This window comes from Triturus cristatus, chromosome 7, assembly GCF_964204655.1.
Source record: "Triturus cristatus chromosome 7, aTriCri1.1, whole genome shotgun sequence".
NCBI lineage: Eukaryota > Metazoa > Chordata > Amphibia > Caudata > Salamandridae > Triturus > Triturus cristatus.
In genome coordinates, this window is record NC_140590.1 from 51503700 (window position 1) to 51647878 (window position 144179).

The 144179-nt window shown below is 46.7% G+C and overlaps 1 long non-coding RNA gene across 1 annotated transcript; it reads right to left on the reverse strand.

Annotated features, from left to right (window-relative positions):
* Nucleotides 1-15193: 15193 nt before the first annotated feature.
* Nucleotides 15194-106556, reverse strand: LOC146808785 (uncharacterized). The gene is made up of 3 exons (XR_014966261.1): nt 106446-106556; nt 36654-36805; nt 15194-16499 (listed from the first exon to the last, which is right to left on the reverse strand). It is a non-coding gene; the product is annotated as an uncharacterized LOC146808785 (long non-coding RNA).
* Between the last annotated feature and the right edge of the window lie 37623 nt (nt 106557-144179).

Here is a 144179-nt window from a genome sequence, read left to right on the forward strand (position 1 = left end):
CCTTGAAACAGAATCATATTTTCCAAAGAATACAGACCAGGCAGTTCACTTTACCACTCATGAATCTTCCCAGAAGTTTTTACGCGTGTGGTACGCTCGGAAACAAGCAGAGAGACACAGTGCAGGATGAGAGGGACAATCGGGGCAGTACATACGACTCTCCTTCCGCAAACCTCTTCGCCAACAGACTCTACATCTCCTACTGGGAAAATCTTTTGCGGGTGTGGGAGGAATGTGATCTGGAAAGTGGCGTTCTTTCAATCTAGCAACATCCTCCACCAGTCCAACTCTAGGAACACTTGCCTGTTCCACTACAACAAGGCTGCCTATTACAGACTCCTGAAACTTAGCAAAAGTCATCTTTGACTCAGGGCAAGAATCCTGGAACACAACAAAAGCATTAAACATTGCCAAGTGGAAAAGATGGATAGCCAACTTCTTGTACCAAATGTAAGCCTTACGAAGAGCAGTGTAAGGTTCCAACCTCTGATCTACTCTGTCAACACCACCCATGTACCTATTATAGTCTAAAACACATACAGGTTTGCGCGCTTCAGCGACCTGACCCCAAACAGTCACAGGTGCAGTGCTTTCATCATGGATGGAAGTCAGCATGTAGACATCTCTCCTGTCTGTAAACTTCACAGCAAGAAGCTCCTGGCAACGCAACGCACTGCACTGTCCCCGCACAAGCTTTTGACAAACAAGTTCTTTCGGAAAACCTTTACGGTTACAGCGGACTGTGCCACAAGCAAAAGTGTCCACTTTGGCCAATTCCCTGAACAACCGTACACCAGTGTAGAAGTTATCTACATATAAATGGTGGCCTTTGTTAAAAAATCCTCTACCAAGTTCCCAAACAATTTTCTCAGTCACTCCAAAAGTGGACGGACAACCAGGGAGGTTAAACCTAGATTCCTTACCGGTGTACACCCTGAAATTAGAGACATATCCAGTCCTACTGTCACACAGCATATACAGCTTTATTCCATAGCGTGCCCTCTTACTAGGAATGTATTGCCTAAAAACCAAGCGGCCCTTGAACAACACCAAAGACTCATCCACTGCAATTTCTCTACCAGGGGCATAAATCTCAGAAAATCGATCAACAAAGTGATCAAGGACAGGCCTAATCTTAAAAAGACGGTCACAATCAGGGTGATCTCGTGGCAACGCTAAACCATTATCAACAAAGTGCATCATCCGAAGCAGAAGCAAATACCTGTCACGAGTCATGACTGCCGGAAAAATAGACGTTGCCATCAAGGGACTGCTAGACCAATATGAAGCCAATGATGGCTTCCTTAGCAAGCCCATCAAAAAAGTTAAACCCAAGAACTTCTTCATCTCTTCAACATTTGTGGGAGTCCACCGGGTAGCTCTAGAGTGTGGCTTAAGACTGGCACTGTTGTCCCTCAAAAACTGTTCGGCATACAAATTAGTCTGCTCAACAATCTCTGCCAAAAACACATCGTCCATAAACAACTGAAAAAAATTTACAGGCAAAAAGTTCTCGGTATTCACTCTAGACCCTGGAACACCAGTAAACTCAGGAAATTCCGGCTGCACCATGCCAGGGGCAACCCAGAGGTCATCACTTTCAACGGGAAGACTTGCAGCCCCAGCCTGCAGCCCAGATGTCTCTTGCCGCACTACACCAACGGAAAGGCTTGCAGCCCCAGCCTGCAGCCCAGATGCCTCTTGCCGCACTACACCAACGGGAAGCCTTGCAGTCCCAGCCTGCAGCCCAGATGTCTCTTGCCGCACTACACCAACGGGAAGCCTTGCAGCCGCAGGCTGCAGCCCAGATGCCTCTTGCCGCACTATCGGCACATCAGTCTCCTCCTCTAACACAGGCACTTCATCCGCACTAAGAGTATCTTCATCATCCGATTACCCCATACGGAGAGAAAACTCACTGCCAGAATCGTCCCCTGCCCCCTCTCCCTCAGAAGCAGAGTCAGTCTCTGACCCAATATCAGAGGAAGACTCAAACAGCAAACCAACAACCTGCTGAGCAGTCATCCTGCGGCTAGCCATTATACCTACTAAGATAGAAGACTGCACAAACAAGTCAACAACAACCAACAATGTGCAAACCAAGTAAGTAAAGAAATGTGTACCTTATATCAATAAGATCAATGTACTCAAAAACTATACAATCCAAAATCAAAAGAGACAGCTGCACTCACCAGAAACAAACTCTGCAGTGACACAGCAAAGACCAACGATATCAAACTAGAAAGAAGAAAAAAAAAAAAATTACTCACAAGACAACAAAATACACATCATGCACCAATGCAAAAAGTTTTTGAAACTCAAAAACCAAACATACTGCTATTATTACACCATTTGCAAAAAAAAAACAGGCAGAGAAATCAAACACATTTGCATTGTACAAAAAAACAGTCTCTTACCAAACTACACAAACAGCAAAACCACCAGAACCAAAACGTCAACGTGAACAGAAGAAAAGCCTTCACCTAGAACAAAAAAGTAAACAAAAAAAACATTACAATTGGAAATCACAAAAAATATAACAATAAACATTATAACATGCCATGTCACTACCCAAATGGTCAATCGGTTTGTGTGCCAGGTCAGGCAGAAAACAGCAGGAAAAAAAAGGCTATTCAGTCCCGGGGCAGGTGAGCCAAATACATATAACAAATTGCACCCTGGAAGCGAGGGGTCACTTCTATTTCTAATTGAACTAATTCCCTGGTGTCTAGTGGGCTTTTCTGCCCCCAATGGGAGCAGAAACGGCAAAAAAATAAAACCGATCTGCCCACAGAGGGGGCAGAAAAGTCTTCAAAACATTTAGGGGCCCAAGGAAGCGACCCTTGCCCAAGGGGTCGCTTCCTACAATAATATTTATATCCCTGGTGTCTAGTGGGCTTTTCTGCCCCCCCCCCTAGGAGCAGAAACGGACAGAAAGACGACCAATCTGCCCCCAGGGGGGGCAGAAAAGTATTCTAAATAATTAGGCCGCAAAGGAAGCGACCCTTGCCCAAGGGGTCGCTTCCTACATAAAGAAAAAGACATCCCTGGTGTCTAGTGGGCTTTTCTGCCCCCCCTGGGGGCAGAAACGGGCAGAAAGACGACCGATCTGCCCCCAGGGGGGCAGAAAAGTCTTCTAATCACTTTACCACCCTAGGAAGCGACCCTTGCCCAAGGGGTCGCTTCCTACATAACTAAATAGACATCCCTGGTGTCTAGTGGGCTTTTCTGCCCCCCCTGGGGGCAGAAACGGGCAGAAAGAAGACCGATCTGCCCCCAGGGGGGGCAGAAAAGTCTTCAAATTATTGGGCCCCCCAAGGAAGCGACCCTTGCCTAAGGGGTCGCTTCCTACATAGCATAAACGACATCCCTGGTGTCTAGTGGGCTTTTCTGCCCCCCCTGGGGGCAGAAACGCGCAGAAAGCGGACCGATCTGCCCCCAGGGGGGGCAGAAAAGACTTCCAAAAATTTTGCCCCCAAGGAAGCGACCCTTGCCTAAGGGGTCGCTTCCTACATAGTAAAAACGACATCCCTGGTGTCTAGTGGGCTTTTCTGCCCCCCCTGGGGGCAGAAACGCGCAGAAAGCAGACCGATCTGCCCCCAGGGGGGGCAGAAAAGACTTCGCCAAATTTTTATCCCCAAGGAAGCGACCCTTGCCTAAGGGGTCGCTTCCCAAATTCGAAATACCAAATCCCTGGTGTCTAGTGGGGCATCCCTACTCCACGATCGCGACGCTGTGCGCGATCGTGGAGCAGGAATGCCCTGTATTGAGACATCGGGGGAGAGGAAATACTCTTTCCTCTCCCCCGATGCCTCAATACTACAGATTTCACCGCCGCGGCCCCCACCGGACTACAAAAACCTACCTCTGCTCCCTTGGACGCGCTGGAAGAAATGGATTCCAGCGCGTCCAACGCTTCCTGATGACGCCGGCGCGCGCTGTGCGCGCTGACGTCATCAGAAAGCGTGGGGGGGCTCGGGGGGGCTCGGGGGTGGCAGCGGAAGCTCTTCCGCTGCCACCCCCGTAAAGGGGGTGAAGATCGCTGCACAAGGGGGGGAGCGCCAGCGCTTCCCCCGGGGGCTGTCCTCATGACGGAACGGTTCCGTCATGAGCACAGCCCAACCGATGCTCATGACGGAACCGTTCCGTCATGAGCATCGAAGGGGTTAAAGATGTATATGATCATGGTATATAAGCATCATTTAATGTAAAAGACGAGCTGATTATGAAATGCTGGTTCATATAGAACCTTTAAAAAGATGTGAGAACGACGGCGCTGGTCCCTTCTTTGTTTCACTGCATTGATGAATTGTCTTTAAAACATGGCTTTCTCTGGTGTGTCATCAACACCGAAGAAGGCAGTTTGCCGAAACGAGTTTGTTGCTGGTCATTGAAGAATAAAGTTTTCTTTGAACGCCCCCGCGAGTGCGGAAATTTCTCTTGTAACTGCTACCCAGAGTTTTCTGCTTTTTTTTTGCATAATTTATTCGTCACTCTATGCCTGAAAGGGTATTTTCATTTTATTTTTTAATATATGTAATATTTATTATTTTATTTTATATATCTAAAAAAGATATTTTGTATAACAATATCTATGAAATTTATATTTTCTTCTATATATTTTGGTACTTACCATTACAAATATAGGATGTCGATATTTTTTACATCGATATTTATAACTCGATATTGTGGTATGGTGATATTTTAGGTCTCGATATTCTGCCAATGAACCGTTGCACTCTAGAGTGTCCTCTTCCTGAAGCACGACTCTCTGGCAGCCGAATAGCCACCTTTTCCTTCTTCCTTGACCTAAGGACATACCAACATTTGTGGATTTCGTCCACTGACCGCTGTGTCACTCCACCTAAATTGATTTGGGCCCACATGTCTAGACAGATTTTATTTTCAGGCCTCAGGGACTGTCATAGGGGCTTGCCAAAGGAGTTGCTCAAGATTGTTGCAGCATTTCTCCATGAGGATTTATAGCTACTATTTGGAAAATTGTAATTTTCTTTTTCTCCCCCAGACTCCTTATCAGCATCCTAGCTCAACATACTTAGTAAAAGTTGTGTCCTCCTTGCCTCAAAACACACAACAATCAGCAGCAGTATGCACCACCTGCTCTCAGTAGGCTTCACAAGAGGGCAATGATGAGTACTTCCTGGTTTGATGGTCATTCACCTGAACCAGGAAGTACTTTTATGTACTTCTGGGGGAATGTGAAATTTGATAATGCATTCACAATTTGGGAATCACAATTACCGATTCCATTTGCAATTTAGGAAATCGCTAATTGCGACCCTCATATTTGTGACTCACAATTCGGGACGCATAAGCGTACGGTCATTCCATTTAGCATTTTCCTAATTGCGAGTCTCTAAATATCGCACTTAGGAAATCCCAAATCGGAGTGTTCGTACATCATGCCCCAGGTCCTGTAATTCATTAGGACATAGACCACAGTTTTGTGGTTGCTAATGAGATGTCTCACTTTTTAGAAAATGTTGAGTGAAAATTGAAGCTTTAGCAATGTTGTTGATGTGTGGTAGGAGCGACAGAGAGAGAGACCCAGGGTGAAATAAAGAGATTTCACTGTTGTGATAAGAGTTGAGAAAACCTGTTCGATGCAGCAGATCTAGAAAGTTGCAGTCTTCTGATAGGCTCTGGGAACATTCAGAGAGTCACTGGAGAGTTTCAAAGTGGATGGGATAATCTGTAATTGGTGTAGGAAACTGGCTCTATATATACTGCACCAAAATCAGGTATAGTGTGTATAGAGTCCAAATGACCCCAGAGGTAGTTAGAGGTTAAAGTTAGATAGAACCTTACTCTCTGTTTGTGGTAGAGTGGTCAAGCAGTAAGGCAGTAACAGAGGACAGTGTTAAGCATTTGATGTACACACTCAGTCAGCAAATAAATTCACACACTCAAGAACTGAACTCTAGGCCAATTGTTTTTGTATAAAAAACATACTGTTGTTTATTTTTAGGACCAAGCAAGCCTAGCACAGGTAAGCAAAAAATACTTTTCAGTAATAAGTTGCTGAATATAGAACAGTTTGAAAATGCAATAGAACTTGTACTTTGTTTGATTTACAGGGGATGCAGCAGGTTGCAACACTTAGCAAATACAGTACCTAGGAATGAATAGGCTTTTTCAGTAAATTACAGGTAAGTTACTTTTTATGTTACTTTTCTAACTCAGTGCTGGATGCCTAGATTCAGCACTGGGACATGTCCTGTACACAGGTAAGTAATTACGTTTTGGTTATGCGCATGATTTTTAAAGAATATCTTTAGATTTCAAAACTCCACACTTAGGGGGTCATTATGATGTTGTTACATTTGCCACCGCCGATCTGGCGATGGTGACCGCCACGACATCGTAACTAGTGAAACCCCCCGCCATATTACAATGGTGGGGGGTTTCGCGGCGGACGCAAAGTGTGTCCGCCGCTTTTCCGTCGGTCGGCAATCGTTCTGATTGCCGGCTGGGCGGAATTGGCCCTTAATATGGTGGCGGTGCCTAGCAGGCACCGCCATCCATATTAGGATGGTGTGTTGTGAAGGCCTTTCCATGGTGGTAAATCCTATGTGGGCCCCGGAGGGTTGGGGAGGGCTGGGGAGTGCACTTGGTGTGTACCCATGGTACCCCCTCAGGTGGCAGGCCACGTTGTGCATGAAAATGCACAACATGCCATTATGGCATTGCAGCGGGTGCTGCTGTACGCAGCACCCACCACAATGTCAAATATTCAGGATGTGACCGCCAGGACCGCTGTATGTCTGGCGGCCGGTCCCGTTTCCACTGGGATAGCGGGCGGACTAAAATCAGCCGCTAACTTCCCACCCTGTACCCCAATAATCCCCACAACCCACACATAAAAAATAATTAAACAATCACCCTAATTAATTATCAATTAAATAATGAATATTAATTGTCAACCAATTATTAATTAATTAAAAATAAATTACTTCCCATCCTTTACCCCTAAAAACACCACACCTAAAATGAATTACAGAATTTCCCTATTTAATTGTCAATTAATTAATTAATATTAATTAACAACTAATTATTAATTAATAAAAAATAAATAACTTCCCACCTTTTACCCCTATAAACCTAAAACCTACACCCTCAAAATATTATTAAATAATTAACAACATTAATTATCAATTATTTATTATTACTTATCAACTTATTATTACTTAATTAAAAGTAAATTACTTCTCACCATTTACCCCTATAAATCCCACAATCCACATCTGAAATTAATTACACAATTACCATAATTAATTATCAATTAATTAATTATAATTAACTACTAATTAGTAATTAATTAAAAATAAATTACTGCTCATCTTATACCCCTATAAACCCCACAACCCACACATAAAATGTACCCTCCCAAAAAAACACAATTAACATTATAATCTCAATTAAATAAATATTAATACATCTAAAATATTCATTAATTTATTATCAGCAAATTACTTTCCACCCTATTCCCCTATAAACCCACAACCCACAACAGAACTAAAAAATGCCGAATTTAATTAAAACAAAATTAATCACTACTAAAAATGTAACACATATATATTAAAAAAAACAATACTTATACAAAGAAAATACATCACATACATTTAAAATATATACTAAAATAGATAACACTAAATAAAAAATCTATCTTTTAAACAACTATATTTTTGCAAACGATATTAATACTTCTATATTTTTTCAATCGATATTTCTTACCTTAATTCAATATTCTTGACCACGATATTCTTGTTGTCGATATTTCTCTGTCACAATATTTAAAACTCAATATTTGTGTAACTCGACATTTCCAGCTCGATTGAGCCAGAGGCAGTTGGCGGATTAGGGCACATAGACACCTCAAAAGCAGGATCTGAGCCAACTAAGTGCATTTTGTCCACTGTCTTTTTAGAAAATGAAGGGCATCAATTACAAAAAAATGATGCAGTTCTGAACCACAAGTAATTTTTCTGCACTAAGCTCTGTCATTTTAAAAGCACAGGGATGCGCTGTATCAACAACAAAACAACGCATCCTTGTGCTTTTCTGTGCGCTATCGCATAATTGGCTGCCTTGCGACAGTGCAGGCACCCTTGCATCATGTTACAAGAGTGAAGGCATTGCGGGGATGATTGTTTTTGTGCAGGAAGGCTTACCTTCCTGCACAAAAACAATAATTGATGGCATTTTCCTCTTTCTATGTGTGCTTGCATAGAAAGAGGAAAATACGAGGAGAAATAAAAGTATTTCTCCTCGTTGCACTACTCCTACACCTCCCCTATGGAGGCGTAGGATTCTGACTCAGTCCCAGCTTTACGAAACTTTATAAATTTGGAAATATGTCTGGTTCCATGGATGCTGCATGGGAACACCCACAGCAACACCCATGTAACACCCGTTTCACGCAAAGTAATGCGTGAAAGCGGACCATATTTACAAGGCCATGAAAAGTCATACAGGGTGACTTTATGTGGCCCTGTAAATATGCGAAGGCATACTGCACTGCCGGTGCATCAAAAACAGTGACTCACCGGCAGCACAATGGCCTTGTAAATGAGGCCCGTGATGTGTATTCAGACATGTAGTTAGCATTCACTGCAGCCATACAAGCGCATTATGGGCGATGTAGCACATTGAACATAGCCTATGTCTTAGGAACATTTTATTGTACTGAAACAACAAATAAATGCCATGTCAATGCAAATCAAACACAAGTAAGCAATTGTACGTTTCTTCTGCACCACAGACAAAGCTGCACAGCCCACAGAAGGGGCTGAGTCAGAGGAGGGTGATGTCACTCACATGGACGAGGAGGACAACAATCAAAATGGGACATACTTTGGCTCCCCAAAATCTTTTAGAGGGTGTTATCTGAAATATCAAGACACTTCTGAGAAGCAGGAATTGAGTCAGGAGTGACACTATTTATTTAAACAACTAAACGATAAATGTCACGGACACATCACTAATCAAGAGCAAAAACATGCTGTCTGGCAAGTTTAGAATCACGGCAGTTCAGAGAAAGAGAGAGATTTAATATCAAAGTATAATAAGGGCTTAGCTAATGTTAAATAAATCAGCTAGCTGGGACCACCTCAATCGTGAAATACACTGTGAGAGGTGGTAAATGTGTCCTTCAGTGAGTAGCCCTGATATACATTTTTAATGAGGAACTATTGACCGCAAAGTCTAACTTTAGCAGATGTTTGACCACAGAACTTAACAAAAGCTGAACATTTTATTGAAAACAATTTGTGTCACTTCACAGAAGCTCTAAAGCTGAAGCTCCTTAAAGGTACATAGTTCATCAGAGTGGAAGAGGTGTGGCGCCGCGGCCAGGGCGACTGACTCCGGAATCTGGGGATCACGGTTCGATCCCCGGCGGCAAATTAGACCAGCACCATGTGACTCTGGGCAATAGCTTGCTTAATCTTCCCGGCGGCCCCCAGCGCCTAGTGACCCTTACGGGTGATTGTTCGCGCTTTACCAATGTGGATTATTAATATTATTATTATTATCAAAAGTTTATTGTTTATTTTAAGCCATTTTACTGTCTTAGTTTCCAAAGCTAGCAAAGCATCAGGTGAGAAGCTACAGAAAGTCCCAGCTGGCCCCCACTCCTACTCTTAACCCATCCTGTTCTTCTAGATGACAGCTGCATCCTGATATTGCTACATCTTCTCGATGTTCAGAAAGATGTACACACAGAGGAAAGGGGCTCGGAGACTTGTTCATCAGAAAGACAGTGACCTGAGGTTATTGGCCTTCATAAGAGAGACAATTCTGAGGTTACATGAAGGCATGAGGCCTACTGCCTCTGCAGATGCTCAAGGCAGTGTGGACAATTTATCACAACCCTGTCTTTGGGTTGGCAGGGACATTTGAGACTCTCATGCTTTAGATGTGGACAGAATGGACCTGGGGCACTAAATGGTAAAACTAGACCTTGCTTAACATCACATGGGCACAACGGTAGTGCTGCATGTACACCACAGCCTTCATCACCAGAGGAGGTTGCTGGCCAACCACAGCCAAGCAGCACCTTCTGGGACATGGTTGACCATAACGCAGGCCAGGATCTGTCTCACAGCCAATCTTGTCCAGTCCACAAGCAGCTGACAACACCCAGGTCTTTGTAGAGCATTGAGAACTTCATGTTATAGGTTCAATGCCTGCAACAGAACCAGATACAAACCATGAAAAGGAGGTTATTGACCATGCAACTTACAATGTCCTTTGGATTGGTCAATGTGTCCACACAGTTGGTGGATAATCAAAATCACATTGACATGAGGATTGACAGCATGACAGCTGCAATCAAAAAGTTGTGAGTCCAACTAGCAGACACTGACACAAACCAAAAGCCCTGTGAGAGGCACTTTGCTACCAGAATGGACACTCTAAGCCATTTAATCAGCACATTGGTACGTGCCACAACTAGCCTTTGTAGGAGGACAGTTAATGTCCAAGTCGAAAAGGGCCACTTCAGTGGTGACTCAACAAGGGGACTGCAACTCATCACAAAAGCCATTGAGGCAATGCAAACAGACCGCATTGAAGGTGGCACATCTGGTGGCGGGCAGGGGAGGGAAGACCTCTCTCACATCAGTAGCCTCTCCACTACCGATACCACAACACAAAGGCACAGAAGCAGCTGGACACAATCTGCCAAACATCGTGAGAGTACACCATCAGGCTGCAGGGGCAGAAAGCATTAATGTTGATATATTTTTAAGAGTTTCTCATATCTGATAATGGTCATATCTGGTGGATTATTGAGCATTGCATGACTTGCTATTTCTTTATTGTTAATGAAGAAAATAACACACATACCAGTCATTAAAGAGATTAGCTTTCAAGGATTATCACATTTCTGTTGTTTGAGAAGATGATCAAAAGCATTATAAGCGTTGACTTACCTTCCAAACAAATTGTTGGCAATGTGGTCCCGTCGCCGCCTTCCCTCCACTGATCTCCTTTCCTCTGCTCGCTGCTGTGTTGGAAGTGCAATATCGCCATCTTCCGACTCAGAGTCTGACGCTATGATACGTATTCCTCTCCTGGTGGCAATGTTGTGCAATACTACACAAGTGGCTATGATTTTGCATGATATTTCTGGTGCACACTGTAGTGCTTACCATTCTCTTACATAAACACTAAAATCTGTTTTTCAACAACCCAAACGTCTGCTCAGGTATCCCTCTGATGCATATCTGTGCAACATTGTAGCGCTGCTCAACGGGGTTATTTGGTGAGAGGTATGGTGTCCAATTCCAGGGTCGTACAGCATACAGCACCTGTGCAAGACATGCACATGGATGTCCGGTCACACAATGAATGTCACAATACTGCTCTTCACACTTTACACTACGCTGCATTACCTAATAAATATACATCATCAAGCTCCCCATGTTCTGGCCATTGGGAGATGCCGCTGGCCTGAACATGAAGGAATCATGGGTGCTTCCGGGGACCTGGGGTACAACACCACTAATGCTGTTCTCAGTGTTACACATCACCTGTATGTTAACTCAACGTGAGTTTTTGTGTTTCGTAAAATATGTCATTTATTTATTTATCAAAAGTTTTATATAGCGCTAGCTAGACCCGGGGGTATCACAGCACTTTGCATAATCAGGAGCCAGGGAATAAATAATACACTAAGGGGCCTATTGGGATGAAGTTCGTCCGCCATATTCGCGGTACTGGGTCCGGCTGCCATACATGCGGCGGTCCTGCACCGCTGATTAGGATGCAACCTAGGAACAAGAAGAAGTATGTTGGAGCTTCTCAATGCTCTGGTACTTCCTGATTTAATGAGTTTGTTGTCTAAGTATTCAGGGGTGTGTGAGTGAATGGCTTTGTAGGTGATACAGGCGGTTTTGAAATTGCATCTTCCTTCTATAGGAAGCCATTTGAGGGTTTTGAGTGCAGGCGTGATGTGCTCAAATCGTTTAATATCTGTTATGAGCCTGGCTGCCATGTTTAGTACAGATCTGAGGGGAACGAGGTACGATTTCGGGGTCCCTGTGATGATAGCATTCCCGTAGTCAAGTTTGAAGAGGACCAAAGATTGAACGACCCATTTGAAGTCATCCGAGGGAATGAATGGTTTGATTTGTTTAAGGTGTTTAAGTGTGTACATCGCTCCTTTGGCTGAGTTTCTGATGTGTTCTTTCATTGACAAGTCTTTATCCAGGGTGAAACCTAAGGATTTAGCCGAATGGGAAAGAGTGAGAGTACAGTTTAGAGCCGTCAGGTCATTGATACAGTCTTTAATAGGTTTTGGTTGGATTTAATTTCAGATGGTTAGCATTAAACCACGATTGAATATTACCCAGAGTGACATTGAGATGACGGATGTCACTGAGGGATTTAATTTTATAGTATAGTTGTGTGTCATCTGCATAGAAGTGGAATTTGATTCCAGCTTGCTTCAGGATTATAGAAAGGGGCTCGATGACGAGATTGAACAGTGAGGGGGAGAGGATTGAGCCCTGGGGGACTCCAAGAGAGACTGGTGTGGGCAAGACTTGATTTTGATTTGTTGTGATAAATGTTGGAGGTAAGAGGTGAACCATTTTAAGACAATGCCATTTATACCAGCACGGATCCTCAAGGATTCCAGTAAGGCTGCGTGGTTCACAGTGTCAAAGGCTGCTGATAAGGCAATAAGGATAAGTATGCAGGCATCACCGTCATCTAAGGATCTAAGTATGGCATCTGTGATATTAAGCATGGCAGTTTCAGTGCTACATCCTTTCCTGAAACTTGATTGGAAGGAGTCAAGTAGGTTCGAAACCTCGATATGTCGGTTGAGTTGTTGTAAGACACATATTCCAGGTGCGATTGTGGGGATACATGTGTACAATCCACACACTCTACTATATGCAGAAAATTGGCAATTCTATAAAAATCCCATTTTGTGGCTTGGATTTCGGTGGCAATTCTGGGTAGATAGATGTATTGCTTGATAGATATTAAAATGGCATTGAGGAATGAGTAAAAAAAACGTGACAATGCACTCTGACACACACCACCAGCAACAGCAGTGACACCCTGGTAACTACCAGATGCTAACAGGTGTAGTGAGCACAGCACCTTCACATGTGTGGGAATGGCATTACTGCACAGCGTGTTTCTTTCAAGTTGAGGTCCCAGGAGTGCAATGAGATCTAAAATTACAGCACTACTCAGCCTGTATTTGTCATAGATTTCCTCCTCTGTGTGGTTGAAGATGGTCACCCTGACTCTGTATATCCTATCCTGTCTCCTCTTCCTCAGCTGAGAAAAAATCCTCATTGTCCTTGCTGCACCGTACAATGCCGCCATTTTGAAAAGACCATTATGCATTTTGGGTCTTTTTATAGGTTACAGTCAGTTGCCACCTGTTCTGACTTAGTGCTAATTTACACGTGAAATATTGTGAATATTTTCTCAATCACTAATTACGATTGTATTGAACTTACATTTTGCGACTCACTGTTTGGTATTTCCTATCAGCGCATTGCTAAATATGGTCACCAAATTTAGGAACTTGCAATCCAACTGCTTTGCTTTTCTCAGCTTGCAAATGGGTTATGAACATTTGAATTGCTCCAAATAGTAGTCGCAAAGCATGCAGCGACCAATTTGCGAGTTGCTAAAGCTATGTACATCTGGATCCTAGTTTGGCAAATCCATTCTCGCTGGCAGACAGAGGCTTCCTCTAGCACCACTAAAAGCCACATTTCACTCCGCAGCTAGACGTGTCACAACCGGAAAAATATTCATCCTGGTTTTCCCCACTCTTCAAGAGCTTCAGTGGCCACCTCTGAATGCCACGATCACTTCTAAATGTTGCTGTGGAGCCTTCAAACCCATGAAGAGCCCTCCAACCCATGAAGAGCCCTCCAGACCCATGAAGAGCCTTCCAAACCCATGAAGAGCCCTCCAGACCCATGAAGAGCCCTCCAAACCAATGAAGAGCCCTCCAACCCCATGAAGAGCCCTCCAAACCCATGAAGAGCCCTCCAAACCCATGAAGAGCCCTCCAAACCCATGAAGAGCCCTCCAAACCTCTCATTGTTACCGCCGAGGTCTGAAGGGAGGAGAAATGTGTGGGGATGGGTAAAGTCTTCAAGTTCAAAACGTCAGTCGCTCAAGATTGCTCCTTTTTGGGGCACTAGCATCATCCTGGCACTCTGGTCCCAGTGACATCAAATCCTAGACTGGCACCTCACCATCTGAAGCTGCCCAAGATGCACCTCATCTGCCTCTACCTTGACTGGTTCAGTTTTTTCATTCCTGAGTCTCTTTCTCTCCAATTCACCCATCTTCCTCACTTCTCTCTCTATCTTGCAGTGACTCTGGAAGCTACCCAAGACACACCTACTCTGTCTCACTCCATCATTTTTTGCTCCCTCTCTTCATCTCCACTCATCTACCCTGCTTTCCTCTCCCAAACTTAATTGACTGTTTTGTCTTTCATAATTCTTTGCTTCCTTCCATCAAATTCATCTACCTATTTTCTTCTACACATTTTGTTTTTGTTTTATTGTAAAGTGCCTAAACACTTCCAAGTGATAGCGTTCTAACAAAGAACGTTAAATATGTTTAAAAACTAAATGCAGAATGCCCCTTAAATGAATGACACAGGATCCTTGGAGAATTTAAAGCTCCTCCTCCATACTACAATCACAAGCTTATATCACTCAATCGCCAAGGAGTTCATCTGCACAGCGAATGAATGAAAGAATGAGTTGAATTTTTATAAAGCCCACAATCAGGCCTTGAAATATCTTCAAGATTTCACTGAGTCACTTTTCCAACGCTGATGCGTCAAAACCCTGCGCCTGGCTTGACGCACCACGTTACAGATAGGGCAAGTTGGAAGAGTGCTGGAGTTGCGTTCTGCACGCAACACTACTTCAGCACTACGCCACATTTACGCCCCAGATGCGACATGCATCTGTTTATTCCTGCGCCATGATGCACCGCATTGTAAATGCGGCGCATCATGGGTGGCGCAAGGGTAAACTTGCGTGCCACATCTTTCCTGGCGCATCCCTACTGATTTGCAGAGATGCGCCAGGCAACATAAATCTGCCCCATAGTTTTTTAACATGATATGAGAAACATTCCTTATGACAGTGCAGTTAATGAACCAAGAGGCCAGTCAGCGGTCATGTGTATACTTTATGGAACTAGATTTGCATTATATATGGAGCAAAAGTTTAGTCTATCACACAAAAGTGTTCTTTGTACAGCCGACATGCAGAAATCACATATTAGAAAGTGCTTTCATATGTGATAAAAAAAGAAAATGGCGGCTCAGGGAATTAAAATATTTGCCCAGGATCACATAATTTGAAACTAGTCTATGGGTCAAGAGCATTATAATTAGGTTGATTTGATTATTTAAGTCACTAGACCCGCAGGTCTAGTAACAATTTTATGATTTTTTGAGGTCTGCAAAATACCCAAAGGTGTCAAGGCTCAAAAAATCCCCAAAAGAATCAATGATTGATAGCCAGGAGAAGGAATAATAAAAGATTAAATGGAAATGGAAGAACCCTATACTGAGTCAGTGAGAAAGAGCCACGTCTTTAGATTCCTTCTAAACAGGCAATGGTCGTTAAGTCCTGCATTGTGGCAGGGCAGCATATTCGACAGTCAAGCTGTGGCATAGGAAAAGATCTTCCACCCCATCTAGCGGATTTTAGACATGATCACCGGCCTGGTAGTAACAGATTGCAGCACACTTGGAGGTACATACCAGTGGAATTTAGCTCTAAGAAAGTGGGGGACAGACTGTAGAGAGCCTCATGAGATATGCAAAGAGCTTTAAACATGATTCTTTCCCAGATAGAACACCAGGGCAGGCCCCTCAGCTCCTGAGCTACTGACTGGCATTTTGTACTGTCTAAAATGAGTCAAGCCCTCGTATTCTTTGTTACCTGTAATCTATTAAGGGGATGCCGAGATACAATGAGTTGCAGTAGTCCAGAGACAAAGATATCAGGGAAGGAACAACCACTTCACATGATCAACTGGAATGAAAGAAAACACCTTTTAAAAGATCTAATATTGTGGAAACAAGTAGTTTAGCTAGTAGTCCGGCTGACTTGTTCATCAATCAATCAGGCTTTCTAAAGAGCACCAAATCCCATGTGAGCGTCTCAAGGGTCTTCAGAGACGAGCTGATCATCCAGGATCACCCTGAGATTACTGACGATGGAAGACGATCAAACTCTTCCGGCCACCAAATTGAAGTCCAGATTGAGTGTTGGGTGCCAAAGACCAGAACCTTGGTTTCATCAGCATTCTGCTTCAGGCAGGTGTTTTTCATCCACCTGCTAACTTCCAACAGGCAGGATCTGAAAATGACGGCAACCGATGGGACATCATCTATGATGTAACAATAATCCGTGTGTCGTCAGCATATGATAGCACCCAAAAACCAAACGATTGAATAAGTTCACCTAGAGAAAAGTAAAGAAATTAGAAGACTATGTCAAGGATCAAAAACAGGCTGTCGACATACAGAGCACAGATTCAGCAGAACAAAAGTCATCAACAACAAGCAGTGACTAACATCTGTTAGAGACATAGTCATCACTGAACTCAGTGAGCTAATCAATGCAAGAAGTCTGACCGGATCTTACGCAGATCCAGTCCCAGCAAACATTTTCAAAATCATTCTCCTCAATAGATCTACTAGATCCATAGCAATGAGCATTCTAATCAATTTCCTAGATACAGGAACCTTCCACTCCAACTGATGACCTCCTTAATCAGGACAATCCAAAAAAAAGAACCTCTAATCATTGAATCGTTCCAGCAATAGACTGAGCTCCAGTGGCTTATCAGTGCTAATACTGCCAGCGAAGGCTGTCTCCTCCCAGTTCCCTAGATGTCCACTTATGTTGAGGCGAATAATCTACTTTCAGATGATCAATCCAGGTTCAGCTCAGGCAGAGATACAGAGTCAGAATTAATAGCAATATGGAATGACCTTAAACTAGGACTCGACAAAACTGGAGTGACAGCAGTACTACGTTTAGACCTATCAGCAGCCTTTGACACTGCCCATCATCTGGCTTTGCTAAGGAGACTAAGGGACACATGCATCAAGGTATTTTGCGATCGCAAACAGTGCGATTCGCAAAAATCGTCTGTTTGCGATTGCAAAATGACCTTTTGCAATGCATGAAAGTATTTCTGATTCACAATTTAGGCATCGGCAATTTCTTGTGATTACCTCAGGGTCGGTCCTAGGATTTGTGGGGCCCTGGGCAGAATAGAACATGCGAGGCCCCTATAATTTGCATAAGATTTAACCTGAGAGGAAGTGACCTCAAAGGAGGTAATATCAATTGGGCATTAATTATATGGCATTGTTTGAAGACGCTTCGCAAGAAGCTACTTACCTAGTTTTGATATAAGTAAAATGGTTAGAAATAGCATTAATAATCCTAATTAAATACGCACATACATTTTATATCTCTAATAAGTGGAAACACATTAAATTAATTTAACTTAGCTATTGTTCTCTTGAAAGGGATAAATGAAAATGATATGTAATTCAGGCGTTCTGGCACTAAGAGAGCTTCAAAGGAGAGCTGCAGACTTTACTGATGTGGAGAACAGACAGCTTTAAGAGTTTTTCCCAAAAATTTGAGTCACCCCATAGCTCAGGAGGGAGAGAGTCCCAGTCCAGCACAACTAGAATGAAAAAGGATCTGTCTCCAATCAGGGCCATCTCAATTTTAGGATGGCACAGGAGTCTGGATGGCACAGACTATAAGATTCTGGAATGAACAGTACGGAGTGCTGTCGAAAGAGAGAACCTTTTCAATGCAGTACATAATGAAAAATGGATATTGCCTTGCAGATGTAGGGTTTCAGATCAAAAACAGAGCAGACAGCAGAAAGGTGAGAAGAAATAGCCTGGCGATGCAGCAGTCTCAGATGAGGAGCCAAGCACTGTTCTGAATTATTGAAGGGTACTGAACGCTAAAAGGCAGGAAGCCAAAGAGAGAGGGCATTTGCAGAGTCTAGTGAGAAGATAACTGACTGCACAACAGCTTCACTGGAGTGAGAGGGGAGAAAAGGGATGGATTTGTGTTGCTTATGGATGTAGTAAAAGCAAGTGGATGAAACATGGTTAATCTGTTCCGAATAAAAAGGAGGAGATGTTGGAACATGAATCGATTTTTTTTTTGCTAACTCCACCAATGTGGGCGATTGAACCAGCTCCACCAGCCACCGAAGAGAACACCATATGGTATGGGATCCTTCAAAGTGAGAACCCTTGATTGGTCACTTTAAGGTTAATGAATTTGTCTTCATTCAGACATCAACTGCTAGCATACAAGTCCAAACATATTATTGGGCAAAGACCAGATTGCCACTGAGTGAAGTGATGTTTGGGTATCAATATGCGCAAGATATCAGCAAGAAACCAAAGTACTGTATGAGTAATATTAAGTGGGAATTATGTAGATTGAACAGAGGAGACCCAATAAATTCCACAAATCAGAGGTTTATAACATAACAGAAATAGGTGGTGAGTGGATTATTTCAGATTTTTCAAATCGGATACAGGTACACCACACCAGGGGGATACTTACATTCCAAGTCGTACTAGCTGATTTATAAGCACTGGCTGGGATACAGTGTCAAATGTGGTGCTAAGTCTTAGTAGTATTAAGCCTGCTCTAAGTCCACAATCAAGAGTCAGTCACAAATCATCTGACGTAGCACAAACGCTACTTCAAACTCCTGGAGTTGTCAGAAGCCGGCACATTGTCAATGAGTAAATTACATTTTATGAAAGAAATTTGGAAGTTGACTTCTTTTTTCTAGGATTCAAATTTCTCTTGCTGCTTCTGACCCTTCTAACTTCCACCGCTCCCCTCCTGCCTCATCCCGCCCAACCTCTGACCTCTTTCAGTGATCCTGCTGTCTTCCATCCACCTCTCACCAAAACTTCTCTCTCCACTCTGCTTATGTTCCCTTGCTGTTTCTGTCTTTCTTATATCCTCACATCTTATCCATACACTCCCCTTCAACTCTCATCGCTCCCCCAGCCTCATTACATCTTTCCTTGTTCTGCTTCATTTGCATCCACCTCTCTCTTTCCATCCTCCTGGAGCATCTTATCTTTTCTTGTTGATGTTGACCCTTTTAAATCCCCCTCCCCCTCCCCCTCAATGCTCTACTCTCTTTCTCATCTTTCCCGCACCTTTCTGTGATTGAATCCAGAAATATAAGACAACAACTGACTCACATCTAAAAACAGCCAGGGGAATTGGTTTCGTCAATGGCTGTTTAAGATAAATGAGTAATAACAATAAATTATGTTGCGTTCACCCTGCCACTGTTTTGACCAATGAGTACCTCCTTCACACACATTTCCACAGAATTCCAACTACAACTGGAATATGGGACCGTTGCTCTGTGTACTCTGCAGAGAGGCCATGTATTGAATGATCATGTAATCTGAACACCTTTGTGACCTACAGACAGGCAAAGTATGTAAGTTGTACTGCCTTCAGCCTCAACTCCAAAGCACTAAACTGTAGCCTGTTATAAACACCTGGAGGCGAATCACTACGATGTGTGCCCCATACAAGAGTAATATGCTGTGAAATGAAACACAGAAACACACATCCCGGACATAGCTAACACTCTTGGGTAATGCAAGATTAAGTAAGGGATGTAAATATAAACAGGAACAAAATCGCTGCCATGGATTACCCGATCATGCAGTGTGAGACTGGGTCAGGAAATAGGGCCCGGCACAAAAATAAAGGTGTCCCCCGTTAGTGAATTAGTTAGCTAGAAAAGTGTCCCATGTTTCCAAATTAGAGCAGTTTTTAACTTGTAAGGACATGCTGTTTATGTGTTTTGTAAGGTATGGGAGACTGCATTGATTTGATTTTGCTGCAGGCAATGTTTGTAAAAATCATCAGTAAAAATTTGCACATCTGACTATAAAGCAGGCCAACAAACAGCCCATAAAACGGCCTACATACTAACCTGACAGATTAGACCATCACGCACTGCCTGATTGACCTATAGGCCAGTCCAACACGGCTACCGCGTTATACATTTATATTGCAGACACTGGGTCATTGTTTTTGCAGGTAAAGGGCATGAATATAGGGTCCGATAGGGGCCTGTTTCAATGTCCGTTTTAATTGACCACCAGGAAAAGACTCGAGGGACCCAGCACACTTAAAGCCTTAGTCCAGCCACTTTTACATTCTGACTGTGCTCCTTTGCATGCACCCCTTGTCTGGCTTCTGTACTCACACCTATCTGCTCCCCGCCCCCTCTCACTTTATTCCGTTTGTGGTGCCCTTTTCTTCACCTCTGTGCTCCCTTTCCCTCATCCTGGGTGAGCTGAGCGGTTTTCGTTGTGAGGCGCCGTCATTCTATCTTTTGTCTGCGCCCTGCAGGTCATCCTGCTGTTCATTCAAACAGGGGCAGGGTGCACTTCACACACAAGGGCTCTTTAATAACCTGTCCAATCGCTGCTATCCTCATGCAGATGCAGCAATTAGGCCAAGCGAGAGGGACCAGCCAGCGGAAATTGACCAAAATAGAAAAAATATAAACTCTTAGGGGGCCCCCTGGGCCTCCAAACTCTGGAGTTTTTGAAAGTGCAAGGCCCCATGTTTGAGAGCCAGCACGGGGCTCTGGGCAGCTGCCCGTGCTGCCCATGCCTAGAGCTGGCCCTGGATTACCTAAATTGCGAATGCAAATAGGGAATCACAATTTGCGATTCCCTAATGTATATGCAAGAAGTCTTTCCTAAATGGGAACTGTGCATTCAGGAAACGCTAATTAGCATCAACTTCAAGTTGATGCTAATATGTGCATACTTTGAAAAATGAACAAAACTGCATTTTTTAAAGTGCCATGTGGCACACATATGCCCCTAGGGCATGTGTGTCCCTTATATGTGCACCTGATTTTGTTAGGGGCGCCTCAGGGGGCCTTAGGCCCCCAGTCAATCTTGCCTGTGCGTTAGCTAATTTGTGATTACCAATTAGGTAGTCACAATTTAGGCAATGCAAGCCCATTCCCACCTATGGGCCATGAGGCCCATAGGAAAGAATGGAGTGGCAACATCAAATAGAGATTCCCTGTGTTCGCGATTCTTAAAGAATCGCAATTAGAGAATGTCTGTTTGCTCTTTGTATTGATGCATTGCATTTTGCCATTACCAAATAGCGATTACTTAAAAATTGCTAATTGGTTATCACAAAATGCAAGTTTGATACATGTGCCCCTAAAACTCTAAAAGTCTTGGCGTAGAAGGAAATTCCTTAAAGTGGACTTCCTCCTATCTCAAAGACCGATAAAGCCTGGTAACAAAGCCATCATTCACCCCTGCTACTCATGTCCGCATTGTGGCATCAAAAAGGTTACATTTCCAACTCACCCCCCCTACGAGACCTGATAAGATTATTTACCCTGACATGTCACACACATTGATTACCCTATCACCATACAACTCTGAAGATGACACACAGGTTACCCCAATCATATGACAACTACGCAGATGACACAATCATTATGCGAAAACTGAAAAACACTGTGGGTCATATTCTCAAAGATTTATCACTGAGTTATCGGCACTTTATCTCAGCCAAAGTGGTGATACATTTATTGCCCCATTCATAAGCTGGTGCTAACAGCTGATATCACCAGTATTCCTGCGATAGCCGCAAAAAACATCGCCACAGATGACACCAGCAACTAACGATAATTATATGCAGAGTAGGCGTTCCCGTGCAAAAAGTCGTGATAACACCACTTCACAACATTCTCAATGACCAGCCAGATCGGCGATAAGATCACAAAACATGCGATAAGGCGCATTAGCAGTAGTGATTTAACACCTGCTTTTACCTGGTGTAAAGTCAGACGACAACCTGCACCATAAAAGGGAGCCCAGCCCAGAGCCACACCTGAAGAACAACAGATGCCATGGAGCTACTGATCATGCAGCCCGGATACCCAAGAGGGCCACAACACCCACCGCCACCACCCCCAGGATCCCTGCCCCCCGGGTCCCTACCCCGGGCCCCCCAGACAAAGTTATTTCACATCAACTTTACGAAATCATGAACAAAACAATTCGCCTGATGTCACACAGTTACAACAATTAACATTCATATGTGGTCAGAAAAAGGAGAATCGTTCATTCACTATTGAAATTCAAAATAAAACATCACATTCAAATTTAACTCAAAGCAACTATTTGGAAGAATCATGGCGGGTCTTCCCTGGACAATCTGTAAGTCACAGCCTGCAAGACAAAATTCAAGATAAGAAGGCGTGTCATGCGCTCAAAGGACAGAGAGAGAGAGAGAGAGAGAGAGAGAGAGAGAGAGAGAGAGAGAAAGAGAGAGAGAGAGAGAGAGAGAGAGAATTAGAGAGAAAGAGAGAGAGTGAGAGAGGGAGAGAGAGAGAGGGAGAGAGAAAAAGTAAGAGAAAGAGAGAGAAAGAGAAAGAGAGAGAGGGCGAGAGAGCGAGAAAGAGAGAGAAAGAGAGAAAGAGAGAGAAAGAGAGAGAGGAAGAGAGAGAGAGAGAGAGAAAGAGAGAGAGAGAGAAATTGTACAAGGAGCGCAAGGCTGCTTGGGCTCCTGGCTCATACATGCCAACTGTTGTGTGTCCCTGCTTGAGGTACTCCTGCATGGGATGCCCTTGACACTTATGTAGACAACAACCCATACGTCGAAACCTTGCACACACATATGACTCATTGCTCCGAGTTGTGGCATATCAGCCACATAACTGCCTCAGGTCAGAAGAGTGCCAGTTCTACTATACCCAGCAACGCAATGTCAGGACATCCCGGGCATAGCACAACCCCCGTCATGTGGGACTGTACCGTGCACATATGCTGCATTTGTTGGGAGTACTGCAACTGGCAGTGTTGCGCATCAGTTACCGTCTGATCTTCCGTCTTGCTGACGTCACCTGCGTCCAGCCCTGGTTCCACTGTCGATCATGCACATTCGAGTGGCCCATGGATGTCTGTCTATCTAACACAAGGTGGGTGACCTTTTCTACGCAGCCACTACTTCAGATTGCCTTTACTTCGCATCGTTAGTGCGCAGAAACCATTACTTTGCATGGTTTTACTGAGCATGACCGTTACTTCGGAGGATATCCACATCGTTGTTTTTATTTAGGCGCTTCTGTTTGTAAAAAAAAAAGTAGTACGACTGAAGACGCAGGAAGCTGGAGCAGTGGAAGGTGATCCACGAGGAGAGAGAGGTAAGTGAAGTTGTGTAGGTGTAGTGTAAAGTAGTGTATTTGGGTGTAGTGTATTGTATGGGGTCGTGAATGGTAGTGTTTGGGAGTAGGGAACGGACTGGGGGTAGGGGCATGTTCGTGCTAGGGTTAGTGTTTTAGGGTTTAGGGTAGTGTTGTGGGGTTAGTGAAGTGTAGGGTAGTGTTTTAGGGTTAAGGGTAGTGTCAGGGGTTGTGCAGGGTAGGGTTTGGGAGTAGGGAACTGACTGGGGGAAGGGGCAGGGTCGTGCTGGCGGGAGTGTTTTGGGGTTTAGGGTAGTGCTGTGGGGTTAGTGTAGTGATTTAGGGTTTAGTGTAGTGTCGGGGGTTGTGATGGTTAGTGAATGAGTGTAGGGACAGGAGTAGGGGAATGTGTATGTTCGTGCAGGGGCTAGTGATTTAGGGTTTAGGGTAGTGTAGTGGTGTTTCAGTAGTGTAGGGTAGTGTAGTGTTTTAGTGTATTGGTAGTGTTTTGGTGTTTTTGAGGTGTAAGGTAGTATGACACGTTATTCCGCATACCATTTTTATTAGTAGGTAAGTTTTACTTTGCATACATTAACAATTTCATTGTAATGGCATGCAAAGTAAAAACTTGCGTAGTAACGATTATTGCTATGTAATATCCGTGTAGTAATAGCATACGAAGTAATGGCATGCGAAATAACGTCTCATATTCTAACACAATGCTAGCTGAACTAGATTATGACTTGTGTGTGCGCCCCCTGTTGGACCACGACTAGGAGTGTAACCGTGATACCCGTGCATGGGATGCCTTGATATGTGGCGTATGTGCTGGCAGTTGTACATGAGAGATTGCACAAGTGCTCGTGTGCAGTGACCACATCGAGGCGCTCCCCTATTGGGCTGTGTTAAGGATTGGTGAAACGGCGTCGACGGAGCACATCTGTCTGGACCAGTTAAGGAATATGCTACTTACCAGTATGCATCTGTTCTTGGCATGTAGAGCTGCAGAGTCACACACTGAGGATAAGATCGCCATCTGGTGTTGGGCTCGGATGATTGCAGGTTGTTGTTGTCTTCGGAGAAGTCTTTGGTCACGAGGTTGGTGACTCCTCCCCTGGACAACAGTGCGCATGGGCATCCACTCCATCGGCAGATTGTTTTTCGCCATGATGGGAAAAGATGGAGTATATAGAAAAGAAAGAAAGGATGTCCATGTGTAATGTCTAAGTAAGACGGATGCTGGAACAGATACAGGTCCCGGGGAGGCGGGCGGGCGTGTGTGACTCTGCAGCTCTACATGCCAAGAACAGATGCATACTGGTAAGTAGCATATTCCGTTCGAGGCATATGAGCTGCAGATCACACACTGAGGATAGATTATACAGCAGTGCTCCCCTTAGCGGTGGTCGCCTGTATCCGTTGCAGCAGTTTGAAATAAAGTTTTTAGGACAGCCTGGCCCACGGAGGCCTGTTGTTTGGCCTGCACGTCAACACAATAGTGTTTAGTGAAGGTATGCGTGGTAGACCATGTGGCTGCCTTGCAAATGTCTTCTAAGGGAATATTGCCTAAGAAGGCCATAGAAGCCCCTATTTTACGCGTGGAGTGCGCCCTAGGGGGAACTGTGAGTGTACGTTTAGCCTTGAGGTAGCATATTTGGATGCATTTAACTATCCACCTGGCTATTCCTGATTTGGAGATCGGGTTGCCTTTGTGTGGTGGCGCGAAAGCAACAAAGAGTTGTTTTGTCTTTCGAAAAGGTTTTGTTCTGTCGATGTAATAAAGCAATGCTCTTTTAACATCTAAGGTATGTAGGGCCCTTTCAGCTACCGAGTCTGGATTTGGGAAAAAGACCGGTAGTTCTACTGATTGGTTAAGGTGGAAAGGGGAAATCACTTTTGGAAGAAATTTAGGGTTTGTCCTAAGAACCACTTTGTTACGGTGTAGTTGTAAGAAAGGTTCTTCAAGTGTAAGGGCTTGTATTTCACTTACTCTGCGCAGGGAAGTGATTGCGATAAGGAAGGCTACCTTCCATGTTAGGAATTGCAATTCACATTTGTGCATAGGTTCAAATGGGGGGCCCATGAGTCTTGTTAGAACCACATTGAGATTCCACACTGGGGCAGGTGGCAATCTTGGGGGAAGAATCCTTTTGAGACCTTCCATAAACGCTTTGATGGCTGGTACCTTAAAAAGGGACAGGTGTTGCCTATTTTGCAAGTAGGCTGCCAAGGCTGCTAGGTGTAATCGTATAGAGGAATACGCTAGATTGCATCTTTGCAAGTGTAGTAGATAGCAAATGATGTTTTGGATGGAAGCATCCAATGGATGTATGTCATTATTAGCGCAGTAGATGGCAAATCGTTTCCATTTAGCGGCATAACACGCTCTAGTAGTAGGGCGTCTGGCTTCTTTTATGATATTCATACAGTCTGGAGGGAGATTGAGGTAACCGAACTCTAAGACCTCAGGAGCCAGATCGCTAGGTTCAGTGTTTGAGGATCTGGGTGTCTGATTTCTCCATGGTTCTGGGTTAACAGATCCGGGGAGAGGTGTAGCTTTTGATGTGGAACTAAAGATAGTTCCAGAAGTGTGGTGAACCATGGTTGACGTGCCCAAGTGGGAGCCACTAGTATTAGTGTTAGTGACTGTTGTTTCAGTTTGCGTACCACAAATGGAACTAGTGGGAGAGGCGGAAAGGCGTACGCAAATCTGCCTGACCAGTTCATCCATAGGGCATTGCCCTTCGACTGTGGGTGTGGAAACCTGGCGGCGAAGGTTGGGCATTTTGTGTTTTCGGGAGTGGCGAACAGGTCTATGTCTGGTTGTCCCCACTTTTGGAAGAAGGGGAGTAGAACCTTGGGGTGTAGTTCCCATTCGTGGATCTGTTGTGTGTGGCGACTTAGGAGGTCGGCCACTTGGTTGTGGATCCCTGGGAGATGTTCTGCTAACAGGTAGATGTTTTGGGGAATTGCCCATCTCCAGATTTGCTGTGCCAGTTGGGACAGTTGGAGAGAGTGTGTCCCTCCCTGTTTCTGTATATAATACATTGTCGTCATGTTGTCTGTGCGTATGAGGACAGTTTTGTTCTTTAGGTGAATTTGAAAGTATTTTAGTGCTAGGAACACTGCTAAGAGTTCCAGGTGGTTGATGTGGAGCAGTTTTTGTTGACTGGTCCATCTGCCCTGAGTGGTATGGTGAAGGAGGTGGGCTCCCCACCCCGTGAGAGATGCGTCTGTAGTTAGCACAACTTGTGGAAGAGGCTCTAAGAACGGTCTCCCTTTGGACAGGTTGATGGTGTTCCACCATTTCAGTGATCGAAGTGAGCGACTGTCCACCAACACCAGATCGGTAAGTTGTCCGTGAGCTTGGTTCCACTGTTGTGCTAAGCATTCTTGTAAGGGACGCATTTGAAGTCGTGCGTGTGGGACTATGGAGATGCACGACGCCATCATGCCTAGGAGCTGCATGAACACTCTTGCTGGAAGAGATGGATGAGTTTGAAATTGAGAGATGAGATTTTGTATACTGGCTATCCTGGCTGTGCTGGGATAGGCAATGGCTTTGGATGTATCTATGGTTGCTCCTAGATACTGATGTAAGTGGGAAGGTTGTAGGTGGGATTTGGGGTAGTTGATAGTGAATCCCAAATCGTGGAGAGTTTGAATCGTGCGATGAGTGTGGAGAACGCATTTTTGGTATGTATTGGCTTTTATGAGCCAATCGTCCAGATAGGGGAAGACATGGATCTGTTGTCTTCTGAGATGCGCTGCCACGACTGCTAGGCACTTGGTGAACACTCTGGGTGCTGTTGTTACTCCGAATGGGAGAACTGTAAATTGATAGTGTTGCCCATCTACCACAAATCGTAGATATTTTCTGTGAGCGGGATGCATAGGGATGTGAAAGTATGCGTCCTTGAGGTCCAATGTGGCGAGGAAGTCTCCCTGTTGTAAAAGTGGGAGGACTTGTTGGAGAGTGGTCATGTGAAAATGATCCGAATGTATATACTGGTTTAGTAGTCTGAGATCCAGTATGGGCCTTAGTGTTTTGTCCTTTTTGGGAATGAGGAAGTATAGAGAATATACCCCTTTTCCCTGATGTTGAAGGGGGACTGGTTCTATCGCATGTTTTTGTAACAGGGATTGAACTTCTTGTTTGAGGAGAGAGAGATGATGCGAGGACATTGGACGTTGTTTGGGCGGTATGTTTGGGGGGGATTGTATGAGTTCGAGGCAGTAGCCAGACTGGATAATTTGTCTTACCCACCTGTCTGTGGTGATGGAAGTCCAGACAGGCAGGAATTGTTGGAGTCGCCCCCCGACCGGAGTGGAATGGTCTGGGGGGAGTGGTGGCAAGTCACTGTTTGGTGGCTGGTGAGGTGCGGGTGTTGTTGTTGTTGCCCCGTCCTCGACCTTTGTTATTGTTTCCCCTATAACCTCCCCGGAAGTAACCTCTGTTAGGGGATGTTTGTCCAGAATTTTTAAAGGTGGACGTGGTCTCAGTTGATGTGTTTTTGGAGCCTCCTCTATAAAAGGAGCGACGAAAGGAACCCCGGTTTTGATGAGACTGCAGTGCTCCCATAGACTTGGCAGTTTCATTATCCTTTTTCATTTTTTCTAATGCAGTATCCACTGCAGGGCCAAATAGCTGCTCTTGGTTGAAAGGTTGAGCTAGAATTGCGGTTTGAACCTCCGGTTTAAAACCGGAAATACGGAGCCAGGCATGTCGTCTGAGTAAGACGCCAGTATTGACCGCTCTAGAAGCAGTGTCTGCTGCATCTAAGGCGCATTTAATGGAGGCATTAGATATTAATTTGCCTTCTTGGATGAGGTCAGAGGCCTGGGACTTAAAAGGTTCAGGCAGATGTTGCATAAGGTCCTCAAGTTGGTCATAATGCGCTCTATCATACCTGGCTAACAGGGCCTGGGTATTCGCAATACGCCAATGGTTAGCCGCCTGCGCGGCGACCCGTTTGCCCGAGGCTTCTAAAAGCTTAGACTCCTTGTCTGGGGGAGGCGTTTCTCCAGTTGTCTGTGAGTTAGCGCGCTTCCTGGCATTTGATACGACTAGGGAGTCTAAAGGGAGCTGGGCCTTAATGTATGCAGGGTCTTGCGGGGCTGGTCGGTACTTTTTTTCGATGCGTGGGTTGAGAACCCTAGCTCGAACAGGGTCTTTAAAGACTTCAGTAGCATGCTTTATGACCCCTTTGATCATGGGCAGTATGTGAACAGTCTTTTGTGACTGCTCAAAGGTATCAAGGAGGAAGTCCTCTTCAATGGCGTCTGTGTGCATAGTAACGCCGTGGAATGTTGCTGCCCTATTTATAAGTTGGCCGTACCCTAGATGGTCATCAGGAGGGGAGGGCTTGGAAGGGTAGGTAGTGGGGTCAGGCATGTCAGGTATAGGATAAGACCAGTCATCCATGGGTGCTGGGTCTGGGAACGTAAAAGGGTCGTTTGGGTCAACAGGATCATCAAATAAATCAGGGTCCGCCCCTCCCCCTAAGTCATCATTATCATCCTGTGGAGGAGGTGAATGATAGGGAGATGGTAAAGGTAAAGGTAAAGGTAAAGGAGAATCAGGAGGAGGGGGGGGGGACGGGTTAGGAGGTAAAACAGGAGAGGAAGGACGAAGTGGTGAAGTAGCACAGTCCTTTTTCCGTATGGGAGCTGGGGGAGGTGTAGTGTCCAGCTTCCGCTTTTTATATGGGATGGCAGTCACATGTCCCGTTTTAGGATTGATATAGATCCGCTTCTGAGTAGGATCTGGTCGAAAAAGATCATCTGGCTCCGAAGGTGGTGTCTGTGACGTCCGCTTCGGGTCTTTATGAGCTTGTTTCGGCGGGGACGCAGTTTTCGGCTCCGATGATTTTTTCGGTGTCGACTGATTTTTCGGTGTCGACTGATTTTTCGGTGTCGACTGAGGTTTCGGTGCCGACTGAGGTTTCGGTGCCGACTGAGGTTTCGGTGCCGACTGAGGTTTCGGTGCCGACTGAGGTTTCGGTGCCGACTGAGGTTTCGGTGCAGACTGAGGTTTCGGTGCCGATGGACTTTCAGGCATCGATGTTGAAGAACGTTTCGGTGCCGGTGGAGACTTCGGTGCCGAGGAACGTTTCTGTGCCGAAGGAGATTTCGGTCTTGGAGCCTGTTTCGGTGCCGACAATGGGTGTTTGGGTGCCGAGGGTGTTAAAGGCACAATTAGGTGAGGTTTGCTCGAGCCCGAGCCACCCACAGGCTTAGTTGTCTTCGGAGCCGGGCCCGAGGGCGGGGCTTCTGAAGAGGATTTCCGGTCGCGACTGGGCCCAACTGGCGGAGTCTTGACCAATGCTTTTTTGGATGGGGCAGGGGCAGGGGGGGTGGTACTCACACGCTGCCCTGGAGTGATGAGGTCATCGGAATCGTCGGCTTCGGACACGATCTCGAGATCTTCGGTGTCGTCTTCGGGAACATCTTGAGCAAAGATGTCCTCCGGTTCTGGAGCTGGTTTGGCCATAATATGGCGTCGAGCTCTTCGGTCCCGGAGGGTCTTCTTCGAACGGAAAGCGGAACAAGCTGGACAGGTGGACTCGTTGTGTTCCGGCGACAGGCAGAGGTTGCAGACCTCGTGGTGGTCACTGTGGGGGAACTTCGCTCCACACTGGGGGCATTTTTTGAAGGGTGTCCTGTCCATCAGCCGCTTCCGGAACCGGTCCGAGTTGATGTCGACGTCGATGAAATGAAGATTAAAGAGTTAAATTGATTGCTGGAAGTTTTCTGCTGGAGCGGAAAAAAGTTCATCCGAACCCAATGGCGGAAAAAAACAATCTGCCGATGGAGTGGATGCCCATGCGCACTGTTGTCCAGGGGAGGAGTCACCAACCTCGTGACCAAAGACTTCTCCGAAGACAACAACAACCTGCAATCATCCGAGCCCAACACCAGATGGCGATCTTATCCTCAGTGTGTGATCTGCAGCTCATATGCCTCGAACTGGATTTTTTCTCCCTCGTGTTCATTGAATTCAACACCGACTTACTCTTGGAACTGATTGCCTATGAAGCTGCGCTCGCTTTCATGGATGAGTAACTACGTTCCTGCAGCCACAACTGATTGTAACCCAGAGCTCAGGTCCCAACACCCTCTTGCATCTTGGAGGAATGGTCACATATCCCACCACAACAGTGGACATATCTGCATTCGTCTGGACTCAGAATGCATGTGCGTGCACCTACGTGTGTTGACACACACCTGTGCAAGGGGAGGCAGTCCCATGGGCGGAGCTGCACAGCGTCGTTTGGCAATGTTCCTAATTCTGACATACTGCTGGAGGGAGAGTACACACATGGTAATGTAGTACTACATGTGACCTTGTTGGACCCTTTCACCTGCTCACTGTCAGCAGAGCAGACAGTTGGCGCAGTCCAGTGGTACAGCACTATGCAGATCACATGATCTGTGAGTCGTGTCCCCTGACGGGGGCAATGCGCAGACACCAAACATCACAGGACTCGTCCAGCAAGGCAAGGTGGGCTGAGACCGCTGCCATCCGTAATGATTGTTGTTCATTTTTACCTCCCCATTCCTTGCACCTCTACATGTTCCTAAGCTGCCTATTAGTGTCTGAGCATTGGTCTGCATGTTGTGGCCCTTGCCTTGCCCGTCCTGACACGCACATGCTAATAAAGTCTACGCAGCTTGTAGGAAGGTGGAATCTCACCATATGGTTGCCCCCACTTTTTTCCTTTTGTTTTGCTGGTTTATAACTTAGTTGGACTGGGATCCTGCTATTCAGGGCCCCAGTCTATCTGCTTTCTCTGTAAAATGGTTTCCATGTACATTAGGTATGTACCTAATTGGATTCTGGAGTTATTTGTTATTTGTTATGTTATTTATGCTTATAGAGCGCTCAATTACCCTAGGGTGTCCTGGCGCTGAGCACTGATTACCTGAGGATCGTAGGCCTAAAAATGGGAAAAGAATCATGTCTTCAAGCCTTTCCGTAAGGAGATGAGATCAGGAGCGTTTCTCAGTCGGAAAGGAAGTTTATTCCAAGCTTTAGAGGCACAATACGCAAAGCTTCTGCCTCCCCAGTTTGTTTTTTAAAAGAGGGTGTTTTCACTTGTTTGGAGCCTGTAGATCTTAAAGTTCTGTTTGGGATACACCATGAAAACTTGGAATTAAGGAACTCAGGACCTGTTCCATTCAGTGCCTTATAAGCCCCTAGTATATGGTATACTATGTACTTAGGGCATAGGTACCTCAGAGGTGTACCAGGGGCTGCAGCATGTATTATGCCACCCCTGGGAAGCACTCCAAAATGACACCACAGGTCTGCTACTGCAGCCTGGGTAAGGATGTGCTTGCACCCCTTACTGTGGTATAGGCTAACATCTCTGTGACCCCTCTTACCAGGCTTATCAGATCTTATGGGATGGAGGTAGTCTCCTATGCCGACGATACACAGATACTGATGTCTCTCGCCCAACCTGTCACCTCCGCTGCCTCCAATTTTAGATCCTGTATGGAGGCAGTTGCTCAATGGATGGTTTGCAATTCATTGAAGCTTAATGGCGAAAAGACAGAAATTCTGATGTTCGGAGGAAAGGAGGATATCTGGTCGGCGGAATGGTGGCCTTCCTCGCTGGGCGTGTGTCCCACTCCCACGACCCTGGTCAGGAACTTAGGAGTCATGAATGACCCTTCGTTGGGGATGGACCAGCAAGTAAAGAGGACTATCTCCACCTGCTGGGGCTTACTAAACATCCTGCGGAAGATTAAACACTACTTGTCCCTTCAAGCCAGAAAGCAAATTGTAGTCGCACTAATAGGCTCAAGACTTGATTATTGTAATGCCCTATATTTAGGCATCAATAAGGGTCTGTTGATGCGACTCCAAATGGTGCAGAATGCCGCCGCCAAGTTCGTATTGGACTTACCTAAGCGGGCTTCTGCTTCGGCGGCAAGAAAGACACTGCACTGGCTTCCAATCGAGGCTAGAATTTCTTTTAAGTCCCTTTGTTTGATCTACGGGGCTCTGGCTACTACCAGATCTGGAGGCCTAAGGGACCTCTTGGTCCCATATACCCACACCAGATGTCTGCGCTCCGCCAATAAGTTCTTGTTAGCAGTCCCCCGTGCTCGTACAGCTAGGTGGGGTGGTAGAGCATTTTCAATCCTGGCTCCTAAATTGTGGAATACTCTGCCGGCTGAGATAAAATCCCTTCCCTCAAAGCAATTCTTTAGGAGGGCCCTTAAGACATGGCTATTTGCCAAAGCCTATCCCTAGTCCTGGATCTGCCTTTGTATGATTTCTTTGTTAGGCGCCTTGATGCCTTCGGGCTGAGTTGCGCGTTTATAAATTTCATTTCATTCATTCATTCATTCTATATCACTACCTTATACAGACAAATATAAACCTATAAGCCACTCCTATGGCAGGCCTTGACAATCCTGAAGGCAGAGTGCTTGGTTTTATGTGAGAGGGTGCCCATGCATGAGCAGAACCCCTCTGCAGCTTTAGGAAATACTTCCTTATGGCTGTTCTGTGATACAGCCATACCATATACTCTTAAGTGCATTATAACCTCGCGGTAAATGCTAACTTTGGGATGGCTGCATCAAAACATGTTGTGTTTGGTGTCAAATGCTTTGGAATACTACCCCCACCCCCTCCAGTTCTGGCGGCAGGGGTAGCATTCCACCCTTCTAGAGGGAGAGACATGTTCACACTGGCTAAACCCAGTAGGACCTTCCTGAGCCCTGGCATCACAAAATGGATGCCTCTGCCACAGACATGGGTCTGGCCTCCTGCTGCTGACCGAAACTCCAGCAGGGGAGGCCTGGACAATAGGTTTCCTGTCGAGGGGAGGTGTCCCCACCTCCCCAGACAGGCTGATGTGTATTGGGGCTGAGCGGAGAACTCTCTGGTGCTTTGAAGTCCTGCACTGGGGGCACACTTGGTGTCCCTGTGCATACTCCAGTTCAAACCAGTTGCAGGAGCTACCTGCCCCTGCTCTGGCGTGAAACTGCACAAAGGAAATGGGTGTAACCACCCCTCTTTCCAAGCCCACCCATAGGTGGGGCCTTAGAGTTAGTCATCCCCTAAACTTACTACAAGTATAGGAATTCAGTCCCTAGGACTTTAGATTACCCTGGATGAAACTCTGCAACATACATCCTGGACCTTCGACATTCTATCCTGACTAGAAGACTGAAGAAATCTCCCTTGGGGTCAAGGAGTGACTCCCCTGCTTGGCAGGCACCAAAGAAGCAACTGACCGGTCTGCAATTCTGAAGCTCCCGCCGGACACCGAAGTCTCTGCACCCCCAGAGGTGGAATTTCAGACTTCCCCAAGGCTACCCTGAGTCCACAGCAAAGCTGAGGCCTGTGGCTATCGTGGGTGATGTGGAACCATGACCCATAGACACCGTGAACTTTTGCAGCAACACTATTTTCCTGGTCCTCCTCAAAGTTGTGCTTTGGGCTCCTAGTAGCCCCAGCCTTGAGCACCTCCTGCACCGAAGATTGTTGGCCTCCACTCCACGAGTGACCCGTGGGCCAGCTTCAAGTGCGATCGTTTGAGGCTCCTTTGCGATCACTAGCCCATTGGCTAGCAGGTCTCCACGAAGGGGACTCCTTTTCTGATTGGGCTTACCTGGTTGCTCCAGACATGCCCTGACTTACCTTCGCTGGGTGAGTCCCTCAGACGTTTGCTTGTCTGCACCGCAGTCCTTTCTCTGATTTCCAGTGACTTGCCGTTGCCAAGGCTTGTTGGGTCCTTTCTGGTCGCCGACACTGCAGCACTCGACAGACTTCGTGGGACAGCTCGAATCCGGCTTGTGGACTTCGTCGATGCCTCCTGGGCCTCGTGGCTGAAGACACTCACCAACTCACCTGAAGCACCCGACATCTGTGGGCATTGGTCCATCCTGCCCTTGGTCACTGGCTAGTGACCCAGACTCTGTCCCCTCTGCTTTCAGGTTCCTTAAATCCTAGATCCAGGCTTGGATCTCTTCGGACACTTCTCCTCTTCAGGGCAGCAGCAGTTCTTTGCAGGCTTTCATTGAAATCGACGACGCGACCCGACACCAAAAGACACCTATGCACCCGGCTTCCCTGGGTGAGGTAACTAGAGTACTCCGGTGCTCTTGTGGGTGCTAGCCCTAGAACTTCTTAAGTCCAAAAGGGTTTGGTCCAGACCCGAATAGAAGTGTCCCTAATCTTTAAATTTCCAACCGCGACATTGCCCATAGAAGATAATAGGAACCCGCGGTTGTGTTTTCACACTTCATACAGCTCCCGTGGGTCCCCTGTGTGACTACCTTGGGTGGTTCCTTGGGGTCTCAGCAATTCTAGAGGCAATAGGCCTAGTGCCTATTCCAGTCATGGTTCTTATACCACTTTTTTGGTATATGGTTTGGTACGCCCCTAGGGCCCAAACATGTATTTGTGCTTTTACTGATGCTTGATCACTTGTAACTAAAGTACTTCGAACTCCAGTCTCATAAAGAGACTAGAGGGGTGTGTGTTAACCTACATACATATATTTTAAATATATACCTGGTGTGGTTGTCCTTTCATTTGATCATTCAAGAGATTATAGACTGGTAAAACAAGCTGCTTTACATTCCTTCAAGACTTAGCCTGAAGGCTTCTCTCCATAGCTACCACTAGGATAGCTTTAATATAAGGTTGTCTTTAACCATTCACCATAAGGGGTTGTTTGGACTGATACAAGGTGCCCACTAGAACTAGTTGACAGCATATATCAGGCCACCTTCTCACACAGCTTCACTAGTGTTCAACTGTGATGAGTGCTGATTAAAATTACAAATCGTGTGCCTCAATGAGCATTGTCCGTACACAGGTTGGACTGACTGACGCATTGCACTTGTGGGTGAGTCCTTATTGACATCTCCACCTCGGTGAGCCAGAAATTGTGGTTGGGATAGTTGCTGGTAACATGTGCTCTTATGTATCATCAGCAATGTGACTATAGTGTCCAACTCCTTGCCATGTGGATCAATGTGATCCATCACTACAGGCTGTGTCCACACAGATGTGTGTGAATAGGTCATGCGAAGAGATGTACTGTGGCCACATGCGATGGGGGACACTACTTCAGGGCTGCTACCGAATTTGACATTTTTACACACAGCCCTATTTAATACATGGATGTGGGGCTACATTGGGGGTTGCAAGATTGTTGTTCATGAGGCCACAGCTAGTTCACACCTTCACAGTCATCTAATTGGCCATGTGGGTCAGGGTCAAACATGCACATTGATGTCATTTCCCAGGGTGTACATTTTTGTGCAATCAATGTCCCTACATTCATCCATACTGTTATACTTGATTGAACATAGACATGACACATCTGTGTAATTTGGAGTGTCATAGCTGGAGCAGTACATGGCCATATAAAGCCCATATTACATGGTTGCCCAGTGGAGGGCCAACCAGAGTCCTTTGGAAAATGACAAGTTACTTGGAAGAGGAAGAGTTTAGTCTGCAGCCTGATTGCTGTGTCATTGGTAACCAGAGCAGATATGGCAGTCCATGTCGGGGTCCAGGTGAATGTCGCAGGGTGTTTCAGGGGACAGTGGAATGTGTTGTTCCAGGGCATGATGCAGAGGGCTGAACCAGGCAGGAACAGGCTATATGGCGGGGATGAATGCTACAACCTCCTTTCTCACACAGTCATTACCATCCACATCTTACTCCTCAGATATGTCTTCTGTGTCCGGTGTGTCAGGTGTGTGTGGTGGTGTTATGGCTGCATCACTGGGTGCCACTGACACATCAGGGTGCGGAGGTATAATGGCCGCATCACTGTGTGCCATTGACACATCAGGGGGCGGAGATGTGTGTATTGAAGTTCCTGCAGCAGTCATCTGGGACAGGCTCTGTGGCAGCAATGGCAAGATGAGAATCTGCAAGGCATGGAATATACCAGCTACATCTCGCTGGTGTTCAGCCGTGGCAGCCATTCTTCCAGCCTGCATCCGCTCCATGTTCTCCATTGTCCTCCGCAGCTGTGCCAACTCTGTGCTGTCCTCGCTGGAGCCTGTCTGACTAGACAGTTCTTGTATCCGAGTAATGTCTCCAGCGAGGTCAGCCAAGAATTGTTGTAGAGCATGGAACAGACTGTGGGTGTCCGTTAGGGACTGTGTGTGGTTCCTGATGGGACTTATACACCCACGTATGCCATCCAGTTTGGCTGTATGAGGTCAAAACCCACCCGCACCTGTTCAGCCAGCTCATTATGGCATTCTAACACACAGCATTGGAATGCCATGTGTCTTTCCGTGAGGTGGTGGGAACCTGCCGTGGTGGTGTGTGCTTCCTGTTGTGTGGTCTGTGCAGGGGGTGGGCTCACCTCGATGCAGCTGGGCTGCCCTGCTCCTGGAGGTGGGGTGCGGAGGCTGTCCATGAGCCGTTGGAGGGTGTTGGAGCAGACGGTCAGGGGGTCCTCTTCATCATCAGTGAAGAGATGTCTGGTTTGCTCAGCAGGAGGTGTTGATTGTCCCTCTGCAATGTAAAGGGGTGATGCAGGTTAACAGTGTGTTCCATGTATGTTGACGCATTGTGCATGTTTCCAGACAGACAGCATGACAATGTACATTGTGACTGTTTTGGTGGAGCTGGCTATTTGATGGGAGACAGTGGATATTTCGAATACATGACTGATGTTAGGTTTTACTCGTACATTATCACCTCACAGTTTCCTCCTATGCCAAATGTGATTGGCCAGTTTCTATGCAGAAGCAGCACCAGTTGTGTCCTCTGTCCTGTAGTGAAAGTGTTGCACTTTGTACCACATTGTCGTCAATGTTGATGTGCTGTGATTGCTATGTGTGTGTGCTGCATTGTGGGAGAGTTACCCCTGCAGCTTTGATTTAGCGGCCCCTTATCCCTTTGAGGCGGTGTGCCTTTGACTTGTGTGACACCCCCGCGCCGCACGGCCACCAGCTGCTGCGTGTGCCCCTTGCATCCCTGTGCCTCGCTGCTGCCTCGTTCCTGATTGCCGCCGCTGCGGTTGTTTTGCCCTTTGTTTTCACGTGAATTTGTGCCTGCTTGTCATTAACCCGTTTTTTCCCTTGTTTTGACGAATCTTTGTGCCTGTTTTGTTTGAATTTCGTTTTCCCCGTGTTTTGCCTTCCTTCCTTGTTGCCCGCCGCCCTCCGCCCTCCCTTCCCGCCAAACGCCGCTTTTCCCCGCCCTTTTTTGTATTCTGTACCCTCCCCGCTCCCGCCTCCCAGCTGCTCCGCCCACCCGCGCACTTCGCCTTAAATGGCGACCGTGCGACGCAGGTGAGTGTGACCCACTTGTGGGACACCCCCGCGCCGCACGGCCACCAGCTGCTGCGTGTGCCCCTTGCATCCCTGTGCCTCGCTGCTGCCTCGTTCCTGATTGCCGCCGCTGCGGTTGTTTTGCCCTTTGTTTTCACGTGAATTTGTGCCTGCTTGTCATTAACCCGTTTTTTCCCTTGTTTTGACGAATCTTTGTGCCTGTTTTGTTTGAATTTCGTTTTCCCCGTGTTTTGCCTTCCTTCCTTGTTGCCCGCCGCCCTCCGCCCTCCCTTCCCGCCAAACGCCGCTTTTCCCCGCCCTTTTTTGTATTCTGTACCCTCCCCGCTCCCGCCTCCCAGCTGCTCCGCCCACCCGCGCACTTCGCCTTAAATGGCGACCGTGCGAACGCGCAGCGTTGACGCGCAGCGGGCGCGCCGATTGTGCGCCGAAGGCGCGCCAAAGGTAAGCCCGTCTGCGCCCGTCCGCGCCTGGACCGCGCCCAGCGCCAGGAACCCTGAACCCCGACGTTCCCGACCGACCCGCCGGACGTACGCCGCCGCCACCACCCTCACCGCTCTCAACACCGGCCGACTTCCAGACTGCCACCAAGCCACTCCACGACGTACCCACGGACCTTTCAGCTGCCACGCCTGCAAGTTCACCTGCACCCGGACCTGCCTCGCACCAGCACCCACCAAGTCGAACGCCAGCAGCACCCACCTCAAGTGCATCCTGATCAACACCCGCTCCGTCCACAGACACGCCATCGAACTCTGGAACCTTCTAGACGCCACAGCCCCTGACGTTGCCTTCCTCACGGAGACCTGGATGAACGCATCCTCAGCTCCCGACATCGCCATCGCCATCCCAGAGGGCTACAAGATCGTCCGGAGGGACCGCAACGCCAACCAGATGGGAGGAGGCATCGCCATCATCCACAGGAACACCATCCGTCTCACGACCAGCACCGACGACACCCTGACAACCGCCGAACACCTGCATTTCCAGATCCACACCAACCCGAACACCACCCTCAGAGGCACCCTGATCTACCGACCCCCGGGACCACGCACACAATTCAGCGAGGACATCGCCGACTTCGTCAGCCCGCATGCCCTCCCCTCCGCTGACTACATCCTCCTGGGAGACCTCAACTTCCATCTGGAAAACAACAACGACCGCAACACCACCACCCTGCTCGACAACCTCGCCAACCTTGGACTCAAGCAACTGGTGTCCACCCCCACCCACCTCGCCGGACACACACTCGACGCAGTCTTCTCTTCCAGCACAGACATCGAGTTCAGCCACGCCACAGAGCTTCAATGGACGGACCACAGCTGCGTCCACTTCACTTTCAAGAGAACGACGACCCACCACCACCAGCAACAGGCCGCCCACAGAAGCTGGAACAAGATCACAGCAGACCAGCTCGCCACCTCCCTGAGTCAGCACCCCCCTGCCAGCTCAGCGAACCCCAGCCAGGCCGCCGACAACCTCACGAAGTGGATCAGCAACTGCGCGGACGAACTCGCCCCTCTGAGGACCCCGCCTAGCAGACCCGGCAGCAAGAAGGCCCCATGGTTCACCGACGAACTCAAGAGCTCCAAGAAGAACTGCCGAGCCCTCGAGAAAGTCTGGAGAAGGGAACCGACACCGGACAACAGGACCTCCTACAAACTGGCCACCCGGAAACACCACCAGCTGATCCGCGCCGCCAAGAAAACAGCATTTAAGGACCGGTTGGACAACAACGCACACAACTGCAAGGAACTCTTTAACATCGTGAAAGAACTTTCCAACCCCAGCGCAGGAAACAACGACATCACCCCATCGCAAGACCTCTGCAACTCCCTCGCTTCATACTTCCACAACAAGATCACGGACATACACAGCAGCTTCAACAACCAACCAACGCACACCGCGACCGAACAACCACCCCCCACCACCATCCTTCACGCCTGGACCCCGATCAGCACCGAAGACACCATCCGCACAATGAACTCCATCCACTCCGGATCACCGACCGACCCTTGCCCTCACCACGTCTTCAACAAGGCCGACGCTGTCATCGCACCCCACCTGCGAGACATCATCAACACATCCTTCGACACCACCATCTTCCCGGAGAGCTGGAAGCACGCCGAACTCAGCGCTCTACTCAAGAAACCAACAGCGGACCCCACCGACCTCAAGAATTACCGCCCCATCTCGCTTCTCCCGTTTCCAGCCAAAGTCATCGAGAAGACCGTCAACAAGCAGATGGCCGCCTTCCTCGAGACGAACGGATCCCTCGACCCCTCACAGGCTTCCGAGCCAACCACAGCACCGAGACCGCCCTCATCGCCGCCACCGATGACATCCGAGCCCTGATGGACAATGGAGAAACAGCGGCCCTCATCCTCCTGGACCTCTCCGCGGCATTCGACACTGTCTGCCACCGCACCCTAGTACAGCGCCTCAGCAACGTCGGAATCCAGGACAAGGCGCTGGAATGGATCATCTCCTTCCTCGACGGAAGAACACAGAGAGTCCGCCTACCACCATACAAGTCAGAGGCCTCCGAAGTCATCTGCGGCGTCCCCCAAGGATCATCTCTGAGTCCCACCCTCTTCAACGTCTACATGAGCCCCCTCGCGGCCATCGTACGCAAACACAACCTCAGCATAATCTCCTACGCCGACGACACCCAGCTGATCCTCTCCCTGACCAACAACCCCGCCGCCGCCAGAGCCAACCTGCACGACGGGATGAAAGAGGTAGCCGAGTGGATGACGATCAGCCGCCTGAAACTGAACTCGGACAAGACGGAGATCCTCATCCTGGGCTCCTCACCCTCCGCCTGGGACGACTCCTGGTGACCTCCCGCCCTGGGCACCGCACCCAAACCGACAGACCACGCACGCAACCTGGGCTTCGTCCTGGACTCCTCCCTCTCCATGACCAGGCAAGTTAACAATGTCTCCTCGACGTGCTTCAACATCCTACGCATGCTACGGAAGATCTTCTGGTGGATCCCCACCGAGACCAGGAAGACCGTCACCCAGGCCCTCGTCACCAGCCGTCTGGACTACGGCAACGCCCTCTACGCCGGTACCACCGCCAAGCTCCAGAAGAGACTCCAGCGGATCCAGAACGCCTCAGCCAGACTCATCCTCGACATCCCACGAACCAGCCACATCTCCGGACCTCTGAGAGACCTTCACTGGCTCCCCGTCAACAAAAGAATCACCTTCCGCCTCCTCACCCACGCACACAAAGCTCTACACGACCGAGGCCCGAGTTACCTCAACAGCCGAGTCAACTTCTACGCCCCCAAACGCCACCTCCGCTCAGCCAACCACGCCCTCGCCGCCGTCCCCCGCATCCGAAGAGCTACTACAGGAGGAAGGTCCTTCTCCTACCTGGCCGCCAAGACCTGGAACTCCCTCCCCCCCGACCTGCGCCTGACCCAAGACCACCTCTCCTTCAGGAAGAAGCTGAAGACCTGGCTGTTCGAGCAGTAGCGGCACCCCCCCCCCCCCCAGCGCCTTGAGACCCTACGGGTATGTAGCGCGCTCTACAAGTGTCATTGATTGATTGATTGATTGAGTGTGCTTTTACGGTGCTGAGATGTTGGCAACTTGGATCATTTGTGCTCTTGGACGGTTTTTGTGCTCTTGTGCATAGTTTCTCTGCAGATGTGTTGTTGGCGTCAGGGGTTGTATGTGCATGTGGATGTGTAAGAGTGTGCCCTGAGACTTTGAGGATGTCATCCACACTGGGCCACCTCAGTGTCGTTTCGTGCACCATGTCATGTATTTTGACTGCTGCCATGCAATCGGTCATGTAGTATCACTTGCATTGTCAGTGTGACTCACAGAGCCGCTGCTTTGCTGGATTCAGCACATGTGCATGGGTAGGTTGTGGGATTGGTGATAGGGAGGGGGGCCATTTGTGCACATAGTGGTTCGGGGCCTACTTGGTGTTTCTATATGTGCTGCAGTGTGCGAAGGGTTTGAGGGATATGTTCCACAATCATTGTGGATGTGCAGTGTGCTACACATAATTGTGCATGTGTGCCATTGTGCCCATCTCTCCCCGCCCCCCCAGTCCCTGGTCATTACTCACCCTGTTGCTGTTGGGTCAGGTCATATCGAGCTGTGTCTGGACTCCCAAGTCCTTGCCCCGTCTCCACACTGATGACTGTGGCCACCATTTCCTCCAGCTCATCCAGCTCCTACTGTGGCGCAGTACTCCCACCTCCAGTCGCCATTGCTGCCTTCCTGTTGGCAGCGAGTTTCTGCTTGGTTTGGCTTTTCACATCATGCCAGTGCCTCTTGACCTCCTCTATTGACCTCCTCAACACTCCGACTGCATTCCCGTTGTTCACAATGGACTGCCATATTTCCATTTGTGTTGCCAATGACACAGTGGAGGTGACGAACAGTTGTTGGGAGTTTTCCTCTGTGACGATATTCCGGTTTTCCTGCGTACTGAACCCCGTCTTCCTCTTCCTCTTCTCCTTGACCTTCCCTGGACATGGGGTTCCTGGCTGGTCCTCTGTGGGGCTTGTGGGGTTCGAGTCGTCCTCTGCCCTTGGTCTGGGTGCGTCTATGGTGCTACGCAGTTTATTTTGGTTTAGTTGTGGGTTTTTTGTTGCTTTTATAGTGCATTTTCCAGCATGACGCGTGGGAATTGCAGGCCTGTTGCTGGTTGCCGATGATTTTTGTATCGCGATTTGGGGCTTTGCAACTTTTTTCGCGTTTCTCATTTTTTCGGCATCACATTAATTTTTGTGCGTCATTTGGCGCGTTATCGTGTGACTATCTCATGGTGCCGCCGGGTTGGGAATACAACGTTAACACGGTGTTATTTTGTCGCAATACACTGCGATGTGCAGAGTTGCATTAAGCTAATTTTCCGATAATTATCACACGTTCTTGAGAACATCCCTCTGTGAATATAAGAGCATCTAGACAAGACAAGGTCCTTGTGCCATTGATGAATGGATGATGATCAATCATCATTTGATATATGGTCCAAAGCCCTGGAGGTGCCACCAGCAGCATTAAGGAAAGTAAGAAACCTTGGAGTGATCATGGACTCAGACCTATCCTTGACCTCACATGTTGAATAAAAATCACAAGGAGCACCTCTTACACGTCAGGCACTACAGGCCATTCAAATCCTTGTAATGCCATGGGCTGACTTTGCAAATAGTTTGTATTGAGGCACAATCTTCTCACTACTTCCAAAACTAAGTAACTAACTGAGGATCCAAAGTGAAGCAACAAGTCTACTAGTGCTACTGCTAAAGTAAAGAGAACTTACCACCATTGCGTCAAGCACTAAACTGGAAGTCGATAGTCAGGCACTCTGCATTCAGGGCACCACGCTCACTCCTCAATGGCACCAGCTGGCAAACAGGCATGCTCCTACAAAACGGAGCGCTCTTCCTTGCAGATTAGCCTCTGCAATATTTATGTAGACAAAAAGAAGCAGATAACGAGATCGTTGATGTCTCTGAGACCTCAGGGAGAACAGGGGGCAAGCAGGCAAGCCCTTTGAGTCACTCTGGGCTTAGGTCTTGGTTCTTGAGCAGGGCAGAGGTCAGCAGGCAGCAGGGCAGTTCAGCAAACCAGGAAAAGCTGTTCCTCAGAACAGACATGCACAGCAGAGTGCAATCCTTCAGCAGAGCAGCCTTTACTTCAGCAGAGTTCTTTTCCAGGTCCATTAGTGTACTACTTTGATAGGGCCACAATTGCCGTTGATGTATGAAGTGACATCAAAGGAACTCTCTAAAGGTGGAGGTGATGGCGTTGACCTGTCGGTTCATGGAGAGGGAGGAGTCGAATGCGATGCCGAGGTTTCGGGCTTGGTCCATGGGGGTGGAGGGGTGCCAAGGGCGGTGGGTCACCAGGTGTTGTCTCATGCAGAGGGGGAGGGTCCGAGGATGAGGACCTCTGTCTTCTCCGAAGTGAGCTTCAGGCAGCTGCTGCTCATCCAGGATGCAACGTCTTTCATTCCTTCATGGAAGTTGAGTCTGGTGGTAATGGGTTCTAGGGGTGGGCGGAATTTGCGAAATCCACTTTCGGAAATGATCAATTATTGCAAACACGCGGAAATATCGCGAAGATGCGGAAGTTTTTTTCCCGCATGTTCGCGAGATTTTCTGCATGGTTGCGGCTCGCCAACTTACCCATGTGGTTGCTCGCGGACGCGGCCATCTTGTTTTCAGTTGTCTCGCGGTGCATGATCGCGAGAAGAAAGACGTGATCGCGCGACGCATGATGTCACTGAGGGCACAAACTGTCGCGAGACAGCGCAAATGGCTAAAAACAATACAACATCTCGTGGAGAACGCGACCGGATCAAGAAAACTTGTCGGCGAACGCAGGGATTCAGGTAAGGCGATCGCATGCGCGCGAGAATGTATTATTTTACAGCGCGAGCAAGAACCAAATTATCGCTAAGCTGCGGAATGCGGAAATTGACATTTTCGCGCTTTCCGTGGAAAGCGAAAATGTCAAATTATCGCAATTTCCGTGAACGGAACGAAATTTTCGCCCAGGCCTAATGGGTTCCTTGGTGAGGGAGAGGGTGAGCTGGGTGTCGTCTGCGTAGGATACTATGCTGAGTCTGTGCTGTCTGACGATGGTGGCGAGGGGATTCTCGAGATGTTGCAGAGCGTGGGTCTGAGCAACGATCCTTGGGGTACTCCGCAGTTGATTTCTGTGGGTTTTTGAGAGGAAGGGCAGCAGTTTGATTCTTTGGGTTCTGCCGGTGAGGAAGGAGTGGAGCCAGTCGAGAGTGGTTCCCTGTATGCCGGCGTTGTGGAGTCTGGCAGTGAGTGTGCGGTGGGAGATGGTGTCAACCATTGCATAGAGGTCGAGCAGGATCAGGGCTGTGGTGTGTCCTTGGTCGGGGAGGGAGCAGATGTCGTCTGTGGCGGCGAGTAGAGCGGTCTCTGTGCTGTGGTTGCTGCATAATCAGGATAGGGAGGGGTCGAGGATGGAGTTTTCTTCGATGAATTTTGTTAGTTGAGAGTTGACGGTCTTCTCCGTGACTTTGGCCGCGAAGGGGAGGAGGGAGATGGGCCGGTAGTTCTTGAGCACGTGGATTCTGGTGCGGGCTTCTTGAGTAGGGGTTTGACCACTGTGCGTTTCCAATCGTCAGGAAAGATGCCAGTTTCTAAGGTGTCATTAATGGAGTGTCACAGTACCGGAGCGATGGTGGCAGCAGCTCTGTAGAAGATGTGCGGGGGCAGGGGTCCATGAGGGCTCCTGAGTGGATGCCTTTCATGGTCGATGCAGTGTCTTCGGTGGTGACTGGGGTCCAGTAGGAGGCAGTGGGCTGGCTGGCGTTGCTGGAGGAGATAGTAGTTTCAGAGTCAGGTGTCTGGTTGTCAAATTTGCCATAGAGGCCATTAATTTTCAGATGGAAGTAAGAGCTGAGTTTGTTGCAGAGGTCCTGGGAGGGGGTGATGTCTGTGGATTCGCTGAGGGGTTCGGTGAATTCCTGGATGACGCTGAAGAGTTCCTTGGAGTTGCTGGAGTTTGCGAGGATCTTGTTCTGGATGAAGATCCTTTTGGTGGATCTGATACGCTGGTGTTATTCCGTCATGTCGGTCTTGTAGGCGATGTGATCTGAGGTTTTGCTGTTTCTCCAATTCTTCTTGAAACGTCTGGAGGTGCAGCTGGAGTCTTGGAGGTCGCAGTGAACCAGGCGGCCTTCCTGGAGCGCTGTTTTTCAGGGTTGCGTATGGGTGCGAGCTTGTCTGCACAGTTGGTGATCCATCTGTGGAGTTCTTTGGCTGCGAGGTTGGCGTCGGTTGAGGTGGTGGGGGCATCCCGGTTGAGGATGGAGTTGAGTTGCTCCTTAGTGACTTTGCTCCAGTTTCTTCGTGGAGGGCGGAGTGCCGGTTTGGGAGACGTGGGTTTGTTGATGAAGAAGTTCACGCAGTGGTGGTCTGTCCATGGTGGTTGCGTGGTGTGGCTGAAGCGGATGTTGTTCCCACCTGCTCAAATAGGGTCAAGGGTGTGTCCTGCCTTGTGGGTAGGGGCGTGACAAGCTGTTTCAGGCCGATGTTGGAGAGGTTGTCCAGGAGTGTTGCGGAGTTGGGGTCACAGGGGTTGTCGAGGTGGAAGTTCAGGTCTTCGATGAGCATGTAGTCCATGGAGGTGATGGCGTGGGGTGAGATGAGGTCGGTGATGGTTGTGGTGAACGAAGCGCAAGGTCCTGGGGGTCTGTATGTGAGGGTGCCGTGCAGCATGGTTCTAGGGCTGGTCTGGATCTGGAAGTGGAGGTGTTCTGTAGTGGAGGAGCGGTTGCTCATGGTGGGGGTGGAGAGTCGGCGGGAGCTCTTGTGTGCGATGGCGAGTTCTCCTCCTGGGCGGTTGGGGCGGTCCTTCCTCTGAATCTTGTATCCGTCAGGAATGGGGGTGGCGATGTCGGGGGCAGAGGAGGCGTTGATCTAGGTTTCTGTGAAGAAGGCGATGTCTGGCGAGAGTGTTGAGGAGGTCCCAGATCGCTATGGTGTGTTTGTGCAAGGGGCGCATGTTGAGGACGATGCACTTCAGGGCTACCGGGGTGTTGACGTCCGACAAGGGGGCGGTGACCGCGGTGTTGCGGTGGGTGGTGATGGTCTGGTGGCAGCGACAGCAGGAGAACTGGCCATGGGTGGTGTTCGGCATGGACAGCTGGCAGTTGTCATTCCTTCCGGGGTTGAGTGCAAGGAGGGCAACCGAGTCGTAGCGGTGGATGGTTGGAGGTTCAGGGTCCTTGGCGCTGGTCACTGTCGGATCACGGACGGGCGCAGATGGGCTTGCGTTTGGCGCACCTTCGGTGAGCCAGTGGTGCTCAGGCGCCAATAATTAGGGCAGGGGGGAGGGAGTCGCAGCTTGATTAAATCCATCATCGTTCTCTAGCTCACTTCGCCACCCCAGTTCAGAGTTTAGACTATAATCAGTGCGGGGTGGACCAATGTTTTGACTGTAACCAGTTCCGACTCAATCACATTTTCAGCTGTAACCAATGCACTGGATCACAGTTCTGGCTGACTGCAATCAGTGCAGACTGAATCACAGTTTCGACTGTAACCAGTGCAGGGTGGATCACAGTTTTGTCTGACTGTAATCAATGCAGACTGGATCACAGTTTAGACTGTAATCTGTGCAGACTGGAGTATTGTTTAGAGTGTAAACAGTGCAGGCTGGATTAAAGTTCCATTGGACTGTTATCAGTGCAGACTGGATCACAGTTTGATTGTAAATAATGCAGGGTGGATCACAGTTTTGACTGTGATCAGTGCAGGCTAGATCAGACTTTAGACTGTAATCAGTTCACACTGGATCAGTACCAGATGGATCAGAGTTTGGTTGACTGTATAAAGTGCAGGCTGGTACCCTGTTTTGACTGTGATCAGTGCAGGATGGGTCAAAGTTTCAACTGTAATCAATGCAGGTTGGATCACAGTATAGACTGTAATTAGTGCAGGCTGGAAAAGAGTTTAGACAGTAATCAGTGCAGTCTGGATCAGAATTTAGACTGTAATCAGTGCATGATGGAACAGAGTTTAGACTGAAATCGGTGCAGCATGGATCACAGCTTTAAATGTAATCAATGCAGGATGGATCACAGCTTTAAATGTAATCAGTGCAGAATGGATCACAGCTTTAAACGTAATCAGTGCAGGATGGATCACAGTGTTGACTGTAATCAGTGCAGGATGAATCACAGTGTTGACTGTAATCAGTGCAGGTGTTGACTGTAATCAGTGCATGAAGGATCACATTATTGACTGTAATCAGTGTAGGTGTTGACTGTAATCAGTGCAGGAAGGATCACATTATTGACTGTAATCAGTGCAGGTGTTGACTGTAATCAGTGCAGGATGAATCACAGTGTTGAATATAATCAGTGCAGGATGGATCACAATGTTGACTGTAATCAGTGCAGGTGTTGTCTGTAATCAATGCAGGAAGGATCACAGTTTTGACTGTAATCAGCGCAGGTGTTGACTGTAATAAGTGCAGGATGGAGCATAGTGTTGACTGTAATCAGTGCAGGATGGAGCATAGTGTTGACTGTAATCAGTGCAGGAAGGATCACATTATTGACTGTAATCAGTGCAGGTGTTGACTGTAATCAGTGTAGGTGTTGACTGTAATTAGTGCAGGATGGAGTATAGTGTTGACTGTAATCAGTACAGGTGTTGACTGTAATTAGTGCAGGAAGGATCACATAATTGACTGTAATCAGTGCAGGTATTGACTGTAATCAGTGCAGGATGGATCACAGTGTTGACTGTAATCAGTGCAGGTGTTGACTGTAATCAGTGCAGGAAGGATCACATTATTGACTGTAATCAGTGCAGGTGTTGACAGTAATCAGTGCAGGATGGAGAATAGTGTTGACTGTAATCAGTGCAGGATGGATCACAGTGTTGACTGTAATCAGTGCAGGTGTTGACTGTAATCAGTGCAGGCAGGATCACATTATTGACTGTAATCTGTGGAGGTGTTGACTGTAATCAGTGCAGAATGGATCACAGTGTTGACTGTAATCAGTGCAGGTTTTGACTGTAATCAGTGCAGGATGGATTACAGAGTTGACTGTAATCAGTGCATGTGTTGACTGTAATCAGTGCAGGAAGGATCACATTTTTGGCTGTAATCAGTGCAGGTGTTGACTGTAATCAGTGCAGGATGGATCACATTGTTGACTGTAATCAGTGCAGGTGTTGACTGTAATCAGTGCAGGGAGAATCACATTATTGACTGTAATCAGTGCCGGTGTTGACTGTAATCAGTGCAGGATGGAGCACAGTGTTGACTGTAATTAGTGCAGGATGGATCACAGTGTTGACTGTAATCAGTGCAGGGTGGATCACAGTGTTGACTGTAATTAGTGCAGGGTGGATCACAGTGTTGACTGTAATCAGTGCAGGATGGAGCACAGTGTTGACTGTAATCAGTACAGGATGGATCACAGTGTTGACAGTAATCAGTGCAGGTGTTGATTGTAATCAGTGCAGGAAGGATCACATTATTGACTCTAATCAGTGCAGGTGTTGACTGTTATCAGTGCAGGGTGGATCACAGTGTTGACTGTAATCAGTGCAGGCAGGGCCGGACTGGGAACTGAAACCGTCCCTGGCAAAGAACTTGGCTGGCCCTGGTGCAGCGGGGGATCACATTAGTGCCCAAATATCACACACATCACCATTATTTGAGTCTGCCCTGGTAAGCAGTGCAGTGTGGAGGGCACCATACACCCAGGCGCTCCTGTAAAGCATCTCTAGTCTGGCTGGGCACCACCTGATCAGACCGGGATACCATCAGACATGCTCAGTCTGAAAACCATTCACATTCCAACCAAGCCACTCAGTGCCAAAGTGGACAGGTACTCATGAGACACAGAGATGTGCCAACTATGGCTGCCATCCTGGGGGACTTTAATAAAGTCCATCCCCTGGATCCGACCTCATCCCGCACTATAATCATATCCAGGCATCCGCAGCGCCATCTCACAGGGAATGAGTGCAGTGCTGCCCCCTAGGAACATCCCTCCCTTGTCCTCTCTCTGTCCATCTGTCTCCTCCCCAGTGTTGAGTAAATCCAATAGTCGAGAGAGGATTTAAAACGAGATTTAATCCATAGGTAAGAATAAAGGAAGCACCGCTGGTTACACAGCTTCCAGCTCCAGCAGCACTCCAACAACTGTCGCCTCTTGGTTCATGGGACCGATCACATGCTCTATTCTAGAACACTGTGATCGTGCCATGAACCAAGGGTTTATACAATAACATGATCTCGTGCATGCAAGCACGAGATAAACAGAGAAACAGCAGAATATGACATACAACACATCTTCCCCCCTAAAGTAAAATAAACAAAAATTAAAACATTTAATACACAAATCTGTTTCTGATAAATGAAACAAAATCAGCCATCCACCCTGGTTTTTTCCGCTGTCGTTTTCTAGAATCTGCATCACTTTCCTCATCATTGGAAACATTCACAAATTCGGCATTGCTGATAGGACAATTGACAAGATCTTCATCTTCGAAATTGTCAACTGACTTTGTTTCATCCACAGAATTGGAATAAATACTTCTCTCCCCTTTGAGAACAGCAATTCTACTCAAATTCCAAACTTTATTATTAGTAAGTTTGACAGAGTTCTTAAGTACCTCCTTTATTTCAAAAGGACCCATAAATTGGCTCTCACCTTTTTTGACCTTCCAGGGTTTTTTTACTTTAACAAGCATCCCTACATTAACAATAGGATCATGTACAGACCCCCTTTTCTTGTCATACCGTTCTTTATTAACAGCATGATTTTTGATGAGATTATCCTTTACAATCTGAAAATCTAAATTAGACATGGTAGACGGAGCTAACCAATCAGGATTGCATTTGGTTCTTGGAAGTCTACCCCTCATTATTTCAAACGGGGAGTAACCCGTCATAGCATTAATGGAGGTTCTGTACATCCATACAGTTTTTAAAATTTGAAGTTCCCATTTATCATTTCCAATTCCCGTAACTTGGATAGCACTTTTGAGAACCCTATTAAACCTTTCAATGACACCATTACCACTAGGGTTGTACAGAGAAGTGGTACAATGAATTATGCCTACTCTATTGAAATACGCTTTAGCTTTATTAGACAGAAATTGGACACCATTATCCGTAATTAACCGTACTGGTAACCCCTCCTCTGTGAAAATTTCGTCCAGGAACAATAAAACCGCATCAGTGTCTATCTTATCTACAATTTTGACCACAGGCCATTTAGAAAAAACATCAATGGTAGCAAGAACAAATTTAGAGCAAGGACCAACAGGACCCATAATATCCATGGCAATAGTATGTCACGGAAAATCCGGAATGTTGTGTTCACCTAAATTAGGTTTGAGAGTAACCAAAGTCTTGTCAGCATTCGCACAAATAATGCAATTCCTGATAATACGTTCAATAAAAACATCCATGCCTGGCCACCAAAAATTGTTCTTCACTTTTTGCTTGGTCCGGACAATGCCACAATGACCCTCGTGACCATGAGAAACAATATTATGTCTTAACTTGCATGGAGGAATGGCGCGATCACCTCTTTTTAACACGCCATCCACTAAAGAAAGTTCATCCTTGATCTCCCAAAAACCTTTAAGGTCGGAATCGATGTTCTTTTTATTCGGCCAACCTGATAAAATGTACCCCTCCACTTTTTTAAAAATGGGATCACTTTCAATTTCCTTAAACCAAACCTTTCGGTCAATTGGTGAAAGGTCTTCATCATGCACTAAAGCAATATGATAATCATCCCACTCATTGTATGTGCTTTCTTTCAAAGGCAAAGGCATTCTTGATAGAAAGTCAGCCGTAACATTATCTTTTCCAGGAACATACACAATGGTGTAAATAAAATCCTGAAGACGCATAGACATCCGAGCTATGCGTGCTGAAGCTTTCAACATGCCTTCAGTGGTTAAGAGGCGTACTAAAGGTTTATGGTCACTTCTCAGTAAACACTCCTTGCCCCACACAAACACCCTGAAATGTTCAAGCGCCCAGACACACGCTAAAGTTTCTCTTTCGATAGTAGAATATTTCTCTTCAGCAGGTGTGAGTGCCCTGGATGCATGCGCAATGATGTGTTCATTCCCATTTTTTGATTTCTGGGACAGCACCGCACCTAAACCCTTCGAACTAGCGTCTGTAGTGATAATACTAAGGAGCGAAGGATCAAAACCAGAAAGCGCAGTAGCCGTACAAATGGCTTTCTTGACATCATTAAATTCAGTCTCGCAATCTTTACACCACAGAAATTTGCTTTTGTTTTTTATTAATTGTCTTATGTTAAATGTACGACAAGAAAAATTTGGCACATATTTTGAATAAAATTCGGTAAGACCTAAAAAAGATCTAACATCATCCTTGGATTTGGGATGAGGAGCAGATCTAATAGCCTCAACCAAATCATTTTTAGGTTTGACTCCATCCTCACACAATTCATGACCTAGGTAAGTCACCGATTTCACTCCAAATTTACATTTGGAATATCTAATGGTCAAACCATGGTCAGACAGAACTTTGAGTACATTCTCCAGTGCTGACAAATGCAACTGGAAAGTACTACCAAAAACAAGAATGTCATCTTGAAAACAAATTGCATTTTTGCAATTTTTGAGAATATCCTGCATTACACGTTGGAAAATGGCAGCGGCAGACGCCAAACCAAAAGGCATTCTGTTGTACCTGAAACATCCAAAAGGAGTAATAAAAGCTGTGTAGTCTTTGCTATTCTCATTTAACTCAATTTGGTGGTACGCTGCCGATAGGTCAATTGTAGAAAAAAACTTTGCTCCCCCAACGCTACTCAGCATTTCAGAAATGCGTGGTAGAGGAAACTGATCGATAATGATGTTATTGTTCAAATGGCGTAAATCAATACATAACCTAATTTTCCCATTGGCACGTTTGGCAACGACGATGGGCGAAACCCACTCAGAAGACTCAATTCGCTCAATAATGCCATCTCTCACTAAAGATTCTAGCTCTACTTTAACTTCCTCACGGACTGCTAGAGGAATGTTGCGTGCTTTATGAATTCTTGGACATGAATCTTTTTTTTAAACGGATCTCGTGTTTAAAATTATTTAATTTGCCAATATCCGTGCTGAAAACACTGGGAAATTTTTGTAATAAAAGTGCACTAAGGCCATTAGACTCATCAATTACCATGACTGGTTCAGAACTATTGGGGTTAAGAATAATATCTAGCCTGCCCTGATCGAACCAGCTCAAGACAGAAGGTCCTTTTTTAGACACGTATAACTTGGTGGTGCACTCCCTATTTTTGAACCTGAAGATGAGCGTTCTATAACCTAGAATGTCAATTCTTTCACCTGAATAACCCTCTGGACTGATGTCCGTCAACTCCAACGTGCTACCTAGTTTTGGCGCGAATTGCGATTTCCATACATTCTCATTCACAATGGAGTAAGGGGAACCTGAATCTGCATACATCTTGGTATCAACACCCCCAATGACCATATCACACAAAGGTTTTTTCCTGATGACTGAGTTGTCAATATTAAGAATAGGATAATCAGAGTCTTTAATATTAAGAAGGTAAGAACATACCTCACTGTAATCAGAGCTAGGTTCTTCGCCCTCACTATCATCAGTTTGATCAATACACTTTACTTTGTTGTTAACCTTCTTTTTGTTGCAAGCTTTAGAAAAATGACCAATTAAACCACAATTTGAACATTTTTGCTTGATAGCTGGACAAAGTTTGAAATTAGCTAAATGGGTCTTACTTCCACATCTATAACACCTCAAATTATCTTTTTTTTCCTCATTCTTACTCTTAAAAGAACTAGAGGTTTTATTAGATTTAACGTCCTGTTCTTTGAAGCGAGTTTTAGCATTAACTTTAGCGATAGTATCTTTATTGGCATTGCTAGATTCCCCCTTGACCTGTTTTGCGCTTCTGCATGACATTTCAGATTTTCTTACGATGGCTAGAATATTCTCAAGATCCGAATCCCCATTGACCCATAACCTTTCTTGAATAGTATCATTGTTAGCATGCATTACTACCTGGTCTCTAATGAATTCCTCTTGTAAATCGCCAAACTTACAATCCAAAGACAAAGTTTTCAAAATGGAAACGTAACTGTCCACAGATTCATCTGTAAGCTGTTTCCTTTGAAAGAATTTGTACCTTGAAATGCCAACACAAACTTTAGGGGAACAGTAGCGATCAAAATCTGAAATAGCTTTTTCAAAGACATTACCATCACCACTGCTTTCCACTCTGGGTAATTGATTAAACGCTTTGAGTCCTTCAGAACCCAAAGAATGCAAGAAAATGCCTTTTTTTTCTGGAGGTTTCATTTTACCATTGGAATCTAGCGTATCAATATAGTTTATGAAATACGCTTTCCATTCTACCCAAGGCATGCATGGAGAGCTACCAGCTAACCAATAAGGTTGGGGAGGAGCAAGAGTATAACCTTGTGCACACATGTCAAAATTTTACAGAAAGAAAAACAGTAAGTGTAAGCTATAAGTACCGAATAAATAATTGTAAAAGCACAAAAGCAAAACAGATAACGTTCTTATGTCTAAAACACACTTCAAATTGTCAAGGAAATCATTTAAGGGGAACAAGAAAATTGAAGGAATTACCCCTGAAGACTTTGAAATGCAAAGAAGAAGGAAATCTTACATACAAAAAAAATTACCATTTTAAACCACTAGATGGCATAAATGGTTAAACGAAAATCAAACAGAAAATAACATATGTAAAATTCTGTTTCACAAAATACGAACCAAACTGGAACAGACTGAATTCGAAAAGTGTACGATGGTAATCCTTTCGTAAGGGTGAATCAGTCTCCTTAATGATGGTGTATTCTTTTTTTTTTAAAATAAACGAACAATAAAGAATCAGGCAGTCAGAAAGAAGAAATCCGTGGGCTGTTGAAGTTCTGCCGATCTACGAGTAGCGTGGCACGTGACTCACGACGCATACGCCATCACCGTGGTTACGTAGTCAGCGCTGGAAGAAGAAAAGAACTCTGGACGGAAGAACGACGATGGAGCTTCTGGAGTGAATTCGGTGAGTGGAGCGTTGGTTATGTTTTTAAAACATAACAAATACACAGATGCTAGCTACAAATGTTCCGCATGTCTTAACTAACGATGCTGACATTGTAGGTTCCACAACTCTGTAAAGTACGAAAAGCTCGTCCACCTTTTTTTAAATGTATTTCCCCGCTCCGCGTCAAAATCCGTTCAGACCTGGATACAGCATAAGAGGAAAATGAACTCGAGAGATGAACACTCGATCCGCTCAAATCCCACGAAGTGGCCAGGAACTATGTAAATCCAAACGAGATAGTCAATTAGCTGGAAAGAAGGTATTTAAAAGAAACGATGAAATTCTTGAAAAATATTCCAGCTCGAGGGTTCGAATAAAAGTGCTTCCTTAGGTCGTCGCCAGTTTTGTTGAGTAAATCCAATAGTCGAGAGAGGATTTAAAACGAGATTTAATCCATAGGTAAGAATAAAGGAAGCACCGCTGGTTACACAGCTTCCAGCTCCAGCAGCACTCCAACAACTGTCGCCTCTTGGTTCATGGGACCGATCACATGCTCTATTCTAGAACACTGTGATCGTGCCATGAACCAAGGGTTTATACAATAACATGATCTCGTGCATGCAAGCACGAGATAAACAGAGAAACAGCAGAATATGACATACAACACCCAGCCCCGCAGGCAGGGTCCTGCTGTATAATGCACAGGAGATGGACAGACAACTAAGAAGAAACAAAGGCTTTGGTTTACACCACAAACTCAACTCTGGACCTGCAGAGCACATTATAACTATAAACTATATATAACTCCAATCTGAGAGCGCCTAGCTGTCACTCATCACACTGCTAAGCGCTGCGACTCAGGATTTTAGAAGAGAACCACTCTGGGCAGGTGACACCAAAATGGTTTACCACTGGTACAGCACCACTGGACCCGCACAACCTCCCCCCCCCCCCCCCTCCCCTCGCTCCCCGTGCTGCGCAGCCACAATCAAGGGCGCTGTGTAAATGCTGCAACAACACAATGCCCTACTTTATGCAGCTCCGTCTCTCCTGAACCCCCTGCCTCGGCACAGTGCCCCGCTGCTTTGCTTCTAGGTTCCTGCTGTCCAAGACACATCTATGTGCATCTCTCTCCCTTCCTTGCTTTTCATTATCCATGTGACAGGTTATTAAACATTCCCACCAGCAGAGGGAACCATTGCTCAACAAATCTGACAGCTCTCATTGAATGCTTAAAACCACAACCTGATCTGTTTGTGTTTGGAATTAATAGAACAGATCCCTGCAGGCTCAATATATGGCAATTATTCCGAAAACACAATAACGAATGTAAAGAACCCCCAGCAAAACTTTACTTACAGTCCGATCTGTGCTTGACCCCAAGTGGCTTCACTCAGCCTTTCATCCTCCTAATGTTGATAAAATCATAGTTAGGGCTCCCGGTTTTCCGTTTAAACGGATTTTTACATATAAATACAGACGGAAAATTGTTTTTCCGTTGTCTGTATTTATATTTAGAAACTGCAAAATGCTAGTAAATTTTGCTGCACTGCCGTTCTTCTGCCCCGCCCCTGTTCCTTTTCTTGCTGCCCCAGCCCTTCTCTTGAATTAGTCATCTCCAGGGCTCTGCTGCTCGAGTGAGCTCTGTGCCAGCCCGTCGCCATTTCACAAGGTAAGTGTTACTCTGTGGCCTCAGGGGATAGATTAATGGCGGCCTCACAGCGACCCAGGACACTAACCCTTGAATGCCGCTCCTGACACTGTCTGTGCCGCTGCAGCCTCGGACTCAAGCTAAGGCCCCCCACGCCGTATGTACCGGCAGCACCAGGGGGGGTCGTATCGTTTTTTTGTTTGTTTAGAACATCAATTAATGTTTATTGATGTGACGATTAGTATAACTGCAGCTCAGGGACGGTGCATTGTATTCTGCAAGCTGTGCTTTCAAATAGTCACGATGATGCATTTAATAGTTGTGTTCGTCTGGCCCTTAAAATAACGCTCAGTCCACATCCTGCCTGTTTTGTTCACCATTACTACTTGATCATTAACGCGCATGGCTATTAATGTTTCCTCAGACACTCGGCGTCCAGAGTTCGGGAAATTCACAGGGCCGCTTTGCCATGGAAATACCAGATAGCAGGATTAAGAAAAGACAATTCCATGACCTTTAACTCACCAGATGTTTCCGAGGGGAGGTGCTGGTTGATATTTTTAGAGCTTTTGTTCGGTTCGTTAAAAGTCCGAAGGCCTTGTTTGGTGGTATATTAGTTGTGCAACACACCTGTGAACGACACTTCGTGTGGGATATCGTCCCACCAAAACGGGGCTTAAAAGCTCGAAATTACACCAGTAAATAGTAAGCAACATTGAACGCTGGTTACCACCGGCAGTATTTTTGTCTTTTTTAATGTCAGACAATTTGCCCACAGAAGAAAGGAATGCATGGGCACCACCAGTACAAGCTTTTCGAAAGGCAAAGGGTAGCCATAGCCAGATGGTTGCAGCGCAAGCTTCAGTAACACAGACAAAAAAAATGCAGCAGCGCTTTTACACTCAAACCGCCCCAAAACTTCCCTCTTTCATTTAATCACAAGGCGAATTATATTCACTGTTTGAAGCCATGTCTAAAGTGTTGTATAAATGATTGAATAGTTGGATGGTCAGTCGATCGATGGTGAATACACAGTTGACAACCCCTCTGCTCTTGTGTCCGTGTACAAGCAGTTGCACATGTGTTTTTGAGGACTGAAATAAATGTGGAAAAATACTAGCTGTAGCGTCAGTCATTTGCTTGTGGCAAAAATAAATGCGGATAAATACAGAAAAAATGCCCAAAAAATAAATATGGATAAATACAGACGGAAATAGCAAAAAAATAAATACCATAAAACCGGGAGCCCTAATCATAGTACAAACAACTTGGGTAAGAACAGGCATTTGCTCCCTGTCAACAGTAATAAGAGACCGCAGGGTGAATGTGCGCTGTACAGATACAACGCACAGAATAATACAGCCGGACTGGGGGTGGGGGGGTGGGGTTTTGGGGAGGGGTCAGGCTTGGCTCGAAGAGCCGAGCCGATCCATCACATCGGCTCACGTATGAGGACTTGTCGTTGTGCAGCTCCGCAAGCCTTCTTGCTGCGCTGCCCTACGCCAATGTAAAAGGGCGGGAATGCACTGTATTTATGAAACACAGTGCATTCCCGTCCTTTCCCCCTGCGCTGGTGCATAGCTTGCTGCCTAGTGCCAAGGTAGCCACCCTTGCACCATGGTGCAATGGTGCCTCCATTGCAGGCAGGATTGTTTTTGTGCAGGAAGTGCTACCTTCCTGCACAAACGCAATGCTAAGAGACATTTCTCTCTTCCTACGTGTGCTGCAGCACACATGGAAAGTTGAAAAACCGGGGAGAAATACAAATATTTCTCCTCGTTGCCCCTGCTCTGGGGTGGTGTAAGGTTTTGGCGATGCCCCAGGTTTATGTGATTAAGTAAATCTGGCGCAGCGTCAAGGTGAACGAGGGCTGCGTGGGAAAACCCACCGCAGCACCCATGGCACGCCCCTTCCACACAGAGTAAGGCCAGGCAGCGACTTGAGCTGTGCGCCTTACTCCACATCTATGAGGCCATGAAAAGCCACGCAGGTGGGCGTTGCGTCACCTCATACATACGAGTGAGAGGGTAGCGCCACCAGAGCCTCAAAGAAAGTGACGCTGCGGGGTCACGGCTTACGCTGCAGAACGTCAGAGAAAGTAACGCTCCGGGGGCACAAGACACCCATAAATAAGCCCCTGGATCTGGGATCCATTCCCGTCAATGTTCGACACCCACATGCCTTTTGCAGACTTCTTCCAGGTACATTCTGCCGCCACCTCCAGTGTGAGGGCATGGGCCACAGCACTGGTCCTGCGTCTGTCTCTTCTGAGGCTTCGAAGGGGTGGAGTCGGAGTGGGTTTTTTAAATGGTGTCCATATTCTGTTATCTTCTGAACATCTGCCTGAAGGGTGATTTGTGTGTACATGGAATTGAAACTTTCAGCTGTTTTCAAATTTAAAATAAGGATGCTCCTTGTCTCTAAAGGTTCTCTGCAGCTCATCTTCAAACTCCGAGCTTTGGAAGGCGCTCTCCATACAACAGTCCTCTGTGCCAGGTCAGTCCTCCTGCCTTTGACGAAAAGATTGCGACGCGCAGCGATTGAAGCCCCACAAACAGGGCAGGGCTGCGCACGGCGTCAAAGGAGACTCAGGCGAGCAATGCGCGGTGAGTGAAGCCCCACAAACAGGGCAGGGCTGCGCACGGCGTCAAAGGAGACACAGGCGAGCAATGCGCGGTGAGTGAATTACAGAATCATTCGCTTTCCCCTAAGTGGCCTGAAATTGCGCATAATTACACAGAAGGCAAATCCATAATTTCGGGCTGCATTGTAGCGTGAAATGCGTCCTCGCCTCAAGTGTTGATGCACTGATGTTTCGATCTACTAAAGGAACAGAGGCGCAGACAACAGCCTCTGGCGCGCAGCTGCTGCTGTGCATTCGCAGTGAGTTTTTTCCACAAATGGCGCCTTCGCAATACATTTTCATAGTGAATAGTAGGAAATTACGCAAAGTGGTGTAATGGCGTAATCTCATGACTTCAACAAGCATAGTGTGAAATTCCCGAAATGATGCAATTTATGTTGGCGTAGTCTGAATAGCGCCCAGGCCTAACAGAAATCCCTCTTTTTTCTCCATATTATTGAGAAGATCCTAACACTTCTGTCCTTTGTGCATGGCTTCCTAAAGTTTCTGAAAGAAAGAAAGTTGATACTGAGCGCTGTAGGCCCCATACACGCCAGTGCATAATGTATGATGAGATACAGAGTAGGCCCTCCTTAATGCTGCATCTGCTTTCTGTCCAGCCGGTTCCTTTGGAATATCTTCTGTCGCTACAGAGGACCTCCCACAAGACTGGCCACCATCGAGTCCACAGGAATGGAGCCAGCTCACTTCTCATCCATTCCTCAAAGGCTACACTCTCCAGTCATGGAAGGTTGGGTTTGTCCAGGTCCTTCCATTCATTCAATATGACTTCCATCACATTCTGATGTGTAGCTACCTCCACATGTGCAGTTTTTTTAATTTGTCCCAAGCAGTGTCCTTTGATGAACCTGCAAATTCATCTGCTGGAGGTCCTGTCGTTTCCTTGATAGGATTCAAAAGTTCGGCCAACATGTCTGCTGATATCCACAGCTCCTCCGGTGAGGAAGGCGCTAGAAAGGAATCATCAGCGAATTCAGAAGGAGAGGGTCCGAAAAAATACCACCCTGCTCCGGTAACACCTTCCCACCCTTTGTTCAGAGGGAGACAGGGCTTCCATGATAAGTTGTTACATCTTTCATCCTCCTACTTGCGCTTTATGTCAGGAGGCGAAGAAGATCTCTCTGGTGATGAAGAGGAAGGTGTAGACACGTGCCTTTGTTTCTTCAAGTGTTGTCTCCATGTTCCAGAACAAGCTGCACAGTGCCTGTTTAGTAGGAACACAGCAATACACCACGATACACAAATCTTACCCATAATGTCACCAAAAACCCGCCAAATGCAACTAAGTCTATTTCCACTAGAGGGCGTCTCTAAATTAAAAGCGTGCACAGGCGCATACCGATAACGCAGTTCTGCACATGCGCGACCATCAGAGGACTCCGCGCATGCGTGAAATCCAAAAGACGCCAGGGCTGTTTTATCCCAACAGGAAGATGAGGGGGACAGAACCAGTCGTTTTGCTTTGAGGACTCAGCATCCGACAGGAAGGATGGACTCCATTGAAAAGAAACTCTGGGGCAGATTTATGTTCCCTGGCGCATCCCTGCAAATCAGCATGGATGCGCCAGGGAAGATGCGTCACGCAAGTTTGCCCTTGCGCCACCGCAGATGTGCCGCATTTACAATGCGGTGCATCGTGGCGCAAGGACAAGCAGATACGTGACGCATCTGCCGGCGTAAGGTTGGCGCAGTGCTGAAGTTGCGTCGCAAGCGCGACGCAACTCCAGCACTGTTGCAACCTACCCTATCCCTAACATGGTGCGTCAAGCCTTACGCCTGCTTCAAGCAGGCGCAGGGTTTTGACGCATCAGCGTTGGGAAAGTGACTCAGTGAAATCTTATAGATTTCACTGAGTCACTTTTCAGGGGCGTTCCTGCGACGGAACGCCCCCCCTGAGTAAAAACGCCCACATGAAACCTGACGCAGGTTTCATGTGGCGCAGGGCTTTACACCGTGACGCATCTCCATAGATGCGTCACGATGTAAATGGGGCGCAACATGGCGCAGGGTTTACTCCGCCGCTGCGTCACAAAAGTGACGCAACGGCGGCATAAAAGGCGCGCAAGTCCCTCATTAATCTGCCCCTATGAGTTTGTTGTTGGGCAATTGAAGAATTCAAATGTTTCATTTAGGGAGAAAATGTACATTATTAATGGATCAAATTCAAAAGCCTGTGGTATATATCTTGAGTCAGAATAGTGTTAAGGATCACACAGCTAGGATCCCGAGAACACGTTTTGAATTGTTACAATACAATTATAGGCATCCAAGGAGAGAAACATATAACATAGCACATGATAAATGCTGTCTTTCCAGCTCTATGATTGAGGTGGATGAAGTGACAAAGAGCAGCAATAAAAATACATGTTTAATGGTCTTGATGCTATCTGTGATAACCTGAAAGATATAAAGAATCCTCGCCGGGTCTAGGGCAGTGTTGACCCCAAGAACAGACGAGGAAATGTGCCCCGAACTGGATCCAAAGCCTCAGGAAACAGACAGCGATGAATACCTCACGAAACTCAAGAAAGCGCAGGAGCAATGAGTTAGAAACCATGACGGTTTATTAAATGGTTTGTTTTTAAGGTGCAAAAATAATAGTTAGTCAAAATGCATGAAAAAATCAATGTAAGGACTTGGCATACGGCCAATCGGATGCAGCAAAGAGCTTGACATGAGGAGTCAAATTATTCAAAGCCCTAAGCATGAGTCAGACTGACGTGGGTCCAGTCCATAAAGTCTTGGGTCACCTACAAAGTTGAGTTTTTTTTATAGAGAAATGAACCCTCAAAAATCACCATAAAGTCATCAAATTCTCACTCTGACAAATTGGAACATGAAATGTAACTCAGCATTATCTGACACAATCCTAACATCATCCCCTAAATGACTATGAATCCACATGAATCCAGACCCTTTTGGAAATGACAGTACAAATCTAGCTACTTGCAAACAATCCCAATCTTGTGTAATGAATAGGATTACAATTACAATCAAGAAAAGCCTTGGACTTGTAGCAAAAGACTTCCTTCAAAGTTCTTAGAGAACAGCATGTCAACATATAGTATTCCCGTGGTGCACATTCTGCTAAGCGTGATGAGACGAGAAATAAAACACACACCATGGCTGTGGCTGAGATTCAAGGTGGAGGTTAGTCCTAATATGGGCCTAGTTTAGTCAAGCACAGTAAATTACTATTTTACATGGTGCAGTTTTGTAGTTTTTACTTTTTAGTGCATATATCATCCATAGTGATAGGCGTACATTTTAATAACTCTGAATCAACTTTCTCAGTGTTCATAGTTGATGAGTCCAGATCATGTGAGCCTCAGAGGAGGACTGGATGGATGCAATAGGCGGGGATATGTGCATGAAAGAACTGCTGAAGTACATTGTCCAAGGGTGGCCTTGGAAAGGGAATGTACCTGTTGAGTTCCAGGCTCATTCTTAAGTGTTGGATGACGTTATGAGCTCATCAGCAAGAAGATTACTGCCTGATAGGCAGACAATGTAGGTCGCACAATAACTAAGTGCAGGATATGTGCTGATGTTTGGTGACAAGAAAATAATTCTCAAATTGAAGCTGGGGTGAATGGAACTGCTACATGCGCTGGCAGTGACAAGCAATGTAAAACAGGCAAACCCTCCCTACTGTCAGTGAAATTACCAGGCAGACTCTGGGAAAAATTGGCTATCATGTTTTTGTGGGGTCTTATAATGATTTGGGTTTCAAGATTCAATGCGTTATTGTTCTAAAAGATTAATTTAGCAAGTGGTAGGAAGTACAATTTTTGTCTGAACCCAATACTACATCTGTGACTACATTTTTTTAAGTCTACATCTGAGGGAGGGGTTTCCCAAAGAAAGTATCTCTTACAAATGAACGTAGTTTGTCTACAATAAAATGGCAGAATTTTGATGCGAGTATAATATCAAACATCACCAAATTGCATTGTACCATCTCCAAATGATTGGGTATGTTGAACGTATGAAGAGAACTGTGGAGGAGTGCAAAGAGGGCAATGGTTGACTTACACAAAGTAGTGTAAAATATGATCACATCACATGGTACCAATCTCCAATTTCTTACTGGATTAAATCCATTTAAGTTGCTTAAGGGGAGGTAGTGTTCCTAAAAAATGTATCCTGTGTGGATGAGAAAGTGGCATCAGAGGAGCATTCATGAAAGAAGGATGGAGAAGGAAAATGCAGCCAAGAGTTGAAAAGTTTTGAGAGGGTTCAAAAAATAAATACTATGATAATAGACAGAGGGTGAGGGACAAGGATGAAAAAAGTAGATTGGGTGCAGACTCAATGTCCTTTGCATCATCTCAATGAGAATTTCAAGTTTGTAAAACCAGTGAAAATGGAGAAGATATGTGGAACCACTACTATGTTTTCAGGAAAAGTGTGGTGAAACGGAACATGGAAAGAGTGTTGAAGTTTGACAGGGGTGTGAAACTAAAGGTCTGGTGAATACAGATGACAGACAGTCTCTGAGGGAGGAAACCAAGCAGCCTCGTAGAAGTACCTCCCTCACCTGGAAGTCCAGGAGACTATTTGCTGAATAATCTTTTTTGAGCATTTCATATTCGATTTTTCAATCTAAGGTTAATTTTAGCTTTTAAGCTTTTATCCATTTTTTCCACGTAAAACCATAATGTATTCGTATGATGAGGAGGAGTAGAACAAACTGTACCAGGGTTCTGCCCACTCGTTGGTGAGTGTTCTGATGATGAAGGCATTAGAACAGCTGTACTGTTCTGCAAGATTGGTTGGAGTCAGGCGGTTCTGGGAGGCTGTGCTGATCACAGACTTACTGTGTGTCTTGTTTTACCAACCCCAAGTACCCCAGAACTCTCTAACGCCTCCTCTTCTAGTCTGCTTTCATCTTGTTACTACTGTGCAGGTGAGTTTCAAATGTAAGTTTCCTTCTTCTCCAATGATCCTGAAGTTAATGTCCTTATCTCTGGCTGTCCCTACTCAGACCTGGATGTCAACTCACTCTCCCTACGGTTAATATGTTCACTGTGTGATAAAACACATAGACGTCTTCACTAAGGTAAATACATCATTATAGAGAGCAACCGGAAACAACTGATAAGCTTACCGCAGGTAGAATTGCCTTTTACTACTCAAAGACAAGCACCACAACCACACATTTTATACACTTGCACCTTAAGCATTCCAGCAACTCCCAGTTACACCAAGGCACAGGCCTCTGTCACTCAAAACATTCAGAAAGCTTCCCTGGGATTGTATTTCACCCATTGCGCACCATTGGCTTTGTGGTTTGTAACTCACACTTTCTGGCTTTCTATTTGCTAGCTCTATTTGCTTTAGGCCAGTGGTCTTCAAATAGTTTTATGCCACGCCCCCTCACAGTGATGGCAAAAAATCTTTGGGCCCCCCCGCTGAATTTTTCACAATTATTCTATTAAAATTTGCAATGTTTAAATATCTCTAGACTTTTATAAGCATTGCAGTTATGTTTGTTACCATTTTCAAAATGCAATAACAGTACATGATTGCTAAACATGCTATTCTGCTCAGACATGCCTGACCAATGTTTAAAAGGATCCACCGTGTGATTGTGAGAAATGGTGGTGGGGGTTTGAAGCATATTTGGAATCCCTTCTCTTCTGGCACATTTCCCAGCCGGGATATATATTAGAAAAACATGTATTAGTGATGGCCGAATACAGAGCGGCTCTTACTGCTCCATTTAAAACAAACCAATGTCATCACCATAATGCTTCCTTTGGCCAGTCTGCCGTCTCTTCACTATTCCCCACTGCACCAACCGGAGTTCAGTTCTGTGGCTCTCTGTTGCACACGCAAACATGAGCAGTGATCACATTAACCCATGGGGGCTTCATAACATAACATAGTGCATCACTGACCGATTACTGTATCTTGCATTTATTTTTCATTCAAAAGATGGGCCTTATTTTATATGCAGTTACCTGAAGGTGAAAGACCGATAATATAGTTACAAAACATTTTTTTCTTTTTAGCCACACCTTTGATCCCATCCCCATGCTCACTGATCCACCCCATTGCACTCAGGACTCCCCTCTACATGACTTTGCTTTACTCTCAAACAATCGACTCTACGCTAGTGCACTCTGCGCTACTGCACTTTGTGCTACTCTGTGTCACTCCACTCCATGCCACTGGACTCTACAGCACTGTACTCTATGCCACTGCACAACATGCCCATGAACTCAGTGCAAAAGCACCCTACACTCTGCACCACTTTAGTCTGTGCCACTGCTTTCTATGCCACGCTACACCACTGCACTCTATGACACTCTAATCTTAAACACTGCACTCTCCACTACTGCACCCTGTGAAACTCGACTCTACACCACTTCACTCTGCATTACTGCACTCTTTGCCACTCTACTCTGCACCACTCTACACAACTGCACTTTATGCCACTCTAATCTATGCCACTCTACTCTGTACCACTTCTCTCTACGCCACTGTATTCTATTCTACTGCACTCTATGCCACTCTACTCTGCAACACTCCAGCCTGCACCACTGCACTCTACACCACTGTACTCTACTATGCACCACTCTAATCTATGCCACTGCATTCTACGATACTGCATTGTACGCTGCTGACTTCTATGATGCTGCGCTCTATGCCGCTATACTCTGCAACACTATACACCAATCCACTGTACACTACTCTATGCCATTCCACTCCACTCCACTGCAACCCTTTCTGTGCCATTGCACTCTACTCTGCACCATTCTGCCCTACGCAGCTCTACTCAACGCCACTCTACACTATACCATTGCACTCTATTACGCACCACTCTACTCTACACCACTCTACTCTATGCCACTCTACGCTGCTGCCTTCTATGCCGATGCTTTCTATGCCACTCACCACTGCACTCTATGCTATTTTACTCTGCGACACTGCACTCTACACCACTGAACTCTATGCCACTCTACTCTGCACTACTGTATTATTTGCAAATGCACTCTATGCCACTGCACTCTATCTGGGGGGTGGGGGGAGAGAGGGCAGACAGCTAAACAAAAGACAGGGCTTCCATGTAAATGTGTTCAATTGCTTACTCTGCAAATGTAAAGGCTGCCTGGAAGTCAGTATTGGCATTGATTGATGGATTCACTTGAAACGTCCTTAGGACAAAGATGTACTCTTTTTAACAGCGTTGCGAGGGTGTTACCGGCTGACCCATGGAGTCCAGGCTTTTAATAGAGAGTTATGAAAATGTTTACGCCGGGTTTAGTCTATTATTAAAATCGATATTTTGCAAGTACTTTTTTCAGTCTTTTTTTTAAAGACATTTTTATTGCATTTATTAATCTTCCAGAATCACAGTAAAATCATGACAGCAGTTATACATCACAGGGGATTATGACAATAATACCTGTACATTCCGTTCAAAAATAGGAGGTATTCTCAATATCAACCTTGTATTAATGGAGCACATTACTGGATCCGGACAAAACAGCGTTATGCTAAAAGTATAGATCATAACATTGAACGAGTCCCCCCTCCCCGGGTCACATAAGGAATACCCCTCCATACCAGGTACCATGAGTTGGACTACTTCTCACGAGTGTTGTGTGTCTACTGCATTTCCGGGCACTGAGTGGCTCCCGTGTGTTGTTGCTACCCTTGAACCAGCGTGGCCTGCCTGTGACCCTCCGTCTCTTGCGGGGGGAGGATGTCTGGTATCATGGCGTTCCAAGCCCTCGCATCCTCCTCCACCTTTCATCTCTCCTAACTCTTTTCATTTGGATTAGCTCTGCGGTTGCCCATTCCCGTAAATCCTGGGCCCAACTCTCTATTGGGGGGGGGGGGGGGGGGAGGGGGGGGGGCGTCAAGCTCATCCACCTGATTGCTATTCTTCGTTTGGCTAGTACTAACCCCTGCTGTACAAATTTCCTGGTAAGTTTTTTCCCTTTAGGTTTAGGGAGGAGTCCCAGTAATATCTCCTTAAGGGGAGTGGGGTATCGTCCCTCCAGTACCCTTTTGTAAGCTGTCTATCACCGACCCTTAATAAGATACCAATTCCGGACAGTCCCAAGTCATGTGTAGGAAATGGGCGTCAGCATACCCACATTTGGGGCAGTGGTCAGGGTGGTGCGGGTACATTTTGTGTAGCACTCGTGGAGTCAGATAGGTTTGATGTACAATGTTATATTGTGTGCGTTTGAATCAGGCGTTGGGGCTCATTTGCTTGCTCCCCTCATGCACCCTTCTCCACTCTGTTCCTGTTAAGGGTTCATCTACTGTCGCGTCCCATTTAGTATGAACTGGGAGAGGGTCAGCAGGGATGTCCCCCCTAAGCGCCCCGTAACCTTTTTTTCAGTTTTATACCTAAATCTTGTTATGCGCATTTTGTGGAAGCGTATCTCATACTGTGTCTAATGTATGCTTAAAAGAATGCCTTATACATGCATAGTACTTCCTGTCACACGCTGGACTCATAACACTAAACACACACGTCACTATTCCCCACTGCGCCAGCCGGAATCATTCTGTGTCTCTCTGTTACACACGCAAACATGAGCAGTGACCTCACACACTCAAGGAGGTTTCATAGCATAAAAGAGAGCATCTCTAAGGGATTGGTGTATCTTGCATTTATTTTTCATTTAAGATGTGCCTTATTTTATATGCAGTTATCTGATGGTGAAAGACCAATGGTATAGCTACCACATATGTTGTTCTCTTCAGTCACTTCTTTGATCCCACCCCCATGATGACTGACCCCGCCCCATTGCACTCAGGATCACAGTTTCCATACTTGTTTGCATGCACTTCACCTCTGGTTGAGAAAATGGCTCTCAGCAGCTCATAGGTCTAGCCCTGACAGTCATTTTTCTCTTGAGGTTGTCAAAGTACCTACGAGTTAATTCTAATTGTGCCATTAAATGCTAGGCGGGCAATTGGTTTGATCAGCCGTACATGAGCTGGAAACATTTTTGGGGGTTTTCTCCGTCACACATTCCTCTAAATCCCCCCTCCTTAAAATATATTACTTCTCTGATATTGCAGTCGTCGAGGGTGATTACTATGTCCTACAATCCTGTTACCAGCTCCTGGAGTAAGCCTTGACTGCTCGCTGTGCCACTTTAAAAAACAAGTGCTGCTAAGGATTCCTGCTTGGCCTCTGTGATTCTTACACTGAATCATTCCTGAACAAACACTGACCCAGTCAGATTCACAAAATTATATTTTATTTCCTTAAAACACAATCTTTGTTGCCTTAATATATCTTTGATCAACTTTGCAGTAAAAAACATAACAATATCAAATTTCTGTACAACTTAATACATCTCATGATTTTATCAATTTACTAAAAGCATAAACGTCACAAGCATCACAACCCCCACTTCTTTCTCTCATTCCCACCGCACAAACAGAACCACATACATTCAGCCCAAAAAGGACATTCTTCCTTCATTAGTTTGTCCGAGCCAGTCACCGTTACCTGCGACCCCTGGCAGGGACAAAACAAAGGAAGACTATATTTAACGTGCTCTCATTATTCTTTCCTTCTATTGTTCCTTCTTTCTTTCTTTTCTTCCTGTTTTCTTTCTTTCCTTCTTTCAATTTCCTTCTTTCATTCTTGCCTTCCTTCCTTCAATCTTGTCTTCTTTCTTTCTTTCTTCCATTCTTTCATTCTTTTGCTTCATTCTTTTTTCGTTCCTTCTTCCTTTCTTTCTTCTTTCCTTCTTTCTCTCTTTCTTCCTTTTCTCTTTCCTTCTTTCTTTCTTTCTTTCTTTCTTTCTGTCCTGCCCTCTGTCCTTCTTTCTTCCTCTTTTTCCTTCTTTCTTCCCTTCTTTCCTTCTTTCTTTCTTTCTTTGTTCTTTCCACTTTTTCCTTCTCTCCTTCTTTCTTCCCTGCCCTCTTTCTTTCTTTCTTCCTCTTTTTCCTTCTTTATTCTCTTCTTTCCTTCTTACTTTCTTTGTTCTTTCCTCTCTTTCTTTCTCTCTGTCCTGCCTTCTTTCCTTCTTTCTTCCTCTTTTTCCTTCTTTCTTCCCTTCTTTTCTCCTTTCTTTGTTCTTTCCTCTCTTTCCATCGGGCTCTAGGCCTCCCTGTGCTGATGGGGCCCCTCCCTTCCCATCATCCTCTTGGCCTCCCTGTGCTGATGGGGCCCCTCTCTTCCCATCATGCTCCGGGCGTCCCTGTGCTGATGGGGCCCCTCGTTTCCCATTATGCTCTTGGCCTTCCTGTGCTTATGGGGCCACTCTCTTCCCATCATGCTCTGGGCCTCCCTATGCTGATTGAGTACCTTCCCATCATGCTCTGGGCCTCCCTGTGCTGACTGATTCTCTCCCTTCCCATCATGCCCTGGGCCTCCCTGTGCTGACTGATTCTCTCCCTTCCCATCATGCTCTGGGCCTCCCTGTGCTGACTGATTCTCTCCCTTCCCATCATGCTCTGGGCCTCCCTGTGCTCACTGATTCTCTTCCTTCCCATCATGCTCTGGGCCTCCCTGTGCTGACTGATTCTCTCCCTTCCCATCATGCTCTGGGCCTCCCTGTGCTGACTGATTCTCTCCCTTTCCATCATGCTCTGGGCCTCCCTGTGCTTGTTCAGTTTCTCCCTTCCCATCATGCCCTGGGCTTGTCTGTGCTGATCACGCTCTCGGCTTCTCTGTGGTAGTGGGGTCTCCCCACACCCTGTCTCTGCTCACCATGTTCTTGGCCTCTATACCAATAGGGTCTCTCCCTTCTCAGCATGCTCATGACCTCTGTACCAATGCTGTCTCTCCCGTGCCAGTTTATTCTGGGCTTCTGTCTGCTGGTGACATCTCTGTTTCTCGCTCTGTCTCTTCCTCTCTCCCCCCCTCCTCTCTGCCCAGCATGCACTGGGCCTTATGTTTTGATGGAGGGTCTTCACTCACCCCCTTCTTCTCCGCGTAGAAGGAGGGCGCTTAGATCTTACTCTTTCAGCCACAAGAGGGGAGGCGTGTGACAGCAAAAGCCACTTGAGTTAAAAATCAAGCGGTCCTTCAAACCGTTGCCATAGAAACATCCTTCCTCCCATCGCCATAGTAACCACTGAGCTGCCTGGCCAGGACCACCTCTCTCTTTCTGCATGGCAACCAGTGCCGAGGCACTGCCCCTTCCCCTGCCTAGGGTAACACCTCAAAGGATGTATGTACAGGGACAGCTCTGCATCCGGACACGCCATGGAGGGAGGCTCCCTCGTTGGCGTCCTCCGCGCGTTGCCATAGCAGCCGAGAGGATGCGTTCAATCGTGGCTGTGAGCAGGTGCGCCTCCTTCTTACCCGAGCAGGGTAGATTGGGGCGCGCATGCCGAGGATCACTCATGGCACTCTGGTCATTAAAATGGTGCGGCGTGACTTCCTGGCCCAGTCCAACTCACAGCCACGTGGCCCCCAGCGGCCCCAGTCCCTGCTGTTACTACCGCTCTCTCTTTTTGTAAAATCTGTTTCTGTAGATTTTACAATCAGGGTCGGACTGGGACAGAAATAGGTCCAGACATCAAAATAAAAGGGACCCCGTTAGAAGATCAGAGAGCTAAACGTTTGACCCACATTGGTATATTTGTGGGCTGTTTTGAACTCGCAGCTGTGGGAGACTCCGGGCAGGTGTGCGCGCGGCAGGCAGCAGGGAAATCAGCAGTAAAACCAGCGCACCAGACAATAAAAGACACATAACCAGTCAAAAAATCCAGCCGCCGCCTGGACCTGCGGGACCAGTCCGTCTGGCACTGCCGGGCTGCCGTACTTGTCATTCTCATGATGTCGATAAAGTAATAACCGTAGTGACCTCCCGGGGAGCCAGAATTATATTTCACCTTCCTACACTGCACCCCTCACATCCAGCTCTGTCTCTCCTCTCCGCGCCTCTCTCTTCCACACACGTCTGCTCCTGTCCTTTCTCGTCGCACCGTCACCTCACATCCAGCACTGTCTCTCCTCTCCGTGCCTCTCTCTTCCAAACACGTCTGCTCCTGTCCTTTCTCGTAGCACCGTCACCTCACTTCCAGCACTGTCTCTCCTCTCCGTGCCTCTCTCTTCCAAACACGTCTGCTCCTGTCCTTTCTCGTCGCACCGTCACCTCACTTCCAGCACTGTCTCTCCTCTCCGTGCCTCTCTCTTCCAAACACGTCTGCTCCTGTCCGTTCTCATCGCACCGTCCCCTCACATCCAGCACTGTCTCTCCTCTCCGTGCCTCTCTCTTCCAAACACGTCTGCTCCTGTCCTTTCCCATCGCACCGTCACCTCACATCTAGGACGGTCTCTCCTCTCCGTGCCTCTCTCTTCCAAACACGTCTGCTCCTGTCCTTTCTTGTCGCACCGTCCCCTCACATCCAGCACTGTCTCTCCTCTCCGTGCCTCTCTCTTCCAAACACGTCTGCTCCTGTCCTTTCTCGTCCCACCGTCACCTCACATCCAGCACTGTCTCTCCTCTCCGTGCCTCTCTCTTCCAAACACGTCTGCTCCTGTCCTTTCTCGTAGCACCGTCACCTCACTTCCAGCACTGTCTCTCCTCTCCGTGCCTCTCTCTTCCAAACACGTCTGCTCCTGTCCTTTCTCGTCGCACCGTCACCTCACATCCAGCACTGTCTCTCCTCTCCGTGCCTCTCTCTTCCAAACACGTCTGCTCCTGTCCTTTCCCATCGCACCGTCACCTCACATCTAGGACGGTCTCTCCTCTCCGTGCCTCTCTCTTCCAAACACGTCTGCTCCTGTCCTTTCTCGTCGCACCGTCCCCTCACATCCAGCACTGTCTCTCCTCTCCGTGCCTCTCTCTTCCATACACGCCTGCTCCTGTCCTTTCTCGTCGCTCTGTCCCCTCACATCCAGCACAGTCTCTCCTCTCCGTGCCTCTCTCTTCCATACACGTCTGCACCTGTCTTTTCTCGTCGCACCGTCACCTGACATCCAGCACTGTCTCTCCTCTCCGTGCCTCTCTCTTCCAAACACGTCTGCTCCTGTCCTTTCCCGTCGCACCGTCACCTCACCTCACATCCAGCACTGTCTCTCCTCTCCGTGCCTCTCTCTTCCAAACACGTCTGCTCCTGTCCTCTCGTCGCACCGTCCCCTCACATCCAGCACTGTCTCTCCTCTCTGTGCCTCTCTCTTCCATACACGTCTGCTCCTGTCCTTTCTCGTCGCACCGTCCCCTCACATCTAGCACTGTCTCTCCTCTCCGTGCCTCTCTCTTTCAAACACGTCTGCTCCTGTCCTTTCTCGTCGCACCGTCACCTCACATCCAGCACTGTCTCTCCTCTCCATGCCTCTCTCTTCCAAACACGTCTGCTCCTGTCCTTTCTCGTCGCACAGTCACCTCACATCCAGCACTGTCTCTCCTCTCTGTGCCTCTCTCTTCCAAACACGCCTGCTCCTATCCTTTCTCGTCGCACCGTCCCCTCACATCCAGCACGGTCTCTCCTCTCCGTGCCTCTCTCTTCCAAACACGTCTGCACCTGTCCTTTCTCGTCGCACCGTCCCCTCACATCCAGCACTGTCTCTCCTCTCCGTGCCTCTCACTTCCAAACACGTCTGCTCCTGTCCTTTCTCGTCGCACCGTCACCTCACATCCAGCACTGTCTCTCCTCTCCGTGCCTATCTCTTCCAAACACGTCTGCTCCTGTACTTTCCCGTCGCACCGTCACCTCACCTCACATCCAGCACTGTCTCTCCTCTCCGTGCCTCTCTCTTCCAAACACGTCTGCTCCTGTCCTCTCGTCGCACCGTCCCCTCACATCCAGCACTGTCTCTCCTCTCTGTGTCTCTCTCTTCCATACACGTCTGCTCCTGTCCTTTCTCGTCGCACCGTCCCCTCACATCTAGCACTGTCTCTCCTCTCCGTGCCTCTCTCTTTCAAACACGTCTGCTCCTGTCCTTTCTCGTCGCACCGTCACCTTACATCCAGCACTGTCTCTCCTCTCCGTGCCTCTCTCTTCCAAACATGTCTGCACCTGTCCTTTCCCGTCGCACCGTCACCTCACATCCAGCACTGTCTCTCCTCTCCGTGCCTCTCTCTTCCAAACACGTCTGCTCCTGTCCTTTCTCGTCGCACCGAAACCTCACATCCAGCACTGTCTCTCCTCTCCGTGCCTCTCTCTTCCAAACACGCCTGCTCCTGTCCTTTCTCGTCGCACCGTCACCTCACATCCAGCACTGTCTCTCCTCTCCGTGCCTCTCTCTTCCAAACACGTCTGCACCTCTCCTTTCTCGTCGCACCGTCCCCTCACATCCAGCACTGTCTCTCCTCTCCGTGCCTCTCTCTTCCAAACACGTCTGCTCCTGTCCTTTCTCGTCGCACCGTCACCTCACATCCAGCACTGTCTCTCCTCTCCGTGCCTCTCTCTTCCAAACACGTCTGCTCCTGTCCTTTCTCGTCGCACCGTCCCCTCACATCCAGCACTGTCTCTCCTCTCCGTGCCTCTCTCTTCCAAACACGTCTGCTCCTGTCCTTTATCGTCGCACCGTTGCTGGAGCAGGATTTTCTGATGAAAATCTATTGGGTTTTTAAGCTCTGGTTTGTCTATTTGTCATAATTAAAATTACTAATTATTAATTATTAATTATTTGTTTTGTGTATATGTTTAAACTTATCAATGTGAACTAATGAGAAGAAAACCGACACGAGGGAATGCTTTCGTATTGCTATTTAATAAATGTGCATGTTTTATTAAATAAACGTTGCTGAGTGCTGTTTATTTTAAAGCACAAATCGCTTTTGAATAAATGCTTTTTTGTGTTGCAAAAGCTAGATAATTACATACACATAAGGGTATTAGTGGGGTTAACACTGTTTAATCACTATGCTGTGGTAACGTTGTTTTTGTCTCTTTTAATTAAGATGGTCCATTTTGGCCTAGCGTAAAATGTCCGCCGTTTGCAGCCTGGCCTCGAGTGAAAGATTTGTGATGAGAGGGCCTTGCTGAATATGGTTGAATCATCTGACCGCAGTCTTCGCCTGGTTAAAACTTTCCGTGAGGACAGCAGTAGTGCTGGGCAAGTCTCCAAGAACCAAGAAATGTTTGAATAGCCTTGGAGGACAAAGGAGCCATAAAGAATGAACTGAATGGACTCTGAAGTCATCGTGTTAGTTCCGAGGAAATGTGGATGTTGAAGGATACATTTTTTAGTTCCTGTTCTGTCTTTTTATTTTTGTGATTTTTTCTGAGCGGAGATTTTCCAAATGTAGCGATGCTACATCCTTTCCTGCTCGCTCTGCTCAGCGGTTCGGCGGACGTGTAGAACATTTAATGTTTCTATAGTATTGCAAGTTTCATTATAAATATTGTTAGCCTAGAGAGGGTGGGAGGCCACTTTGCTACTTCTTCCCAAACCTGCGTTGGTGAGGATCGATGCTGTGAGGACGGTGACTCGGGAGACTTCTACTGAGAGACTTGTCCTGATGACCCATTCTGACATTTAGCTAGAATAGGTAATTATGAGAAAATGATTTATTCTGATTAATTTTTTTTGACTAATTTTAGATAAAGAACCATAATTTTAAATACGGTGTTGGTAATTATTTCTTGTCAATTATTGAGTACTCTATTTGATTATTGTTTTATAGATTGTTTGGATTATGACAATTACAATAACTAGGTGTTAGAAATGAGGGGGCTCTGGTTGACGCAGGTGTGAACCCACAACAAGCAGGGACCCTTTACTTCTTGTCAGGGCGAAGGATGACTCCCCAGAATAACCCCTGCTCACCCTCTAGGTGCGTGGCGCGAGCAGTCTAGGCTAAGTCTCAGGCGTACACGGTTAAGCAAATGCAATTACACATACAGTAAACCCCTTGCATGCACCACAAACGGACACCAATCAGGAGGTATATAAAAATAAGCTTTTATGTAGTTTCAGCAGATTCAAATACAAGGCCCAGTAACGTTGAACTGATGGGGCCACAATTCTTGGAAATACGGTCAAGTTCTCTTGGTTTTACGGAAAGTTCTTTAGGCGGGCACAAGGTAACTGTAGGCCTCAGCGCACTTCGTGCTGAGGCAGCGCCCGGGGAGCACACAGCAGATGACAGGGAAATAAGAACGTTGCGGACCCTGGATCCGATGCGAGCTCGCGGTCGAGTTCGTAAGTACAGTACCTTGTTTCTTGACGCAAAGGCGGGTGCGGGATTTCAGCGGCTCTTCGACAGAAGAGCGAGGCGGCGTCCGGGGCTCCCACACTTCACGATGGGGGGTCTGATCTTCAGGCTCACGACAGGAGCGGGGTGTTGCAGGTGGCGGGTGAACAAAGCGGGGCAGCCGGGCACGCCGATGCGTCCGGGCCGTCCGAGGCTTGGAGATGCTCACAAACGCCGATTCCGGCGGGAGGGTGAAGGTGCACAGCGAGCCTCCACGAGCGAGGTGACGGGGCAGCCCAGCACAGCGTAGGGGGAGCGGCTCCGATCGAGCAAGGCTCTTCCCAAGGCGGGGGCGGCTAAGCAGTCCTGGTCACGGCTCAGGGAGGGACTGGGCACGAGGGTCACAGCTCCGGCGAGGGAAAGGACACCACAGTCCAGCAGCAGGCGAGTGAAGATCAGGTAGAGCCCAATGGTCCTGGGGCTCAGTTCAGGGGGCAAGCTCAGTTCCAAGCCCTTGGAGATCGTTTTTGGAAAAGCACAAGTCTTGAAAGTACAAGTAAAGTAAAAGTCTTCAGCAACAGTTTCTCTTCTCTCCTTTGGCAGCAAGGTCACCACTGCAGGCCAATCCCCCAGGATAGGGACAGTCTTCCTCCTACAGCTTTCCCGGTGCCTCCTCCTCAGGCAGAGATTCTTCTTGGTCAAAAGCGGATCTACTTTCTTAGGAGCAGGGCTCCTCCATTTATACCACAAATCTTTTGTTCTCCCAGGCCAGGGGGGCCCTTGCCTAGTTCAGTCCGGTTTCTGAGCACTTTGTTTACGTGATGCAGGCTTCTCCTTTCAGAGTGCAGGGCAGAGTCATCAGACGCTCCACAGGGGGTGGAGCCGGCATCGAGGTAGCGGAGCACTGTCCTATTCAGAACCTAGGAGCACTCCTCCCACCCATCTACCTGTCGATCGTCCTATTCATACCAGGCTGCCTAGCCCTGCCCATCTGGGTTCCCCCAGCCCTGTCACTCACACCAGCCAGACATCAGATACACAACACGCAGAGGCGGCTGAAAGGTTTAGGCAAGCAAAGGCCAATTTTCTAAAAGCGGCATTTGCAAACCCGGAATATTAAAATAAACCTTGCGAAAAGATGTACCTTATTATTCCGAGTTCAGGCATACTAAACTCGATCTCCTACCATGTTCCCTGGGTCGGTTAGGATCATAAGGTGTAATAATCCAGGCCGCCCATACTGGCCTATGAGAACAGGGTAGCCTTGCAGTAGTGAACAACAAGATGGCGGTAATTCACTACTAGGACATGCCACGCATCCAGGCGTGTCCTACCTTAGGCGTACAATGCACCCTGCCCGTGGGCCTACCAGAGGGGTGACTAACATGCAGCTAAGGGAAGGTTTCAGGGACCGGCAAGTGTGGGCACTTGTCGGTCGGCGTGTCAGTACCAGACTGCACGCAGGTTCTGCGATGGCAGACCTTAGATATATTTTACCGGCCGCTTCTGTGGGTGGCACAACCAGTGCTGCAAGCCCACCAGCGGGGTTCGCATTTACATGCCCTGGCGCCCCCGGCGCACTTTACTGGGGTCTGACAGTAAATCAAACAATCCAATCATGGAATCCAACCAACATATACAATTTACATAGGGAGCACTCGCACCGTGACACTGGTTGGCAGTGGCACAGCGCGCTGAGCGGCCAACACCATAAAAACACATGAGGCACAGCGACAAAAAGAGGAAGGGAGACTCACGCCAAGGTGCCAGGTCTAACACGTGTCCCCTCCAGCTGAAAAGTGGGGAGAACTACCCTACCCCAGGGAGTTCCTCATCACTAAGGCGGAAAAATCTGGACAGACCGTCAGCATTGGCGTGATCTGTACCAGGGCGATGTTCCACCGTGAAATCCATACCCTGTAGGGAAATGGACCACCTCAACAGCTTTGGATTCTCACCCCTCATATGCATCAACCATCTGAGGGGCCTGTGGTCCGTCTGAACCCGGAAGTGAGACCCAAACAAGTAGGGTCTTAGCTTCTTCAGCGCCCAGACCACAGCAAATGCCTCACGCTCAATAGCACTCCTCCTCTGTTCCCGCGGAAGTAACCTCCTGCTAAGAAAGGCTACGGGTTGATCTAGGCCCTCCTCATTAATCTGTGAAAGAACAGCCCCCACACCATGCTCTGAAGCGTCTGTCTGAACGATAAACTCTTTGGAGAAGTTGGGAGCCAAGAGCACGGGCGCCGTGCACATAGCAGTTTTCAAGGCCTCAAAAGCTTTCTGACAGGTGTCAGTCCAGATCACATTCCTGGGCTGCTTCTTCGAAGTCAGCGCTGTCAAGGGGGCAACCATGTTGCCATACCCCTTGACAAACCTCCTGTAGTACCCGGTGAGACCTAGGAAGGCTCTCACCTCCGTCTGGGTTTTGGGTGCCTCCCAATTCAGGATGGTTTCTATCTTGGGTTGGAGGGGTGCCACCTGGCCACTCCCAACTTGGTGTCCCAAGTACACCACGGAACCCTGCCCGATCTGGCACTTACTCGCCTTGATCGTGAGGCCTGCCATGCGCAGCGCCATCAACACTTCCCAGAGGTGACGCAAGTGTTCCTCCCAAGTGGAGCTGAACACTGCGATGTCATCCAGGTAGGCTGCACTGAACGAATCCAGCCCAGCCAACACCTGGTAGACCAATCTCTGGAAGGTGGCAGGGGCATTCTTCATCCCAAATGGCATAACCCGGAACTGGTAGTGCCCATCTGGGGTGGAAAATGCTGACCTCTCTTTGGCCCCCTCGGTCAAGGCGATCTGCCAATACCCAGACGTTAAATCAAACGTGCTGAGGTAGTTGGCAGCCCCTAGCCGATCGATGAGCTCATCAGCTCTGGGGATGGGGTGTGCGTCGGTCCTAGTGACCGAATTGAGTCCTCTGTAGTCCACACAGAACCGGAGTTCGGGTGTGGCTCCCGGCGCTGCAGCCTTTGGGACCAAGACCACGGGGCTGGCCCAAGGACTGCTAGAAGACTCAATTACCCCGAGGGCAAACATCTTGGAGACCTCCTCCTTGATGCATGTCCTCACCCTGTCAGTCACCCTGTAGGCCTTGTGCCGCACAGGTGGACTATCCCCAGTGTCCACATCATGGATGCACCAATCAGTGACACCAGGGACCAGGGAAAACAGGTCAGAAAACTGTCCCAGCAGCTGGCGACAATCATTCTGTTGCTCAGGGGTCAGGGTGGAAGAGAGGATGACACCATCCACTGACCCATCTTGCTCCTTGGCTGACAGGAGGTCAGGAAGAGGTTCTGTCTCCTCTTCCATTCCAGCATCTGTTGCCAAGAGCATGCCCACTTGGGACCTCTCCAAGTGGGGCTTGAGGCGGTTGACATGTAGGACCCTTAAGGGGTTCCTAGGAGACTTCAGGTCCACCACGTAGGTAACAGGACTCTTGCGCTCCACCACCTCAAAGGGACCGGTCCACTTATCCTGGAGCGCACACGGCTCCACGGGGGCCAAGACCCATACTTTCTGTCCAGGCTGAAGCTCTACCAGAGTGGCATTCTGGTCGTACCACCGCTTCATCTCCTCCTGGCTGGCTTCCAGATTTGCCTCAGCAAGTTGCCTGAATCGCCTAGTCTGATTCCTGAAGGCCAGCATGTAACTATATACATTCTGGGGAGGTTTCCTGGGAGATTGCTCCCAGCCTTCTTTGACCAGACTTAGAGGTCCTCTGACTGGGTGACCATACAGAAGCTCAAAGGGACTGAACCCCAGAGACTTCTGTGGCACCTCACGGTAAGCGAAGAGAAGGCATGGTAAGAGGACGTCCCACTTACGCCTCATGGCTCCTTCTAGGCCCATTATCATGCCTTTGAGGGTTCGGTTGATTCTCTCAACCAACCCGTTTCCTTGGGGGTGGTAAGGGGTGGTGAACTTGTAGGTTACACCACACTCTTGCCAAAGAGATTTCATGTACTTGGACATGAAATTGGTACCTCGGTCAGACACCACCTCTAGAGGGAATCCCACTCGGGAGAAAATGCCCATCAGTGCACGTCCCACCACAGGGGCCGTCACTGTCCTCAGAGGAATGGCTTCCGGGTACCGGGTGGCATGGTCCACCAGGACCAGGATGAACCTATTGCCCATCGCTGTCTTGGGGTCCAGTGGCCCTACAATGTCAATCCCCACTCGCTGGAATGGGGTACCGACCACAGGGAATGGCTGGAGTGGAGCCTTCTGCTTCCTTCCACTCTTTCCACTTGCCTGGCAAGTCTGGCATGTCCTGCAGTGAGTATCGGAACTCCTGCGCATTTGAGGCCAATAAAAGTGGGTGACAAGCCTTTCAAAGGTCTTGTCCTGCCCCAAATGCCCTGCCAATGGCACATCGTGAGCCAGCCCCAGTAGGAAGGCTCTGAAGTCCTGGGGTACCACCAGCGCACGGGCTGACCCAGGCTCAGCAACCTTAGGCTCTGTATATAGGAGGTCGTTCTCCCAGTAAACGAAATGCGATCCTGACTGATCACCTGCGGCCTGGTCTGCAGCCTGCTGCCGCATACCCACGAGAGAAGGGCACTCCTTCTGTGCCTTGCAAAAGTCCTCCCTGGTGGGACCCCCTTCCTGCTGCCAATGGGTCAGCTCCGGCAGGTCTCCCAGCTCAGCTATCTGCTCCCCTGTAGGCTCCAGGGCATCCCCCTCAAGGTCTGCTTCCTCCTGGACCGTGGGAACTTCAGGGGCCGGCTTCCCGCGCCCCTTGCTCCTTCTCTCTGAGGCCGGTTCCTGGGCCTCCCTCTCAGGCTCCAGGACCTCTTGAGTACCTCTACTGGCTGCCATGGACCGTGTGGTGACACACGCCCAATCCGGCATACCCAACATCTCCAGGTGAGCACTCCGCTCCACCTTAGCCCAAGGTGAGCTCTCCAAATCGTTCCCTAACAAACAGTCTACAGGCATGGCGGGCCTCACAGCTACCTGAAGAGTACCAGAGACCCCCCCCCCACTCAAAGGGAACCTGAGCCACCTTGCAGTGTCTCTCTGTGTTGTCAGCGGCAACAACGGGATAGAATGCATTGGGGACCACCTGCTCCGGAGACACCAGGTGACACCGGACAGCCGTCACACTGGCTCCTGTATCTCTAAGAGCTTCCACCCTATGGCCATTTATGGTCACCCACTGCCTGTACTTCTTAGTGTTCTCAGGCAGCTGGGTTGGAGGGACCACTTCACGGTCTCCTAGCGAGACCAGGGACATCTCTGCGGGACCCCACCCACCTTGGACATCCCTCTCCTCCCCCAAGGCTATACTAGTCACCTGCCGGGGTGGAGCACCAGTGGGTGCGGGTTTACCAAACAATGGACACTTTACATCAGAGGCAAAATGCCCCAAATTGTTACACCTGTAACATCTTACGGGCCCCTTTGGAACAGGAGGACCTGTCGGGGCCCCGGTCGGTTTCTGGGGTGGGGGAGGCTGAGAACCCTTCCCTTGGTTCCCTTGGGGACTATTTTGGGGCCCTTTTTGGAACTGCTTCTGTTTACCCCTGTCCCCCCCACTCTTCTGCTGGGGACCCTGCCCACCTTTGGCGGAATCTCCCACGGTACCCTTGTGGACCCTGGTACTGACCCAGCGGTCCGCCTCCTCAGCAAGCTTCCTCGGGTTAGTCAGCTTACTATCGATCAGGTGCTGGCGTAGCTCAGGAAAACAATTACTGGACAAGTGCTCCCATGCCATTAAATCAAGAAGCCCTTGATAATCATTCACCTTACTACCCTTTACCCAACCATCCAGCGCTCTGCAAAAGAAAGTCACATACTCCACATACGTACTATTGGGAATCTTAGTGCAACCCCTGAACCTCTGTCTATATAACTCAGGGGTCAACCCATACCTAGCCACCAATGCTTCCTTCATATGGGCATAAGAATTACGAACATCAACAGGTAAATCTAACAGTGTGTCCCGCCCTTCACTCAGGAACCTTCCCCACAACCCCGCTCCCCAATCTTTCTCAGGGACCCGGTGGGAAGACATGGCTACCTCGTAGGCTCTGAACCACTGCCCGATGTCGTCATTCCTGAAGAACTCCTTCACTACATCCTTGGGAATATAAACTCTTGGTTCCGCCGGTACTGGCGGTGTGCTGCCACCAGAGGGATTAAGCTCCAAACTTTTTGCTTTCAGCTCCAGCTCCCTCAGCTTCATGTCATGCTCTAATTGTAGTTTCTTTTCTTCCATGGCTAATCTTTGTTTTTCCATATCCATCTGCCCATGAAGTTTTGCCATTTCCACCTCGTGTGCCCGGGTTGCGGCCCTGTCTGCCAACTCTTCCGGCGACAGGCACCTGCCAAACTCATGGACACTTTCTGGTGGAACCACTTCCACCTGATTCTCTGGTGCCTTTGACTCATACCAGGCCCTCAGCGCCTTCACAAATTGCTCCTTCTTCTTCAATCCAGTTTGGGCAATCCTGAACTTGGAGCAAAGACCTTTCAAGTCTTCATTGGTACGATTCAGAAGCGCGTCTTCTTCCCAATCTACGTCTTCAAATCCAGAGATTATGGAAGCCGCCCTTCCGGCGGAAAGTGAACCAGGCATGGCTCTAACAACGGAGACTCTTGGCAAAACAAAAACAAATGCTAGCCTTGTGGCTGTGTTACTGGTCTGCTCTCACTACGTGGTGATCAGTGATTCACTATACGCAAACCACAAATGCAAATCCGTAAATCCTCACCGCTGCCACCAATGTTAGAAATGAGGGGGCTCTGGTTGACGCAGGTGTGAACCCACAACAAGCAGGGACCCTTTACTTCTTGTCAGGGCGAAGGATGACTCCCCAGAATAACCCCTGCTCACCCTCTAGGTGCGTGGCGCGAGCAGTCTAGGCTAAGTCTCAGGCGTACACGGTTAAGCAAATGCAATTACACATACAGTAAACCCCTTGCATGCACCACAAACGGACACCAATCAGGAGGTATATAAAAATAAGCTTTTATGTAGTTTCAGCAGATTCAAATACAAGGCCCAGTAACGTTGAACTGATGGGGCCACAATTCTTGGAAATACGGTCAAGTTCTCTTGGTTTTACGGAAAGTTCTTTAGGCGGGCACAAGGTAACTGTAGGCCTCAGCGCACTTCGTGCTGAGGCAGCGCCCGGGGAGCACACAGCAGATGACAGGGAAATAAGAACGTTGCGGACCCTGGATCCGATGCGAGCTCGCGGTCGAGTTCGTAAGTACAGTACCTTGTTTCTTGACGCAAAGGCGGGTGCGGGATTTCAGCGGCTCTTCGACAGAAGAGCGAGGCGGCGTCCGGGGCTCCCACACTTCACGATGGGGGGTCTGATCTTCAGGCTCACGACAGGAGCGGGGTGTTGCAGGTGGCGGGTGAACAAAGCGGGGCAGCCGGGCACGCCGATGCGTCCGGGCCGTCCGAGGCTTGGAGATGCTCACAAACGCCGATTCCGGCGGGAGGGTGAAGGTGCACAGCGAGCCTCCACGAGCGAGGTGACGGGGCAGCCCAGCACAGCGTAGGGGGAGCGGCTCCGATCGAGCAAGGCTCTTCCCAAGGCGGGGGCGGCTAAGCAGTCCTGGTCACGGCTCAGGGAGGGACTGGGCACGAGGGTCACAGCTCCGGCGAGGGAAAGGACACCACAGTCCAGCAGCAGGCGAGTGAAGATCAGGTAGAGCCCAATGGTCCTGGGGCTCAGTTCAGGGGGCAAGCTCAGTTCCAAGCCCTTGGAGATCGTTTTTGGAAAAGCACAAGTCTTGAAAGTACAAGTAAAGTAAAAGTCTTCAGCAACAGTTTCTCTTCTCTCCTTTGGCAGCAAGGTCACCACTGCAGGCCAATCCCCCAGGATAGGGACAGTCTTCCTCCTACAGCTTTCCCGGTGCCTCCTCCTCAGGCAGAGATTCTTCTTGGTCAAAAGCGGATCTACTTTCTTAGGAGCAGGGCTCCTCCATTTATACCACAAATCTTTTGTTCTCCCAGGCCAGGGGGGCCCTTGCCTAGTTCAGTCCGGTTTCTGAGCACTTTGTTTACGTGATGCAGGCTTCTCCTTTCAGAGTGCAGGGCAGAGTCATCAGACGCTCCACAGGGGGTGGAGCCGGCATCGAGGTAGCGGAGCACTGTCCTATTCAGAACCTAGGAGCACTCCTCCCACCCATCTACCTGTCGATCGTCCTATTCATACCAGGCTGCCTAGCCCTGCCCATCTGGGTTCCCCCAGCCCTGTCACTCACACCAGCCAGACATCAGATACACAACACGCAGAGGCGGCTGAAAGGTTTAGGCAAGCAAAGGCCAATTTTCTAAAAGCGGCATTTGCAAACCCGGAATATTAAAATAAACCTTGCGAAAAGATGTACCTTATTATTCCGAGTTCAGGCATACTAAACTCGATCTCCTACCATGTTCCCTGGGTCGGTTAGGATCATAAGGTGTAATAATCCAGGCCGCCCATACTGGCCTATGAGAACAGGGTAGCCTTGCAGTAGTGAACAACAAGATGGCGGTAATTCACTACTAGGACATGCCACGCATCCAGGCGTGTCCTACCTTAGGCGTACAATGCACCCTGCCCGTGGGCCTACCAGAGGGGTGACTAACATGCAGCTAAGGGAAGGTTTCAGGGACCGGCAAGTGTGGGCACTTGTCGGTCGGCGTGTCAGTACCAGACTGCACGCAGGTTCTGCGATGGCAGACCTTAGATATATTTTACCGGCCGCTTCTGTGGGTGGCACAACCAGTGCTGCAAGCCCACCAGCGGGGTTCGCATTTACATGCCCTGGCGCCCCCGGCGCACTTTACTGGGGTCTGACAGTAAATCAAACAATCCAATCATGGAATCCAACCAACATATACAATTTACATAGGGAGCACTCGCACCGTGACACTGGTTGGCAGTGGCACAGCGCGCTGAGCGGCCAACACCATAAAAACACATGAGGCACAGCGACAAAAAGAGGAAGGGAGACTCACGCCAAGGTGCCAGGTCTAACACTAGGTCTTATCGACCTCAGTGTAGATGTGGGGTGTTTAGGAGTTTTCTTTCCACAGGTTCAGTGCTGGTGGAGTATTTGAGTGTATGTTAGTGAAATGGACCCTAGTGTATGGTGAGTGTATGTGCGTGTAACTGTGAAATTACTCTATCCGTGGAAGTAGGGAGATTTTGTACACCCCAATCTGCATCAGTTCCTGGTAGCAGAGTGAGGATGGTTATTGATGATTGTCTTGATCTGATTAGATTGCTTGTACATTAGCTTATTGATTATTGATTATTGATTGATGTTGGTATATGTACTAATACTATATGTTGGAGTCGTCATGTTGAGTTATATGTAGTGCTTCTGGAACTTGGGAGCTAGTAGCAGTTCCGTAGTAGGGCAGAGTATATGCTGCTCTCGGGAAAGACGGGATTGTTGGTCCTGTATGTATGCAGGAAAAGAAAACGTGTGACAATCGAAGTTGCGCGTCACATTGTCTGGGTTCGGAATCAGTGACATTGTCGTATGTTACTATTAGAAATATTTCTGGTATATAAGGAGTGCGTATGGTAGTGAAGGTTATCTGTGAAACTCTGGTTTTAAGTCCCAGGGATCCGTAAGGTTCGCCGTTAAAGCTTATCGCGGGAGAAGTAATAGGTATTCTCTGAGCTTGTTTGAGAAACTGGGTAGAGGTAAGCTGCTTGGTTAATGTGTGTTATAATTCTGTAGTGGAGCAGATTGTTCGCTGTTCTCGGGAAAAGCAGGATTCTGTGTGTATACTATATATTTTCTTGTATGAATGTGCGTGAAGGCTCATATAGTTAGTTGATTGTAAGACTCTTTGGACAAGTCCTAGAGGAAAAAATTAATGAATGAATGTTAGAAGGGCAGAGTAGAGGGATGTGCTACTGTGTCAACGGGATTTTTGTGAAATAGATTTTCTTTACTATTCTGTGGTTAGCGAAGCAGACAATGGAGATGTTTATATGTTGTAACTAATAGATTTTGTGAAATTTGACACGGAGTCTACTGAGAAATTTTGTAAAGGAGGGGTAGACGAGTGACAAGACACAGGAGACAGAAGCGACTGCAGCGACTGCTGACGTCAGACAGACCGCGCTCTGATTGGATATTAGATCAGAATAGTGCTCGCGCTGAGATTGGTGCGTTGGTGTGAGCCGCGCTAAGATTGGAAGAGCTATTCTAGTGACGTAAACGTTCCAGGATTGGTGCGTTAGTGTGAGTCGCGCTGTTATTGGTTAAAAAATCATATTGTGCAGTTGTATTACGGAAGGGATTAGAAAGTTTTGGTAAACGTTAAAATGTATTACCAAGAAGAGAAAAAGAAAAAATCTTTGTTCAGAAAGATTAAAAATTGGTTCGACAAGGATAAAGATGTTAAAACGAGAGAGGGTGAATTGTTACCTCCATCGAAAACGCCTGCATCCTTCATGGCTGCGAGATATGGGTATCATACCTGTATATGGTTGGAAAATTGGGTTAGGTATACCAAGGAAGATGGAGTTTTAGCATTTCCAGAACATGGTTCATTTAATCTGGCCGTGTTGAAAAATTTACGGGAAAAGATGTTATGTCTTGACCCAAGACCAAGGCCGACACAGTTCGAGGCTTTAGTGGAATGGGAAGAGGAAGTGCATGAGCGAGAGAAACAGAGGTCTGGAGGCAACTATAGGTACATGTTCGGGAGGAGACATGGTCGTGAAACTCATCATGATCGAATGACGAGATGGCGAGATGCTAGTATGTCAGAGGGATTATATCCTATGAGAACAGTTGAAGAAGGAACAGAAAGGGTTCCTGAGGCAGAAGTGAGAAGATATGGAGTTAATGAATATGAGGATGAGGTCTTGAATGACATAATTTACAAAAGACCACCTCCATATAGACCAGAACCAGAAGAGAGTACACCAGTTGTTTCTCCGATAAGAGATACAGTGCGTATCATTGAGACAGAAAATGTGACACCTGAGTTAAGAAGTGGTAATCCTTTCAGGGAAAGAGAGAATAGAAGCAGTGGCGAAAATACGAGAGAATTAGCCAGAACTACATCGGAGTTGACTGAAAAAATCAAAGAACTGACAAAGAATCTAGATGCTGTTACGGTACCCGTAACCATAGGTCCGGTTATGCCTGTTTTTGATAAGCAGAGGACGGGTGAGAATGGTTTGGTTATTCCATATGTTGGGAATAGATTGACAAGTTTGGCTGGTCCTTCAGGAGATTCAGGAAAAAGGGCAGGAAAATTCAGACATGACACATGTAGTGAAGGATTAGAGGTACAGTCTAATTCAGGACTGGATGCTGGTGAAGCTAGTTGTTCAGGGATGCCAATTTTAGAACCGCAGAAGAAAGTGGTTCCAGTGAGAAAATCTACTGAAATAACAGCTGAAGATTTGAATGAATGGATGAAAGTTCTTCAAAAGAGGGATAAAGATTCACAAGCAATTGATGTTGCTAGGTTACGTGTAGAATTAGAAGAGCTTGTTGCAGGGACAGTTCCAACAGAAATTCTAAAAAATCATCATGATGGTGAATTATTGTTTATGTGTAAAAATATCACCTGGAGAGCGAGAAATACACATGACAGATTAAGAGCAATAGCAAATGACTATGGAGTTGACATTGATAAAGTGAAAGTTTTGCAGAAGTCTTACAGGATGGATTTCACAGATAAAGATATTGAAAATTTGAATGGTACTGGTAGAACAGGACAGATTAAAGAGATGATTGCTTTATTGCGAAAATGGGGTGATGTTGAGAAGTGGAAGGATAGGTGGTACAAAAAGAGAGAAGAATCAGGGGATAGGACTTATTCAGCATTTCCAGTGAGAGAAAAAGAGAAACCAGTGGATACTTATCCTATGAGAGAAATACCTGGAGGAGGATATGTACATGTTCCATGGACCAGACAGGATATTTTATCATTTACGAATGATTTCCCTCGATTGAGAGAAAAGCCCGTCGAGTGGTATAGGCAGGTAGACAGGTTTGTGAAATTGTCAAAAGTGCTGTGGATTGACCTGAATAGTCTGTTTGATATAATTGTTCCAGCAGACTTGTGGGCTGAGTGTAAAATAGTTGTGAGTTGGCCTACTGAGGAATATCCAAGAGATCAGAGAACAGGAGCACCAGATCCAGAAGTAATGAGAAAGTATGAGCAGGTGATCGTATATCTGAAAAATAAAGTACCTCCAAAAGAGACAGACTGGGTTAAAATAGATCGAACACATCAGGAAGCAAAAGAATCAGTTCATGCTTTTTACGAGAGGCTGATACTGGCATTTAAACAATTCAGTGGAGATGAACACCTGGGTGACAAGGATTTGAGTCATTTTGTATACAGATTTGTATATGGCCTGAGACCTGAGATTAGTGAAAGAATTAGTGAGCATACTGTGGATTGGCAGAGTAAGAAAATAGATGAGATTCTGAGACATGCAAAATAAATCAGTGATGAGATTGAAGCAAAACAGTGAAAGCTGAAAGAGAAAGCAATGTGGGAACAAGTGAAAGTTGCGGAAAGACAGGAAGCACAGTTGGTGGAACAGGCGAATAATGCAGGAAATAATGCAGGGAATAGACCTAGGTATGCAGGGAAAGGAAAGGGGAATCTTGAGAAAGCTAAAAAAAAGTTCCCATGTCACAACTGTGGCCAACTGGGACATTGGAGATCTGAGTGTACCAATCCACCATTAGTGAATAATGAGGGAAAATCCTTAAATCAACAGGTGCAGAACGAGGGGAATAATCAACAGCAGCAACAACAGAAAGTTGTGAGACAGCAGAGTCAAGAGCCAAAACCGCCCTTGCCGCAGAATAGAGGATCACAAAAGTATAATCCGGATTCGGGATTCTACAATGATGAGCAGGTAAACAAACCAAGGCGTTCTAACCAGGTGCAACAGTACTTGTTAAAGAATGAAGGGAGTGAGTCTGAGGGTGATTATTGACGGTGCCGAAGAGAGGAGGAAGAGTGCATACTTGGTGCAACTCTAGAAATAGACCAGGCAGGACCATTTGTGGATGGAAAAATAAATGAAGAAGGTGTTACTTTTTTAGTAGACACAGGTGCGACAAGATCAACTGTCAGGTCAACAGATGTTAGAAATCTTCCTCTCTCGGATGAAGCAATCCAAGTAGTTGGTGTAGCCAATACACAAATAAGGACACGTCTTACTGAACCAGTAAGAGTACAAATAGGGAAATTTTCAGACATGCACAGATTTATCGTCTGTGACACAAGTCCAGTGAACCTGTTAGGTAGGGATCTACTTTGTAAAATGAATTGTACAATTTTTTGTACACCGGATGGAATAGCTTTTGAAACACCAGATGAGGATGTTTTGTACCGGATGACTCTAGAAAATAGAGAGAGTGAGTCAATTGGTGCATATGCTGTGTTTGATCCAGAGGATTTGCCTCAAGAACTGAGAGACACAGTGAAAAGGACAGTTTGGGATTTTACTGGAGAGGATGTGGGATTGATGAATAATGTAGATCCTGTGAAAATTTCAGTGAAAGAGGGAATTACTTATCCTAACATTCCTCAGTACAAAATGACACCAGAAATAATTGAGGCAATAACTCCTATAATTGAGAAAATGATTCAGCAGGGAGTTCTGAGAGAACTACTGAGTAGTCCGTGTAATTCACCGATAATGGGGCTAAAGAAGCCTAATGGGAAGTTCAGGATTGTACAAGATTTGAGAAAAGTTAATCAAATTGTGGTGGCATGTTGTCCTATTGTGCCAAATCCATCAGTGATTTTGTATCAGATTCCACATGATGCTGAGTGGTATACAGTGATTGATTTGTGTCATGCTTTCTTTTCAATTCCATTGCATCATGACAGCCAGCCGATTTTTGCATTTAGGTTTGGCCAGCGTATTTTAGCATGGTGTCGTATCCCACAGGGGTATACAGAGAGTCCTTCAATATTCAATCAGTTATTGAAAAAGTCATTGGAGAGTTTGATCATGCCTGAAAACTCAGTACTAGTGCAGTATATTGATGACCTACTTGTGGCATCAAAGACACGTGAAGCTTGTGAAGTAGATACTATAGCTTTACTGAATCATCTGGCAGATGGAGGGTTAAAAGTATCTCCAGCCAAATTGCAATTCTGCAAGAAAGAGGTGCATTATCTTGGACACAATATTGAGAAAGGTCTGAGAAAAGTGACTGATGACAGGATCAAAATTATCAGGGAAATGAAGGCCCCAAAGACCCAGAGGGAAGTGAGAATGTTCCTGGGAATGGTGGGTTATTGTCGTCAGTGGATAATTAATTTTTCGCTGATAGCAAAGCCACTGATTAAGCTGACAAAAAGTGAGATGACAGACCCATTGGAATTAGATGGAGAACAAATGGCAGCATTTGAAGAGTTGAAAAGCAGAATGTGTGAGGCCCCTGCTTTGGGTATGCCTGACTATGAAAAGGAGTTTGAGTTGTACTGCAGTGAGAGAAATGGATGTGCACTTTCAGTGTTAATTCAGAAGCATGGATTACTGAGAAGGCCTATTGCGTACTTCTCATCGACACTTGACCCTGTAGCTGTGGGTTTATCAGGTTGTCTGAAATCTGTGGCTGCAACATGCAGAAGCCTAGAACAGAGTGAGGGAATCATAATGGGATATCCTGTAAGGGTATTCGTACCTCATAATGTGGCAATTCTTTTGACAAGAAGCAGAACTCAGTACATGTCACATAGTCGGTTGACTAAATATGAGAAAGTCATTCTGGGAGCATCAAATGTGACTCTTGAGAGATGTGTGAATGTGAATCCAGCGACATTGTTGCCGGATATTGAAAATGTGGGTGTGAAAACAGAAGATGATCACAATTGTTTGGATGTGCTTGATTACTGTACAAAACCGAGACCAGACATAAGGGATCTTCCCTTGCATGAGAGTGATCATGTGTTGTTTGTGGATGGATCATGCCTGAGGAATGATGAGGGTATGCTATGTGCAGCATATGCAGTGTGTAAGGTTTCAGAAGTAATGGAAGCATCATCATTGAAAGGAGTGAAATCTGCGCAAGTTGCTGAATTAGTGGCTTTGACAAAAGCTTGTGAAATTGGGAAAGATTCGAGAACGACTGTGATGACTGATAGTCAGTATGGATTTGGAGTTGTGCATGACTTTGGCCAACTTTGGCTGCAAAGAGGTTTCTTGACGTCGAGTGGGACTCCAATAAAGAATGCTGAAGTGATTGGGAAATTACTTGAGGCGATACAGCTGCCTAAAGAATTAGCAGTTGTGAAATGTGCTGCTCATGGACAAGGAGATGATTTTGTGACAGTGGGCAACCGTTATGCAAATGACATTGCTCAATATTGCGCCAAGAATAACCAGTCCATTAATCGGGAACGAGAAGGTGAAATGTCTTTTTGTTCTGTGATGTTTACTAATGTCTTAGAGACGTGGGATGAAGTGAAACAGTTGCAGGATGAGGCAGGGGAGGAAGAAAAGAAAGATTGGATAAAGGCAGGTTGTGCCCCAAGAGAGACAGACCATGTTTGGGTCTATAGAGATGGCAGACCAGTAATGCCGAACTCCATGCTGTCAGCAATGGCAAGGATGTATCATGGCCAGGGACATTTGGGAAGGGATTCGATGATCAGGTCTTTTAAGCAAACCTGGTACAATGCAAAGTTCAGGACAATTGCAGAAAGTATCTGTCAAAGATGTTTGATTTGCCAGCAATTTAACACTGGGAAAAAGACAGTGGTGAGTCTGGGAACAATAGGCAGAGAAGGAGGTCCTTTTACAAGAATGCAGATTGATTTCATTGAAATGCCCCAAGTGAACAGACTGAGGTATGTACTTGTGGTAGTCTGTTTGTTTTCAAGATGGGTTGAGGCCTATCCGACTAGGAGAAATGATGGAGTAACAGTGGCAAAGTTACTGTTAAGAGAGTTGATTCCTAGGTACGGATTTCCGGTAACGATTGAGTCTGATAGAGGTGGACACTTCTATAATGAACTCATGAGTTTGATTTGTGAAGCATTGAGCATACAGCAGAAGCTACATTGTGCATACAGACCAGAGGCTTCTGGTGTTGTTGAGCAGATAAATGGCACAATCAAGAACAGGATTGGTAAGATGTGTTTAGCCACTGGTATGAAATGGCCGGATGTCTTGCCTCTAGTGTTAATGACTATTAGATCTACTCCAGATAGAACTACTGGTTTAAGTCCGCATGAAATCATAATGGGACGTGCAATGCGACATGCATATGTACCTGTCAATAAGTTGATGACAATAACTGATGACATGATTTTGGATTACTGTAAAGGCCTGGCTGACGCAGTTCATTCTGTGTTTCACCAGATTGGAGAAGAAGCTACTACACTCGAGAAGAAGCAAGCTCATGATCTGAGTCCAGGAGACTGGGTGAGGATTAAAGTTCACGGAAGAAGAAATTGCTTGGTTCCAAGGTGGGGAAGACCAAGACAAGTCATTCTAACTACGACAACTGCAGTGAAGTGTGCTGGTGTGAAAAACTGGGTACATGCGAGTCATACTCTGAGAGTTCCAAATCCAAAAGATGGGACTGGTAGAGAGTATTTTGAAGAGTCAGATTCCAGTGATGATGAAGACCCAGAACCAGTGAGAAAAAATCAAAGTTCAGGAAAAGAAGCAGAAAAGGCTTCAAGAGAACCATTGAGAATCTCAGAAGAGAGATCAGATTCTGTAGGAGAGCCTGAAGTTCCAAAAAGCAGTGGAGGAAAAAGAAAAGAAAAGAGCAGTTCCACAGAAATTACTCCTGAATCAGAAGAGGAGGAGATTGAAGAACCACTTGAGATTATATCTGAAGAAGTAGGGTCAGAAGAAGATAGAGAGGGACAGATTGCGGAAGACCCCCGAGGAGGTGTAGGGAACATTCTTGACAAGTTAGGTGAAGGGACAAGTAGACAGCAAGAAGATTGCGTGTCGGAGACCCGAGGAGGGACAGAAGTAGGGAAGTCTCAAATAGTGATGAAAAAGACTGTGGAGCGAAAGAAAACTGCTGAAGAACAAGAGGCATTTGAAACAGAATCGGATGAAAGTGAAAATGGAAAATGAGAATGTCGAGTTCTGAGAAAGAGAACTTGGATTGGAGAAAGAAATAATACAGAAACAAGACCAAAAAAGGTCGTAAGAGGAGATTTTTGGCCTAACAACAGAGTAAAGAGGCTGAGATACAGACTGATAAGAGGAAATACATCGAAGCTGAACAAGTGAATGAAGTGTTGAGTCAAAACGAAGTAAAAAGGAAGGAGCAAAAGGAGTCAAGAGAACCTGAGGAGATAAAGAGAATTAGAAGACCCAACCAAAAGTACAGATCACCGGAATGGTCTTATGTGGCACTGTCTGAAGAAGGAGAAGAAGAAACAGTGAATCGAGACAATCCGGAGGGGATCTTGAGAAAAGTGGTTGAGGAAAAGGAAAAATCTGTTGGAATCTTAAAAGTTATCCTGACTGACATTGGAGAAGAGTCGGATGCACAGGATGTTGTTGATGATCTGATACAATTTGATGTTGCTGAAGAAGAAGGAGTGAAAAGTGATGAATATCCAAATTGAGTGAACTGAAGAAATCACTTGGAGAAAGTGAAAAGGAGAAAGTCTGAAATTCAGCTGTCTGAAGTAATCCAAAGTTCGAGAAATTACAGTAGTGGAGTAGTAGAGGGGAAGTCAAAAGACAAGGTCAAAGTAGTAAAATGGCTAATATAGAGAATAATCAAAGTAGATGTGCCTTCTTAAGAAGATGGTGTAGAATGTGCTGCTGCTGTACTGGATTATTAATGCTACTAAGGGGTGTTTTAGCTTTATTAGTTACATTTAGAGTTTCAATAGGTACATTTGAAATACATACTGAGAATGAGACAAATGCAGAGAAGAGTTCGCAAAACGTAGTTCCAACTAGAATTAGTAATACTTACATACATAAAGATAGGTCAATTAATGATTTTTCTAGTAATGTTTTTTCAAAGTTGCTATACGAATATGTGAAAACAATGGAAGTTAGGGATTGCTATGTTTGTATGCAATTACCTGCATCCGTTTCAGAGGGTGTTACTTATCACCATTTACCAGCTACGTATGGAATTTCTTGTAGTGTAGTAAGTAGTGTTTTTTATTTGCTAGGGAAAATAGATTATAAGATGTCTAACAAAGATAGTATTTTTGGGCACTTGCCAATGAACAAAGAGCTGAATCCAGCTAAAGAAGCTAACATTTTTGGTGAAATTTGTATTGAGAAAGAAGAATTAACATTAGATTACATTTTTAAGAATAATTTAACTTGTAGTTTGGAAGAAGAGGAGAAAGCTTTCCTAAACATGGTGGAGGAAAGGAGATTGAGTATGCATGAAAAGGCAGGGAAATACAAAGTGAGTGAGACAATCTGGGACATTGAGATGGGAAAAGAATTGAGAAATGGAGCTAGTCCAACTTTAGCTTTAGATGCACCACAGAAGGGTAAGCTGTGCATTACAAGAGGGAAATCCCAATATGATACATATTTTGTTGGGACTAGTGAATGTCATGATACATACTTCATTGCAACAGGATGGGGTTTCAGAGGTGGAGAAGATGCAATTTTTCCAGGAGTGTATTATGTTTGTGGGAACAAGGCTTATTACAAGTTGCCTGACCATTGGTATGGCACGTGTTATGTGGGCCTGGTTTTTCCAAAGATCTTTCATATAGATAGAATAGAAGATGTAGAACATATTAATTTACTAATGCGCCTCAAGAGGGAAACTTGGTCTGATATAGTGGGTGACATTTTTGGAGCTTTAATTCCAGCAGTGGGAATTTCTTTAAATGCTTATGGGATTCGGAAACTGTCAACAGTGGTGGATCGCTTATCGACAAATACCGCTGGAGGGTTTCTTTTGGTGAATACGGAACTAATTGCCGTACGTGCCATGTCTATGCAAAATAGACTTGCTCTTGATATTCTATTAGCTAAGGAGGGTGGAGTTTGTGGAATGCTGAAAGTTCAACATTGTTGCACTTACATTCCAGACGAAAGCAAAGACTTGAAGGTCTATATAAAAAATATTACTGATTTGCATGAAGAATTAGTACCACTTGAAGCTGAAAGTATTTGGACTAAAATAGCTAATAAAATAGTTGCTGTTAAGAGTTTTATTGCAAAAATAGGTAGTACTATTATAGGTAAGATATTGTTTCCTTTAACTTGTATAATTGTTGCTTTATTGATATTGAGATTGGTGTGTTTGTGTTGTAAAAACAGGGGAGGGAAAAAGAAATTAATTAAAAGAAACAATGAAAAGAGAAATAAAAGGTTGAAAAGAGAACCACAAGAAATTGAATTAGAAGAATTAAGGGAGAGTGTCTATTTAGAAACAAGGAGGGATGATGAAAGAGTGTCTGGTGTGTAGTGTTGTCTGGTGTGTAGTGTTGTGTAAGGAGGAAAAAGACATTTCCAATTTCTCCTAAAATGGGACTAAATTTCACTAAATTTTTTTTTTTTTTGGGGTTATTTGGTGATAAAATCACCAAAGGGGGGATTGCTGGAGCAGGATTTTCTGATGAAAATCTATTGGGTTTTTAAGCTCTGGTTTGTCTATTTGTCATAATTAAAATTACTAATTATTAATTATTAATTATTTGTTTTGTGTATATGTTTAAACTTATCAACGTGAACTAATGAGAAGAAAACCGACACGAGGGAATGCTTTCATATTGCTATTTAATAAATGTGCATGTTTTATTAAATAAACGTTGCTGAGTGCTGTTTATTTTAAAGCACGAAACGCTTTTGAATTAATGCTTTTTTGTGTTGCAAAAGCTAGATAATTACATACACATAAGGGTATTAGTGGGGTTAACACTGTTTAATCACTATGCTGTGGTAACGTTGTTTTTGTCTCTTTTAATTAAGATGGTCCATTTTGGCCTAGCGTAAAATGTCCGCCGTTTGCAGCCTGGCCTCGAGTGAAAGATTTGTGATGAGAGGGCCTTGCTGAATATGGTTGAATCATCTGACCGCAGTCTTCGCCTGGTTAAAACTTTCCGTGAGGACAGCAGTAGTGCTGGGCAAGTCTCCAAGAACCAAGAAATGTTTGAATAGCCTTGGAGGACAAAGGAGCCATAAAGAATGAACTGAATGGACTCTGAAGTCATCGTGTTAGTTCCGAGGAAATGTGGATGTTGAAGGATACATTTTTTAGTTCCTGTTCTGTCTTTTTATTTTTGTGATTTTTTCTGAGCGGAGATTTTCCAAATGTAGCGATGCTACATCCTTTCCTGCTCGCTCTGCTCAGCGGTTCGGCGGACGTGTAGAACATTTAATGTTTCTATAATATTGCAAGTTTCATTATAAATATTGTTAGCCTAGAGAGGGTGGGAGGCCACTTTGCCACTTCTTCCCAAACCTGCGTTGGTGAGGATCGATGCTGTGAGGACGGTGACTCGGGAGACTTCTACTGAGAGACTTGTCCTGATGACCCATTCTGACATTTAACTAGAATAGGTAATTATGAGAAAATGATTTATTCTGATTAATTTCTTTTGACTAATTTTAGATAAAGAATCATAATTTTAAATACGGTGTTGGTAATTATTTCTTGTCAATTATTGAGTACTCTATTTGATTATTGTTGTATAGATTGTTTGGATTATGACAATTACAATAACTAGGTCTTATCGACCTCAGTGTAGATGTGGGGTGTTTAGGAGTTTTCTTTCCACAGGTTCAGTGCTGGTGGAGTATTTGAGTGTATGTTAGTGCAATGGGCCCTAGTGTATGGTGAGTGTATGTGCGTGTAACTGTGAAATTACTCTATCCGTGGAAGTAGGGAGATTTTGTACACCCCAATCTGCATCACTACATCCTGCACAGAAAGGGTTCACACACGTCCCTGATTTACACGGTGTTCCGGAAGTGAGGCAACATCTCCCTCCTTCTGGGATCTCTGTGGACCGGACATCAATGCCTCGCGGCGGCCTCCCCCTCCTCACCTGTAACAGTTCCCGCCATTCCGAAAGCTACTTTCCGTGCCATAGATAAGGCCGGGAATGAGCCAATTTCACTGATGAAGACCGCCGCACCAAGAGCAGAAAATGGTAAAATAATTAACCAGGTCTTATTACTGTCTCGGAAATATGATATGTCCCCCCTCGGAATTGGAATGGCATTCATAAGTAATTGCTGCTGCTATGGAACACCGTCTTGCTCAAATGAGGAGATAGTGTACACTTTAATTTTTACTTCCTCAGTGAAGCAATTTGCGGTCACGCACTCCCCCGCCCATTTTAATTAATTAAAAGAAACAATGAAAAGAGAAATAAAAGGTTGAAAAGAGAACCACAAGAAATTGAATTAGAAGAATTAAGGGAGAGTGTCTATTTAGAAACAAGGAGGGATGATGAAAGAGTGTCTGGTGTGTAGTGTTGTCTGGTGTGTAGTGTTGTGTAAGGAGGAAAAAGACATTTCCAATTTCTCCTAAAATGGGACTAAATTTCACTAATTTTTTTTTTTTTTTTTTGGGTTATTTGGTGATAAAATCACTAAAGGGGGGATTGCTGGAGCAGGATTTTCTGATGAAAATCTATTGGGTTTTTAAGCTCTGGTTTGTCTATTTGTCATAATTAAAATTACTAATTATTAATTATTAATTATTTGTTTTGTGTATATGTTTAAACTTATCAACGTGAACTAATGAGAAGAAAACCGACACGAGGGAATGCTTTCATATTGCTATTTAATAAATGTGCATGTTTTATTAAATAAACGTTGCTGAGTGCTGTTTATTTTAAAGCACGAAACGCTTTTGAATTAATGCTTTTTTGTGTTGCAAAAGCTAGATAATTACATACACATAAGGGTATTAGTGGGGTTAACACTGTTTAATCACTATGCTGTGGTAACGTTGTTTTTGTCTCTTTTAATTAAGATGGTCCATTTTGGCCTAGCGTAAAATGTCCGCCGTTTGCAGCCTGGCCTCGAGTGAAAGATTTGTGATGAGAGGGCCTTGCTGAATATGGTTGAATCATCTGACCGCAGTCTTTGCCTGGTTAAAACTTTCCGTGAGGACAGCAGTAGTGCTGGGCAAGTCTCCAAGAACCAAGAAATGTTTGAATAGCCTTGGAGGACAAAGGAGCCATAAAGAATGAACTGAATGGACTCTGAAGTCATCGTGTTAGTTCCGAGGAAATGTGGATGTTGAAGGATACATTTTTTAGATCCTGTTCTGTCTTTTTATTTTTGTGATTTTTTCTGAGCGGAGATTTTCCAAATGTAGCGATGCTACATCCTTTCCTGCTCGCTCTGCTCAGCGGTTCGGCGGACGTGTAGAACATTTAATGTTTCTATAATATTGCAAGTTTCATTATAAATATTGTTAGCCTAGAGAGGGTGGGAGGCCACTTTGCCACTTCTTCCCAAACCTGCGTTGGTGAGGATCGATGCTGTGAGGACGGTGACTCGGGAGACTTCTACTGAGAGACTTGTCCTGATGACCCATTCTGACATTTAGCTAGAATAGGTAATTATGAGAAAATGATTTATTCTGATTAATTTCTTTTGACTAATTTTAGATAAAGAATCATAATTTTAAATACGGTGTTGGTAATTATTTCTTGTCAATTATTGAGTACTCTATTTGATTATTGTTGTATAGATTGTTTGGATTATGACAATTACAATAACTAGGTCTTATCGACCTCAGTGTAGATGTGGGGTGTTTAGGAGTTTTCTTTCCACAGGTTCAGTGCTGGTGGAGTATTTGAGTGTATGTTAGTGAAATGGGCCCTAGTGTATGGTGAGTGTATGTGCGGGTAACTGTGAAATTACTCTATCCGTGGAAGTAGGGAGATTTTGTACACCCCAATCTGCATCACCGTCACCTCACATCCAGCACTGTCTCTCCTCTCCGTGCCTCTCTCTTCCAAACACGCCTGCTCCTGTCCTTTCTCGTCGCACCGTCACCTCACTCCAGCACTGTCTCTCCTCTCCGTGCCTCTCTCTTCCAAACACGTCTGCACCTGTCCTTTCTCGTCGCACCGTCCCCTCACATCCAGCACTGTCTCTCCTCTCCGTGCCTCTCTCTTCCAAACACATCTGCTCCTGTCCTTTCTTGTCGCACCGTCACCTCACATCCAGCACTGTCTCTCCACTCCGTGCCTCTCTCTTCCAAACACGTCTGCACCTGTCCTTTCTCGTCGCACCGTCCCCTCACATCCAGCACTGTCTCTCCTCTCCGTGCCTCTCTCTTCCAAACACATCTGCTCCTGTCCTTTCTTGTCGCACCGTCACCTCACATCCAGCACTGTCTCTCCTCTCCGTGCCTCTCTCTTCCAAACACTTCTGCACCTGTCCTTTCTCGTCGCACCGTACCCTCACATCCAGCACTGTCTCTCCTCTCCGTGCCTCTCTCTTCCACACACGTCTGCTCCTGTCCTTTCTCGTCGCACCGTCACCTCACATCCAGCACTGTCTCTCCTCTCCGTGCCTCTCTCTTCCAAACACGTCTGCTCCTGTCCTTTCTCGTTGCACCGTCCCCTCACATCCAGCACTGTCTCTCCTCTCCATGCCTCTCTCTTCCACACACGTCTGCTCCTGTCCTTTCTCGTCGCACCGTCACCTCACATCCAGCACTGTCTCTCCTCTCCGTGCCTCTCTCTTCCAAACACGTCTGCACCTGTCCTTTCCCGTCGCACCGTCACCTCACATCCAGCACTGTCTCTCCTCTCCGTGCCTCTCTCTTCCAAACACGTCTGCTCCTGTCCTTTCTCGTCGCACCGTCACCTCACATCCAGCACTGTCTCTCCTCTCCGTGCCTCTCTCTTCCATACACGTCTGCACCTGTCCTTTCTCGTCCCACCGTCACCTCACTTTCAGCACTGTCTCTCCTCTCCGTGCCTCTCTCTTCCAAACACGTCTGCTCCTGTCCTTTCTCGTCGCACCGTCACCTCACATCCAGCACTGTCTCTCCTCTGCGTGCCTCTCTCTTTCAAACACGTCTGCTCCTGTCCTTTCTCGCCGCACCGTCACCTCACATCCAGCACTGTCTCTCCTCTCCGTGCCTCTCTCTTCCAAACACGCCTGCTCCTGTCCTTTCTCGTCGCACCTTCCCCTCACATCCAGCACTGTCTCTCCTCTCCGTGCCTCTCTCTTCCAAACACGTCTGCTCCTGTCCTTTCTCGTCGCACCGTCCCCTCACATCCAGCACTGTCTCTCCTCTCCGTGCCTCTCTCTTCCAAACACGTCTGCTCCTGTCCTTTCTCGTCGCACCGTCCCCTCACATCCAGCACTGTCTCTCCTCTCCGTGCCTCTCTCTTCCATACACGTCTGCTCCTGTCCTTTCTCGTCGCACCGTCCCCTCACATCCAGCACTGTCTCTCGTCTCCGTGCCTCTCTCTTCCAAACACGTCTGCTCCTGTCCTTTCTCGTCGCACTGTCCCCTCACATCCAGCACTGTCTCTCCTCTCCGTGCCTCTCTCTTCCATACACGTCTGCTCCTGTCCTTTCTCGTCGCACCGTCACCTCACATCCAGCACTGTCTCTCCTCTCCGTGCCTCTCTCTTCCACACACGTCTGCTCCTGTCCTTTCTCGTCGCACCGTCACCTCACATGCAGCACTGTCTCTCCTCTCCGAGCTTCTCTCTTCCATACACATCTGCTCCTGTCCTTTCTCGTCCCACCATCACCTCACATCCAGCACTGTCTCTCCTCTCCGTGCCTCTCTTCCAAACACGCCTGCTCCTGTCCTTTCTTGTCGCACCGTCACCTCACATCCAGCACTGTCTCTCCTCTCCGTGCCTCTCTCTTCCAAACACGTCTGCTCCTGTCCTTTCTCGTCGCACCATCCCCTCACATTCAGCACTGTCTCTCCTCTCCATGCCTCTCTCGTCCAAACACGTCTGCTCCTGTCCTTTCTCGTCGCACCGTCACCTCACATCCAGCACTGTCTCTCCTCTCAGTGCCTCTCTCTTCCACACACGTCTGCTCCTGTCCTTTCCGGTCGCACCGTCACCTCACATCCAGCAGTGTCTCTCCTCTCCGTGCCTCTCTCTTCCAAACACGTCTGCTCCTGTCCTTTCCCGTCGCACCGGCGTGACCTCACATCCAGCACTGTCTCTCCTCTCCGTGCCTCTCTCTTCCAAACACGTCTGCTCCTGTCCTTTCTTGTCGCACCGTCACCTCACATCCAGCACTGTCTCTCCTCTCCGTGCCTCTCTCTTCCAAACACGTCTGCTCCTGTCCTTTCTCGTCGCACCGTCCCCTCACATCCAGCACTGTCTCTCCTCTCCGTGCCTCTCTCTTCCAAACACGTCTGCTTCTGTCCTTTCTCGTCGCACTGTCCCCTCACATCCAGCACTGTCTCTCCTCTCCGTGCCTCCCTCTTCCATACACGTCTGCACCTGTCCTTTCTCGTCGCACCGTCACCTCACATCCAGCACTGTCTCTCCTCTCCGTGCCTCTCTCTTCCACACACGTCTGCTCCTGTCCTTTCCCGTCGCACCGTCACCTCACATCCAGCACTGTCTCTCCTCTCCGTGCCTCTCTCTTCCAAACACGTCTGCTCCTGTCCTTTCCCGTCGCACCGTCACCTCACATCCAGCACTGTCTCTCCTCTCCGTGCCTCTCTCTTCCACACACGTCTGCTCCTGTCCTTTCTCGTCGCACCGTCACCTCACATCCAGCACTGTCTCTCCTCTCCGTGCCTCTCTCTTCCATACACGTCTGCTCCTGTCCTTTCTCGTCGCACCGTCACCTCACATCCAGCACTGTCTCTCCTCTCCGTGCCTCTCTCTTCCATACACGTCTGCACCTGTCCTTTCTCGTCCCACCGTCACCTCACATCCAGCACTGTCTCTCCTCTCCGTGCCTCTCTCTTCCAAACACGTCTGCTCCTGACCTTTCTCGTCACACCGTCACCTCACATCCAGCACTGTCTCTCCTCTGCATGCCTCTCTCTTCCAAACACGTCTGCTCCTGTCCTTTCTCGTCGCACCGTCACCTCACATTCAGCACTGTCTCTCCTCTCCGTGCCTCTCTCTTCCAAACACGCCTGCTCCTGTCCTTTCTCGTCGCACCGTCCCCTCACAGCCAGCACTGTCTCTCCTCTCCGTGCCTCTCTCTTCCAAACACGTCTGCTCCTGTCCTTTCTCGTCGCACCGTCCCCTCACATCCAGCACTGTCTCTCCTCTCCGTGCCTCTCTCTTCCAAACACGTCTGCTCCAGTCCTTTCTCGTCGCACCGTCCCCTCACATCCAGCACTGTCTCTCCTCTCCGTGCCTCTCTCTTCCATACACGTCTGCTCCTGTCCTTTCTCGTCGCACCGTCCCCTCACATCCAGCACTGTCTCTCGTCTCCGTGCCTCTCTCTTCCAAACACGTCTGCTCCTGTCCTTTCTCGTCGCACCGTCCCCTCACATCCAGCACTGTCTCTCCTCTCCGTGCCTCTCTCTTCCACACACGTCTGCTCCTGTCCTTTCTCGTCGCACCGTCACCTCACATCCAGCACTGTCTCTCCTCTCCGTGCCTCTCTCTTCCACACACGTCTGCTCCTGTCCTTTCTCGTTGCACCGTCACCTCACATGCAGCACTGTCTCTCCTCTCCGAGCCTCTCTCTTCCATACACATCTGCTCCTGTCCTTTCTCGTCCCACCATCACCTCACATCCAGCACTGTCTCTCCTCTCCGTGCCTCTCTCTTCCAAACACGTCTGCTCCTGTCCTTTCTCGTCGCACCGTCACCTCACATCCAGCACTGTCTCTCCTCTCCGTGCCTCTCTCTTCCAAACACGTCTGCTCCTGTCCTTTCTCGTCGCACCGTCACCTCACATCCAGCACTGTCTCTCCTCTCAGTGCCTCTCTCTTCCACACACGTCTGCTCCTGTCCTTTCCCATCGCACCGTCACCTCACATCCAGCACTGTCTCTCCTCTCCGTGCCTCTCTCTTCCAAACACATCTGCTCCTGTCCTTTCCCGTCGCACCGGCGTCACCTCACATCCAGCACTGTCTCTCCTCTCCATGCCTCTCTCTTCCAAACACGTCTGCTCCTGTCCTTTCTCGTCGCACCGTCCCCTCACATCCAGCACTGTCTCTCCTCTCCGTGCCTCTCTCTTCCAAACACGTCTGCTCCTGTCCTTTCTTGTCGTGTCGCACCGTCACCTCACATCCAGCACTGTCTCTCCTCTCCGTAACTCTCTCTTCCAAACACGTCTGCACCTGTCCTTTCTCGTCGCACCGTCCCCTCACATCCAGCACTGTCTCTCCTCTCCGTGCCTCTCTCTTCCAAACACGTCTGCTCCTGTCCTTTCTCGTCGCACCGTCACCTCACATCCAGCACTGTCTCTCCTCTCCGTGCCTCTCTCTTCCAAACACGTCTGCTCCTTTCCTTTCTCGTCGCACCGTCCCCTCACATCCAGCACGGTCTCTCCTCTCCGTGCCTCTCTCTTCCACACACGTCTGCTCCTGTCCTTTCTCGTCCCACCATCACCTCACATCCAGCACTGTCTCTCGTCTCCGTGCCTCTCTCTTCCAAACACGTCTGCACCAGTCCTTTCTCGTCGCACCGTCCCCTCACATCCAGCACTGTCTCTCCTCTCCGTGCCTCTCACTTCCAAACACGTCTGCTCCTGTCCTTTCTCATCCCACTGTCACCTCACATCCAGCACTGTCTCTCCTCTCCGTGCCTCTCACTTCCAAACACGTCTGCTCCTGTCCTTTCTCGTCGCACCGTCACCTCACATCCAGCACTGTCTCTCCTCTCTCCGTGCCTCTCTCTTCCAAACATGTCTGCTCCTGTCCTTTCTCGTCGCACCGTCACCTCACATCCAGCACTGTCTCTCCTCTCCGTGCCTCTCTCTTCCAAACACGTCTGCACGTGTCCTTTCCCGTCGCACCGTCACCTCACATCCAGCACTGTCTCTCCTCTCCGTGCCTCTCTCTTCCAAACACGTCTGCTCCTGTCCTTTCTCGTCGCACCGTCACCTCACATCCAGTACTGTCTCTCCTCTCCGTGCCTCTCTCTTCCAAACACGCCTGCTCCTGTCCTTTCTCGTCGCACCGTCACCTCACATCCAGCACTGTCTCTCCTCTCCGTGCCTCTCTCTTCCAAACACGTCTGCACCTGTCCTTTCTCGTCGCACCGTCCCCTCACATCCAGCACTGTCTCTCCTCTCCGTGCCTCTCTCTTCCAAACACGTCTGCTCCTGTCCTTTCTCGTCGCACCGTCACCTCACATCCAGCACTGTCTCTTCTCTCCGTGCCTCTCTCTTCCAAACACGTCTGCTCCTGTCCTTTCTCATCGCACCGTCCCCTCACATCCAGCACTGTCTCTCCTCTCCGTGCCTCTCTCTTCCATACACGTCTGCTCCTGTCCTTACTCGTCGCACCGTCCCCTCACATCCAGCATTGTCTCTCATCTCCGTGCCTCTCTCTTCCAAACACGTCTGCTCCTGTCCTTTCTCGTCGCACCGTCCCCTCACATCCAGCACTGTCTCTCCTCTCCGTGCCTCTCTCTTCCATATACGTCTGCTCCTGACCTTTCTCGTCGCACCGTCACCTCACATCCAGCACCGTCTCTCCTCTCCGTGCCTCTCTCTTCCACACACGTCTGCTCCTGTCCTTTCTCGTCGCACCGTCACCTCACATGCAGCACTGTCTCTCCTCTCCGAGCCTCTCTCTTCCATACACGTCTGCTCCTGTCTTTTCTCGTCGCACCGTCACCTCACATCTAGCACTGTCTCTCCTCTCTGTGCCTCTCTCTTCCAAACACGTCTGCTCCTGTCCTTTCTCGTCGCACCGTCACCTCACATCCAGCACTGTCTCTCCTCTCCGTGCCTCTCTCTTCCAAACACGTCTGCTCCTGTCCTTTCTCGTCGCACCGTCACCTCACCTCTAGCACTGTCTCTCCTCTCCGTGCCTCTCTCTTCCATACACGTCTGCTCCTGTCCTTTCTCGTCGCACCGTCCCCTCACATCCAGCACTGTCTCTCCTCTCCGTGCCTCTCTCTTCCAAACACGTCTGCTCCTGTCCTTTCTCGTCACACCGTCCCCTCACATCTAGCACTGTCTCTCCTCTCCGTGCCTCTCTCTTCCAAACACGTCTGCTCCTGTCCTTTCTCGTCGCACCGTCCGCTCACCTCCAGCACTGTCTCTCCTCTCCGTGCCTCTCTCTTCCAAACACGTCTGCTCCTGTCCTTTCTCGTCGCACCGTCCCCTCACATCCAGCACTGTCTCTCCTCTCCGTGCCTCTCTCTTCCATACACATCTGCTCTTGTCCTTTCTCGTCGCACCGTCACCTCACATCCAGCACTGTCTCTCCTCTCCGTGCCTCTCTCTTCCAAACACGTCTGCTCCTGTCCTTTCTCGTCGCACCGTCACCTCACATCCACCACTGTCTCTCCTCTCCGTGCCTCTCTCTTCCAAACACGTCTGCTCCTGTCCTTTCTCGTCGCACCGTCACCTCACATCCAGCACTGTCTCTCCTCTCCGTGCCTCTCTCTTCCAAACACGTCTGCTCCTGTCCTTTCTCGTCGCACCGTCACCTCACATCCAGCACTGTCTCTCCTCTCCGTGCCTCTCTCTTCCATACACGTCTGCTCCTGTCCTTTCTCGTCGCACCGTCACCTCACATCCAGCACTGTCTCTCCTCTCCGTGCCTCTCTCTTCCATACACGTCTGCTCCTGTCCTTTCTCGTCGCACCGTCCCCTCACATCCAGCACTGTCTCTCCTCTCCGTGCCTCTCTCTTCCAAACACGTCTGCTCCTGTCCTTTCTCGTCCCGCCGTCACCTCACATCCAGCACTGTCTCTCCTCTCCGTGCCTCTCTCTTCCATACACGTCTGCTCCTGTCCTTTCTCGTCGCACCGTCACCTCACATCCAGCACTGTCTCTCCTCTCCGTGCCTCTCTCTTCCATACACGTCTGTTCCTGTCCTTTCTCGTCACACCGTCACCTCACATCCAGCACTGTCTCTCCTCTCCGTGCCTCTCTCTTCCAAACACGTCTGCTCCTGTCCTTTCTCGTCGCACCGTCCCCTCACATCCAGCACTGTCTCTCCTCTCTGTGCCTCTCTCTTCCATACACGTCTGCTCCTGTCCTTTCTCGTCGCACCGTCCCCTCACATCCAGCACTGTCTTTCCTCTCTGTGCCTCTCTCTTCCAAACACGCCTGCTCCTGTCCTTTCTCGTCGCACCGTCACCTCACATCCAGCACTGTGTCTCCTCTCCGTGCCTCTCTCTTCCAAACACGTCTGCTCCTGTCCTTTCTCGTCGCACCGTCACCTCACATCCAGCACTGTCTCTCCTCTCCGTGCCTCTCTCTTCCAAACACGTCTGCTCCTGTCCTTTCTCGTCGCACCGTCCCCTCACATCCAGCACTGTCTCTCCTCTCCGTGCCTCTCTCTTCCAAACACGTCTGCTCCTGTCCTTTCTCGTCGCACCGTCCCCTCCCAGCTAGCACTGTCTCTCCTCTCCGTGCCTCTCTCTTCCAAACACGTCTGCTCCTGTCCTTTCCCGTCGCACCGTCTCCACTACCCCGTGCTCTCCACTGACTGCACAGTTGGCACGTGCCCTGGCCACCCCCGGGCACCTGTCCTCTGACATTAAACCCTTCTCCGCTGCCAGGGCTGGGACGTAATATCACCCAGTGGAAGGTTTGTCAGAGCACTCAGCAAAATGAGGTGTGAATGGCCCGTTTCACCTGGCAAAAAAACGAAAATTTTCGCCCTATTGTTGCAATCTGTGACGCTCTCTTTGCCAAGTGTGCTGGCACCATTAAGGAACTGCTTAGAATGACCTTAGAGCATTCACTAGAAAGAAAGGGATAGAGGTAGCGATAAATAAGGACCCAATCAGTACTTATTTTTTGAGACTTGTCCAGCCGGACAGAGGTCAAGAATTTTACTAGTATATTAATAATGTCAAGATTTCAAAAACTCATACAGTGGGACACAAGCCTGTGTCCAGTACATACATCAAAACAAGGAAGCAAAAGGCGGAAAGCAAAAGGTTCAGGCATGAAACAAGGTTTGTTATAGGTAGCTTAAAAATGGAAAAACAAACAATTCAACCAACACCCTTGTGTGTCACAATTAATGTTTTACAACATAACCTATATGTTACATAATGTGCAATGTGCTAATCAGTGAAAGAGGAGGGACAGTGCGGAAAGATTAACCACTTGAAAAACTTTGGCATGTACAAAAAATTATTATAGGCAAGTTAATTATAAAATAATTATACATTACGGAGTAATAATTGGATGCAAAGGGTTTTCCATACAACATGAATAAAGCTCTAAACATTATAACATTTATAAAAGTAGCTATTATCAATGAAGATTTGTGAATCACAAGCATATCACTGTTGAATTAAGGTCAGCCATGGGGTGTGCAATGGAGCACATGCCAATGTGCCGGGCGTGTGATCAATTAGTGACTATTCTCAACCATGGAGTGTGCTATAGGACACATGCTAGTCATAGTAGAGGGGGTTATTAATATATCGAGTGAAGGATGCCTATAATGTGCTCGTGACAGCCTTAGGTCGGAAAATTCACAGAGTGAGGAACAGTGTAAGAATTACAAACGAATAACTGAACAATACGCTTACCGCAGCAGCGGTTGGATCAGAGACGTTATCTAAAAGTAACCGAGGAGACGAAGATTAAGTTAAAACCAATGCGTGTTGAGCGTTAGGGACTTAGGCGTGGGAGGAATCATTGAAACTTACTGTTAGTTGGGAACGTGTTACGTTACAGATGGGCGAAGGCGTGTGGTGCCTCGTCTGAGTTACTTGATAGTTAGAATTACAGAGGTCGGTAATGACTCCTGGAGTTTTCTAAGGAAATAAGGGAATGGTGACTAAGTAGTGGGATGCGTACGAAAGGTTAATGCAAGGAAGAAGGTGGGTGGATAGAGACTCACCAATGTTAGTTCGATATTGTGGAAATCCAGCGATGCGGGGAGCAATGTTCCGTCAGTGCGGCAGCAAATGAGAAACGGGTGCAAGGGTGTATTAAAGCGCATTGGTGGGCCGAGCTCGGGCTAATTCATGAAAAGAGTGGAAGGACATTGACAGAATTGAAACCCTGGCGGCCATCTTGAGATGGTGAATTATGTGATACATGAATGGAGTGACGGTCAAGCATTATACAATAATGGATATATACTTGAGTAAGAACAATATCTAACAAAGAAGAACCATTCAATGAAAGTGGTGAGCGTATAATGAAGGAAGCAAAAGGACAGACAATGATTGTTGAAGTGAAATGGATAAAGAGAATAGAAGCAGGGTTCAATAAAAAAGAGAGAACAGAAAAGATAGTTGGATGGGACATCCATCTAGATTTAAATAACGAAGAATATATGGACCAAGAACGGTACTTAGATAATTAGACAGAGGTTCTAATAAAGGTTAGGACCAGTTGGAATACCTGTTGGTTATAGAATAAGGTGAATAATGAAAGGATAGTGGAAAAAGGAAAAAAGGAAAAAACCTCTGCAAGGGGTGAAGTTCATAATATGATAATCAGAAAGGAAGAGATTGACTTTTTAAGGATCAGAGGAATTGGAAAAAAATGAGGAATAGGAGAAAGTAAGGAGTTAGAAAATACATTAGCATATAATTTGTACAAAACGATAGGCAAGATGGAATCACACAAAACTCGGAGAGATTGAAGAAGATAATAGCTACTTTTATAAATGTTATAATGTTTAGAGCTTTATTCATGTTGTATGGAAAATCCTTTGCATCCAATTATTACTCCGTAATGTATAACTATTTTATAATTAACTTGCCTATAATCATTTTTTGTACATGCCAAAGTTTTTCAAGTGGTTAATCTTTCCGCACTGTCCCTCCTCTTTCACTGATTAGCACATTGTACATTATGTAACGTATAGGTTTTAGTTGTCACTCTTTTAAATCTTGACTCACATGAGTCCTTAATGTTCTTAATACCTTCTCCCTCTTCCTTCCCCTTCTCTTCAAGGTTATTCAGGTTGTACTTTACAGGCATTATTGTCTCTGTCCTGATGATGATCCTTGCATTTCTCTAATAGGATCGAAACGCCGTCGACACTCACAAATACCCTATATGTGTAAAACATTAATTGTGACACATAAGGGTGTTGGTTGAATTGTTTGTTTTTTCATTTTTATGCTACCTATAACAAACCTTGTTTCATGCCTGAACCTTTTGCTTTTCGCCTTTTGCTTCCTTGTTTTGATGTATGTACTGGACACAGGCTTGTGTCCCACTGTATGAGGTTTTGAAATCTTGACATTATTAATATACTAGTAAAATTCTTGACCTCTGTCCGGCTGGACAAGTCTCAAAAAATAAGTACTGATTGGGTCCTTATTTATCGCTACCTCTATCCCTTTCTTTCTAGGGACTATTGTTGCTCGTAAATACATAAATCCCAGGGTCCCTGGTTGACCCTTGTCTGGGTGCTCTTGTTGTTATTAAATATATATACTTAGAGCATTCACGGCGCATGCGCACTCTGCCCCACTCACACAGGGGGGACAAGTGGGCCCACAAGGGCACTGCACCCCAGCGCCCCCCGGAGGCCAGACCATGACCCTACGAGATGAGTCTAAGAAAAAAAAGAAGTTTAAAAAAAAAAAACTCTGGCCTGGAGGAATGCACCTACTTTCCTACTTGGACCACCACAGAGAGGCCCCCAATCCTTACTATGCAATACTTACGCCTACTCAACTCTGTGATTGTAGAAAGCTCCCCTACCTGGTATCACAGATGCACTCTCACGCCAGAACCCTACACAGCTCTGCCAGTGTGCAAAAGTTATCCTTGCACGGAACATGGATGTAGTGTCACATCAGAACCCTACACAGCTCTGCCAGTGTGCAAAAGTTATCATTGCACGGAGCACGGATGTAGTGTCACACCAGAACCCTACACACAGCTCTGCAGTGTACAAAGGTTGTCCTAGCAATGAGCACAGATGTAGTGTCCTTGCAGGTAGATTGAATATAGTGTCACACCGGAACCCTACACACAGCTCTGCAGTGTACAAAGGTTGTCCTAGCAATGAGCACAGATGTAGTGTCCTTGCAGGTAGATTGAATATAGTGCCACACCGGAACCCTACACACAGCTCTGCAGTGTACAAAGGTTGTCCTAGCAATGAGCACAGATGTAGTGTCCTTGCAGGTAGATTGAATATAGTGCCACACCGGAACCCTACACACAGCTCTGCAGTGTACAAAGGTTGTCCTAGCAATGAGCAGAGATGTAGTGTCCTTGCAGGTAGATTGAATATAGTGCCACACCGGAACCCTACACACAGCTCTGCAGTGTACAAAGGTTGTCCTAGCAATGAGCACAGATGTAGTGTCCTTGCAGGTAGATTGAATATAGTGCCACACCGGAACCCTACACACAGCTCTGCAGTGTACAAAGGTTGTCCTAGCAATGAGCAGAGATGTAGTGTCCTTGCAGGTAGATTGAATATAGTGTCACACCGGAACCCTACACACAGCTCTGCAGTGTACAAAGGTTGTCCTAGCAATGAGCACAGATGTAGTTTCATGCCAGAACCCTACACACAGCTCTGCCAGTGTACAAAGGTTATCTTTGCAGGGGGCACGGATGTAGTGTCACACCAGAGCCCTACATACAGCTCTAGCAGTGTACAAAGGGTCTCCTTGCAAGAAGCAGGGATGTAGTGTCACACCAGAGCCCTGCATACAGCACTGATAGGGTAAACAAATTCTCCTGACATGGATCACAGATGTAGTTTCAAAGCAGAACTCTTTGCACAGCTTTGTTGTTGTACAAATGTTGTCCTTGCAGGGATCACGAATGTCGTGTTACACTAGAACCCGTCTGGCAGATCGGACGAGTCAGCTGACTAGCAGCTGATCTCTCCCCTTCAAAAACAGGATGCCTCTCTCCACGCGCAGCGGACACGCGCACCGGGCGCGCCAAAGGCAAGCCCGTCTGAGCCCGTCCGCGCGTGGACCGGGCACAGGGCCACCCCCCCTGGTCGTTCCCAACCAAAGCCCCACACTAACTTCATATCCTATTCAAGTAAACAATTACAAGACATATCCGACACCTTCAATACCAAACAGAAATGTCCCCATTTCAATCTGGAAATCTTATCCACCCAAGTTCCCACACACTGCCCTAATTGTCCTTTCCCTCTAAACACCACAGAAAAGCACCCACCCACCACGGGCCCCTCCGTCCCACAGCAATCATACCTCTATCAACTCAGCCTTTATAAACACTAGCTCCCGACCCAAACATAAATATGAACTAATAAATCTCCTACAAAACCATCAACTCGATCTCCTTTTTATTACAGAAACTTGGGGAGACCTATCTTCAGGACCAGACTTCTCCACAGTAACCCCAGACGGCTTCTGTGTCAGCAGATTCGACAGATGCACAAAAAAGGGCGGTGGACTGGCACTTATCTATCGTGAATGATTGATGTTGCAATCCCATTCTTGGGTGTGTCCCCCTTGGGCACTCCAGAAAGTCCTATCAAAGTAGGTTCTTGAATTTGTAAATGAAAGAAAACGAGTTCAATTTGTTGTAAACATCATTTCATGTATTTAATTCTTCATACATGTTATTTTGTGGTTTTCAAAATCACTTGCAATTCATAGTACATGGACTATTGGTCAATCCAACGCATTTCGGGTTTTCTTGAACCCTTCATCAGGGATTAGTCCCAGGATAAACGTAAAATGACCATGAGGGGTGTTCTTGCTTTATGTCCAGAAGAAACTAACATTAAGGTGCACTGTGTGTCATAGTTGTTAGTAATGTGCCTTCAAAATTAACTTGAAAAATTGCTCGCGCTATGTTTGCGTGTGTTCGTTTAGTAGAATACGTGCTAGTTTATTTGTGAATAATGTTTTTAAATGCTCACAAAAAAAACGAAGATAGTCAAAACATGCTGGTTAAGAGACTGTGATTGCAAAGAAAATGTTAACGTTTCTCGAGTGTAAAGAAAACGTAATCTTGGTTAATTGTGGCCCCCGTGTTTTCTTAAAAGAGGAAGGAAAGAAGTTCGCGGTTGAAACAAAGTCTGATATGCTGAGTGCAGTGAATCAAAACCATTTGTAACGAAAGTTAGTAAGCAAGTTGTAAAAGCGGTTGTATACGTGAGTGAAAAAGGTCAGTGAACAGTTCTTCAAAAGTATTCAATTGAGTTAAACTTACAACCGGTAAAATAATGTTCACGGTTAACTTGACTAACAAGTTGTTACTAACAAAATAGTTTTCATACCTCACTATGCGTTGATCATCGTTCATGTGGTTTAGTTTGTGCTGATTGTGTAGCGGGCTCAGCATGCTTTAAATCTATGGTAGTAATGGAGAAAGGACTGGATCTGTGAACCGTGTTTGGCAATGGAGCGGAAATGGAAAAAGGACTAAGGTCAGGAAAATGTTGGGGCGGCCATCTTAAAATGTGCTAGAGAAAAGCGCTAAACTTGCTTAAACATGGTTAAATTATATGTGTATAACAGTCTAACGGAGGAACAAGTACTGTGCATTTAAAATAAAATTCAATTAATGATGCATGGCAATCACCAGACATTTTATAAAAAACATGATTCAATTTGTTCATTCATCTCGAATGGATGGGTGCTGTCAAGTCTTTTTATCCAGTGATTTTCACGTTGGAGTAGGTATTTGTGGTGTTCACGACCTTGATGTTTCTGTACCACTTCGAGGATCAAGAATTTCAGTTGACTAATATTGTGATTATTTGAGAGAAAATGGTTTGCAACAGTTGACTTAGTGTTCTTGGTGCGTATGTTTGATTTGTGTTCATTGATTCTTTTAAAAAAAAATTCTCTCAGTTTTACCTAAATAAACTATGCCACATGGGCATTTTAATAAGTAGATTACGTTCATGGTGTCACATGTAGCTGTGACTCTTAGTTTGATGTTTTAGCCTTTCCTTGGGTGTGTTATGTTAGCTCCAGTGATGACGTTATTGCAGTTGTTGCAGTTATGACAAGCAGTGGTTCCTTTGTATCTTTGAGTGTCTTCTGTCTTAGTGTGTTTTACCATTTCTCCCAAGGTCTTATTTCTGGTATAAGCGAAAGTTGGCAGATTTTTAAATAGATTCTTGAAATCTGGTTCTAAGGTTAGTACTGGCCAGTGGCGTTTGATGATCCGTCTTAATTTTGGGCTAGCCGTGATCTTGTAGTAACTCATGTCTATTTTTTTGTTGGCATCTTGTTTCAGCATCTTTTAGTATTTTTTTGGGATAACCCCTCTGTTCAAAACGTTCCATAGTTTCTCTTAATCTGATGGTTGTTGTTTGTGGATTGGAAACGATACGTTTGACTCATAACATTTGTGAGTACGGTAGATGTTTTTTTAAAGACTCCTGATGGAAGCTGGAATAGTGTAAGGTGTTATTTCGGTCGGTAGGTTTCCTGTAGAGGTCGGCTGTGAATATGTTATTGACTAGAGTTATTTGGACGTCTAAAAATGTGGTTTGTGTGTGTTGTACATCATATGTAAATTGTATTCTTTCGTTGATGTGGTTCAGGCTGTTTAATGCTTGAGTTAGTATGGATTCGGGACCGTTCCATATGACGAATATATCGTCGATGTATCTTAAAAAAAGTTTACTGTGTTTCTTCCATGGGTTCTTATTTAAGATATGATCTTGTTCAAATTTGTCCATGAACAGATTCGCGTACGCCGGGGTGGCGCAATTTCCCATGGATGTACCCGTTGTTTGTAAGAACCATTGATTATTCCAGGTAAAATAGCTTTGAAACAAGGTGAAATGTAATAATTGCATTAGAAAAACTTGCATTTCTGAGTTTATATTGGAATTCAAAAGAGCTTGTTCGACGGCCTCTATTCCTAGTTCATGTGGTATTGAGGTGTACAATGACTTGACGTCTATGGTACACATGAGTATTGTTTCTGCTTTGTCAATTTTTGTGTTAACCAGTTTGTTTAGGAAGTCCATTTTATCATTCACAAATGTTTGCATTTGTAACACCAAGGGTTGCAAATACCGATCAATGAATTGTCCAACAGGTTCGTGTAGACTCCCTTTTGTAGATACTATTGGTCTAAATGGTGGATGAGTTAAGTTCTTATGTATCTTGGGCATCATGTAAATAGTTGGACTTCTAGGATATTCTTTAATGAGGAATCTCTTGGTTCTGTCGTTAATGACTCCATTGTCATGGGCATGATTGATAACTATTTTCAACGTGATCTGGAAGCTGTCTGTAGGATTAGTGTCCAGTTTGATGTAAGTGGATTCATCTGAGAGATGTTTAATTACTTCTGTTTCATATTGGTCTTTGTTGAGTATGACTAGAGCTCCTCCCTTGTCGGCTTTTTGGCATATGATGTTGGGGTTATTTGCGATGCTTTTGATTATGTCAAGATCTTTTTGTGTGAAGTTAGTTTAGGTTTTGTTCTGGGTTAGATTGAGTTTTGATAGATCTTGTTTAACTAGGTTTTCAAAGGTGTCCAATGTCTTGTGGCTGATAGGTGCCATGTAAGTACTTGGAGGTAATAATCCTCTTAGTTGGTCCGGTTCTGTGTTGGTTGGTGGTGTAAGTACATTTTCAAAATAGTGACGTAATCTTAATTTTCGCATGAGCTTGAAAAAACTCACTTCAAGTTCCAAATGGTTAGTGTTGGTGGTATGGACATATGACGTGCCTTTCTGTAATATTTGTAGTTCCTTTTCACTGAACTGTTGGTCTGATATGTTGATGACAAGGTTCATGTCGTGGTCTGTTTCTTGCCCTTGTCCTTCTTGCCGGTTGTGACACTTCTTGTGTTTGGTGTTTCTTTTTCTTTGGCTCCTCCTGGGTTGCCTTTTTGTAGGTGGCTTTCCTCTAAAAAAGATTGTCCTGATGTAGAGGCTTGTGTGGTTGTGGATATTGGAGTTTCTGTGGTTTCAGTAGTTGATGGAGTGGTGGTTCTAGGTGGTCTGTGTGTTGAGTCGCTATCCGAAGAGTATCAGTGTTTTGTGAATAGGGTTTATTGTGCCTTCTACTAGCGTAAATCTCAGCCCAATTGTAAACTTCTCCTAATTTGTAATCTACCATATTACGGCGAAACTTGCGTATTTTCCTCTCGTTGATTTCCTGTGAATGTTTGGTAAGTTGTCCCTGATGAAGGGTTCAAGAACACCCGAAATGCATTGGATTGACCAATAGTCCATATACTATGAATTGCAAGTGATTTTGAAAACAACAAAATAACATGTATGAAGAATTAAATACATGAACTGATGTTTACAACAAATTGAACTCGTTTTCTTTCATTTACAAATTCAAGAACCTACTTTGATAGGACTTTCTGGAGTTCCCAAGGGGGACACACCCAAGAATGGGAGTGAAACATTAATCATTTGCCTCACTGACGTCATGATTGAAGATGCTGCCCCGGGTGCGCACAACAAACATTACAACCCCAGCAACATTAAGGATCCTAGCAACTAAAAAACGTAGTAGCGCGTATTCTAACCCCATTATTATATCGCGACTTATCTATCGTGAACATTGCTCAATAAGGACTGAGTTAATCCCTATCAAAACCTGCGAAGCTTTTACCTTCACAATACTACTCACAAACGCATACTCCTTCAAAAGCATTCTCCTATACCGCCCACCAGGACCTCGAGCCGAGTTCCTCTCTTCCATAGGGCATCTCCTAAAACTCTTAGCTGGGGAAAGCAATTTCACCATGCCAGGGGACTTCAATTTCCACATGGAAGCCCACAATGACCACGACACCTCAACCCTCTTAGCAGAACTAGAAGCAACGGGACTCGCTGAATTAGTAACAAAACCCACCCACTCAGCAGGCCACACTCTGGACGGCCTATTCACTAACAATAAGCAAATCACTCTAGGAAACTTTCTCCCCTTCCCCTGGACAGGCCACTGCGCGATCTTCTTCAATATTCACATAAGAAATCACACCTCCAATCAACCAATCTCCTCCCCCCCAAACAATTCAAGGCCTGGAAAATTATCTCCCCTACCGTTCTCAAATCACACCTCCTGTCCTCCCAACCAGACCCACCGTATGAACCTGAGAAAGCAGCCACGCAATACTCTCAATGGCTCCCCTCAGCCTTCAACACCTTAGTCCCGCAAAAAAACACCTCCAAAAACAGAAAAACACCATCAGCCCCATGGTTCTCAGAAGCACTCAGGCTTGAAAAACAAACATACAGAAACCTAGAAAGACAGTGGCGTCGGAACTATGACCAAACTGATAAAACACAATATAAGTTAGCACTTACCAAATATAAACACCTCAGAATCACAGAAAAAAGTAAGTACTATCTTAACCAAATCGAAACAGCACAAGACTCCACCAAACAGCTGTTCAAGGTCGTAACCAGATTATCTGGCCCCAAACCCGTCCCCTCCATAACTCCCACTCAAACACTCTGCGACTCTCTAGCCACATTCTTTCAAGAATAAGTCAGCCACATCTATACTAACTTTGCTGCCCATTCCTCTACCAACAACCAGACAATTGCTCCCACCGACAACACTAACACACCTATCCCCACTCAACCTGGCCTCACCAAGAACAGCACCCTCCCTACCCTTCTGCAATTCACTAAAGTCACACCAGACCAAACCCTAGACCACATTTCCTCCATCAAATCAGGATCCCCCAATGACCCATGCCCACCCACCATACTAAAAATGATACCCGAGATCATTGCCCCAGTACTAGCCAACATTTGTAACTCTATGTTCACCACAGGAACCTATCCATCCATTTGGAAAAAAACAGTCATCAAACCACTACTAAAGAAACATAACCTCGACCCCACAGAAACCAAAAACTATAGATCCATCGCCTGCCTCCCCTTCCCCGCTAAAATCTTTGAAAAAGTAATCAATACTCAGTTGTCACAGTTTATTAATGAAAACAGTCTCCTAGACAACACCCAATTCGGATTCAGGAAGGGCCACTGTACCGAAACAGCCCTCATCAAGGCCTCAGACGAGATCAGAATGATACTCGATCAGGGAGGAGCCACGGCTTTGGTGCTGCTGGATCTATCAGCAGCATTTGAAACGATCACACTACACTTATCAACCATGTCTCTACCATATGTATTAAAAATAATGGCAAAGCCCTCCTAACATCCTTCCTCTCCAACCGTTCCCAAACAGTAACGCTACGCGACTTCAAATCCCCACCCTTCACCTTCCCTTGCGGTGTTCCTCAGGGATCCTCACTGAGTCCGACCTTATTTAACATATATGTGTCCAACTTGGCGAGGGTCATCAAGTCTCATGGCATGCGTCTGACTACATACGCCGGCGACACACAGTTAGTAATAGAGACCCACAGTGACGGAGAAAAAGTCACGGCAAATTTCCAAACTGGAATGCTCGCAATAAGCACATGGATGGCAAACAATTACCTCAAACTAAACTCCGAAAAGACAGAGGTAATGATCTTTGGCAACCTCTCCCCCAGTTGGTCTCCATCCTAGCCAACCCCTCCACCCGTAACAAAAGTCAGAAACGTAGGTATCATCTTTGACGATAAATCATCATTTTTTCAACACGCCAACAACGTTGTCTCCTCTGCATTTTACACCATCAAAATGATAAATAAACTCCTCCCCTACCTTCCTTCAAATGCCGGGAGAACTCTAATGAGCACGCTAGCCATGTCCAAGGTAGACTATTGTAATGCCCTATTCCTTAACGCCCAGGAAAGAGTCCTAAACAAACTGCAAATTGTCCAAAACGCAGCGGCAAGGATCCTGACCAACACTCCCAAATTCAAACCTACATCCAATTTAATACGTCAGCTCCACTGGCTGCCCATCAGAAGCCGAACAATGTTAAAGGCCCTATGTATCTCCTATAAGGCAATAAACATCACAGGAACTGAATTCCTAAAAAGAATACTATGCCCCTACAAGCCAACCAGACCCCTACGCTCCTGAGCAGCAAACCTGATAAATGTCCCCAGAACAAAAAAATCCTCCTGGTGCGACAGAAGATTCACAGTCGCCACCAGACTATGGAACACACTTCCCCTTCACATCAAAAATGCCCCCTCTCTCCTTGCCTTCCGTAAACAACTCAAAACTTGGTTATTCAACCAATAACTGACCAGCTCCGACCCTGTCCTATCCTCTCCCATCCACAGCGCCGAGACACCCAAGGGTATTTGCGCGCTTAATAAATTGCATAAAAAAATAAAAATAATAATAAACCCAACACACAGCTCTGTAGTGTACAAAGGTTCTCCTAGCAGGGATCACGGATGTAGTGTCACACCACAGCCCTACACACAGCTCTGCTAGTGTGCAAAAGTTATCCGTGCATGGAGCACTGATGTAGTGTCACATCAGAAACCTACACATAGCGCTGCCAGTGCACAAAGGTTCTCCTTGCAGGGGTCACGGATGCAGTGTCACATCAGAACCCTGCACATCGCTCTTCAAGAGTACAAAGGTTGTTTTTGCAGGGAGCATGTATGTAGTGTCACATCAGAACCCTGCACATAGCTCTGCAAATGTACAAAGGTTATCTTTGCAGGGGGCACGGATGTAGTGTCACATCTGAACCCCACAACTCTGCCAATATACAAAGGTTGTCTTTGCAGGGGGCAGGGATGTAGTGTCACACCAGAACCCTACACACAGCTCTGCAGTGTACAAAGATTGTCTTTGCAGGGAGCATGAATGTAGTGTCACATCAGAACCCCACAGCTATGCCAGTGTGCAAAGGTTAACTTTGAAGGGGGCACGGATGTAATGTCACACCAGAAACCTACTCACAGCTCTGCAGTGTACAAAGGTTCACCTAGCAATGAGCACAGATGTAGTGTCCTTGCAGGTAGATTGAATATAGTGTCACACCGGAACCCTACACACAGCTCTGCCAGTGTGAAAAAATTATCTTTGCTGTTGGCACAGATGTAGTGTCACACCAGAACCCTACATACAGCTCTAGCAGTATACGAAGGTTCTCTTTGCAAGAAGCATGGATGTAGTGTGATAGCGATACCAAAGGGGATGATGGATGGAGCGTTTGAGCAAATCAAACACTCACCCCCAGTCAACTGATCTGGGTTTAATCCATCATCATTCTTCTGCTCACTCCACCACCCCAGTTCAGACATGGCCATATGCAAATCAGTCTGACCCTGTGCCTCATGGGAACAGTCCAGCCCGAATGGCCAAGCCATGTCTTCCCTGGACCGGAAACAAGCATCCTGGGACCGGTTTCGGGTTCATAACCCTCATCAGCCGGGCTATCTTGAATCCAGTGGCAAAGTGAGCAAGGGAACCACGTCTGGGGATACCCTGCCAACTTAGCAATACCAAAGGGGATGATGGACGGAGCATTTGAGCAAATCAAACACTCACCCCCAGTCAACGGATGTAGTGTTACACCAGAACCCTACACACAGCTCTAGCAGTGTACAAAGGTTCACCTTGCAGGGAGCACGGATGTAGTGTCACATCAGAGCCCTACATACAGCTCTAGCAGTGTACAAAGGTTTTCCTTGCAGGGGATCAGATGTAGTGTCACACCAGAGCCCTACATACATCTCTGCCATTGTGCAAAAGTTATCCTTGCATGGAGCACGGATGTAGTGTCACATCAGAACCCTACAGCTCTGCAGTGACAAAAGTTCTCCTTGCAGGGAGCACTGATGTAGTGTCACACCAGAACCCTGCACATAGCTCTGCAAGTGTACAAAGGTTGTCTTTGCAGGGAGTATGAATGTAGTGCCACATCGGAACCCCACAGCTCTGCCAATGTACAAAGGTTATCTCTGCAGGGGGGCACGGATGTAGTGTCATCCTATAACCCTACACATAGCTCTGCCCTGCCCCTCAGCTGTGACATGAACAACCAGTGCTGCAGATGAATTCGGAGCAGATTTTCAATGTTTTAAAGACATCTCAAAATACAGCATACAGTTGGATAGCAGCACAGCATGCGTATTTTTCTACAAAAGTGGGGGGAGATGCTGGAGTTCTGGGGGGTGGGAGGTGCTGAGCTGCAGGTTAACTCTGCAGGGAAGAGACCAGAACGTGCTTCACCCTGGAAAGGATACCTGGCTTATGATTGACGACCCTCCTCCACTTATTACATTCTCAGTGCAGTCTTAGGACCGGGGGAAAAACACCAACAGATTCAATCAATCAATCAGGAGTTTGTATAGTGCAGCTACTCACCCGTGAGCGTCTCAAGATGCTGATGGGGGGGCTGCTCGTCCGTTTGGGTGTAGAGGTTCAGTCGAAGAGCCAGGTCTTGAGATCCTTCCTGAATTGGGTCAGTGATGGGATTGCATGAGGTGAAGGGGCAGGGTGTTCTAGGCCTTGGTGGTGAGGTAGGAGAAGAATTTTGCAATAAAAGATCCTACTAGTGTGTTCTCATATGAAGTAAACCTAAACGTAAACAGACCCAGACCCACTCTGTATAGTTGTTTCTAAAATTTCTTAGTTTTAACATTTTTGTTTAAACATCGTTTTCCCAAAAAATGTATGCTGGATTTCTTTGACAATCCTTGACACTGTATTTGTACATTATTTCAATATTACTTTACATCTGTTTGTTAGATCTACACATTCAATTACCTAATTAAAAGCACATTTTACACTCAAATTCTCAAAACACCCCTATAGAGACTCCTAGTGCACACTTATACCACATCCCACACACTCATACTACAACAGCCTAGAAAAAATAAACATCCCCCATATGGAAAGCGGCCTTTAAAATGTGGGCAGATCCACGTGTGCTGATTCCACGCAAGCGGAGCAACGCTTGCCTTAACCACGCAAATGCCTTAACCACACATGTGCGTGGTAAAGGAAGTTGGCCGTCTAGCATTTTAGGAAGGGGGATTGGGATGTTGGAGACTTCCTGCAGTCGGAGGATGGAGTGGCGGCTTGGTGAGTACTTTTTAAACTTTTTATTTTAGGTTTCGGGGAAGGGGCAGTTTTTAGGGCTGGGGTAGTTTTAGGGCTCAGGGTAGGGGGAATGGGCAGTTTTTACGGCTGGGGATCGGTGTAAATATTAGGGCAGAGACAGGGTTTTAGGGCTCAGGCCAGGGGGAAGGGGTATTATTCAGGGCTGGGGCAGTTTTAGGGCACAGGGTGGGTGGGTCGGGTAGTTTTTAGGGCTGGAGCAGTTAGGTTTCAGGGATGGAGCTGGATTTTAAAGTTTAGGGGGGCTGGGGTGCGATGTTCACTATGCATATACCTTTACCATTCATGCCTTTAGAACAAAATTCATTGTAAAGGCATGCGTGGTAAAGGAATGTGTTGTTAGGATACTTTCATTGTTGCAACAGCATTGTTGAGTCATCCGTGGTTTATTGCACCTGTATGTCTTCCGTGTTATGACGACTTGCACTCCTATTGCGTGTATTGTACCTGTATTCTTTCTGTGTGAAGCATTCTTGTACTCAAGCTGCATTTATTGTTACCTGTATGTGTTCTGTGTGAAAGACATCTGCACTCCAGCCACTTGTATTATAAGCCTGGGTGGAGTCCACGAAGTGACAAAAAACTCCAAGCTACGTGGAGTACCGTTTGCACTGATTTTTAGTGCCGGGGGTTTGTCTCACTCTGTAAAATCAGTACGAGTGGCATCTCGCACAGTGCAAGAGGGTGCTTCTTCCTTCTGCTACTCGAGTACAAGTTCTACTCGAGTGGCAGCTTCCTCAATGCAAACGGAAGGTTTCTCAATGTGAGCGGTAGCGACCATCCGCGACCGCCATGTGTTGAGAAATCTCACTGGAAAGTGGTCTAGCGTTAGATTTTCCTCGCTTGCACTCGGGAAAAAACTTTGCTCCACTTTTTTAGAACACCGCGAACTCCGCGGAGCACGGAGAGCGAAAAACTCCTCAAACTCCACTAACGGAGCAGAGCTCACTGCCCAAGCTTATTGAATTGTACCTCTATTTGTTCTGTGTGAAGGAATCATGCAGCTCTGTTACTTGTATTGTACGTGTATTTTTTGTGTTAGTTGACTCTTGCACTCCAGCTGCTTGTATTGCATGTGTATTTCTTTTGTGTGGTTGACTCTTCCACCCCAGCTGCTTGTATTGTACCTGTGTTTATTCTGTGTGATGGACTCTTGCCCCTCAGCTGCTTATATTGTGCCTGTGTTTGTTCGGTGTGAAGGACTCATGCTCTCCAGACACTTGTATTGTACATGTTCTTGTTCCGTGTGAAGGAATCTGGCACTTCTGTTGCCTGTATTGTACCTGTATTTGGTCTGTGTGATTGACTTATGGACTCCAGCTGCTTGTATTGTACCTGTGTTTGTTCGGTGTGAAGAAATCTACTACTCCTGTTGCATGCATTGTACCTGTATGTCTTCTATGTGAAGGACTTGTGCATTCCATACACTTGTATTGTATATGTTCTTGTTCTGTGTGAGGAATCTTGTACTTCCGTTGGCTGCATTGTACAAGTATTTGTCCTGTGTGAAGGACTCATGCACTCCAGACACTTGTATTGTACGTGTTCTTGTTCTGTGTGAAGGAATCTTGCACTTCCGTTGCATGCATTGTACCTGTATTTGTTCTGTGTGAAGGATGTGTGCATTGTGCACCCCAGCTTCTTGCATTGTACCTGTATATGTTCTGTGTGATTGACTTTTGCACTCCAGCTGTTACTATTGTACCTGTGTTTGTTCAGTGTGCAGGAATCTTGCCCTCCTGTTGCCTGCATTGTACCCGTGTTTGCATTGTTAATATTGATAAATACAATGTTGATGTACGCCGGGATATATGTAAGTATAACAACGAACTCGCATCGCTGTTGTCAAATCCACCTAATTTGACCTCCCCATCAAACCAGAGTCAGAAATACGTGGTCAGGCAGGCCCTGTGACCTAGGACTGAAGCAAATGATTGACAGATCCCAGGGGGTGACATGTACCCCCTAGACAAACACACAAACAAGAAAACCCAGGTCGATCCCACAGATAGGTAGCAACACCACAATGGTCTTAGGAGATTGGCCCCAATAAAACATGTCTGGCCAGAGGAGCACATGTTCCCAAGACACCATAAAGTCAAATGCTAAACTAAGTTAGGAACACTTAGCCAATCAGAACATATCATGCATACTATGTGCAGTGATCATGCCCTCCCCATGCTGGAGCTCTGGATATGTAACCAGTGGTCCCACAATGTGTTCACGCAAGGTCGCGACCCCCCTGCGCTTCGTATCAAATGACCTGATTAATGGCCTTGTCATTAGGCCCCTATTTCTGTCTCCAAAGGAATGTACAACTTGCATTATGACACTTCATGTAATATTTAAAATGACGGCTGAAACCAATGTGCTTTAAGACAGTCTTCAGACCCCGACTCTGTTGCCTCTTCTACCAGCCGCTGCATTTAATTAAACCAACTATTCCTGTTTTGCTAAACGCCTCGTGTCTTTAATTTTGTATTTATTTTATTTATTTAAGCAATTTATAGAGGGCGCAAATACCTTGGGGCATCTCAGCGCTGTGATCTGGTAGAGGACGGAGCCAAAGATGAGGTGCCTATTGGTTAAAAAGCCAAGTCTTGATTAGTTTCCTAAAGGCGAGTAAGTTTGGGCATGATCTGATATGCTGGGGTAGGGAGTTCCAAAGTTTATCGGTGGCGACTGTAAATCTTCGGTCACCCCAGGCTACTTTCCTTGTGCGGGGGATGTGCAGGAGGTTGGCAGTTGAGGACCGGAGGGTTCTATTAGGGATGTACCCACACAGAGCTTTCTTCAGAAAGTCCGGTCCGCTTTTGTGAATGGCCTTGAAAGCAAGGCAGAGGGCCTTGAACTTAATACGGCTTATGATAGGAGGCCAGTGAAGGTTTCGTACTACTGATGAGATTGGCTGATACTAACGGGTACCTGTTATCAGTCTAGCAGCTGCGTTCTGTACCATCTGTAGTCTATTGGTGACCTTTTTCTGCGCCTTAATTAGGAGGCCATTGCAATAGTCGATTTTCGACATAACTAGCGTGTTAATGAGGGTTTTACCAGCGTTGGGTGGAAGGAAAGGTAATAGTTTTTTAATCATCTTTAGAGTGTAAAAGGATGAGGATTTTCAAGGTAAATTCACATTTGAGCAACATTTTGATGAGCCAGATTGGAGAGATTGGTTCTTCGAGCCCGATTGAAGCTGCAGGAAAAGGACTCCGCCAGTACAAATTCTCATTTGTGCAGCAAGAACGGTGAGCAGGCGCCGCAATTGATTGGAAATCCTGCTGAATCCGCGGGGCGGAGGTCTGTCCTGAATCTGGCGTCACTGGGTAAGTGCCTACATCTCGAGCCTTAGTCCCAGCATTTGACATGTGGCAAACTAGGAAGAAGCTTAAAAATCTAACATGAGCGCTCTGCCACTAACAGAGATCTGACATATTGCCTATTTTATGTGTCCGAGCTGAGCAGTAGCAAACCAGCCTAGGAGGCAATCCCGCAGCGTTCGCCTTCCTTCTATAGTCAGCATGCTAGGAAAGGTGAGGATTGTTTAGTCACTTGGACCACAGAGTGTGAAACAGAGGGTACGCTTGTCTCTCGGTGTGATACAGGGACCACCTGGACCACTGGGCGAGGCACAGAGGGTACGCTTGATCCCTGGGTATGATATAGGGGTAGGGCCTCATCGCTTGGACCACTGGCCATGACACAGATGGTACGCATAGGTTCTGGGTATGATGTAGAGCCAGCATATCAATCTTAACTTTTGAGTCTAAAGGAGTTTTCTCAGTGCATTGGTTTCTTAACACTGGTAGTATCTGAAAGAAGTGAGAGGTGTTTTTCCCTTGGACCACTGAGCGTGACACAGCCTGTACGCTTGACCCCTGAATGTGACATAGGGTATAATAAGGATGTTTGGGACAAATTTGGACCTTGGAGAGTAAGGTGCAGCTTGTGCTACTGCTTAGCCAAGGAGGGCCTGTAGTTCTCAAAATGTTCCTTCTTCTCCATGTATATTATTTCTATCTTTGTCTGGAGCTTACTTCTGTGTACAGCGCAGAGCCTCCCCTCAACATTGAGCGGCATGCACTGGGAGCAGACTAAGGTTTTTTAGACAAAGTCATTATTTTTCCTCTGTCACTTTTTTCTCTTCTATTTCATTGTGGTTTTTCAATTGATGCATTTTTTCTTGATGTTGTGGTGCTGATAAATTATTGCAACCATGTTTTATCTTGAATGTTATGTCTCATTAATGTTTCTATGTGGGTATGAAGATATTACCACTTTTCATAATTGCTATTCTGCTGCTAAAAGTACAATTCACAATGTTTTGAAATAATCACTGCACTTTCTTACAGCCTGTTACCCTTCATATGTGTTGTTTTATGTATCGTGAAAGTTTGTTTGATGCATTTTTGTCCTAAAGCTGAGCTCTTAGTAAAGTAGTTATTGCCGGTATAATCCCTGTACATATTTTCCCCGCAATCAGAGTAGAATTTAAGACTATCTAAAAAATCTTGAAAAGGTGGAAGTGCACTACATCCCTTAAAAAGTTCCCAATCCATCATGAAGGCACCTTTAAACCACATGTGAACTACATTCTCCACGCAGGCTAAAAAGCTAGACAAATTTTGCTTTAAATGGCATGCACACATTAAGATGCATGTGTTTCCGAGGGGGAACCTTTGACACCAACATAATAGAACACATGAGGGTGCACATTCAGACCAAATATATAGGATAAAAAAATACTAAAAGAGAGGCACTGTTAGACTATGGCCCAACCTACAATTCTGTACTGGGATCCGCAAGCAAGGCATCTGCACCTCCACCACCGTGAAATAGCATGTAGGCGCTCTCTCTGGTGCCAGCCATCTTAGCTGTTCCTGTTTCACCAACCCACTGATCGAGGGGGCTGGAGGGCCCCCCACCGGGCAGCAAGCCACTAGATGTAGGACTGGGAGGTTGCCCTACTGGCTAATCCCAGAGACTTCAGCCTCATCCCAGTTCGGTGCTAGAATCCCCCGAAGCTCGACCTCCGTCCGCCACGTTTAGCCCACATAAAATCCACTCCACGAGCAGCCAGGAGCCTCATAGCAGGTCTAAAAAGTATCATGACTAGCGATAGTGAGGAAGAGGACACCAGTCCCCCAGGATCCGAAAACAAGGGTGAGGATGCAGGAATAGTCATGACGGAAAACAATAGGACATTCAAAGACACACACACACCACTGTCCACCCCAGGCTGCCCTGGAGAGGACACCGTGGGCATGATGCTGATAAATGGGACAACTTACCACTTCCTCCTAGACACGGGGGTGACACGCTCATGCCTATGAGAGGGGACAGTCCCTCTATCAAAAAGCATGGCACTTATACATGGGGTCTCCTGCACGGTGGTAGGGATCTCCTTAACAGAACTCTTTGAGCTAGAGATAGGTGGGAAAAGAGTGAAGGGACAGCTGTTGTACTTTCCCTTCTCTAATCAATCAATCAATCAATCAGTGGGTTTAAAGCACGCACCTCACCCATGAGGGTCTCAAGGCGCTGGGGGTGCAGCTCTGGTTCAGCTGAAGAGCCAGGTCTTGAGGCTCTTCCTGAAGGTGTGCAGAGTGGGGTTTAATATCTCGGGACTGGACCTAATGAACAACCTCAAAATGTCAATCCAGGTTGCTGAGAATGGGGCTATGGCCTGCTCCACTTGTGGAGTTCCCCCCTCAGGGCACCAACCAGCACTACACTCCCATGTCACATGGATGCCAACCAGGGAGCCCCTGCCAGTTAGACCCCTTTCACGTGGGTGGTCCTGGAGTATGCGGGAAATCTTCTCGAACTATACAAATTAGGTCAGCGGTGGGCATTCCACATACACCACCTTTTAGTGGAGACCACCACAAAGCTAAAAAGTTGCTAGCCAATAAGGTACACAAGGAGAAAGAGATCTGGGACCTCATCTTGTGCATGCCTGCTGAGTTCCCTGAGGCTAGGTGGAGAGACGCCCAAGGTACATAGGGGCAAAGACAGTGACAAACAGACCACCCATACCCCTAGGATTACCAAGCTCAGCCTCTTTTGCCACTGTGAGGAAGTATCCCAGACAAGGTTGCCCAGCATTGTGTGTTGCGTCCCTGTGCCCAAAGCCCCCTACCTGCTGCCAAATGCGGTGGCCAAGCGAATAACCATTGGATGGAACTCGGCACACCCAATAAATGATACACCACCCCAAGGAAGTGCCCCTACAGGACACATGGTGAGAGTCCCAGAGGCGGGCTGGCCACCACAAGCACCCCCCAAACAATGGCCAACTAGGAAGGGCCAAAACTAGGGGCAAGCTTGGAAAAGCTCCACTAAGCCGGGCCTCCACAAACTGAGTAAAACCACTCCCAAGTGGGAAGCATTGGCTGCAAGCATGCAAATTGCACCACTCTTGAAAGAGACTCTACTGCGGAACCCCAGAGGATTCCAGCTGAGTTATGACCACAGAGATCAGGAAGCTGGAAGTAGCCAGACCATTGGCAATGTTTCTACTGCCTCAAAATAGGCCCCTGGCCAACCTATTCCACCTTACGGTGTGTCATGACCAATGATCGATAGGCCTAGGCCAGTCTCCACAAATTCCCCATCCACAAAACCAAGCCCAGATCAACCCAAGTGCATAGCACATTCAGACATAAGGAAATCAGTCAGCAAACACACTACTGCAACAAGGACCAGGTGGTTGGCCAAGCACATAGCAACAGCAGCAGGCAGGGAACCCAGCCCAGCAAGCACTGGGCCGCAACACCGGCAGGGAAGGGTAACTGGGGAGGCAAAGCCTACATGCAATTGCTCAATAAAAATATGCAGTAAATTCAAACCTCCAATATGACACATTCACTTTCCACCAACTTCAGAAAACTCACCACAATAATAAAGACTAGTGACACCACATTAGGAGAAAACTCAAGCCTTTACTTGCATTCAGGAATATTCAGTGCTGCTGTATTTTCAGTCGATCGGGAATCTGAGCTAAAACCCCCAATCAGTGCATAAAAACAGGCACCCAGGTCCCTTCACCCAACTCCCTTGGTTGGGCCTCAGATCAAAAGGACCCCATTCTCCAGCATTTTTTGGCCTCCAGCTAGTGGTGGCCCCTTTTCAGTTCCAAAACGAGGTGATGGTCCAAATGCCAGAAGCTAGGCTTTTCTGCACTGGTGGGGTATTGAGATGCATGAAAAAAACAGGTGCCGAAGCAACTGTATACCGATTGCACTGCTAAAAGTACCTCTGTATGTACTCCACTGAACCTATGCTTGTTGCTGGTAAATAAAGTAAACCATGATGTAAGCAATTGTTATGCTGGTTTCAACTCATTTAATTCATGAGCCTCCAAACCCACAAAGTGAACAAAATGTTAACATCCATGATGTAATGAATATACAATGTAAATGAACAATAATTATGAATTCCTTGTAAATGCACATTAAACAATACAGATACAAAATTCCAAAATGTTATGCAGCGTGACAGTAGATGTTGAAGATAGCCCAATGCATTTCGGGATTTACGGCAATCCCTTCTTCAGGGGCCTGTGTATAAAAGAAAAAATTGAATACATTTTGCAACATGTACTAGAATAAACGAATATCTACCTGAATTTCATTTATGTTAGAAAAAAATTTTTTTTGGTAACATCGTCTAACTTTCCAGAGAGGTCTAATCGTGCCTGTACTTGTCCTACACATGCACCGAAAGTGTGATTGAAAGTAGAGAGATAAACCTGTGCGTGGGTGTGTTGGCTTGAGAAGCCGGATATAAGAAACATCATGGATTCCAAAAATTGACCACTACACGCCACTGTTAATGGTTTAGATCCAGTGAAACGATGAAAACCACCTGAAGCCCAATAGAAAATGCATATAAGAGAACCCTTACGTGAAAGCTGTCAAGTTTAGCATTTCAAAATGAATGGTCTCAAACTTCTCCTAATGCAGTCAAAGGGAGAAAAAATACGTAGCAGTGCTGGGGTCTGCTTCAGATCTTTGCAATAGCCTGTGTACAAAAAAACGGCAATGTGATGTCAAAAAATCGCTGTATCTTGGTACACTAGCGTTTAATTACACTGTCCTGTCGAAGGAAGTCACCATATTTACCTAAAAGTATGCCAAGGACAACTCGGTGTTGGAATGGGAATCACGAAAGAACAAGCCTTCCTTAGATCACGTGAAAACAGCCTGTAGACAAAAAACAGAATGACTCGAGATGCCTGCTCCCCCCACTTGAAGCCCCAAATCTGTGCAGCGTGTTAAATATGGTGACTTCCTTCGACAGGACAGTGTAATTAAACGCTAGTGTACCAAGATACAGCGATTTTTTGACATCACATTGCCGTTTTTTTGTACACAGGCTATTGCAAAGATCTGAAGCAGACCCCAGCACTGCTACGTATTTTTTCTCCCTTTGACTGCATTAGGAGAAGTTTGAGACCATTCATTTTGAAATGCTAAACTTGACAGCTTTCACGTAAGGGTTCTCTTATATGCATTTTCTATTGGGCTTCAGGTGGTTTTCATCGTTTCACTGGATCTAAACCATTAACAGTGGCGTGTAGTGGTCAATTTTTGGAATCCATGATGTTTCTTATATCCGGCTTCTCAAGCCAACACACCCACGCACAGGTTTATCTCTCTACTTTCAATCACACTTTCGGTGCATGTGTAGGACAAGTACAGGCACGATTAGACCTCTCTGGAAAGTTAGACGATGTTACCCAAAAAAAATTTTTTCTAACATAAATGAAATTCAGGTAGATATTCGTTTATTCTAGTACATGTTGCAAAATGTATTCAATTTTTTCTTTTATACACAGGCCCCTGAAGAAGGGATTGCCGTAAATCCCGAAATGCATTGGGCTATCTTCAACATCTACTGTCACGCTGCATAACATTTTGGAATTTTGTATCTGTATTGTTTAATGTGCATTTACAAGGAATTCATAATTATTGTTCATTTACATTGTATATTCATTACATCATGGATGTTAACATTTTGTTCACTTTGTGGGTTTGGAGGCTCATGAATTAAATGAGTTGAAACCAGCATAACAATTGCTTACATCATGGTTTACTTTATTTACCAGCAACAAGCATAGGTTCAGTGGAGTACATACAGAGGTACTTTTAGCAGTGCAATCGGTATACAGTTGCTTCGGCACCTGTTTTTTTCATGTTGTACGAGGGTGGCCACCTTTTTCCGATTAGCACGCAGTTCTAGTTTTAACACGATTCAATAGTGGAAACAAATAATATCATTTTGAAAATTTAGTAGTGCGCTGACTTCCACAGATTGCATGGGGTATTGAGATGCCCCATAGAACTCCATAGTCTATGCACAAATAAGCAACAATGTGGCACCAGGCCAGTAGGGAAATTCACCAGGGCAATCAGCTATCTCAGTTCATTACTCGCAGTACAACAAGTCCCAGCCACACACCTGACTCCCGTCGTAAGCAAGATATTTTTGCCTCCTCCTCTCCGGTATTGCTTCCAAATATCCAAAGTCTGCTCATCGGTTCATGTCCCTCCAAAACCGCAGGAGTAGCTTGCCACCTAGTAAGAAGTTCCAGATCCCTGCTGGGGCGGCAGACACAAAGCATCCTGGATTCGAGGGAGAGAGAGGCACCGGGAGGGAAAGGGGTTCTGGTGATAACCCTTGCAGCCCCTATACACTCACCACCTCACCCAGCTTGTCGAATCAAATAACACAGAGCCTTGCAAACATCAAGGGATTGGGACTGGGATCGGGATTACACAAGGGCCACAGAATAGCTTTTAACCCCGACCAGTATGCCACAATAAAACCAACACTACTGAAGACCATAGGAAGGTTATGTATTATTGAACCTTTCTATATTATCTGCTTAGCATGGGGAGGCTGCATCCATCCGTAGCAAGAAATCTCCCTAGTCAAATGGAGCCTACCTCGACATTTCTACTGTGATTGCGTAGGGACCTCTCCCACCTCACTTACACTTACACTGAACCAAACATTAGTATTTCACATGCACTACACAGCGTACTGTTACACCACACATGGTATCAGCACATGACCACCGTGGGGGCCCAGACATCGGCTATGATTGTGCTATGTCTGCTCACTAATATACCATGCCGAGGGCGCAGAACGACTTTACTTATCAAAGAAATTACCCTGAAAAAGCAAAATGTATCATCCGCCTGTAACTATGCAGGATTGGGGCCAAGATACAGCCCAGTGGAGTAGAACCCCATAGATTAGTAGTAGATGTCACCCAGTATGAGACCAACCCCACCACACTTCTCACCGAGCATAGCAATATTTAAACTGAGCTAGACAGGATGCGCTGGTGGAGCACCATAGGGGAGGGCACTGTTTGGCCCCAAGATTTTCAAGAAAAGAGGTTCCTTGAGATAGCAAAACAACTGCATCAGTCAACAAACACATCCACTCCGCCTCTGTCTGTGGTTCCAGGGTGGCCCTTAGCAATTCTGGGGTAGTCTTCTTTAATAACAAATGGACCCCAGGTATGTTGTTCCAGTGCAGAGCCGTCCACCTTGATGATGCCAGGGGGAATGAGGCTAGAAGGGAAGGGTTGAATGCCAGCATAGATACCCTATGTCAGGAAATCTGGAACACTGAGATAGATAGGTACACCTGGCTAGAAGAGAAGCGGCAACCCCTAATTGTACAGAAACGTACGCTGAATTCCTTGAGTTTCAGAGGCAAAGGAACAGGCCACTCTGCATGCACCAGACATGCCATGGGGCACCTCCGCGCTGTTGGAAATCTACTGGCAATGTAAGGAGTTTGCCTATGCTCAGCTCCTCCCCGGATGGTGGGACCTCTGCGCCCTTGTAACTATACACACCCGAACCCTGGTCTTGCCTGAAGAAGACCTGTATGAGTTGGTCAAACATCAGCTACAGAAGAAAACAACTCTATTGCCTCAGGCTCAAGAAAAAAAGAAAGAAAAAAGAACTGCTGATTATTTTGGCTATGCTAAGTACAAAGACAGATCCGAAGAATTTACACTTTTTTTAAAAATACAAATACAAGCGGGAGTGTCCATATCCTTCTTCACCCTGCAAACAAAGGCAAATGCCTGCTGGTTACAAGTAACAATACTGAGCTCGGCCTACATGCTATCAAGGGAGAACTAAGAGCCATCACGGTGATGCAACATTGGTCTGTGTTGGACTTGATGATCACAATGGAGAGTAACGAGATCTGTGCCCCCTGCTGTACTTTTATCCCTGGAAATGACATGGACAATGGGACGCCAACTCATGCCATCCAAACTTTGCATTATCTACAGCTGACATGGAGAATGAGGGAGGTGCTTCTGAGCAGGACTGGTTTATCCATTTGTTTTCCAGGTTCCCTCAGTGGGTGACCGGACTGTCCACATTATTGCACCTGATTTCCTTTTTCTGTGGTTTGCTACAAGTGGGGGTTTGGTAGAATGCGTGTGACTAGGGAGGTAGTAACAGACACAACGCAAACACACCAAGTCTCAAATAATGTGACTGTCATGAAGTGAGGGGCAGTTAATGTAGTTGAAAATTCAACTAGAGGGGGAATGTTGATATTGATAAACACAATGTCAATGAACACCATGATATCTGTATGTATAACAATGGACTTGCATCACTGTTGTCGAATCCACACAATATTACTTCCCCGCCAACCCCCAGTTGGAAATAAGTGGTCAGGCAGGCTCTGCGACCTAGGCCTGAAGCAACTGATTGACAGATCACAGGTGGGGTGACACATAACCCTTAGACAAACGTGCAAATATGAAAACCCAAATCGATCCCACAGATATTTACAAACACCACAGTGGTCTTAGGACATTGGCCCCAATAAAACACGTGTGTCCGGAGGGGCGCTCGTTCCCAAAACACCATAAAGTCCAATGCCACACTAAGGTAGGAACACTCAGCCAATCATACCACATCTGGGCACATACTTACTGACCCCACATTGTGTCCACTCAAGGTTGAGACCCACCTGCACTTCTTATCAAATGACCAGATTTATGCCTCCCAAAGAACGTACAAATTGCTTTATGACACTTCACGTAATGTATAAAATGAATACCGAAAATGGCTTTAAGACGGTCATCAGACCCATACTGTGTTGCCTGCTCTCTCGGATGCTGCGTTTAATTAAACCAGCTGTTCCGATTTTTCAAAACACCTCGTCTTTCATTTTTTCATGGTAAAATCATATTTGAGCTACATTTCTGTGCAAAGGAATCTTGCACTCTAGCTGCCTGTATTGTACCTGTATATGTTCTGTGTGAAGGACTCTTGCACTCCTGGTTTTTGTATTGTACCTGTATTTGCTCTGTGTGGTGGAATTATACACTCCTGCAGATTGAATTGTACTTGTATTATGTCTGTGTGGTGGAGTCTTACACTCCTGCAGCTTGTATTCTACCTGTATATGTTCTGTGAGAAGGACTCTTGCCCTCCTGTTTTTGTATTCTACCTTTATGTGCTCTCTGTGGTGGAATTATACACTCCTGCAGCTTGCATTATACTTGTATTTGCTCTGTGTGAAAGAATCTTGCGCTCCTGCTGCTTGTATTGTGCTATTTTCTTTCTGTCTGAAGGACCCTTGGACTCCAGCTGCTTTCATTGTCCCTGTATTTCTTTCTGTGTAAAGGAATCTGACACTCCTGCAGTTTGTATTGTACCTGTGTTTGTGCTGTGCGGTGGAATCTGACACTCCTGCAGTTTGTATTGTACCTGTGTTTGTGCTGAGCGGTGGAATCTTGAAATCCTGCCTGTGCTGTGCCTGTTCTGCATGTATAAAAGCTGACACTCCTGCCTAAGCTTTCCTTGTAGCACACTAAGCTTGCACTAATGTTGCTTGGGCTTGACTTATTATGTGTGAGTCATACCTCGATTTCTGTTTCCTGCACTGGTCCATCTCTATGTTTGAGGGAATCTTGCACGTTCACAGCTCATGTTGTGTTTGTTACATCTGTGAAGGAAGCTTAAACTGGCGCTAAAACAATCTGGCTGCACTGCACTGCTCTGTGTGAAAGATGCTTGCAGTACTGGTACATGTGAAGCACCTTACAGAACTGGTGTAGGAGTCCTGGTCCCTGGTACTAAAGTCAACATCTAAAGGTATAGATCACATCTCTTTCTTCCTTCTGTTTAAAAATGCTTTATTGAAATGAAATCAAATGATACATTTGAGAACAAATTATTAATATTCATTACAAATAGTAATATAAAATATAGATGATCTATAATATGCAATAACAAAACACCAACTAATGCAGCTACGTCGGATATTACATAACACCACAAGAAACACAAAACTAGTAAAAAAGAACATTTTGTAGGTTTCTGAAGAAGGGAAATGAAGAAAGAAGAGACCAAAGCAAGAGGAGGAAAGACAAATTAAGAAGAAAATAAGAATCAGAAAAAAGAGTAAAAGCAGGAATGACCAGACGGAACCTATATTTAACGACCTTCTATAAGATTATGCGATTTACTGTAGTTTAAATGTTGCATGTGTATCTGGAGGAGGGGCTGGTTGTCTATCTAAAAAGGAGGATAATGTCAACCATAACAGATCTCGTTTGATGGCGAGCTGAGTGGACTGCACATTTGCTTTATCTAATCTGTGATTAGGACATATTACATTTCACCATCTCAAAGAACTAATTTTCGATGTATCCTTCCAACTGGATGTAATGATGATTAATATAATAACAATACCAGGAATACCAAATTTCCCAACCATGACACTAGTATGCCAAATATGAGAAGAACCACCAAAAGAAAAGTGTGTTCTATCAAAGAGTATATACATTATACAGATATCAATAATCGAATCCCAATCTTGTATCCAAAATAAACTTACTTTTGGATGTTCAAATGCATACAATCACTATTTTCATTGTTGCATAATCAGCATTTGTTATCCATTAAAATGTATATTGAAAAAGAGAAGTTGGGGTTACTATTATAAAAAAAGAACAAGTTTTGCGTGTTGCTAGATGAACAGGATGTAGAGTGTAATTTTAGACCAGATCGTGTTCCAAGTGAAAATAGTAAAAACTTGTCAAAGACCGTCTTCCGATTGGAAGTTCCACTTTAGTTTTCGGCCTGTCTATGGGAAACATTCCTAAACTCCTATAAATATATGAGGCACTGGTTATATTAGGGAAATTAAAAGCAGTTGGTATGTCTTTATAGTGGTGATGCTAAAATGAAAATGAAGAAGAGAGCTGTAGAATTGTAGATTGTACTTTCTCATACTTAAAGCATGAGATGTAGGTGTATTAAAGGTAGTTTTTAATTCACAAAAAAGAGGACAGTCATTAGAAAAAGTTGTGCAACTGATATAATTCCTTTCTATATCCAATCTTTCCTAAAAAAGTACTTGGTTGTTTTGTTTAATTTGTTTGTTATACCATATAGGAGTATGTTTAATATAGGGGTGGGCGGAATTTGCGTAATCGCATTACGAAAATCTCCGCGAAACGGTAAAAAATCTCCGCGAACATGCAGAAATTCCGCGAACAAGCGAAATTGCTTGTTCGCGATGCTTTTTCCTGTTCACAGTTGCTGTTTGCGTGTTCGGGGAGAAATATCTCGCGAACACGCATTTTGCGAACGCGAACAAGAAAAAATTTTGCGAAGTCGCGGAAAGCAGAATTTTGGGCAATTTCGCGTTCTCCGCGGAACGCGAAATTACCGAAATTCCGCAAATTCCGCGAGCGGAACGGAATTTGCCACCCAGGCTTAGTTTAAAATTGTTTATGGTGGAGTTTGAGCATATCAGTAGTATAGGTGTGGCTAGGGATATAGTGTGAGTAAAAGCAATGGAAAACGTTTTTTAGGAGGTTGTGAGATGTGGATCATATCTATGACAGAGAAGGGTTTGATCAAACAGAGTTCCAATCTGTACCATATTGTAGAAAAGGAATGAGATTCATTCGATAAAGAGGTCCAACTCTGCTTAAAGGTAGGTGCAGAATGTTACTTTACAAAGTTAACTCAAATCAGGAATAACTTGGTTGATGCACATAGCAAAGATCTTACTGAAGATCTTACAATCTGTAATAATCAGAGATATGGGACTACAATTCACACACTGTGACAAATATTGGAGCATAACTTTAAGAAAGGAGCCCTATGCTTGATTCAGTGAATGAAAATGTAGGATCAGTGACATTAACAATGGAAATAGATTCTGGGAAAAGTGAGAGTAAAGATTAACAGAAAAACCATCTGGGCCAGGAGCTTTATATTCAGGTAGTTTGGAAATGACAGTTATTTTAGATTTTTGCTCTTCATAACCTTTCAGTAGCCGGACAATACTTTTCCTGCTTAATTACAACCACCATAATACTTGCCATTTACATTTAGCAGGAATCCACTGGCATTCACAATAGACTGTTTGTTAAACTCTAATTTAGCGTTAGTCAAGCAAGCCAAAGTATCCTTTTTGTTAAATGAAAAATATTCATGTTCAAGATTTTTAATAAGTTTTAGCAGAGAAGAGCCTAGTTTCTTTAAGTGCTTTCCATTTTTATTTTGTGAAATATTTGATAATAAACTCCCTGTCAGAAGCCTTAAAAGCGTCCCATACAAAATTCATTTTGATATCTGTGCTACAGTTGAACTCAAAGAACTCCATGAAATATTTACCAAACTGTTTACAAAAAGTTGTATTGTTCAATGGAATGGAATGAAAGGGCATTTATAGCGCGCATGGCTACCCAGAAGCATCCCAGCGCTGGTAACTGACAGAGGGAACCAGAAGGGCTAAGGAAAGAGCAAGGTCTTTAGTTGCTTATAAAAAGCTAGGTGGTCCGGGATTGAGTGTAGGTGGAGAGGCAAGGAATTCCAGAGTTTGGAGGCATTATAGGAAAAAAGTCTGCTGCCACTCCTGGACCTCTTGATCCTAGGGATCTCTGCCAAGTGCAGATCATCTGATCGAAGATTCCGGCTGGCTTTATATGGACGAATCATGGTGGAAATCAATGGTGGGCCGAGTCCCTGCCTTGCTTTATGTACTAGGCACAAGGCCTTGAACCTAATCCGTCCCTGAATCGGGAGCCAGTGGAGGGAGCGGAGGGACAGTTTGGCTGACAACCTATTGGAGGTTCCCGTCAACAGTCTTGCTGCACTGTTTTGTACGGATTGAAGTTTTCTGACTGCGGAGATGGGAGCGCCCAGGTACAGGGCGTTCCCATAATCCAATCTGGAGAGTACTAATGCTTGGACCAGTACTTTCTTGGCCGCAAAGGGAAGGAGGGGCAGGACCTTTTGGGTCATTCTAAGTAGGCCGTAGCAAAGAGCTGCTGTTTTCCTTGCCTGGGTCATAAGACTGAAGTCCTGGTCCAGCCATACTCCAATGCTCTTGATTTCTGATTTCGGGCTTGGGGTTGGGCCCATGCAAGAGGGCCACATCAGGCTGGGATTAAACCTGAGAGAGTTGCCTAGAATCATAATCTCTGTTTTTCCTCCTTTAAGCCTAAACTGGGAGTCGTCCATCCAATTTGAGATATCGTTTAGACAGGAGTAGAGGGTATGGATTTCCTGTTCAGCTTGGTTGAGTCCGACCACCAGCTGAGTGTCATCGGCATAGGTGACCATCCGGATTCCATGAGGATCTATTCTGGCTGCTAGAGGGGGCATATAAACATTAAACAGAGTTGGGCTGAGCGAGGAGCCCCATGTGAAAGAGCCTGCGTCACCCTTACGCCTGCCATGAGGCAGGCGCAAGGTTTTGACGCATTGGCGTCCTAGAAGTGGCGCAGCAAAATCTCATAGATTTTGCTGCGCCATTCCTACGACCCTTTCTTGCGGAGGTACACCCACTCTGCATACATTATACCTGGCGCAGGTATAATGTAGCGCAGGGGGTTACGAAGTGACGCATCTACCTAGATGCGTCACTTCGTAAATATGGCGCAACATGCCGCATGTTTTACGCCACTGGTACGTTACAAAAAGTGGCACACCGGTGGCGCAAAAGTGACGCAGGGGCTCTGAGCCCCTTGGTTTTTAAGATTCTTTGCATTTTGTTTGGGATATATTTCGATTGTGGACTTCTGTCTATGATGGGATCCTTAACTCGATTACAAACTCTGCCCACAATAAGATTATCATTAGAATACGACATTAGCTGAGTGGAAAAAGTCTCCCAAAATTGAACATTTATTCCAGTGGGACCGCAAACATTAAAAATATTGAGTGGGGTATTATTTACCATAAAATTTAAAAAAAAACATCAACTCTCATCACCTCTAGCTTCATTTTAAAGGACCACAGCCAAGGATTTTGTGAACAAGAGCAACTACACTATTTTTGATATTGACTAAGCCTGGGCAGAGTTAATAGGGTTCCGTGCGGAACTCGTTGAATTGCAAAAAAAACTCTGCTGCAAGAAAATGGCATTCGGGGTAATTTTCAGTGCCAGGTGTTTGTCCGCGCTGTGAAATTATCGCAAATGGCACCATGCACAGCACAAGTGGGCGCAAGCGGCACTTCTTCTTTCTGCTGCTCGAATAGATTTTCTACTCAAGCGGCAGCTTTCTCAACATGAATGACAGTTTCCAAACACGAGCGGTCACTCACATATGCGGCCACTCGAATTGAGAAATCCGACCGCCCGCGTTGAGAAATCTCGCCGGGAGGTTGATTTCCCTCTCTCGCCAACTTAATGTTGACGAGCGCGAATGAGGAAAAATCTCAATGGGAGGTGGATTTTCATTGATCGCCAACTTGATATTGAAGAGCGCGAGCGAGGAAAAAAACACCACTCCTGTGTGTGCGGAGCAGAGTTTTTTGGAACTCCACGAGCAGTGCATAACACGGAGTGCAGAAAACTTTGCAAACTCCGCGAGCGGAGCGGAGTTCACCGCCCAGGCTTAGTATTGACAGCGGGACAACAAACAGTATTACCAACCCAAGCTTTTTTAAGGAAACAATGTCTTGTTCCTTAAGATAAGTTTCTTGCAACAAGGCAATCTGACATTTTAACTTAGATAAGTTAGTGAGTACTCTTTGTTTTTTAATGGGTTTACAAAGACCATTAACATTCCCTGCAATAATATACAATTGACTCCTAAAAAAGGTCAATGACATATAGACAAGCAACATTGAGATAAAAACATAGTTGATATTGAGGGATCCGTATGAGACATTCCACTACATGAAGAAACAAAGTAGCGATGAAAGAAGGCTGTAAGGAAAGTAACAATATCAGAACAAGGACCAGGGAGATGAGTAACCCTGGGTGTAACTCCACTCCTCCAGCGGAGTTTGGGGAGATTTGACTACTCCGCGCTCCATTGCGAACGCGGAGGTAGACAAAACTCCACCTCTGTGGCAGAGCTCAGTTAGCCGCTCCCTCCCCCCTCCCAAATTATTTAAAAATGAAAAAAGAAGGCACTTACCTGCATGTCTGCTGCCTCCCCTGTCTGGCCACTCTCCTTAATGCTCCTCACATTCTTCTTCATTGAAAAAACTCGTACATTGTACGTGTGCACATGCGCAAGACATACAACGTAGGAGTTTTTTAATTGAAGAAGGATGCGAGGAGCAGGAAGAAGAGCGGACTGGTAGGGGAGGCGGCAGACACGCAGATAAGTGCCTTCTTTTTAAATTTTTAAATAATTTGGAAGGGCGGAGAGAGCGGAACTCCACTGAGTTTTTTTTCAAACTCCATTGAGCTCCACGTAGAGGCACTAACCCTGCGCCGCCCACCCTTAGAGATGGGAGAAACTGACTAAAGAATAAGAAAAGGAAGGAAAAGAATTAAAAAAGGAGACAAGGAGAGAACCAATAAGTCTCCCCAGAATGAGATAATGACGAGACTTTAACCATAAAAGGAAGTTAATGAAGTCGAAGAACAATGTGAGTAGGAGAAGGGTAAAGGTAAAGGCAAAGACCAGTCAATGCCCCCCCCCCTTCAAAATGTAAAAAGGGGACAAGAAAAAAAGTAGCAAGATGTGTGCGACATATATTAAAAATATAAGGAAAAAGACAAATAAAAAAAACCTTACAAAGAGAAAGAGAATTAGTAGCATATAAAAGGGAAAAAAGTAGAAAAAAGAAAATACACTATCATCAAACACTCGTGAAATCAGAGGTAGGAAAACAGAGGAGTCAAACCAAACTTCAAAGACAGACAATAACTTTGTGAGTGGAAAACTTTAACAAATTAAATTATGCAGTGATTAGATTGCAATACATGGGTACAAGTGACTGTGAGCAAAACATTATAAACATAACTATTTGTTCATGTAAGTGGATGATTGTTTTCAAATCTTCTGGATTATCTAAAGTAGAAGTTTTGCCATTGAAAGTAACCTTGAAAAAGCAAGGAGGGATGATTCCATAGCGGGCATTGATGGATCTTAGAGCAGGATGTAGATCTAGAAATTCCTTTTGTCTATTAACTGTAATTCTTGCAACACCCTGAGTGAAATAGACCTTCTTACTTGACCATAATATTTCGTTTTAGTTGTTTGGCCACTGGGAGGACTTTCATAAGATTAGAATATTGTAGAAAAAGGTAATGATACCTCTTGGTTGTTTTTGTACAGATTTAGATGAAGACCAGGATCCAACATGGTGAGCCCTTTAACTGTTAAGATCGGAACCATCAGACAAACAAAAGATCTTGGGAATTTTGAGCTTAAGAAATGTAATCATGCCGGATGACTCTACTCCTCCAGGAATTCCATAAATTTGCAGGTTGTTACATCTGTTATGATTTTCAAAGTCATCTGCTTGTTTTGAAATCTTTTTATTGGGTTACTCAACAAAACAGAAAGTAAAAACCACTCTTTCAGTGCAGGGCTTAGGACAAAGCAGATTAGAAGGTATCTTAACAATTCAGCACAGGTATTACAGAGACAAAGAGGCAGGCAAAAGGTACAACACAGTAGTTCCCATCCCCAACCGTTGTGAGAGACAGGGCCACTAGTCATGGTCGCTGAGGTCAGATTCTGATGTATCGGGTGGGGGCTCACAGATGTTCCCTCTGTACACATTCCAGCCACCCCACACCTGGGACCATTTCTTTGGGCATCCTCTATGTACATATACAGCTTTTTCCGTCATCATTACAAGGTCCATGTCTCGGATCCACTGTGCCAGGGTAGGTGCCTGCCCCGATCCCCATCGCTGGGCTATATTACGTTTTGCGAGCATGAGCCCCAATGTCACCCAAAGCTGGGCTACTCTTACGTGGTCCGTCTGCTCCCAGACATTGAGGAGACAGAGCCGAGGTTCAGGCAGCGTGAGGATTTTGGTTACCTGGGAAAGAATATGTAACACCCCTTTCCAATAAAGCGCTATGACAGGGCAGTCCCAAAGGGTGTGGAGGAAGGTTCCCTCGCGGCCACAGTTCCTGAGGCACAGCGGGGACTCCGTCCGTTGTAATTTGAATAGAAGTGTACGGGTATAGTATGTGCGGTGCAGAATTTTAAGCTGGACAAGCCTTAATTTGGACGATATGCCCACTTCCCTGGGGGACGATAGCGCGGCCTGCCACTCCATATCATCGAAGTCCCCAAGTTCTGCCTCCCATTTCCCCTTAAGGACCAAAAAGGGGTCAGGGCGATTATTTATTATTTTCCGGTATGTTAGGGACGTCGCTCTTTGAATCAGATGTTCAGCGAGGAGCCGGTCCTCCAAGGGCGATGACTCAGGGAGCCGAGTCCCAGGTGAAATCGCCGTCCGAAGTGCATGATGGATTTGTAAATAGCGGAAATGTTCGGTGTCGGCCAAATCGTACTCTGCCTGCAATTGGGAAAAAGTGATCACCTCTCCCCGCCGCCAGAGGTCCCCTACCCTAGAAATGCCGATAAGATCCCACTGATGGAATCCCTTGGTGGTGCGCAGTATCCCAAGCTGTTTAGCGTCCCATAGTGGCGTTGCCTGGGTAATCCTACCCGCCCATCCCATCGCACGCTGTGCCGCAAACCATATCTGGAGGGTATGTGCAGCGGGCCCTGCCTGGACGCGACCTCTTTTCGGGTTATAAAGGGCTCCCATCACCCCTCCAGGAGCAAGCAGTTGTCTATCCATACGGTAAGCAGGGTCATCCCTCGACACATGGAGCCACTGATTTATGATCATGAGGTGCGACGCCCAGTAATAGGTTTTGATATCTGGGAGGGCTATACCCCCGTCGTACCAGCCACTGGTAAGCTTGTGGAGAGCAATCCGAGGCGCCTTGTCCTCCCATAGGAGACGGGTGATCTCAGCATTAACAGCCGTGAAATAAGAGGGCGCCACCGGGAAGGGGGTATTCTGTAGCGCATAGAGGAATCTAGGGAGGGCGAGCATCTTAAAGAGCGAGGCCCTTCCAAGCAAAGTCAGGGGCAAGGCACGCCAGTGTTTGACATCGGTACGAAGCCGTTGGAGGGGCTTCATTAGGTTTTCGGCCACAAATTTATCCCGATCTGCAGTGACATATACCCCAAGATATTTGAATCCTTCCTGGGCCACTAGAATATTGCATCCCCTCGGGGGCCGAGGCGGGGAGCCTCGGAGCATATACAAAATGGATTTCTCCCAGTTGATTTCGTATCCTGACCGCCGCCCGTACGACTCACATATGTCGAGGAGACAGGCGATAGAGCGCGCCGGCGAGGCAAGATAAAGCAGAATATCGTCTGCATAAAGGGAGATACGATCCTCCCAGTCCAGCATCCATTTGAGGCCACGGATCACCGGGTCCTGCCGCACCCATGCTGCCAAGGGCTCGAGAGCCATGGCAAAGAGGAGCGGGGAGAGGGGGCAGCCCTGCCTCGTCCCCCGGCCCAGAGGGAAGGGGTCAGAGACACGGCCATTTACCACCACCTGCGCAAGCGGCTGGGTGTATAGAAGCTGAATCCACGCGCAAATCTTGGGGCCGAGCCCCATGTGACGGAGAACGGCGAACAGGAAAGGCCACTCCACCCTATCAAATGCCATCCGAGCATCCAATGAGAGTATGGCCGCATCTTCTTCTATCGAGGAGCGGCAAGCAATGATGCCATGGAGACGCCGTATGTTTAGAGCGGTGTTCCGGTGTGGCATAAATCCTGACTGGTCAGGGTGGATTAGGGTTGAGAGGTAAGGCTGCAGTCGTGTTGCCAGTACCTTTGCTAGAATCTTAGCCTCGGCGTTAAGCAGCGAAATCGGGCGATAAGAGGAGCACTCGTGCGCCGGCTTGTTGGGTTTCGGGATCGCCACTATTGTAGCCATCCTCTGATCTCGGGGGAGGATCCCGTTCGATAGACAGTCCCTATACATGGCCCGCAGGTGCGGGACCACTAGAGAGGAGTTTTGCTTATAGTATTCGATCGGGAGTCCATTGGGCCCCATCGCCTTCCCAGTGCGAAGGGACAGAATTGCCAGCGTTATCTCCTCATCCGTCAAATCCGCCTCGAGGGCCTCTGTTTCCGAAGAAGTCAGTCGTGGCATTGCGATGTCCCGAAGGAAGAGCTCATTGTCTGCCACGGTAGAGGAGGCCTCAGGTGTATAGACGGATTGGTAGTGGGCCGCGAAGGCCCCCGCTATGCGCTGAGGCTCCGAAGTAAATTCCCCCTCGTCGAGCCGGATCCGAGCCACCCACCGCGCCGCTCGGTCCCCCCTCTCCAGCCACGCCAGCAGTTTGCCCGCCTTGTCCCCAAGTTCATAGATTGTGTGTTGGGTCGCTACCTGCCGAGCACGCGCTGCCTCCCACAGATGGGACCTATACTCCTGCTGCGCCATGCGGAGTGTATGTGCCGAATCCTCATCCCCTTGTAGTGTATGGGATGTTTCCGCCTCATTTACCGACTGCTCCAGCTCTAGCACCGCCTGCCACTGGGTTTTCTTGTGCTCCGAGATGATGGAGATGGCCTGTCCGCGGAGGACAGTTTTAAAGGCTTCCCAGAGGGTTGCTGAGCTCCTGACGGAGTCAGTATTTTCGGTGAAATAGTGCTTGGTTGCAGTTTTAAGGGCCTTACTGATTTTAGGGATTTTGAGATATCCGGGATGGACCGGAAACATAGTGCGTTTACACGGGTCGTTGGTAGCAAACGTGATGGCCACCGGCGAGTGATCCGAGATGCCCCTAGGAAGGTGCGACACCTCGGTCACCCCATTGAACCCGGCAGGTGAAGTGAAGATGTAATCTATGCGTGAAAGGGTATGGTGTGCGCCGGAAAGAAAGGTGTATTGTCTCTCACTGGGCCTATACTCTCTCCAAGTGTCTACCAGGCCCAGCGCGGCGGTGAATTCTGTAAGAATGGAGGTGTCACCTCCGTGCGCCCTGTGTGACGACCTATCAAGTGTAGGATCCATGGTGGCGTTGAAGTCCCCACCCATAATGAGCTCCCCATGTGGGAGTGCCAACAGGAATTCACCCAGTGCCCTAAAGGAGACCTGGTGTAGTGTCGGGGGGATGTAGACGTCACTAGATTGTACACCTTCCCCTCCCATTGGCAGGTGAGTGCTGCGAAGCGGCCATATTCGTCCCTACGGGAGTCTAGAAGAATCAGGGGGAAACGTTTGTTAATCAGTATGCCCACCCCTCTGGATCCTGTCGTGAACTCTGAGTGGGTCGCCATCTTAAACCCCCATCTATCTAGGGCCTTGGTGGTAGAACCCATTAGGTGCGTTTCTTGCAAGAGTACCACCGCGGGCCCCCTACGCCTGAGGTATTGCAGCACTAGCCCACGCTTGATCTTGTCCCCTAAACCATTAACGTTCCAGGATAGGACCGCAAATGAAGGACATCGCTGCTGAGTAGGGACGCTGGGCATTGTGTCAGTGGTCGCTTGGGTCGTGCTACGTGATGCCATCTTCAGGGAAGGATACATAAAATGTCCACTGCAGTATGCCACCCCTGTGCACCTGTGCCTGCCTAGTCAGCCTGAAACGCCCGTGAGTGGTGGGTGAACCTGAAACAAAACACAAAACAACATAACAACAAAATCCCCCTCCCCCCACCCCCCTCCCTGCCTCCCTGCCATGCGGATTTAAAACTACCCGCCACCCCAACTCAGCAGAGTGCTTAGTTCCCATAAACTGGTTACGTGCGTGTGGGGGGAAGCCGCTCACTGTTCAGCCGCCGATCCCCACACCATAGGCTTGTCCCTCCAAGCAGCCAAATGTCAGATACGAGCAAAGGGCCCCGAGTCCTCAGCCCCCTGCAAATTCAAGGCCCCACTGGGCCGTCTGGCGCATCAAGGCCGCAGATCGCCGAGTGTCCGCAAGTCCGATTGTCTCCATACCGCCATGCCTCACGGCGTTCCATCGCCTACTCTCGACTCCTCGACATCTAGGTCCCCGGGAGAGGCGGAGAGGCCGCCAGGGGCACGCTCCCCTCTGCCCCCTGATCTAGCCGGACGCCATCCCTCAAGCCACTCCGAGGCCTCCGCCGGCGATGTAAAGAACCATGTGCGCCCCTCCGCCTCCACTCGGAGCTTCGCAGGAAATAACATTGAGTATTTAAGCTCTCGAGAGCGGAGGTCCGCCTTAACCGCCATAAAGTCTCTCCGCTGTCGCACCACAGTCGCTGTGTAGTCCGGATATAGGGTGACTGTACTGTTTTCCACTCTCAGTGGGGGGGCGGTACGCGCCGCCTGGAGGATTGCATCTCGGTCACGGAAGTTGAAAATGCGGGCCAGGATCGGGCGCGGGGGGGCCCCAG